Source organism: Hyperolius riggenbachi, chromosome 6 (genome assembly GCF_040937935.1).
Source record: "Hyperolius riggenbachi isolate aHypRig1 chromosome 6, aHypRig1.pri, whole genome shotgun sequence".
Taxonomy (NCBI): Eukaryota; Metazoa; Chordata; class Amphibia; order Anura; family Hyperoliidae; genus Hyperolius; species Hyperolius riggenbachi.
The window spans coordinates 323947808-324091986 of record NC_090651.1 but is presented as its reverse complement, the minus strand read 5'-3'; the positions used below and the strand labels follow the sequence as shown (position 1 = coordinate 324091986).

General features: G+C 44.5%; 3 protein-coding genes across 3 annotated transcripts in view; 1 reads left to right on the top strand and 2 right to left on the bottom strand.

The window, feature by feature from the left end:
* Positions 1–5600, top strand: part of LOC137522885 (trypsin-3-like) — a 17052-nt gene extending 11452 nt beyond the window's left edge. The window contains exon 5 of the mRNA XM_068243021.1: positions 5405–5600. Coding sequence (XP_068099122.1) covers positions 5405–5554 — 150 coding nt within the window. The 3' untranslated portion in view covers positions 5555–5600. The remainder of the gene's footprint in view (positions 1–5404) is intronic.
* A 20767-nt stretch (positions 5601–26367) lies between these two features.
* Positions 26368–98315, bottom strand: LOC137522192 (C-X-C chemokine receptor type 3-2-like). Its single transcript, XM_068242222.1, has 3 exons — positions 98109–98315; positions 40864–40965; positions 26368–27448 (listed from the first exon to the last, which is right to left on the bottom strand). The coding sequence occupies exons 1-3, from the start codon at positions 98313–98315 to the stop codon at positions 26432–26434; spliced, it is 1326 nt and encodes a 441-aa protein (XP_068098323.1). The 3' UTR covers positions 26368–26431.
* Positions 98316–133711: 35396 nt separating this feature from the next.
* Positions 133712–143297, bottom strand: CXCR3 (C-X-C motif chemokine receptor 3). Its single transcript, XM_068243020.1, has 2 exons — positions 143232–143297; positions 133712–136205 (listed from the first exon to the last, which is right to left on the bottom strand). The coding sequence occupies exons 1-2, from the start codon at positions 143253–143255 to the stop codon at positions 135138–135140; spliced, it is 1092 nt and encodes a 363-aa protein (XP_068099121.1). The 5' UTR covers positions 143256–143297; the 3' UTR covers positions 133712–135137.
* Positions 143298–144179: the final 882 nt, after the last annotated feature.

Here is a 144179-nt window from a genome sequence, read left to right as displayed (position 1 = left end):
TGTATCTGTGTGTGAGAGAGGGGGGCCGCGGCTCTACCTGAACTACAAAGCATTCCAAGCTAGCCTGCCTCCTGTCACTTATGCGTCCCCACCCCCGATTCTTCAGCCTGAGTCCCCTAGACAGACACTACTGCAGCCAACGAGCTTGCCAGGGCAGCCAGGCAACTGGTATTGTTTAAAAGGAAATAAATATGGCAGCCTTCATTTACCTTACTAGGGCAGTTGTAATTTAAAGGAAACCTAAAGTGAGGGAATTATGTTTTACTTACTTGGGGCTTCTTCCAGCCTCTCCACAGTCAATGACAGCCCTCGGTGTCCCCTCAGCCCACTCGGTTGTGCTGCTTTCACTCCTGGCTGTGTGCGCCTCCTTTATCGTGCACTTGTGGCTAACGACACTGAGAGGAGCTCACAATTTAATTCCCACCATAGTCATAGTCTAATGTCCTACCATATTATTATTATTTATTTATATAACACTGACATCTTCTGCAGCACCTTACAGAGTACATAGTCATGTCACTGACTGTCCTCAGAGGAGCTCACAATCTAATCCTACCTTAGCCATAGTCTAATGTCCTATCATATTATTATTATTATTATGTATTTATATAGCTCTGACATCTTCTGCAGCACCTTACAGAGTACATAGTCATGTCACTGACTGTCCTCAGAGGAGCTCACAATCTAATCCTACCTTAGCCATAGTCTAATGTCCTATCATATTATTATTATTATTATTATTATGTATTTATATAGCTCTGACATCTTCTGCAGCACCTTACAGAGTACATAGTCATGTCACTGACTGTCCTCAGAGGAGCTCACAATCTAATCCTGCCATAGTCATAGCCTAATGTCCCACCATATTATTATGTATTTATATAGCAGTGACATCTTCTGCAGCACATTACAGAGTACATAGTCGTTCACTGACTGTCCTCAGAGGCGCTCACAATCTAATCCTACCATAGTCATAGTCTAATGTCCTACCATATTTATGGGAAAAAATTCTCCTCCGTTCAAGAGGGCTGCTTCACATGAGCTCTACGCAGCAATCTCCTGCTTCAGCTATGTTTCTTTCCTCCCGAAATTCACAAAATGTTCCCTAAAAAGCCCGCTACTGACTCCGCCCATGACTCCGCCCCCTGTTCGTCCAAAATTTGGGGTGTCCAGATTTTTTGACCATTTTGTCCAGGAAAAATGCGAAATTGGGTTGGCAACCCTGCCACTCGGAGGAGTTCTGTCCTAAAGGAAGTCGTTTCTGCTTGGTGTTTTTTTTTTTTTAAGAAATGCGCTCTCCCTCTTACTCTCTCTCTCTCTCTCTCATTTTAACATGGAACGTAATACCGTAACATGGTATATCTTATTTTAAAGAACACATTATAACGTTTAATTTGATACCTTATTTGGACAGTTTGGCATCCTCTATTGGCTGGTAGCAGAGGAAAAAGCCAAAATATGGTAAATTGAAAATCAGTTTTTCCTGGGTGTAATCCGGGCCTGCGTGACCAAGTTTCGCAATAATAGGTGGTTTTATGAACGCCACCTGGGGTCTTACTATCCCTACCCACAATGCAATCGTTCATATTTCGATTGGGCAGATTAGCAATAAAGTACTGGCTACTATTTACACTCTCCCCAGTCCCTTCCATAGGATTCCATTGATTCCCTATGCAACTTTGCAAGCAATCTGCAAAAATTCTGCAAAGTAATCTGCAAGGAATCTGCATGTAATCTGTTCAAAGGAATCTGCTGATTCAAATCAGCAACCATTTTTTATTAGAAAAAAAAACAGAAAAGAAACAGAAGTGACATATATATATAAATGTCACTGCCTGCCGACCGGGATCGCGGATTTCTGGTATGGGGCTGGGAGGCACTGACAGTGTGGGCATGTAGTATTACCACTAAAGGTCGCATAGTGATTGGTGGTTTGCGGCGTTCCCAATGCGCTGAAAACCGCTGCTGCAGGGACATACGAGTGCAACGCGGAATTCGCGATGTCCCGCTATGCGGGACATACGAGTGGAAAGGATTGAAGCTTCATGACAGGTCCCTCCTCCCAACTGGGCACAGGGGAAAGGGGGGGGGGGTCTGTTTGTAGAAAGGAGGAGGGCCATACAAATTTTGCAGGGGGAGCCCCATCAGCGGTAGTTCCGCCTCTGTTTCTGATCACTTCCCCTGGGTGGTTAGCTTTAGGCATTTATTTTAGGGAGAAAGGTTTTGTGCGAGAGGAGGGTTAGGTTTAGCGGTAGTAAAATACTGGTAATATTTACTGATATTTTACTAACAAATATAACCACTATAAATAGAATATTAATACATGTTACCAAAATTTTACTGTTATGACTATTGTCTGGAGCCTAAATTTCCTGGCACTTTTTTTTTTTTTTTTGCATATGCATTTTTAACTGCTCAAGGTTCGCTCCACGCCGATTGGCGTGAGCCGAGCGGCAGCCCCAGGACCACTGTTGGCGTGAAGTCCTAGGGGCGGAGATTGCTGGGGATCGTGCGCACCGATGCATGCGCATCCCCGCTTGAATGACGGAGCCTTGCTCCGTCATCAGCCTCCCAGCGGCAGTCGCTGCTAGGAGACTGTTAGACGGCGAAACGTCTAACCACTGTCTATTTACATGGTGCAGCGCTGCAATCTACGGCAGTGTTGTACTGGGGACAGCTGTGTGACACAGCTGTCCCCCTCAGCGGCAGAGAAGCAATCCGCTGTCATAGGCTGTGGCTGGCGATTGCGTGGATTGGCTGGCTGGAGGGAGGGAGAGTCAAGGGAAAAAAATAATAAAAAAGGGGAAATTTAATATAAAATTAAGCAAAAAAAAAAAAATTGGAAAAAAAAAGGGGGAGCGATCACAGCCCACGAACAGAAAGCTCTGTTGGTAGGCAAAAAAGGGGAGGGGGGGGGGGATAACTTGTGTGGTGAGTTGTATGGCCCTGCAGCAAGCCCTTATAGCTGCAGTGACCTATTTTGTAAAAAATGGCCGGGTCACTAGGGGGGTTTAAAAGTGGTTAAAGTCCCCATTATGTTCTCATATTAGTGAGGTGAAGCTTGCCCACTTGCCCACTTTTACTACATAATGGCAAAGAACAAAAACAAAACAAAAACGATTGTAGACTTGCTTGACTATGATATACCTAGCAGAGTTGCTTCAATATCTATGGAGAGGTCTTAGTAAATATGCCCCATTGTTTTTATCCTCAGGTTAAGTGCAAATACACTTTTAGTAAACTCTCGTGAAAAAATAAACAACAAAAGATAAAAACCTCTTGTTGACTCTTCTGAATGCAACATCATCCAACCACAAATTCACACATCTCTCTGCAATTATCTGACATAAGTCAGGTGATGGCGACAAATCTGGGCATGCCATAGCAAGCAAATCACGCCTTAGATAGATGTGCACACTCATCTATCAACTGGTTAGGACTAATAGCAATACTTAAAGGTGTTTGTTTTCATATGAAGCGTTATGGTACTTGTTGAACAGTCAGTGTGTCAGAGACCTCCCGTCTCACACTGTGGACGAAACCTTCACAAAATACATCTGTGAATGTCACAAGATACTTTTTCCCATTGAGATGACTTATATTGGAACTTTTGTGGCCATATCAATTCACGTATTAGAGCTTGAAAAGTAAAAATGAAACCTTTGCGTTTATTTTAATTTGACAGTTTAATTGGCAGCTGAATATCTTCAATCTGTACAGTGCAATGTGTTTTTTCTAATGAAAGAATCATAGCCTTTTTTTCCTCATTAAACGTGATTATTTTTTAAATATAGAGAATACGTTAAACACTACCCACACATTTTTAAGGCATTTATTTTTGTGGTCAAATCTGTCCACATTCAATAAACAACAAAATTAAAATATTATTCAATTTAGATCAAATTTATGTAAGTTTGCACTGATGTCTTTTTTTTGTCATCCAATGCAATATACTGTAAAACATTTGTAAAGTGCTTTTCTTATATAGGACTCAAAGTGCATACCAGTATGCCTGGGTAAGGTTCTGGTTGGAATAATAATGGGATCCCCACATCAATTTTTCCCTCTGGTTTCGTAGTTAGTAGTTCAAAGCATATGATTAAATATAAAAAAGTGTCAGAAATAATAACTTTGATTTGCAGGGAAATAAAACATGTTCCCATGGGTCTGATTTGGATAACAATACTTTGTTCAGGTGCTTAGTAATTAAAGTGGACCCGAACTCTTGCACAGCACACTATGAAAAGTTTTCACTACACATACAAGTGCTGTAGAAATCAATTGCAGTGTGGCCTGTGTGTTTGCTTAGCTACATTATAGTGGCACAGTGTAATTAGCTTATCAGCAGATGTAACTCAAAGCACTGTGGTAGGTGGCTCTGACTCAGCTCTGCCTCTGCAGGAAAGACAGAAGCTTATCCCTTTCCGTGCTCCCTGCACAGTTCATTCTGTGAAAAGTTCAGGTTTTTTTTTTAGGATTCCTGTGAATTGTAATGAAGATTTTTTTTTCACTAAATGTTATCATGCTGTGCCTAATCCAACTGCAAAAAAGTGTGCAGCGAGCATGGAGGCTGTCCAGCATCTTTATGTAAATCCTTTTCAGGGAATGTCGTTATAAAGAATAAAAGCCTTGCTGGGAATACCCCATGAAGAGATGGACTAGTTCTGTCAGATTTCTACAACCTACTGTAAGTGACAGCAACATAGGAGATAAGTAATTTATGGCTCATTTTACTCTGGAAGAAACATACTTCTTATTTGTATGTGTTCCCTAAGAAATAGGTAATTTATAGTGCAGTTTACTCTAGGAGAAATTTACATTTTATTTGTATATATTTTACATTTTGTGACAGTGCTCCTTTAACTGGTAAACCATATAAGAGCTGAGACAGAAGCTTCAGAATCTTAAAGGAAACCTGAGACGTGTGTATTTGTACTTACCTGGTGCTTTCTCCGGCCTCATGAGGTGTGTGGGCTCCCTCCCTGTCCTCTCTGGTCTCTCCGTTTTTTTGCTATGCCTCCACGTTAATCTGGCCGGTCGCGCTCTTCTGTGCATGCGTGGCTCAGCCCCCTGACATGCTCCAGCAGCTCAGAGCATTCTGTGCCTGTGCAGTAGTAATGCACAGGCGCAGATCACTTCGGGGCATGGGAGAGCGAAGGGGGCACACGGCCGGGTATGCGCAGAAGCACATGACTGACTGTGACTGGTCGGCTAAGCGGGGGGGGGGGGGGGATGATAAGTGAATAGGGCAGCTGGAGAGGACGGCGACGGAGTCTATGCACCTCATGGGGCTGGAGGAAGCCCCTGGTAAATATAAATACACCCATTAGACACATCTCAGGTGTACTTTAAGCAAGTAAGTCCTGCAACTGAGTAATGATTGGCTGATTCTGTATCTCCACAGGGGGATTCTGGCGGACCTCTGGTGTGCAACGGAGAGCTGTACGGAGTGGTTTCCTGGGGTCAGGGATGCGCACAGAGTGGTTATCCAGGCGTCTACACCAAAGTCTGTATCTATTATGACTGGATAAAGAACGTTATTGAGAACTACTGACAAGAAGAACTATATTGGCATTAAAGTGTTGTACCTTTTCCCAGCATTACTCTGTGTCTGTTTTACTTCACACTTCCTGTGGTTTTTCACAACTCCACATGTCAGCTACTCAAAGCCATAAATCATCAAGCCACAAAAGAGGGAGATTGTAAGATAGCTAAACCTGAAACTGTTCACTTGTGATACAGCAGAAAGCTGAGAATGCGCCTAGGCACCTGTTGTGCACGGAGACCTAAATATAGTGTGAATACCGCTGAACAGCAGATGCGTGTGCATCTTTAAGGGGATGGGGACCTATCTCTTAGGGCCCGTTCAGACTGCACGCGTTTCCAGCCGCGTTTTGGAAACGCGTGCAGGAGGCAGACACGCACGACATCCGACAGTGCATAGAGTGCACTGTCTGATGTTCACACTGCATGCGTTTCGGGAACGCATGCTGCGCCCAGATTTTGTCAAAACGCGCGGCTGTCCCATTCACTTTTCAGTGATGGGATCAGCCACGCAACGCACACAAACGCGGATGGCGTGCGTTCCGCATGCATGGCCATCCGCATTTGTGATCTGAACGGGCCCTTAAAATCACATTTTACTTGAATCAAGAATGAATATGTCAGCATCATCAAATAACATTATTACTATTTATAAAAGCATTACTTTCTCGGCATGAGTAAATACATAGCATTACACATAGGCAAACGCAGGGGGGATTACAGCTGCCCAGAAACCTCCTCAGACTAGGGCCGGTGCAGTGTCTGGGCATAGGCATAAATTGAGACGCCAGAATATCTGCAGGCATCCTGCAGCTCACAGCACCGCCCCTTTCTTTCTCTGCTACAGTTGACTTTGGATGTAGTAGCAGCGTGTGTACAGAGCATGGAGCAGCAGTGTGTTTACAGAGCATGGCGCAGCAGGGTGTGTACAGAGCATGGAGCAGCAGCGTGTGTACAGAGCATGGAGCAGCAGGGTGTGTACAGAGCATGGAGCAGCAATGTGTGTACAGAGCATGGAGCAGCAGTGTGTGTACAGAGCATGGAGCAGCAGGGTGTGTACAGAGCATGGAGCAGCAGGGTGTGTACAGAGCATGAAGCAGCAGGGTGTGTACAGAGCATGGAGCAGCAGGGTGTGTACAGAGCATGGAGCAGCAGGGAGTGTACAGAGCATGGAGCAGCAGGGTGTGTACAGAGCATGGAGCAGCAATGTGTGTACAGAGCAAGGAGCAGCAGTGTGTGTACAGAGTATGGAGCAGCAGTGTGTGTACAGAGCAGGGAGCAGCAGTGTGTGTACAGAGCATGGAGCAGCAGGGTGTGTACAGAGCATGGAGCAGCAGCGTGTGTACAGAGCATGGAGCAGAAGTGTGTGTACAGAGCATGGAGCAGCAATGTGTGTACAGAGCATGGAGCTGCAGCGTGTGTACAGAGCATGGAGCAGCGGGGTTGGAAACAGGGCATGGAACAGCAATGTGTGTACAGAGCATGGAGCAGCAATATGTGTACAGAGCATGGAGCAGCAGCGTGTGTACAGAGCATGATCAATCCCATTGTCGATCGGTTGGGAAATTGCATTATGTGTACCCAGCATGATGTCCTAACATATTACTATATTGTACTGTGTGTGGCTGAGGGAGACCTTTCAGGAATCCCCCCCTTGAAAATCTTGGGTTTGTTCCTGCATTACAGGGGCATCTTTAAAGCAGCAGGATCAGCCATACTATGCCAGGGAAAAAAACTCATATATAAGTAGATGATTACTTGTTCTACTTACATAACAGATATATTGTACTGTCCACGTTTTGATTTCAGTGAATCTTATATAGTAAATAAAGAGAATTCTGTTCCTGGCATTTGCCATCTTGCTTCCCTCTGACTGAAGCCAATCCTTATGTCATTTCCTCACTTATTTTTTTCTCCTAGAATCTGCATTGTCATAGCTAGCTTACTTTGTAAACACAGCATAGATCGTATTTCAGCTTTACACTGAACTGCCCTCAGCCGATCATTGAGGAGCAGGAATGTGGGAGGGGCGATGACAAGCTTCCTTCTCGTCGGCAATGTACCACATAGAGCCAGGCTGACTGAGATAAGATTTTTTTTTACAGCAGAAACATTTTTGAATAGATTGGAGCACTTGCAGTGCAGTTTAGGCTTGCAGGCTGCATATTAAACACAGAGTAGTGGGTAAATAAAATTGAATTTTGTGGCTTTCAATCCCCCTTTAAAGCAACAGCATCAGAGACTGCAGGTTAAATGCAGCTAGTCTATGGTTCTCAGTCAGGCAGGTCCTGTTTGTTAAGACTTGTGGTGGGCACCCAAGCTTATCCAATTACCGCCTGCCTTGACCTATAATACAGGGCCACCTTCAGGGAATCACAGGGGGGACTGCTGTATGGGGCCCGAGTGAATCTGGGACCCGGCGAACAGTGCCACACACAGGCCCTAGCTGCAATCTGTTCTGTCCTTCTGGCTGCCCATTAATGTGTTGAAATGTGCCGGGAGGCTCATCCAGGAGTTACCTTAGTCAGTTAGTGTAAAAAGTAAACCTGGGACCAAAGGGAAAAAAGGATTTTTACTTACCTGGGGCTCCTTCTAAACCCCTGTAGCCCGTCAGCAACCTCCATACCCTTCCGGTTTAATCCGCTGATCTCCTGTGAAGTCTGCATAATCCAGCTGGGTTGCGTGGCACTGCGAATGCACTGTCATGGACCGCGCAACTCCTCCATCATGCTCCCATAGCTGTGCAAGCACAGTTACAGCCTTAATGAACTGAACATATGCAGAATGCTCCCAGCCATGGGAGCGCATGAAAAGCGGAGACACGGACATTAGTGAGTGCAGTCCTGCAAAGATTGTGATTTGACATGTGGTGGGCAGAGGGGAGTGAGGACGGCCCAGTAGGTTTGCCCAGTAAGGGGCTCAAAAATTTCTGATGGTAGCCCTTCTCTACTACATTTACCAATCAAGACTTTATGATTTCTGCTTGTCCTTACCTAAGCCACCAACCACACCCATCTGCTGCCTGCTAGAGATGGCCCGAACATCAGATTTTGCAAAGTTCGAGTTCGCACGAACCGCCATAGACTTCAATGGGCAGGCAAATTTTAAAACATACAGAGACAATTTCTGGCCACAAAAGTGATGGAAATGTTGTTTCAAGGGGTCTAATATCTGGAGGCGGGCATGATGGAGTGGGATACACGCCAAAAGTCCCTCGGAAAATTGCGTATTTGACACATAGTAGGGTTATAATCCCTAAAGGGAAGAAATCACATTACATTCCTCAATTGGAGACATAAAGTGCTTTAAAACATCTTGCGCGTGTATACATTAATCAGGTAGTGTAAGTAGTGTACAGTTTGGGTATTGCCTTTTTGGAAAAATAATTGCGGCCTGGTATCTTCCACTCCGGTGTCCCAATTGCCGCAAATTTTCGGAAAGCCTCAGAGTCCCTCAGCTGGTATGGTAACAGCTGGCGAGCTAACAGTTCCGACAAGCCAGCTTTCAGATGCTGGGCAAGGGGGTGACTGGCAGACATTGGCTTCTTCCGCACAAATATTTCCTTAACAGACACCTGGCTGTGGGCAGAGGAGCAGGAACTGCTCAAGGTGAAAGGCGGCGTGGAGGAGGGTGCTTGTGAAGGTGCAAGGGCAGCTGAGGATAAAGTGGCTAAAGATGCTGGACCAGGAGGAGGAAAAGGAGGTGGAGGGCGGCTTTGCGTTTGTGTGCTGCTTTTCCTCTTGTGCTCATCCCATTGGTGTTTGTGATGGGAGATCATGTGCCTTCGTAAGGCAGTTATCGCTAGGTGGGTGTTGCACTTTCTACGACCCAGTTTTTGTTGGCAGATATTACAGATGGCATTGCAGTAATCTGAGGCAGAGACACAAAAAAAAGGCCACACTGGTGAGCTCTGGGATAACGGCATTCTGGTGGTGGCAGCAGCAGGTGTTGAAGGGCGTGTTGGCTGGCTGACCCTAGGTGGCAATACATGCTGTCGGACACTGCCACAAGCTGTTTGCGATGAGCTTCCCCTGCTGCTTACAGCAACCTGTCTCCTCCTCCTCTCTGTCTTCCCCTCTGAACTGTCCCCCTGTTGATCTCGTCCTCCAAGCTGCCACGTGGCATCCATGCCCACATCATCATCATCATTATCCATAGCTTTGCTTGTATCAGACACTTCCAAAACTGCACCAACAACTACCAACATCATGATCCTCACACCTTGCGCCTCCATCTTGTAACAATAATGGTTGTGGATCAGTAAATTCACCACAAACCTGTGTGAATAACTCCTGCGACATCTGAAGTAGAGCAGCCGTTGGGCTAGTAGTAGTGGTGGTGGCTGCCAGCTGAGCGGTAAGTAGTTGTGGGGTGCCCGAATAAGAGCAGGAGTGGGAAGATATGTCACAGTTCCATGCGGAAGCTGAGGAAGTTGAGGTGTTCTGTGTTAAACAGTCAGCGAAGTCCTCAGAATTTTGGGGGTTGAGGGTATGTGCCCTCTGAACACTGTGCATTGGCAGAAGGCAAAACAAAATCACACCTCAAACACCAGCACGACCTGTCCTTTTTTCCATATTGAGGTATGCAGTAGTACTAACAATATTCAATAGTGGTAGACAGTGTGTGTAATCACAAAGAGGCACACAATCAGTGTCAAATACACAGCAGCTGTGTGTGTGTATCTCTGGGCTGTGTACTTTAACACACACAGAGAGATATGCAGTTGTGATATTACAATGGTTGTAAAAAGGCTGAAGTGCTGTAAAAGCAGTGTGCACAATCAAATGGCTGCGTGGACTGTGGGCTATATGCAGTGTGTCGCCCACACAGAGAGATATCCTATAGTAAGTTCAATCACAAATACAGTTGGAAGATATGCACTGGTAATAGAGTGTTCTGGCTGAACTACAAGGGCCATCTGCGACTGTGGGCTGTATGCAGGGTGTCAACCACACAGAGAGCTATCTTACAGTAAGTTCAATCACAAATACAGTTGGAAGATATGCACTGCAGTGCTGATAGTGTGCTGACGGATTACAAGGGCCAGCTGTGACTGTGGGCTGTTTGCAGTGTGTCACCCGCACAAAGAGCTATCCTATAGTAAGTTCAATCGCAAATACAGTTGAAAGATATTCACTGGTAATAGAGTGTGCTGGCGGCCTACAAGGGCCAGTTGCGACTGTGGGCTGTATGCAGTGTGTCAGTCACACAGAGAGCTATGCTATCACAAATACAGTTGAAAGATATGCACTGGTAATAGAATGTGCTGTCGGAACTACAAGGGCCAGCTGCGACTGTAGGCTGTATGCAGTGTGTCACCCACACAGAGAGATATCCTATAGTAAGTTCAATCACAAATACAGTTGGAAGATATGCACTGCTGTGCTGATAGTGTGCTGTCGGAACTACAAAGGCCAGCTGCGACTGTGGGCTGTATGCAGTGTGTCACCCACACAGAGAGCTATCCTATAGTAAGTTCAATCACAAATACAGTTGAAAGATATGCACTGATAATTGAGTGTGCTGGCGAAATACAACAAGGGCCAGCTGTGACTGTGGGCTGTATGTAGTGTGTCACCCACACAGGGAGCTATGCTATAGTAAGTTCAATAACCAATACAGTTGAAAGATAAGCACTGGTAATAGAGTGTGCAAGCGGACTACAACAAGGGCCAGCTGCGACTGTGGCCTGTATGCATTGTGTTACCCACACAGAGAGCTATGCTATAGTAAGTTCAATCACAAATACAGTTGAAAGATATGCACTGGTAATAGAGTGTGCTGGCGGACTACAAGGGCCATCTGGGACTGTGAGCTGTATGCAGTGTGTCTCACACACGCGCACACACACACACACACACACACACACACACACACACACACACCAGAACAATATTAGCCCTCAAAAGGGCTTTTTTGGGGTGCTTTCAGCAATAAATAATAGCGAGGAGTGAGCTAACAACAGCCTAACTAATGCTTTCCCTATCTCCCGCTATGTCTCTCTCTTCCTCTCACTAAAGCAGCAGGCGGAGACTGAGAACATGGCTGGCGCTGCTTCGTTTTTATAGGGGGGTGGGGGGGTCTCTGGGGGTGTGCAGTCTGATTGGCTGCCATGTGTCTGCTGACTGTGATGTAGAGGGTGAAAGTTTAGCCCAATGACGAGGTATATGGGCGGGTCGTACGCGTTATGTGCTCGCGTCGTAGATGCGAACAGCTGAATTTTGACGGGAACTGTCCGCAGGTGAACCGTTCAGGCCATCTCTACTACCTGCCTGCCTCTATCTTAGCTTAGACCCTGACCTTGGCTTGTAATACTTCTGACCTTGCATACTTCAGCCTGCACCTACACTACCTGTGTAAGGTGCAAAGTTGGGTTTTAATCCCTAAAGGGCAGGAATCACATTATGCACAGCTCTGGGTGTCAGTGGGCTGTGGCTGTCACACAAAGAGAAATGCAATAGTGCTATCAGAATACAGTGAAATAATAATGCACTGGAGTGGTTCTGTGCCTGCAACTTAATGAGGCAACAACAATAGCAGTAGTGTGCACACAGCTCTGGGTGTCAGTGGGCTGTGGAGTATCACACACAGAGTAATGCAATAGTACTATCAGAATACAGTGAAATAATAATGCACTGGAGTGGTTCTGTGCCTGCAACTTAATGAGGTAACAGCAGTAGTGTGCACACAGCTCTGGGTGTCAGTGGGCTGTGGTGTGTCACACACAAAAAAACACAGGAGACTGATGTGCTAACCCTCAAAAGGGCCTTCACAGCGAGTGAGGAACAAGAACACAGGCCTAGCTAATGCTTTCCCTACCTTTCTGCAGCAAATCTGACCCTGCTCTCACTAACAGTCAGCAGCCAGCAGAGAATTAATCTAATATGGCCACTGCAACTGCTTTTTGATTAGGGGGGGGGGGGGGTCCAGGAGGGGGCGCTAGCTGATTGGAAGGGACCAAGAGGACACCTGAGGACCTGATGCGCTATGGGGGCTGGAAGAAGCCCCAGGTAAGTCAGGATTTCCTTTTTTCCTTACTGTCCTTACTGCTCAGGGTCCCTTTAATTACCAGGCTTTCCATTTTCCGGAAATGCAAAATAATTATGATTTCTTGATATCATATAAATCATACTTTATACTCTGCACCACTATATTGTAATACCTCTTATGTCTGTAATTTTTGGGAACTAAGGATACTTATTGCTTTAGTCTTGAAGTGAAATATCTCATTCTGTCAACTGCTCAGCAGTTTAGGGTCTCCTTTGATGTATTTATTTTATAATGTGCTATGTTTTCAGTGTGCACTGTGCTCTGAAAACACACCAAATAGCCTATTTCTTCTTTAGCTCTGAGAATGTGGTTTCAAAAAAAGTATACATTTTGGGGCACAGGACAGTTTCCATTTGTTTGCCTTTATTGCAATTCTACCAGAGCCTGAAAATCACAGCCATCCAATATTGTCTTTCAGTCCTGTCCCTTACATAGTGAGATTCGCTGAATTTTTTGATTATATTATGTACTGTATACAATGAAATATCTAAACTCTTTGCAATTTTAGAGTGCGGAACATTATTCTCAAATTGCCTGTGCATTGTTTCACAAAGTGGTGTTCTTTATTCCTCACAATTTGTGCTATTGAGATGCTAAAGCTGGCCATACACTGGCCCGATTTGCGGCCGTTTCGACAGCAGATTCGATCACTGGGATCGAATCTGCTGCCAATCAAACGCACCCGCCGATCCGATTTCCTCCCGAAATCGGATCGGTCCGTCGATCGCGCCGTGCGGAAAAATACCGTCGATCGCCCGCGGGTAGGGAGCGCGTCGCTAGCGGCGGCCGATCTGATCAGGTATACATTACCTGACGCTGGCTCCCGGGCATCTTCTCCGCGCTGCACCGCTCTGTTCCTGCTTCATCCCAGCGCTTCCTGTGTCACTGCAGTGACCAGGAAGTTCAAATAGAGGGCGCTCTATTTGAACTTCCTGGTCACAGAGTGACACAGTGTACGCTGGGATGTGGTGCGGGGTGCAGCGCGGAGAAGAGGACCCGGAGCCAGCTTCAGGTAATGTATACGGGGGGGGGGGGGGGGGACAGGCGGCAGTAGCAGCTCAACAGATTGTGATCGGTTTCAGGCTGAAACCAATTTACAATCTGTTTGCAGTAAAGGCAGCCATACGATCCCTCTCTGATCAGATTTGATCAGATAGGGATCTGTCAGCTGGTCGATCTAATGGCAAATCGACCAGTGTATGGCTACCTTAAAGGGACTCCGAGCAGTGCGGAAACTATGGAAAGATGCATATCATTTTAAAGCTCTCTTTCTCCTCTTTCCAATGATATATAAACCACCGCCCAACGCCTTTTAGTTTTCGCTATTTTCGCAATTGAAATTGCCGCAGCCGCGATTTCAATCGCGAAAATAAAGAAAACTAAAAGGCGTAGAGCGATGGTTTAGGTGTCGCCAGAAAGAGGAGAAAGAGAGCTTTAAAATGATATCCATCTTTCCATAGTTACTTGTATTACACAGGACGACACTTTCCCCAGTGTCAGCAGCAGAAAAAGTTGGCCTGTGTAATACAATGTAACTATGGAAAGATGGATATCATTTTAAAGCTCTCTTTCTCCTCTTTCTGGCGACACCTAAACCGTCGCTCTACGCCTTTTAGTTTTCTTTATTTTTGCATTTGAAATCGCTGCCGCGGCAATTTCAATCGCGAAAATAGCGAAAACTAAAAGGCGTAGGGCATCGGTTTATATATCATTGGAAAGAGGAGAAAGAGAGCTTTAAAATGATATGCATCTTTCCATAGTTTCTGCACTGCTCGGAGTCCCTTTAAGTCTCTGTGGATGCTACCAACTAACATAGTTTTAAGGTGTTTTTGTGAGTTGTTTTTTTTTTACACTGCACAACTTTACCAGACTTCTTCCTGTTCAATAGAGATGGCTCGAACCTCAGATTTTGGGTTGCGGACCGTGGACGCTAACTTTTGCAAAAGTCTGCGAACAGGCGGACTGGGCAGTCCGCAATAGTTGTAAATGGCAGGCGAACGGCCGCCGACTATAGCGATTAATAGCAAAGCTTCCTTACATGCCAGAAACACCAAATTTGCAGGGTATGTGGAGGGAGACAATGACTACAAGAGGAAAAAAAATTCAAAAAGACCTTATAGTTTTTGAGAAAATTGATTTTAAAGTTTCAAAAGGAAAAAAGTATACATTGAAATATGATAAAGGACAGATAATGTATCAAACCTAACGATAGTGTAAATTTACATATATCAAAAGAAAGAACAATGAATTTCCTGATGGGGTTTCCAAGGGGTCCGTACGCAGTATGTACAGACCACCTGGAAATCCCTCCGGAGCCGCAACGCTTTGGCCAGGGATTGCTATACAGCCGCAGTATGGCTGTATAAAGATCCCTGGCATTTTTTCCTATTTTTTTTTCAACTTTTTTTTATGTTCAGATTGTGGGAAATATAAAAAACAACAACATGGGGTTTCCCCTCCCGAGCCTCTGTAACCCCTTGTCCCCCATGCAGGCTGAGATAGCCAGAACGCGGAGCCCCGGCCAAGTGGGCCTCCACAACCTGAGCTATACCAATACGCGTGGTCCATGTTATGGGGGAGCTTCGGGGGAGAGGGGCGGCCAAGCCTTGCCCTCCCCCCCAGAGCCCTTGTCCAATCCATGGACAAGGGGCTCTTCCCCATCTCCGGTGCCCCAGGAGAAGGTGGGGGTGACGACTCCCTTGGGAGGGGGGGGTTCATGGTGGCATCTGGGAGGCCCATTTAAGAAGGGGACACCAGATGCCTGCCCCCCTCCAAGGAGTAATGATTATAGGGTTACAAAGTACCCCTTACCCATTTTCACAAAAGGTTAAATGAAATAAAAACACAATAACAAATAAAGTCCTTTAATATTCGTAATTAACCAGAAATACTTACCTGTACCTTTAAAAAAATGTTCCAACGCCAATATCCTCAGAAAAGGTCCCCCACCAATATCCTCTGTAACGTCCCACGACAGTATCCTCTATCTTGCGATCTTCAGAAATACTTACCTGTACCTTTAAGAAAATGTTCCCACGCCAATATCCTCTAATGTTGCGATCTTCGTTACAACTTGATTGAAGTTCTCCGAAGCACCACCGCCACACACCGCCGCTCACCCACTCTTGTAGTCACTGTCCCCCTCTACATACCCTGCAAATTTGGTGTTTCTGGCACGTAAGGGGGCTTTGCTATTAACTGCTAAAGTCGGTGGCCGGGAAAAATGCTGATATCCGCTCGAACTACGCGCTGGGCGAACCGTTTGGGCCATCTCTACAGTTCAAACATTTTTTAAATGCATGTCTCAAATTTAAAATCAAAATGTATTTTTCATAAAACAATAACCTTTTTTTTATTTTTAAAATTTGATGTATTGTCTTTGCACTTTTTTTCAATTAAATTTAGGGTTTCAAAATATTTGCAAATCAATGTATTCTATTTTTGTGTACATTTTTGAAAAGTAGGGTTGTAAAAAAAGACTTTTGGCAAGTATAAAATTTTTAGCAATGTTCTATCGGATCAAAAGGGATATCACGGGATAGAATTCCAAGGACTTCAAAATTAAAAAGAGATAGATTATTGAAACACACTTGTGGCTTATAGGTAGAGATGGCCCGAACGGTTCGGCCACGAACTTATTTGCGCGAACATCGGTGGTTCGCATCCGCATCAAATCGCAAACTTTTATGCGAGTTCGAATCGCCCCTATACTACATCATTGGGCTAAGCTTTGACCCTCTATATCACAGTTAGACACATGGCAGCCAATCAGGCTGCACTCCCTCCTGGAGCCCCCCCCCCCTTATATAAGGGTGCAGCGTCGGTCATGTTCTCACTCTGTGTGCTGCAGTATTAGTGAGAGAGGGGAGAGACATTGGAGAGATAGGGAAACCGATAGTTAGGAGGTCTGTTAGCTTGCTTCTTGCTGATATTTGTTGCTGGAAAGCACCCCAAAACAGCTCTTTTGAGAGCTAATGTTCTTGTGATGTGTTTTTTTGGGGTGTGTGCGTGTGTGGCCCACTGACACTTGCATATACAGCCCTGTCTCTCACAGCTGGTTCTTGCTAATTGCTATACTGTGCCAGGCCCAGCACAGTCAGTGTATACCTTTCACTGCACCTGTGTGTGACAGCTGCACATTGTATTGTAACACCAGTCACTGTATACCTTTCACTGCACCTGAGTGTGACCGCACACAGTTTTATATACCAGGCCGTGCATACCTGTTAACTGTACCTGTGTGACAGCTGCACATTGTATTGTAATACCAGTCACTGCATACCTTTCACTGCATCTGTGTGTGTGACAGCTGCACATTGTATTGTAATACCAGTCACTGCATACCTGTTCACTGCACCTCTGTGTGACAGCACACAGTTTTATATACCAGTCACTGCATACCCGTTCACTGCACCTCTGTGTGACCGCACACAGTTTTATATACCAGGCCGTGCATACCTGTTAACTGTACCTGTGTGACAGCTGCACATTGTATTGTAATACCAGTCACTGCATACCTGTTCACTGCACCTCTGTGTGACAGCACACAGTTTTATATACCAGTCACTGCATACCTGTTCACTGCCGCTGTGTGACAGCACACAGTTTTATACACCAGGCCGTGCATACTTGTTAACGGCACCTGTGTGACAGCTGCACATTGTATTGTGATACCAGTCACTACATACCTGTTCACTGCACCTCTGTGTGACCGCACGCAGTTTTATATACCAGACCGTGCATACCTGTTAACTGCACCAGTGTGACAGCTGCACATTGTATTGTAATACCAGTCACTGCATACCTGTTCACTGCACCTGTGTGACCACACACTGTTTTATATACCAGTCTGTGCATACCTGTTAACTGCACCTGTGTGACCGCTGCACATTGTATTGTAATATCAGTCACTGCATACCTGTTTACTGCACCTCTGTGTGACCACACATTGTTGTACCAGCAGTCACTGCAACCTTTTAACTGCACCTGTGTGACCACACATTGTTATACCAGCAGTCAGTGCATCCATTTTAACTGCACCTGTGTGACTGCAAATCGTATTAGTCAAGTCAGTGCATACCTTTCATTTCATCCCCTCCCAATATGGACAAAACAAGAGGCAGAGGCAGAGCCAGAGGCAGGCCACCCGGCAAGTCTGCTCGAAGTCGTGCTGATGTGATTTTGTGCGGCCCTGGATTAAAGTACAGTGTTCAGAAGGCACGTGCCATCAACTCCCAAGTTTGCCAGGACGTACTTGACTATTTAGCACAGAACACCTCATCTTCCTCAGCTTCCGCACGGAACCATGACATATCTTCCTCTGCAGCCACCACTACAACTACTAGTATTACATCCGCCTTATTTGACACTTTGCAGGAGTTATTTGGTGGGGAATTAACTAATTCACAGCCATTATTGTTACAAGATGACAGCGCAAAGCATGTTACACCACCACCTCATATATATGTCTGAGTTAGGCACCAGTATGGACGTAAGGTGTGAGGATGATGTAGTACCTGTTGTTGGTTCAGTTTTAGAGGTGTCTGATACCAGCGAAGCTGTGGAGGATGATTATGATGATGATGATACTGCCATGGATGTCACGTGGGATCCTAATAGATATAATGACCAGGGGGACAGTTCAAAGGGGGAGTCAGAGAGGAGTAGGAGGAGATGAGTTGATGAAAGAAGCAGGGGGAGCTAGTCAAAAACAGCTCATGGCAGTGTCCGGCGGCATGTATCGCCACCTATGGACAGCCTGCCTTCTCCGCCGCCACCAACAGGGTACAGGACTCCAGGTGGATTCCTGAATATTTAAGGCCGCTGCTAGCAGCGGCCACTATAATGATTTTTCTTGTGCGTGTACACGCCTGCCTAATGTTTCTGGCTGCACTGTGGCTGCAACAACTAAACAAAAGGCATGTACATGTGTCAATTCCACTTCGTGATCGTTACCTTACCGCGGTGAAGGGGCTTGCGTATCACAATGAACCAATGACCGGCTAAATGAGTGTGTTGGGGGGCACACCTGACCCAAGAAGATAATAAGGTCGTTGCTTCATTGTGGACAGACCAAAATTCGATCAGCTGGACACTCAGTCACTGTTGTTCTGTCATTCAGCTGCCTCAGCCCGACCATATGGGCTTGAAAACCGCCACGGCCTGCACTCTGGCCATGGTGTGCACCAGTCCAGCACGGCCGTCACTACACAAACAGCTGTTTGCGGTGCATTACACAGTGAGTTTAGTCTGTCAGTGTGAAGCAGTACACTAATTACACTACCTGATTGATGTATACACATGCAAGATGTTTTAAAGCACTTTAGGACTCCAATTTAGCAATGCAATGTGATTTCTGCCCTTAAAACCCTGCTGTGCGTCAAATCCGGATTTTTCCCCTGGGACTTTTGGTGTGTATCCCACACTGCCATGCCCCCTCCAGGTGTTAGACCCCTTGAAACATCTTTTCCATCACTTTTGTGGCCAGAATTAGTGTTTGTAGTTTTGAAAGTTCGCCTGCCCATTGAAGTCTAAGGCGGTTCGCGATGTTCGCTGGTTCGCAAACTTTTTTCGCAAGTTCGAGGTTAGCAAACTTAAAATCGGAGATTTGAGCCAACTCTACTTATAGGCTGTTTTTTATACTTATATAAATGCATAAAGGTTCTCAAGAAGAATTGTGTACTTATTAGCTTATTAGCTTATCTGATGGCGTTATTATTGAAGCAATTGGAAAGTACCATAAGCTTTAGCCCCTCAGTACGATGTACTTAATCGGGTTAGAGTAATTGCAAAGAGCTTCTGTGCTCCCTAACGTAGGGTGTGGTGATTTGTGAGGGGGCATTGCTGCTCCCGTTGAAATTAACCCCACACTGCTGACAGACATAGTGGGCTGGTAATAAAGCTGAAGGGCACCCACATCCTTTAATTATTTATCTTTCCTTTTTCACCAGCCACTGTGGCTGGTTGAAACTGGAAGGTTCTGCTATAGTTTGAGAGGAGACCTCATGCTGTTTTTGTCTTTTCTTTTCACAGAACATTTTCAGCTCCATGAAAAGCTTCTATTTTGCACTAAAACAAGGATGAGGAGGTGGCCAGAGGATAAAACTTCATGAAAAGCACAATAAAAGTAAAAAGTGGAGGTTGCTTACCTCTCCAACGACACTAATGAGGTTTAATTATTTGCGTAGACTATGAGTTTCATGGGTACAAAGCCACTTCCTCAGGCCAGTAAAAGTGCCAATATGTCAAAGCCAGAAGGTTTTGAGCACCAGATAACAAGCAAAGCTGACTCTACTGTAGCTACTGTACCAGCTCACACACAAGATGTATCACACTTGAACATAGTGAATCAAAAATCAATTCAATAATGCTGATTACAATGACCTTACTGAACTTTAGAGCATAAACCCCCCTGATAGGTAAAGCAGTCTAGACTCTTTGAAGACATTGAGTAGTGTCTCTGTAGACATTGAGTAATAGTGTCTCTGTAGACATTGAGTAATAGTGTCAAAACATTAGAATCCCTGCACTCATCTGTTGTGTTATTCAAGCACAGGAATTCATACCTAAGTCGCACCGTGACATTCAGACAATTTCCTTCCTCACTTTCAGTTTTACACATTTTGTCCTTTTAACCTTTCATAATGTATTGTCAGCTCTCATGCCTACAGTCTGCAGTGTGAGCTCATTGCTAATTTGATATTTGGGAGTAACTTTTAGCAGGTATAGGTGACCCATCATTCTCCTTCATGGCACTGATGCATTCATACATGGCATGCTGCATATGGCACAACAAATTGTACCACCTTTGTCCTACATTCAAACAAACAGCTTCTTTTAAGCCAACAGACTAGTTCTGGTAGTGCTCCTGCTGATAGCTTTCATTTATTCAGGGGCAGGGGAGGAGAACACAGAGGAGTCAGAGGGACAATGCAGGGAGTCCCTGGCATTGCGGTGGGTTGGCGCAGAGCTGGGACAAGGTCCTCCAGCACCCAAGGCTGAGACATCAAAGTGCGCCCCTTCATCCCTCCCACCCCAGCCGTCACACACTGATTGCTATTGCCACAGGGCCCACAACGTCCCCAACACCTTAATATCTAGTTACCTGGCTTGCAGTCACTGCTATGTATACCCTTTTCTTATTTCTTTCTGCTTCATACACAATTAGGAATGACAGCTGAATGTATTGTGCGCCCCCTCCTACACTGCGCCCTGAGGCTGGAGTCTCTCCAGCCTATGCCTCGGCCCGGCCCTGGGTTGGCGGTTCATAACGGTGGTCGTTCGTAAGTCAAGGACTCCCTGTATTTGGCATATAAGATGCAGTGACTTTTTCTTCCCATTTTGGGGGAGAAAAAGTGCATCTTAGGTCTTCAGGTTAGGCATCACCAGGGGAGGGTTCTGTGTGAGAGTCGGGAGACGTCAGGTCATTGTGATCACTGTTCTTGTCTATATCACTTTTTTTTTTTTTACTATATCTGGCTGTGTTTTATAATGAAAAAAAAAATCTTGGCTATATTTGGCACCCTGTTATAGCTGAAAAAAATCTCAGCTATATCCGGCACCCTTTTATACCCGAATTTACATTTCTGGGCTAATTCAGGCTCCCTTTTCAAATGAATGCCCAAAAGACATGCAATTCACTTTTTCACCTGAGTTTTTTAGGTGATATTTTCACAACTTGTTAAAACCACCTTGTAAACCACCAGCAAGCAAACAAATACTCGAAATAATTTTGACAGTGCTTTTTCACCAACTTTTTGGTATTTTTTCCATTGCAAAGTGCTAAAAAGTTATTTTAAATCAAAGATGAAACATCATCTCCTTGGAGAAAACTCAGGTGAAAAAGTGAATTTCATATGGGCTCGTCATAAAATGCCTTTGAAACCAACAATATAAAAATCTCTCAAATATTGTTGAGCCAACTTTTGGATAATTTTTAAATTTTAAAATGCTTAAAGAGAATCTGTATTGTTAAAATCGCACAAAAGTAAACATACCAGTGCGTTAGGGGACATCTCCTATTACCCTCTGTCACAATTTCACTGCTCCCCGCCGCATTAAAAGTGGTTAAAAACAGTTTTAAAAAGTTTGTTTATAAACAAACAAAATGGCCACCAAAACAGGAAGTAGGTTGATGTACAGTATGTCCACACATAGAAAATACATCCATACACAAGCAGGCTGTATACAGCCTTCCTTTTGAATCTCAAGAGATCATTTGTGTGTTTCTTTCCCCCCTGAGGGGGTAGTGCATAGCAGAACCACAACACTGAAGAACTTGGCAGCCTTCCAGACACTGGCTGACAAGTCTGACAAGAGAGAGATAAGTTGATTTATTACAGAGACTGTGATAGTACAAAGTGCTGCAGTAAGCCAGAACACATTAGAATAGCTTTTGGAACTTGTAGAATGATAAAAAACAGGATGCAATTTTTGTTACGGAGTCTCTTTAAAGTTATTTTAAAGAGAATACGAAAAATGATCTCCTAGGAGAAAACTCAGGACAGGAGAAAAAGTGAATTGCATATGGACCCTGGACAAGAATTATCAGTTGCTAGGGACAACTGGGACAAAATCCAAATTATGGTTTGTTCAGCAGTTCACCAGTTTGGATTGAGAGCAAGAAAATGACAAAAGTTTAAAGCAAGACTTTATTTACAGTATAGATATATTCACTTCAAAGTGAAAACGGGCAACATTTCAACAAATATAACATTTTGCAGCAGTATATAACATTTTTCATAATACAAGTGTCCATGTATCTCAACAAAAGAGTTACAACCCAAACATGTATGCACATAATACATATCCATTTATGTTATCCAGGGGCAGAGCCACTCAAAGCTGTTCTTCACATACTTGGTGTCTTGACTAGTGATGGTCATTGGAGAGTTAATGGAGAAGCATGTGATCAGTTTGGTCAGGTGATAGATATGTAAGTCTCTGATTGGCTAGTCATGATCACGAGGTAAAGCAGGATGTGATCACGGCAAATCAAGGCTTTACAAATCGATCTGCCTATCAAACAAATCACATGCTTCTCCATGAGTTCTCCTAGACCTGACCAATTGACCATCACTATTCTTGACTGACCTCACATCCTTCTGTGCCAGGAAACTGTGTCATATGCAAATCATATAAGTGGCTTTCAACTTAAATGCAAAACTAGTGTTTACTCATTTAATCAGAGAAGCCATTTAACCACTTCAGGATCCCTGGTACGCATATATACGGCCCTCTATACTTCACATGTGGATCAGGGGCGTAGATATGCGTACTGTTAACTTACCGTTGCATTCACGATCCCCACGCCGTTTTAGTTCACCTCACCATCGCAGCGCCCTCCATCGGTGATAAGGATATAAGAATCGGCTATTCTCAACCCAGATCACCGTGTCTGTGTCTTCCTAGAGCTTGCAGCAACGAGACGCAAGCTCTCAAAATACACCCGACACTTCCGTGTTTCTATTAAAGGACCACTGTTGCGAAAACCTTAAAATTTTAAATGTAGGCTAGTCCAAAACCTGTCGGTAATGTAAGATTTCTACTACTTACTGTAAGTGACAGCAACTTAGGAGAAAATAAATGTATAGCTCATTTTACTCTGGAAGAAATATACTTATATGTATGTGTTAACATATATAATTAAATTTTAAGATTTTCCACGACAATGGTCCTTTAATAGAACACGGTCTCAGTAGCACCATCTAGTGGTGAAAAAAATACACCCGATTACACCTCTATACTGTTTTACATAGAAAAGTTATTATTAGTTTGTTTTTTATTTTATTAATTTTTAACCCTTTCCAACCCTGCCCCATAGTTACCAAAATAAAACTCTTATTAAATTATTTTTTTTAAAATGACATCATTTACATTTTTTTTTACATAAATAGTTACCTTAGGGACATTTCTAATATGTACATCATGAGGGTACATTACTGTTAAGTCTTTTAATAAGTGAAATAGGATTAAAAATCCCTGGATGGAAAAAATTCACCTTTATTTACAGATAAAATATTCATCGTATATCGTCATACATTGTACTAGTAGGGACACAATTTAAACATTGTAATAACCAGGACAAATGGGTAAATAAAATGTGTGCGTTTTGTGTATCGAAGCACATTTTATTTTAAAACTATAATGGCTGCAAACCAAGAAATAATGATTTTTTTCTTTTTTTTCCCCTTATTATTGCTTTTACAATGCATACACAATAAAATAATTCTTAGCAAAACGTACAACCCAAAGAAAGCTTAATTTGTGGCAAAAAAAAACACAAAACAATATATAGATCAGTGTGATAAGTAACAATAACGTTATCACTAAATAAATGGGAGGAGCACTGATATGTGAAAATTGTTTTGGTTTTTAAAGGGAAAAAAACTGTGATCCTGAAGTGGTTAAAAGACCACTATTGGGAAAAATGTTTAAATTGAAAATACATGTAAACACATATAAATAAGAGGTATGTTTCACCCAGAGTAAAACGTGCTATACATTACTTTTCGTCTATGTTGATGTCACTTACAGTGAACTAACAGGTTTTTGACTAGTCCATCTCTTCATGGGAGATTTTCCGTGTTTAACTAGTTAACCACTAAGGCCCATATGCAATTTTCTTTTTCACCTGAGTTATCTCCAAGGTGATATTTTTAAATTTGTCGATAAAATGCTTTTTAAGCCACCAGAAAGCAAGAAAATACTCAAAATAATGTTGATATCCCTTTTTCATTTACATTTCGGTACTTTTTTTTATTGAAAAGTGCTGGAAAGTTATTTTAAATAGAAGGTGAAAAATTATCTCCTAAGTGAAAACTCAGGTGAAAAAGTGAATTGCATATGGTCCTAAGAGTTTTTTTACCCTTAAGGACCAGAGCAATTTTCACCTTTCAGGGCTTCTCCCTTCATTCACCAATAACTATCAGAACTTATTACAATCAAATGATCTACATCTTGTTTTTTTCACCACCAATTAAGCTTTCTTTCGGTGGTACATTATGCTAAGAATTTTATTCCAAATGCATTTTAATGGGAATAATAAGAAAACAATGGATAACATTCATTATTTCTCAGTTTTCAGCCATTATAGTTTTAAAATAATACATGCTACTGTAATTAAAACCTACGTATTTTATTTGCCCATTCGTCCCGGTTATTGCACCATTTAAATTATATCCCTATCACATTGTATGGTGACAATATTTTATTTGAAAATAAAGGTGTATTTTTTCCATTTTACGTCTGTCACTAATAACAAGCCCTTATTTGAAAAAATAACAGTAATAAACATATTAAAAAAGTTGAGTCCCTAAGGTTACTATTTATACATATTTAAAAATGTCATTTTTTTAATATGCAAATGTTTTATTTTGGTAACTATGGGAGAGTAGGGGAGGTACATGTTAATTTTAATGAGAGATGTATGTATTTTAATTTAAAAAATCTATGTAGGTGTAATGTTACTATTTGGCCATTTTATCTTCCTGTGTAAACTGTTAGTACGCTAACAGGAACTATTATGTGTATGTGTTACTTTCTTTTTGTTAATGACCATAGCATCTCATTGATGCCAGTGGCCATTGATCACAGGCACTTAGAATGAGAACTGTGTGAACTGTGTTCCCATTCACTGATCTGTGCATGAATGGGCGGCGATGAAAACACGCACGCGCACAGGAGCAAGCAGGAGCACTCATAGCAGCCATAGCGGCAGTAGACAAATATCTACATCTCTTCGCACTTCAGATGAAGTGCAGTAATTAGTTAATTTATTCTTTACAAAATAACTCACCTTGGAAAGGATCTACAGTATATAAAGATGCAGGCTGCCCCCCACCTGTTTGCACACTATTCTGGCAGCTGGACTGAGCAAATGCCATTCACTAAGTGCTTTTGAGAAGAAAGAATACCCTAAGAATCCCCCATGAGGAGATGGGCTAGTCCAAAACCTGTCAGTTCTGTCAGATTTCTACTACCTACTGTAAGTGACAACAACATAGGAGAAAAGTAATTTATAGCACATTTTAATCTGGGAGAAATGTACCTTTTATTTATGTGTTTGTATGTATTTTAAATTTAACAATTTTTTGCGATAGTGGTCCTTTAAAGGGGAACTTCAGCCTAAACAAACATACTGTCATTAAGTTACATTAGTTATGTTCATTAAAATAGATAGGCAATATAATCTCTTACCCACCCTGTTTTAAAAGAACAGGCAAATGTTTGATTTCATGAGGGCAGCCATCTTTTTGGTTGAAAGGAGGTGAGCATGAGACACAGTTCCAACTGTCCTGTGTGCTGATCACCCCTCCCAGTTGCTAGGAAACGTGAATAACAACATAGGAAATCCCATCATGCTTTGCACAGCATCAGGGGAAAAAAGCCCGGGCAGTTTTCTTTAATGGGTGGAGCTTAGCTAACAATGCAGCTAAAAATGATGCTTTGGTAAGAAAAACAAAGTTCCGATGCTATGAAACTGTTAAAGAAACACCAAACCTTTTCAGTTCTGCTGAGTAGATTTTTAGTCCGGAGGTTCACTTTAAGCTAAAAGAAGCACAGTTTTAGCCATATACATGGACAAAAGCTGAAAGCTGAAGCAGAGCAACCTAGAATAACCAATTACAGTTTAGTATACTGAATTTTAATGACACAAAGGTAAAAGCTGGTTGCCGCGCAAGTCCTTTTTGCATAGGCTTATAACATTTAGAATCAGCAATGCAAGCAGTATTTTAAGCCTGGGTCACAGAACAATTGCTTGTTGTAGTCAATTACAGCTTTAAGTTTGCAAATAAGGTAAATTAAACATAGCCTGAGTGGTTGCAAAAGACAATGATCACATAATTCTGGAGTAAGAGTCTGTAACAACCGTTCCCTCTCTGGACATAACAAAAGTAGAATTACGCATCTGCTTAGAAAATGTTTTGAAAATTTTGTAAATTTCTCTCCTGAACTTAACTCCAACAAAGGCATATACAATTGGGTTTATACACACGTGAGAAAGACCCAGTGTCTCGCTAACAATCATCCCGACATCCAGCTTGTGTTCAAAATTGCAGTCTCGTTTAATGTAATTCGATCGTTGCAGGCTGTCAATAAGTTGTAAAGTTTTGTAGGGCATCCAGCAGCAGACAAAAACCACCAGGAGGATAACCACAACAAGCTGAGATCTTCGAGAGTGGTTAAGCCTAGATCCTTGCAGCGTGCAAAATATTCTAGAGTAGGAGAACGTCATAAACCCCAAGGGAATGATGAATCCAAGAGAAAGTTCTATGAATTGCAGAGAAATTCTCCAAGAATCTGACTGATCGGGTGGAAACATATAAACACAAACTGTTTTTCCAGTGTATGGGATGAACTCTGATCCTTGGAAATAAAACTCTTGCCAAGACAAAACGCAGGAGAATACCCAGATAAAAATACAAATGATGATTGTATGGATGGGTCGCTGCATTTTATGAAGCTCTATCGCACGGACAATGGAGAAATATCGATTCATGCTGATGCACGCTAAGAAAAAAATGGTGGTATATATATTTATGTTGAAGAGGCCTCCCAGAATCTTGCAAGGGACGTGGCCAATGGCCCAACCATATCTGAACTGTAGGGCTCGAAAAGGTAGAGTGAGAGCAAGAAGAAGGTCTGACAAGGCCAGCTGGAACAAGTAATGGTCTGCTAAAAGCCAAGAGGAGTGTCTTTTCACAAGCACATACAAAACCAGTCCATTACCTGCTAGAGCGAGCAGGAACACCACCGTGTAGGACACTGGGATGAAGTGAGAAGTGAAGGTGCTGATTGACTGGAATTCACAAGGATGAGCGTGCCCCACATCTAATGGATCATCTGTAGGGTCCTGCAGACAATAAGAGTGTAAGCAATTACTCCGACACTCTGGTGTTCTCCCAAGTCTAATGAGAAAATATATTCAGAAGTATATTATTTTTTTAAAGCATACCTGAACCAAGCTGGAAAAAAATAGATACTTAATAAGAGGGCAGGCTCTGGATCCCATAGAAGCTTCCCAGTCCTCTCAGCATCCCATCATTCAATTGCTGTCCCGGGGTGAAGTAACGCACCTTCACTACTCCTCTGCAGTCTTCGGAAGTTCTTGCATCCCCAAGTGCTTCTGAAGCCGGGTGGATCTATACTGTGCATGCACAAGCGCACACTTGCACATGCACATTGTAGATCCGCTAGTTATCAGAAGAACCAGGGGTGTGAGTACTTCTGAAGCCTTCCAAGGCCAAGGAGGCTTATCCTGACGTTCTAGTCAAATCACTTCACTCTTGGTGGTTGGGGTTTTAGTGGTGGAACGAGGGGATGGAGAGAGAATCTAGAGCCTTCCCTCTTTTTAGATGAGTAATTTTTGTTCTCCACTCAGGGTTTCTTTAAAGGATACGTCCAAACAGAATGAAAAACAAAAATCCACTTACCTGGGGCTTCCTCCAGCCCCTGGCAGCCATCCTGTGCCCTCACCGCAGCTCCAGTGGCTCCTGGTCTTCTCCACTGCAGAAGCTGACCTCGCCAGGTCGGCTTCTGGGTCAGCTTCTTCTGCGCTCCACCGCATGGCTCACATGGTTGTGATGACTGTACTGCGCAATTTTCACTTCATATCATATTTCCTATCGAGAAAATGATCAGGTAAGAAAATTAGACAGCCTACTGATTGCCAGTGACCGATCCTAGCTCAAACTCGATTAATTTCATGATCAAAAGCAGTTCAGACATGCTGGAAAATATCAAATAAAATACTGTCTATCATTCCATGTATATATTCTTTCAATTAAAGTGTACCTGAGACTGTACACTGTGCTTAATTTATACTTACCTGGGGCTTCCTCCAGCCCCATGAGGACCCTGGGCTCCCTCGTCATCCTCCCTTGCCCAGGATTGACTCCCGTAAAATCTAAAGCCGTGGCAAGTTGTGGTGTTCTGCACCCCCGTTGTGTTCCCGCAGCCAGAAGCGTTCTTCTGGTGACGTGCAGAACACCACATGCAGAACAACACACCACATAAAGAAGATACCAGAGGTGATCCTGGGACAATGAAGTGACCAGGGAGGATGGCAAGAGAGCCCACGATCATCATGGGGCTGGAGGAAGCCCAAGGTAAGAATAAACATTCTCATATTAGTTATCTCGGGGTTCCTTTAAATCTTGGCCAAAAAACGATCAGAAATCTGTTTGGAATTAAAAAAAATAAAAAATCACATAGCTCGCTGATATAATACAGACGCTGTGACTCCTACTGTGTTTTGCCTGGGGAGGCGGGATGTATGGCCCGTGAAACGCGTTGCATTGTTTTTTGAAGTTCCGAATAAATTGTTGACTGTCTGAATCGCAGTCCTTGCCTGTGTCTGTTTGGAGGGGGTAAGACCACCGCTGCCTCCTCTGTTTAACCAGTTGGCTTTTTAAGTTCATTTAATTACCTTTTATTCTTTTGGCGCCTCTGTATCTTGTACACTACATATGTGTGGATGCTAGCTTTCTTCTATATCTGATCGATGTCAGATTTCAATATGGATCTGATCACTTGCTTAAATAGGATCTGAAGTGAAAACTGTATGGTGTGTACTAAGCATTACATTCAAACTGACAGCTCAGTTATTCTGGATAGTCCAAGAGATTATCTTCAAATATCTATTTAGTTAAATGGCCAACCACAGTCCAGACTTGACAAGGAACATGGAAAGTCAAAGGCGGATCCGAGATAAAAAACTAACTATAACAAGTAACTTGTCTATATATCTTATCTAAAGTTTAGATGGTTTACACAGCAAAGCTAGCTGCAAACAGTTTTAATAGAATATGATCATTTATTCCTGTGATACAATGACAGCAGCCATGTTGTCTGTAAACATTACTTAAAGGCAGGCTTATCTGTATCTTGAGCCATCAGCCTGATCCCCTCTCCTCCTCCCTCCTCCCCTCTGCCTCTGAAATCAATGGCTAGTAACACCTCCTCCTCCTCCTCCTGCCCAGACTGAGTCTCATGAGCCCTTGCTACTGACAAGGCTCTCTGAACCTGTGGGCGTGGCTTATTTAGTTTATAGGGAATTAGAGTATTAAAACAAAAAAGTATTTGGCTTGAGGAATGCCTCATAAACAATAGGAAAGGAACACAATAATGCAATGTGTAAAAGTTTACCTCGGATCCACTTTAATGCCTAAAACTTTATACTGTAGGATTGTACTTTTTTATTTTTTGAGTTTGGGAAGTGAATGTCTGTGCTAGTGCATTAAAAAAATCTATCTTATATTTTTTTTTAATATGCATTTGATTAGATATTATTTTAAATTAATTATACATGAAAAGTGTATGCCCTTAAGAAGCAAATTTTGAATTCCATTGCAATGTGCTACATCCCAATGGATTTATGGGGAACTTAGGCCTCTTTTCCATGAGCAGCTGTAGGTGGTGCTGTTCATTGAATGGGCATTTGCCACAGGCAGTGGAAGAGTGGAGCAGTGCTTTTCAGCGCTGCTAGATTTGGGTGCAGCCAGCGCCGCCATAGACTATAAAGGGATTCAGTCTATAGCGGCGCTCAGTGAGTAACGTTGGCGCCGTCAGAGGATGGAGCCAAGGTTGCATAAAAATCATAATAACTCGGCTTCCAGCAATCGTTGGAAGCCGAATGATTTCATTCCCCCACTATCCATAGCGGCCTGGAGGGGGAATAGTAATTAATTCGGGCCGGACTTGTGCAGAAGCAGGATCAGCCATATTACAGCTGGATCCTGCGCCCAAGTCTACCGGCGCCAAATTCAAATGTACTCATGGAAGAGCCCCTCCTTTTTAAGTTGCATCTAAGCCTTTCTCAGACACGACATGAGATTTGTTTGGCCACTGGTAGTGATGATCGTAATCAGCTATTATGATTATGCAAAATTTTGCATACATTTTTGCAATTATGTCTAAGCATAATTAAGATTTGTAAATTCAAATTATTTCGTATACACATTTGTAATTTTGCGCAAATTTTTGCATAATTCCTCATACATGTTTTTGACACCAAAGTTGACACAAAATCAATTCATTTTGCGTAATCATTTGTAATTTCACATAATTTTTGCGTAAGTTCATGACGACTTCAGTGGTGAATAGCAAAGCTATCTGTATTCACAAAATGAAGTTGAATCTGTATTCACAAAATGAAGTAGAAACAATCATCCCTGCCTGTTTGGGGTCATCTCCTAGCCCGCTGGAATAAAGAGGGTATAAACCATACCTCCCAACTTTTTGAGATGAGAAAGAGGGGCACTTAAGCCACACCCCTAATCACGCCCCTGTCACACCCCTAGTCATGCATACCATAAAGATTTCATCAGATATATGTTGTTTTAGAATTCAAACCACACCGGTCCTCTCTATCCTGGTTCAATTTCCTTCATATTAACATTTTAAAATTAGTAATATATCAATTGAAAGGATGGGAATAAAGTTTAGAGTCAATCAAACCCATTTTTAGTAGAGAAATATATATATATTTACATAGAAAGAGGGACAACATCCTGAAAGAGGGACAAATGAGGAGGAAAGAGGGACAGAGGGACAGGGCTACCAAAGAGGGACTGTCCCTCCGAAAGAGAGACAGTTGAGAGCTATGTATAAACTGTTTTGTAAACATAAAAGATGGCCACCAAAACACGAAGTACATCAGCAGAGCAGTGAACTCAGTTAATACACAGTGAGTACACAGAGAATTCAGTGAGCTACACATTGAATTCAGTCTCCAGAGGTTATGTGCAAGTTTTGAATGAGCTCTGTGTCAATGAAGCATGACAAGCTGTGTCTTTAGAGCCTGGAGTCTCGGCTCTGCACTCGTGTCAGCCTGACAGGCAGCTTCCTCCTCAGCCAGCTATTCTTTGTTCAGTTTATCAGTCTGTGTTTATCAGCCTCACAGATAGCAGACAAGCTGACAGTGAGAGCAGGGACGTTGTCTGTGAGGAATAAACATCACACGAGCACTGGAGGGGCGTGGAAGGGGTTAACTTGTTCACATTACTGAAGAGTTGGCAGCCTTCCAGACACAGGTGACAAATCCGACAGGGGAAAGATACGTTGATTTATTACAGAGACGGTGCAAGTAGAAAGTGCTGCAGTAAGCCAGAGCACAATGGAACAGCCTTATTAGGAACTTAGGAGAAATACTGCTAAAAATTTTGTTACAGAGTCTCTTTAACATATGTTAAGGACTGGAGAATAGTGGGTACAAGTCAAAATAAGAATTTTTCACAAAAACTCAGAAAAATGACAGTTTAAAAACCATTTGTTCCCAGTATTTCCTTTAAAGGATACCCGAGATGACATGTGACATGATGAGATAGACATGTGTATGTACAGTGCCTAGCACACAAATAACTATGCTGTGTTCCTTTTTTTCTTTCTCTGCCTGACTGAGTTAAACAGAGTTGGAAATGTTTTAAGCTCTTAGGGGTTGATTCACAATGCTTATTTATTTTGTACCTTAACTGTAAGGGGAGCTAATCCATGAGATAAACAAATAAGTATCGCAAAAAAAAGTAGGCAGTTTAAATCTGACAGAACCGACAGGTTTTGGGCCAGTCCATCTCCTCCATTTCCTGAACAACAGTTGCAAAGTCTAATGCTACATACACACTTGAGATAAATGTCTTTGGAAAATGAAAGACCAATTTTACCACCCTTCATGTAGTATGAGAGCAATACCTACACAGTCTATTCTATGGAGCTGAATTCCCCATCAGACAGAAATCTTTGCAAGATGCTGCACACAAAGATGCTGTACACATTCAAAAGATCAGTTCCTGCAAAAATCTGTTCCTGCCAAAGATCCGTTCCTGCAAAATGCATTCATAGTCTATGATATCTGCAGATCTCATTACACACCTTGTTTAAAGGGGAACTGAAGTAAGAGGTATTTGGAGGCTGCCATATTTATTTCCTTTTAATCAATACCGGTTGCCTGGCAGACCTGCTGGTCTATTTCTCTGCAGTAGTATCTGAATAACACCAGAAACAAGCATGCAGCTAGTCTTGTCAGATCTGACTTTAAGGCTGCATTTTCACTTGTGCGGTGGGAATTGTTGCGGGAAAAATTTGCATGCGGATGCGAATTTCGCATGCGGGTCTATGCAAATTTTCATGCCAATTCGCATGGATGACTATGTATGCGAATTCAACCATGGCAGTCCTGGTGCGATTTTCCATTGTTTCTAGGTGAATTTGCATGAAAATTCACATGAAAATTTGCATACCCAAACCTCATGCAAATTTCCTATTAAATACATTGTATGCGATTCGCATATAGCGGTATACGTTATGCGAATTCTGATGGCTCTGCCATGAGAATTTTTTCTGCACAGAAAAACGCAAAGGAATCCTGAGGGCCCGCTTCCACTTGTGCGGTGCGAATCGCCGCGGTAAAAATTTGCATACGAATGCGAATTTTGCATGCGGTTGTATGCAAATTTTCATGCGAATTCGCGTGATGACGCTGTATGCGAATTTCACCATGGCAGTGCCGGTGTGCTTTTTCATTGATTTCCATGCAAATTCGCATACGAATTTGCATGAAAATTCACATACCAAACCCGCAGGCGATTTCCCTATTAAATACATTAGCAGCGATTCGCATGCATTCAACACACAGGCGAACTCTGAGGGCTCTGGCGTGCAGAAAAATCCTGCACAGAAAGACGCTCAGGAAAACTGACAAGTGGAAACAGGCCCATCCACTTGTATTGGCTGTGCGAATCTGCATGCAGGAAACGCATGCAGATTCGCGATAGAGGAAACGGGCCCTGACAAGTGGAAAAAGTCCCATTCACTTGTATTGCTATGCGAATTTTCATGCAAAAACGCATGCAAATTTGCATGCAAAAAACGCATGCAAATTTGCGATAGTGGAAATGGGCCCTAAAGTCTGAAACACCTGATCTGCTGCATGCTTGTTCAGGGGCTATGGGTAATAGTATTAGAGGCAGAGGATCAGGAGGGCTGTCAGGCAACTGGTATTGATTAAAAGGAAATAAATATGGCAGCCTCCATATACCTCTCTTCAGTTCCCCTTTAACAGACATTCATCTGCAGATCAGATCCACCAGGATGGATCTTCAGATCTGCAGATGATTGTCAGATCTGCAGATGAATGTCTGTTAAACAAGGTGTGTATTGAGATCTGCAGATATCAGACTATAAATGCATTTTGTAGGAACGGATCTTTTTCAGGAACAGATTTTTGCAGATACTGATCTTTTGAATGTCTACAGCATGTTTGTGTAGAGCATCTTGCAAAGATTTTATCTGATGAGGAGTGCAGCTCCATAAAATAGACTGTGTAGAGTATTGCTCTCATACTACATGGAAGGGGGTAAAATTGGTCTGTGTTCTTGCCTTTTCCAAAGACTTTAATCTCAAGTGTGTATGTAGCATAACTATAATAGTGTCCAAGTGAGTAGGGAGGCTGGCTGGTATCTTATTATTTTAGCATTTTAAACTGCTGTTCAGGAAATGCTGTTGAAAACAAAGAAAACCCTGAGAATCCCCCATGAGGAGATGGACTGGCCCAAAACCTGTCGGTTCTGTCAGATTTTAACTGCCTACTTTTTTTTCGCGCTAGTGGTCCTTTAAGAAAAAAATGCTGTACTCACATATGTGTGAAGTTAAATGAGGACGATGTATTTTTGCTTGCCTGTGATTTTTTTTTCTTTTTTGTGTTTTCCTGCTGAAGTTGCTAGAAAAACAAATGCGTCTGCACTTGCTGTTTTCGTATGACAACAGTGTTTAGTTGCAGTGGGTCTGGGGAGCTTCATATTTTGTGTGCACTGCTGTTTAATTCAGATTTACAATGTGTATAGTGGACTTTCCCTGTGAATGCTGCAGTTAGCTGGGGATGAGGTTATGATTAACTCAAAGAAAGGGCTGAGCCATACCTTAGCTGCAGGAGTGTAACAAGCAGCCCCTCTTCTGCCGATGCACCGCCCCAGGTAGTGGCCAGTGACGCTTAAAGAGACTCTGTAACAAAATTTTGAACCTTATTTCTTCTATCCTATATGTTCCTATAGCTGTTCGAATGTGCTCTGTCTTACTGCAGCCTTTCCTATTTGCACAGTGGCTGTGTTATCTCTGTTATATGATCTGATCTTCTCTCCTCTGTCGGCTCTGTCGGGCTGAGGCAGTCAGGCTGGAATGTGCTGTGCTGCTTGTGATTGGATAGAAGCTGTACACACACTCTCCAGTCCCCCTGCACACTCTGTATGACTCACACACTGAGCTACTCTCAGCGTATCACTTGCTATGTCTTTTGTTTGTAAACACTGCATAAAAATGGCAATTACAAGCCAGGATTGCAGCAGGGAGTGGCAGAAACAGCACAGAGGGGACAAGGAGAACATAATGAATAGAATGGTATGCTTCCTATTGTAAGAATTTTACAGTACAGATTCTCTTTAAGCCACCGCCTACCCATCCACTCCTGAGTATTAGCGCAGTCTAGCTATGTAACTATATTGGCTGCTGGGAGGAGGAGGAGACGCAAGGAAGTGGGATTAGGGAATAGGGATGCTCATTTGGATTTCACGGAATTGAAATTTCCACATTTCTGATTGGAAATACTGCATTATCGCAACTCAGTAATTTTAGCCCAATCACTTGAAAGCATTAGACCAATCACAGAATGCAGTCAACTCAAAAGTATATGGCCAATCAGACAATGCAAAAAAATTACATAAAAAAAGACTCCTCAGAAACTGGAACTGAGAAATCGGAAAACAGAAATCGGATTTCTGCGTAAATACCGACATTACAGCAACTTGGTCATTTTAGCCCAATCACAGAAGTGGAAGCATTGGACCAATCAGAGAATGCAGATTCAACTATTTGGCCAAAAGGAGAGTGCAAAAAATGACTCCTCGGAAATCGGAAAACAGAAAACAGAAATCAGAAATCCACAGAATCTGTAAATGGCATTGGTGGAAACTGGAATTTCCACGGAATAGGAAATTGTAATTTCCGACCACCCCTAGCAGGGAAGTATAGTTCTGCAAGGTGAGTGGGAGGAGGGCCCCGTAGCTCATCCCCCCTTCCCCCCTCCTCTGCACCATTGTGTAGCCAACATCTTCATAGCTTAGACTGGTGGTCATCATAATGGTGCCCATACATTAATGGTGCCCATACATGGTACCCTTTTTTAATTTTTTTCAATTCGATAATTTCGTTTTGATTATTCCGTTAGGTCAAATATATTTTTCCAACATGTCCGATCGGATTTTTATAGAAAAAATGGGATAATCGTTAATTTTTCTTGATAAAAAAAAAAAGAATCTTTTTAACTTTCATTCGATTTGATCGTTTTGGTCAAATAAACGGAAAATCAAACGTTTTTATTGTACTGTGTATAGGTACCATACGATAAGGATAATGAATACTAACATCAGCTCCGTTCAGCAGGCAGGCATTGGGTGCACCTTCTTAGATAGATAACCCTTTTTGCTCTTGGGCTATCTCATCCATTCATGCTCAGCTGCTATGTGGCAATGTTATTTTTAAGTAGCGTGACCCTAAAGCCTCTGCTTGTACAGCCACATAACCTTTCTAGCTGAACCTTGCTATTTCCTGTGCCATTCGTGATTTAGATTTTTTCGCTTTACAGCAGGCATGTTTATCTCCCAGAGTTAACCACATGTGGTTTTGAGAACAGCTGTGGTGGATTCTCGGTATGAGTCGGCCTCTGATACACCTAGGAAAAAAGGCTTGGTATCTGGCAGGATCTCAAAGCGAACCAGTAAACCACTCTTTGTTTATTATCACCATCTAGAACATTTGTTTATTTTCACCATCTGGTTGGCCAAACTTTTTACTTGTGGGCTACAATGGGTTCTTAAATTTGACAGAGGAGCTGGACTAAGAGCTGATGGATGGAGTGTTTGTGTGAACTAATATAAAAGCTGCCCTCCCCAATATAGCTAGCTACATGTGCCTCAGTATTAGGTAGCCCCCCTCCCCAGTATCAATAGCCAGATGTGGCCCCAGAATTAGGTAGCCCCTTTCATGGTATAGCTAGCTAGATGTGCCCCACTATTAGGTAGTCCCCTTCCCAGTATAGCTAGGCAGATGTGCTCCCAGTATTAGATAGGTAGCCCCCTTCTCAGAATAGATAGCCACTAGACGCCCCCCCAGTATAGATATCCAGATGTGCTCCCAGTATTAGGTAGCTCCCCTAACCCTGCATAAAAAAAGGCTAAAAACTCACCTCTTTTCCCTAGCCTTTGAGACTGCATAATGCAGGGTCACAGCGCTTTGAGTCCCCAGGGAGAAAAGCGCTATATAAATATTATTGTTATTGTTATTGTTGTTGTTGTTATAGATAGCCATATGTTCTCCCAGTATTAGGTAACCCCCACCTCCAGCATAGATAGCCAGATGTTCCCCAGTATTAGGTAGCCCCATCCCCCAGCATAGATAGTCAGATGTTCCTCAGTATTAGGTAGCCCCCTCCCCAGCATAGATAGCCAGATGCCCCCTGTATTTGGTAGCCACATCCCCAGCATAAATAGCCAGATGTGCCCCCAGTATTAGGTAGCCCCCCTTCCCAGTATAGATAGTCAGATGTCTCCCCAGTATAGATATACAGATGTGCCCCCAGTATTAAGTAGCTGCCCCAACCCAGCATAGATAGTCAGGTGTGCCCCCAGTATTAGGTAGCCCCCTCCACCAGCATAGAGAGTCAGATGCAACCCAGTATTAGGTAGCCACACCCCCAGCACAGAAAGCCAGATGCGCCCCCAGTATTAGGTAGCCTCATCCCCCAGCATAGATAGCTAAGCCAGATGTGCCCCCAGTATAAGGTAGCCCCCACACTCAGCATAGATAACCAGATGTGCCCCAGTATTAGATAGCTCCCTCCCCCAGTATAGATAGCCAGATGATCGCCAGTATTAGGTAGCCCCCTCCCCGTTATAGCTAGGCAGATATGCTCCCAGTATTAGGTAGCCCCCACCCCCAGCACAGACAGATGTGGCCGCAGTATTAGGTAGCCCCCTCCCCCAGTATAGATAGCCAGATGATCGCCAGTATTAGGTAGCCCCCTCCCCAGTATAGCTAGGCAGATATGCTCCCAGTATTAGGTAGCCCCCACCCCCATCACAGACAGATGTGGCCCCAGTATTAGGTAGCCCCCTCCCCGTTATAGCTAGGCAGATGAGCTCCCAGTATTAGGTAGCCCCCACCCTCAGCACAGTCAGATGTGGCCCCAGTATTAGGTAGCCCCCACCCCCAGCACAGACAGATGTGGTCCCAGTATTAGGTAGCCCCCACCCCCAGCACAGACAGATGTGGCCCCAGTATTAGGTAGCCCCCACCCTCAGCACAGTCAGATGTGGCCCCAGTATTAGGTAGCCCCCACCCTCAGCACAGACAGATGTGGCCCCAGTATTAGGTAGCCCCCACCCCCAGCACAGACAGATGTGGCCCCAGTATTAGGTAGCCCACACCGTCAGAAAAGTGTTGCTGGTACCAAATTCAAAAGAACATTTATTTTTCAAAAAACAAAAAAATAACATGTCTTATGTGTCTGTTAGGTTGTGTCTGTACTTTTTCAATAAAATATAGCATTTTATTGATTCACAAATCATCTGTTTTTATCTACATGTATACACTGTCCCAACTTTTTGGGCGAAGAAACCTGGTTATAATACATAATTCCCTGTGTATCAAATGCAAATACAAATTATGCCTGATCTCAAATGTTAAAGGGTTTTTTTTTTATTTAAAACATACAGTATAGATAGTCCCCTACTTACAGACACTCGCGCTACAAATGTCTCACACATACAAACTTGTCCTCATGCACAAAATATACAGTGAAGGTTTTTTCTTCTTTGTTACTACGTATTTTTCTTTTTATACATTACAGAATTGTATAAACTGTTGCAAGTTGTTTAAAAAGGAACTGTAGTGAAAATAACATAATTAATAAAATAGTTTATTGTCACCTCACCCCGATTTACACTCTGAAATTAATCACAGGTGGCAGCATCTTTAGTCCTGTCAGGTGCAGCTCTGTGGAATGTTTGTTTCTGAGAATTCCAAAGCCAGTGAAAATAATGCCTAGTCTCCCAGAATGCTCTGGGAGGAGAACTCCGCATAGCTGAACAACCTACGCTAAGCATCACTGGGAGGGCGGGGCTACATAGAAATATACAGGAGTATCCTGAATAGTTGCTGCATTCTACTATATGTCACTACAGTGCCGCATTAAAGGGAATGTCCAGGATCACTAAAAAAAAAGATCTACTTAGATGGGGCTTCCTCCAGCCCTTGGCAGGCGCTATGTCCCTCGCGCAGCTCTGCTCTCAGCTGCTGGCTCCTGGTCTGCTCTGGTCCAGAGGCTGGACCTGCAGTGTTCCCCAAGCCTGTCCTCAAGGCTCATAAGGTACATGTTTTGTATGAATCCGCAGAGGTAGGTAATCAACTCTGCTGAGACACAAATTACCCCACCTGTGCATGTTTATGGTTTTCTGCAAAACATGTACTGTTGGTGGGCCTTGAGGACAGGGTTGGGGAACTCTGCTCTACTGTACCTGCACGAGCGCTACTGTCAAGCAGGTCCACACTGTCTGGAGTGTACTGCGCAGGCACAGTAGTTCTACCCTGTGCGCACTACATTCCATACCTCGTGCAGGCGCATTAGAGGACGACCTGGTGAGGTCAGCCTCTGCACCGTTGGAGACCGGCTGAGAGTGGAACTGTGGCATGGGACATAGCGGCTGCCAGAGGCTGGTGGATGCCCCGGGTAAGTAAAAGTATTTTTTTTATTTTTTTTTTGTAGCAAGCGTGGTCATTCCTTTTAAAGCACCTTGAGACTCACACCAGGGCTCGGGGTGTATTGTGTCAAATATATTCACGTAGCAAATGTGATGCAAGTGCATTGTAAACGTGTGTTCTAGGGATGATCAGAAATGCCCATTTTTGTTTGAAACATCTGATGTACATGCTTGCTCAGGGTCTATGGCTACAAGCATTATAAGCGGTGGATCAGCCAGGCAATGTGCATTGTTTAAAGTTCACAGAGCAGCCAACACACATTTTTTTTTTTTTACAATAAACCCGAAAGGGGGGAGGGGGGTTAGTTAGGAGAAGATCCATTGTTTACCTGCTTCTGTAGCCCCCCTTATGTGTGGATTGCTTCTTACCGGCCGCAGCAGGTTGCTCCTGGCCGCAATGCATGCTGGGAGAGGCATGCCCCATAATGCCCCATAATTTCAGAGATATGAGCAAAAATAAATATTAAAGGGAACCTCAAGCAAGAAATATATGGAGGCTGCCAGTCCTGCTGATCTACTTGGCTGCAGTGGTGTCTGAATCACACCAGGAACAAGCATGCAGTTAATCTTGTCAGGTCTAACAATAATATCAGAAACATCTGATCTGCTGCATGCTTGTTCAGGGTATGTGGCTAAACGCATTACAGGCAGAACATTAGCAGGACAGCCAGGCAATGTGCATTGTTTAAAAGGCAATAAATATGGCAGCCTCCGTACCCCTCTCACTTCAGGTTCCCTTTAAGTTAGTTAAAAACACCAGGGAATATTCAAAAAGCATTCATACACAATTATGAACTACTAATAAATATATATGTACCAAGGGGTTGTTGAAAGATCACTCGCGATAGGAGGGGATGGTTGGCAAACAGTGATGAGGGAAAATGACAATATTTTTTTCGCATTCATTTTCACGAAAATAATGTAAAATTCGCCTTTCAAGCGAAAATGTCTTTGAAAATCATTTCGCAATACATTTGTGATTTTTCACCCCCCAAAAAATCGCACATAAACATTTTCCGTGAATTTTCACATCGGAAAGAAAAAAAAATTTCCTCTGACAATATTACGTTTGAATATTTTCTCGAAATAGAAAATAGCGTGTTTGATGAGAAAATGACTTTGGCGAAAATTTGCAAGCAACACTGTTTGCAAACACTCCCTTTTATAAAGGGGTGTATTCTATAATAATGCTCTCTTATTTTTGACAGTATATAATATATCATGTTAATGTTCTATCTCATCTTTTCAGGATGCTGCGAGAAATTAAATCAATTTAGTATAACCATTTTACTTCTTGAACTAATAAATACAATACAATTAAAATTATACAAAGAATTGAAAAGATTAATTTTGTTCGGAATGAACTAATCATTTAGAGTTGCTGTTGTTGGAGAGCAGTTCTAAATTGTACGTTATTTATTTTTGAAAATTGTCTTTTCCAAAAAGGCATTTTTCAGAGACTTACGGTGTAATCGTACTCTTCAGAAGTGGCCATGTTGTAGCAATTATCAGACGCTGGGCTGGACCAGGAGAAGCACTGAGGATGCTTGTCTGGCAGATGAGGTTTCTGCAGACAGATGTATGAGACTGAGAGGTATGACAGTGGAGGGACGATATGCACATCTGAAAAAGAGGAAGTGGTAAATCTAGAAATCTCACAGCATAAATATTAGTAGTAATAAAAGTTATGCTTGAAAGGGTGATCCAGGCGCCAATCCTTATTAACCATTTCAGCCCGCGGGTATTTTTCACCTATCAGCACTCCTCCCATTCATTCCCCAGTAACTTTATCACTACTTATCACAACAAAATGATCTATACTTTGTTTTTTTCGCCACCAATTAGGCTTTCTTTGGGTGGTACATTATGCTAAAATTTTATTTTAAATGCAATTTTATGGGAATAATAAGAAAAAAATTGAAAAAACATCATTATTTTTCAGTTTTCAGCCATTATAGTTTTAAAATAATTCATACTACCATTATTAAAATCCACACATTTTATTTGGCCATTTGTCCCGGTTATTGCAACGCTAAAATTATTTCCCTAGTACAATGTATGGTGGCAATATTCTATTTGGAAATAAAGGTCCATTTTTTCAGTTTTACATCCATCAGTCATTTTAAGCCAATTATTTATTAACCACTTAACGACCAGCTAATGCCTATAGGCGTCAGCAGGTCTTAAGTGGGTTACCATGGAAACGGCCGCTCGATCGAGCGGCCTTTCCATGTCAGTTCACGGAGGGTGTCTCCGTGAACAGCCGGAGAGCCGCCGATCGCGGCTCGCCGGCAAAATGTAAACACGCGGGGAAGAAATCCCCGCTGTTTACATCATACGGCGCTGCTGCGCAGCAGCGTCGTAAGGCAGATCGGTGATCCCCGGCCTCTGATTGGCCGGGGATCGCCGGCATATGATAGGCTGAAGCCTATCCTACAATGCGCAGGACGGATATCCGTCCTGCACCACTCACAGGGGGAGGGAGAGGGACAGAGCGCAAAAAAACGTTGTGGAGGGGGGCTTTGAAGAGCCCCCCCCCCCCCCGCAAAGTGCAGCAAGCCGGTGGTGATCAGACTCCCCCAGGAGGACATCCCCCTAGTGGGGAAAAAAGGGGGTAAGTCTGATCGCCCTGGCTCTATCCTGATCTGTGCTGCGGGCTGGAGATTCCACGCAGCACAGATTAGGCAAACCACCCCTGGTCCTTTTAATTGTATACCCTCTTGTCATAGATATTATAATTTTTTTTCCCCTCAAAGTCAGTAAGTGTGTTTTACTATTTGGCCTCAAGATGTCCCCGATGAGCAAAAAAAAAAACTATTATTGTACTATGTATGTGTCACAAAATGCATCTGCTGGCGAATTTCCTGAACTATTGATGAACTTCCTCCATTTCGCCAGCAGATGTCATCTGTGTCCTCAGAGTTTGAAACTGCTTGAAGTATCCTCTGCCACCACCAGATGTCTCACTCACAAGAACTGTTATTGCAGATTTAATGAGGGCAGCTCTGTGATCACCTGGACTCTGTCATCTGACTTTCTTGGACACTATTTAAGCTGCCTTAAGAGACCACTCTGGGCTAGCTCATCAATGTCCGTTCCTGATCCCGAGTTCTAGCCTTCTGGTCTTGTTCCTGATCCTGAATCCTAGCCTTGTATCCTGTCTTGAGTCTTAGCCTTGTATCTGCTCTGATCGTGTTTGACCTGTTTTCTGTATCTGACTAACCCTTTGCCTAAGCGATTATATCTTGTTTGTATCTTTGGTTTGACCCTGCATGTATGACGTTCCGTTGCCTGCCGATTATAATTCTGATGCTCTGTCTCTGTATATAATGTATATGATTCTCATGTGTATATATTAGTCAGGTTTGGGGTTCAGTGTGCACACTATATTGTTATGCTTGGATACCTTTGCATATTATCCTATATGCAGGGGGTCCATAGCATCTGCAATACCTGATATATTCTGATTATGTGTTAGTTTCCAGTTGCACCATTGCTTATATTACTTGCCTGACGTCTGCATGATTCTCTGCATAAACGTAATACTAATTGTTTATGCATCCTGATAGAGTAATTCTCTGCGTAAAGTTAATGCTAATTGTGTATGCATTCTGATGGTCAGATTCTCTGCATAAACTTAATCTTGTTTATGCGTCCTGTTTGATTCTCTGCATGATCTTAATGCTGATTGTTTGTTTGTAAGATGTGTAACTGTTTAGTTGCATAACTCTGTGCATGAACTTAATGTGCAACATTTATGCTGATTACAATAAATCTTTATGTTTATTCCTTTAATTACAGTTTCAGTGTTTCTTGCATACTGACAGAGCAATCTTCCTTGTGATTCCCTTGCATTGTATACCAATGCAACAGAATCATGACAGTATGCTAATAGGATACAATGTATCACTACATTGTAACTAGGGGAAGTGACGTAGGCTTCCATCGGAAGCCTCTGATCACAGTGGCGGCGAGAAGTTTATGCATGGAAACATTGTTTCCATTCATAAGTTTAACGCTCGGCGGCGGAAATCAGCGGCGGGAGATAGCGGGGCGGCTGTACGTAAAGAATAAACACTGTTTTTTGAACAAAAACAGTGTTTATTCTTGGCGACATGCTCAGATTGGCACAGGGGACTTTTGTCCCCTGCAGCAATTCCCCCCCTGCTTGCAACAGCAGCGCGATCACGGGCAGCTGCCCGCAGGATCGCCTGCAGACCCCCCCAAACTGCAGGGACGTGACTAGCACGTCCCTGTGGCTCTAGCTGCTGCCGCTGCGGACATGAAGCTCAGGTCCGTGTGGCTGAAATGGTTAAAGGTAAACTATCACAAAAAATGTAAAAATTTAAAATACACGTAAACACATACAAATACGAAATATGTTTCTCCCAGAGTAAAATGAGCCAGAAATCATTTTTCTCCTATGTTGCTGTCACTTACAGTAGGTAGCAGTAATCTGACAGAACCGATAGGTTTTGGACTAGGCCATATCCTCCACAAGGGGAATTCCCTGGGCCTTTATTATTTTCAAAAGCACTTAGTGAATGGTAGTTGATCAATCAAACTGTCAGAATCGTGTAGAAACAGGTGTGTGTGTGTGTGTGTGTGTTGGGGGGAGAGCCCACATCTTTGTATAGATCCTTTCCAGGGAGTGCTTTTTGTAAAAAATACATGAAATACTGGGAATCCCCCATGAAAAGATGGACTAGTCAAAAACCTCTCAGTTCCATCAAATTTCTACTAACTGTTGTAAGTAACAGCAACTTAGGAAGAAAGTAATTTATGGCTTGTTTTACTCTGGAAGACACATACTTCTTATTTGTATGTTTACATGTATTTTAAATTTTAAAATTTTTCACGATTGCAATCCTTTAAATAATAAATCCTCACACACTATTTTCTCTTGTCCTGCATGTTTGTAGACAGGCTGTCTTAAGACCCCCAACTAAAAACAGCAAAAAATGGCTGGGCTAAGGCAGAGGCGAGAGAGGCTCCAGCCTCAGGGCGTAGTGTAGAAGGGGGCACACAACTCACTCAGCTGTCATTCCCCTATTGTATTTAAAGCAGAGAGAAATACGAAAAGAGGATACATGGCAGTGACAGGCAGATAACTAGAGATTAAGATGTTTGGGATGTTGGAGGCCCTGGGACACGTGGGGGGCGGGGCCCATTTGGGGACAGGAGGGGACATAGCACATGAGGGGGGACCAATAGGCACACATAGCGGCTGGGAGGGGCTTCCACTCCCCCCTTCCCTCACCTCAGTTTCCCCCTTCAGCGCTCCCCCCTCCAGCATTTATCAGCAGCAGGCATGGAACAAGGAACGTGGACATATCTCTTCTGCGAACCACGCGATGGAGGTTCTCTGTAAGGAGGGGTGCTTGGATACCCCTTTTCAAAATCCGTGTTGGTCCGGATCTGGATACCCAGATATCCGGATCCAGATCGGATATCCGGATTTGGCCATTTTGGTATCCGGCCTCGATCGGATATCCAACCCCACTATCCGGGATATCCGGGCAAATTCGGATATCTGGATAGAAAACCCGGAAGTTCCCTTTTACTTGCTTTTAAAATGTTTTTAGGGTCAATGAGGCATGTAGCATCATTATTTTTTAAAGGGGAACACTAATTGATGATGTGGGGACTTAAAATCCCCCCCCCAAAAAAATGGCTGTCAATTAACATTAGGCCTAGGTTCCAGACAGCGGTCAAGCAGCCCACGTTGTGTCCAAAGTCCAAAGGACAAAGTGCCACGTGCAAAGTGCCACATGCAAACACATGCAAAGCGCCATGTGCAAAGTGCCACGTGCAAACACGTGCAAGGTGCAAAGTGCAAACACGTGCAAAGTGCAAACACATGCAAAGTGCAAACACGTGCAAATACGTGCAAAGTGCCATGTGCAAACACGTGCAAAGTGCCAAGTGCAAACACGTGCAAAGTGCCATGTGCAAAGTGCAAACACGTGCAAAGTGCCACGTGCAAAGTGCCACGTGCAAACACGTGCAAACTTGGCACTTGGCACTTTGCACGTGGCACTTTGCACGTGTTTGCATGTGGCACTTTGCATGTGTTTGTTTGCATGTTGCACTTGGCACTTTGCACATGGCACTTTGCACTTTGCATGTGGCACTTTGCACATGGCACTTTGAACGTGGCACTTTGCACTTCTTTGCACATGTTTGCACGTGGAACTTTGCACTTTGCACAGTGCAAAGTGCCACGTGCAAAGTGCCATGTGCAAACACGTGCAAAGTGCAAAGTGCAGAGCAAACTTTGCACTTGGCACTTGGCACTTTGCACTTGGCACTTTGCACGTGTTTGCATGTGGCACTTTGCATGTGTTTGTTTGCATGTGGCACTTGGCACTTTGCACATGGAACTTTGCACGTGTTTACATATAGCACTTTGAACGTGGCACTTTGCACGTCTTTGCACATGTTTGCACGTGGAACTTTGCACTTTGCACATGTTTGCACGTGCAAAGTGCAAAGTGCCACGTGCAAAGACGCGCAAAGTGCCACGTGCAAAGTGCAGAGCAAACTTTGCACTTTGCATGTGGCACTTTGCACGTGGCACTTGTTTGCATGTGGCACTTTGCACTTGGCACTTTGGCACTTTGCACATGGCACTTGGCACTTTGCACTTTGCATGTGTTTGCACTTTGCACTTGGCACTTGGCACTTTTCACGTGGCACTTGGCACATGTTTGCATGTGGCACTTTGCACTTGGCACGGGTTTGCATGTGGCACTTTGCACTTTGCACGTGGCACTTTGCACATGTTTGCAAGTGGCACTTTGCACATGGCACTTTGCACTTTGCACGTTGAAAGTGGCACTTTGCACGTGGCACTTGTTTGCAAGTGGCACTTTGCATGTGTTTGTTTGCATGTGGCACTTTGCACTTGGCACTTTGCACGTGGCACTTTGCACTTTGCATGTGTTTGCACTTTGCACTTGGCAGTTGGCACTTTTCACGTGGCACTTTGCACATGTTTGCATGTGGCACTTTGCACTTGGCACTTTGCACTTAGCACGTGTTTGCATGTGGCACTTTGCACTTTGCACATTGCACATGTTTGCAAGTGGCACTTTGCACGCGTTTGCACATGTGTGCACGTGGCACTTTGCACGTGTTTGCAAGTGTTTGCACGTGTTGGCACTTTGCACTTAGCATTTTGCACGTGTTTGCACTTGGCACTTGGCACGTGTTTGCACGTTGCACTTTGCACACGCCACTTTGAAAGCGGCACTTTGCACGTGGCACTTTGCATGTGTTTGCACGTGGCCCTTTGCACTTTGCACTTTGTACGTGGCACTTTGCACTTTGTGCTTGGCTGTTTGCACGTGGCACTTTGCATGTGTTCCTTTCCCCTAATCCCTAACCTAAACTTTGCACTTGGCACTTTGCACTTTGCATGTGGCACTTTGCACATGGCACTTTGCACGTGGCACTTTGCACGTGTTTGCACGTAGCACTTTGAATGTGGCACTTTGCACGTGGCATTTTCCACGTGGCACTTTGCATGTCTTTGCACGTGTTTGCACGTAGCACTTTGCACTAAAGTGCCACGTGCAAAGTGCCACGTGCAAACACGCGCAAAGTGCCACGTGCAAAGTGCAGAGCAAACTTTGCACTTTTTATATGTGGCACTTTGCACGTGGCACTTGTTTGCAAGTGGCACTTTGCATGTGTTTGTTTGCACGTGGCACTTTGCACATGGCACTTTGCACTTTTCATGTGTTTGCACATGTTTGCATGTGGCACTTTGCACATGTTTGCACGTGTTGCACGTGTTTGCACTTGGCATTTTGCACTTGGCACGTGTTGGCACGTGTTTGCACGTGGCACTTTGCACGTGGCACTTTGCACATGGCACTTTGCACGTGTTTGCATGTGGCACTTTGCACTTTGCACGTAGCACTTTGCACGTGTTTGCACATGGCACTTTGCACTTTGTGCTTGGCACTTTGTACGTGTTTGCATGTGGCACTTTGCATGTGTTCCTTTTCCCTAATCCCTAACCTAACCTGTAGCTAGCTAAGGCTAATAGCTGGCCAGCAGGCAGCAGCTGGCCTGGTCTGTGCACAGCACACACACAGACACATAGCAGCTGCCTGCAGCACTAGAGCACAGCACACACTCTGACTGTCTGGCACATAATGAAACCAAGCTAATTATCGATTTAACAATAGTGTAGTGATAGTGAAGGGGTTAATCACTGAACAGCTTTATGTAACGATTGGTGTCAGCACACAGAGAGAATCTGATTATTGGTGATTTGCAGTATCACCAACAATACAGATATATACCCGATTATTGATGATCTGCAGAATCACCAATAATACAAGTATGACTAACCTCTGGACACCTGATAAAGTGTAAGTGTTTTGGTGCAACAGTAGGCTGTCTCCCGTGGGGCGGGAGACGCTGATAACAATGAGCATGGACCACCTGAGGAGCAGGTGGCCCTTGACTGTGTGTGAACTATCTCCTAGAAAAGGGGATAGAGATAACCTGCGAGCCAGTGATTCCCTGCAATACTGGGAATCAGACTATACTGCAGCCAAAGGACTCCTTAGGGATAGAGCCCCTGACTGTACTGCAGAGAGGTCTCTCTGAGGAACAGGAGGTCTCTGCAGCTACCTGACACTTGGCGGGGTAGTGTCACAGGTAGTACAGACAGACTGAACACTCAAGGTATGAGTGACAGCCAGAAGGGTCGGCCAGGCCAGGTCGGCAACACATGAGCAGATAAGGTACAGAGACAGAAGGCTGATTCGGTAACCAGGTACAGGCAGGGTTTGGCAACAGGTAGGCAGATATGCATAGGTACCGAATCAGAAAGCAGGAGAGAGGTCGAGAGAGCAATTGGTCATAACAGATAAAGCAGAGGCCTAGTCTAGAGTGTGAGGTCCGTGGTCTCAACACCCAGGAACTGGTCTAAAGTATAACACAGCAATGACACAGTATTCCTAAGCTTGGGTGTGAGGTCCTTGGTCTCAACACCCTGGAACTGGTCTAAAGTATAACACAGCAATGACACAGTATTCTTAAGCTTGGGTGTGAGGTCCTTGGTCACAACACCCTGGAACTGGTGTAAAGTATAACACAGCAATGACACAGTATCCCTAAGCTTGGGTGTGAGGTCCGAACACGGTAAATCCAGCGCTGGAGACTTGGGCGCAGCAGCGCAGGAGACTTGGGCGCAGCCGGCGCCACCATAGGCCGTAATAGGAACTACGGCTATCGCAGGCACAGGGAGTAACTTCAGCGCCGTCAGAAGACGGATCTGAAGTTGCTTTTAAAACAATAATTCGGCTTCCAGCAATTGCTGGAAGCCGAATTATTTCATTCCCACACTATCCATGTCGGCCTGGAGGGGGAATAGTAATTAACACGGCCCGGACTTGTGCGGCAGCAGGATTAGCCATATACTGGCTGTGTCCTGCGCCCAAGTCTCCGGTGCCGTTCTCTCTCGTACGCGTGAGGTCCTTGGTCACAACACCCTGGAACTGGTGTAAAGTATAACACAGTAATGACACAAGCGTAATCTGGCTAAGTGTGAATTCCCAGGTCCACCTGGTTCTAACACACTGTGGGATCTGACTATGGTCTGAGTGCTCACACGTATGTATTTGCAACGGCAGACAACCTGAGACTGACCAGCGACATCTATATATAGTGCAGCGCTCCTCAGCGCCACCCAACGCTACTCAGCCAATGACAGTCTGCGCTGGGATCAGCTGACCAACCTGATCAGCTGGCTTGGCTATACTGTAAGCACCGATACCTGGCCATACTGTGGGCACCTATACCTGGCTATACTGTGGGCCAGGTATAGCCAGGTATTTTCAGGGGAGCCCAGTGATTTCTAGTTACGCCCCTGCTGGGGCACCTCTTAGTCTAATAGCAATCAGTGTGTGACGGTTGGGGTGGGAGGGATAGAAGGGTGCACTTTGGTGTCTCAGCCTTGGGTGCTGGAGGACCTTGTCCCGGCTCTGAGGAAAAGTACCAGAAACATTATTCAGATACATGGATGCAACTATGACATTAAAGCAACACACATACATTTATTTTCTCATTTTAAGTGGGTGACCAAAATTTTTTTTACCTGGTCTTCTCTTTAAAGCAACAGGGACAGTCATATTATGCCAGGGTAAAAAACACATTTATAAGTAGATAGCTACTTGCTCTACTTACATAACAGATGTATTGTACTGTCCACTTTTTGATTTCAATATTTTTTATAGTAAATGAAGAGAATTCTGTTCCTAGCATTTGCCATCTTGGTTCCCTCTGACTGAAGCCAATACTGATGTCATTTCCTTCCTTACTCTCTTTTTTTTTTTCCTAAAATCTCTGTCATAGCTGCTTGCTTGTAAACACGTGAGAGCACAGCATAGAGATCGTATTTCAGCAGCACTGAACTGCCCTCAGCCAATCACTGAAGAGTAACAATGTGGGATGGGAGATGACAAACTTCCCTCTCTCACTGTCTTTGGCAATGGCGAGAATAGAGCCAGTCTGTCTGTGGTAAGATTTATTACAGCAGAAATATTTCTGAATAGATTGGAGAGCTTGCAATGCAGGATGAGGTTCCAGGCTACATAATGAACACAGAATAGTGAGTAAATGGAATTTGATTTTGTGGCTGCCAATCCCTCTTTAAGGTCCTCCTCCACTTGCAAAGCAGAAATATCTATAATAAAACCCAAAAAACTTGTATAAGGCTGTAAAAATGATATTCAGTAAATACTCAGCTATTCTTTCATGATAAAAGCAGGGGGTACTTGAAGCCAGATACCTAGGGCCTCTTTAAGGCGGGACACCACCTTATTGCTGCAGTCCAAATTCCCACAGTGTCTACTGTGAGCGGATGTGAGCCTTAAGGCCCATACACACGTCGAATTTCCGCGAACGACGGGTCGTTTGAACGTCCCGTCGTTCCGTCGTTCGCCCGCTAAATCGAGCGTGTGTACAGGCTGTCGTTCGCTTGATAAGGGTGAGTTTGAGCGATCCGCCACTCGCCCTTATCAAGCGAACAACAGCCTGTACACACGCCCGATTTAGCGGGCGAACGTCGGGACGTTCAAACGACCCGTCGTTCGCGGAAATCCGACGTGTGTATGGGCCTTTAGCCTAGCACACACATTTATTGTTGGGGGGGGGGGGGGGGAGGGTGTGACCAGGAGAGCAGGGATGTGGGGGATGTGATAAGGGGGAAGTTAGGGAAGGGATATTGACAGTTGGCCTCTCAACCTACTGTACCTCCAATGTTGGTCTATGGTGAGAGGCATGGCCTGGGATGCAGGAAGGGTACAAAGAAGTCACCGCTATTTCTTCTGTCCCCCACAGCTCCACTGCTGCTATTTGCACTGTCCATGCTGTTATGGAGTTTTTTATAGCCCAACTCAACCGCTGCTACCAGGAGTATAACTAGAAATCACTGAGCCCCCCTACAAAACTTTGGATGGGGCCTCCTTCCACCAAACACCCTCCCCCCACCCCCACCAGAACCAATGTTATTAAATTGTTATTCAACTAGTTATTCAACTAGTGCCCACATCTTTGTCTTCAAAACTTTGTATGATCCCTTATCACTGGCTAAGCAGATGCAGTCATTAGAACAATTGTGCAAAGAGCAGAAAGTTTTTTTCTCTCCTTGCCCTTAGTTGTCAGTCTCTCAGGACGGGGCCCCCTGTGGCTTCTGGGCCCCCATGCGGCTGCATCTCTTGCAGGGTCTATTGTTACGCCCCTGGCTGCTACCAAAGTCTGGCGTACCCAAATTAAGGGCTGTGGCCAGTAATTTCGGTATTTAACATTGGGACCTGCGGTGGCGCTGTCATAGTGCAGAAGATGAGCACTGTAAAGAACCTAGTTGGCTATTGCTTTACCATTATTTTTCTGCAGATCATTGTGTACATGCATACAGTGTAAAATGCATACTCAACCAGAGGCATGTTGGCCCCCATTTCAATTCACTTTTTTTCACTTTTTCTCATAAGTTTTCTCCTAGGAGATTTTTTTCATCTTCTGTTTAAAATACTGTGTATACTTGAGTATAAGCTGAGTTTTTGAGACCACAAAAGTGATCCAAAAGTGGGGGTCTCAGCCTATACTGAAGTTACTGGTGTTTAGTGAGCCTCCCAAATGTAGCAGCCACTGCAAAACACGCGTTTAAACTGTAGTTGCAGTCTCTTCGCTATGATGCCCTCCAGTGGCACCAAGCATCACTTGCACCAGTGCAGCAATCATAGCTGTGAGAGAGTACAGATCTCAAGCTAAAGAGGGATCCCAATGCAGTGTGGCTCAGTAAGGTATGTGTGTGTGTGTGTGTGTGTGTGTGTGTGTGTGTGTGGGGGGGGGGGGGGGGGAGATGACAGAGGGTAACAGAGGGTCTGCATTACATTGTGCTGCACTCTTGCGCCCAGCCATCAAAACATACAGCAGTGTGCACAATACTGCCATAGCGCAAGTTCTGCCATGACAGCACGCAATAGCTTTTGTTTGGTTCTATGCTTCTATCAATGTCTAATCAATAAAAAACTCTAGTAATGTATGGATAGTTTTAACTGATAAGCTACTTCAATAGTGTTATCTCATTTGAGATAAGTGCACTGATTTTGACCTCAGTCGGCAGAACTTGTGCTGTAAATTATTGGAATGCTTTGATCTCTCTCTGCTAGCAGAAAATATAGAAACTGAAAGCAGGAGTCCTCTATTATTATCTCACACTGACCCCTAGTGACAAGTGGCCTTAAATACACAATACAGCAGTACTAAGTAGAAGCAAGGAAATATAACAAGTAAGAAATAAACAAAAAATGTGCTAAAATAATTTGACCTGGAGCACTTGCAAGCCTCTGATTAAATTGGCTGCTAAAGGGTTAAACAACTTGTACATCTTACAATGCTTTGCACAGTGAACATTTTGTTGTGTTATTGCTTTTTACATAGAAGCCAAGTAACTTAAAATAGAACCCACAGAGTGAGTCCAAAAAGCATTCCAATCAGCATCTGCTTCCCTACATCCCCCGAGCCACACAGCTGAGATAATGAACTCTGGCACTGCTTATTAAAAAATGCTTACTGCCAGCACGTGTCACTGAAAACTGTGATCACTGCGCAATCGTCCTAATCTGACACTGCACACAGCAGGGAGCTGAACTTATTCATTGTTCTGTCAGCTCAAATGGATAAAAAAGCAATCTATGGTGGCCAAGAGTTATTAGGTTTTATTTCTCTGTCAAAATGCTATTACATTGAAAGCTAAATATTCTGCTAAGGGTAGTGTGAATAACCTTCATCAAAATACACAACAATTCTTTTCAGAATGTGTGTTTAGACATACAGTTTTATTGGAATAAATATTTTTTTTTTAGACATCAACAACTGCAGTTATACTAAGTGAACACTAGGTGGCATTCGGAATGTCCGTAGTTCTCCCCCCCGATTGAATGAGTATTCCACCAGTTCTTGTGCCACTCTGTGTTTCGCTGTTAATATCTGCTATGACTGTTCCTATTCAACAGCTGTACAGATACATATTTTACAGACAAGTTACATAGACAATCAAGGGAATTACACATCAGAGAATAATTGTATGGTACATCTTGTGCTAAGTAAACATACATTTTGGTGCTGAATTCCCTTAGGCACTTTATTGACCTGAGGAAGCGGGCAGAGACCCGAGAAACGTGTTGTCTTTTTTAATTGTGCTTGAATAAACCTTCCCTGTTCAAAACCCTTGTTTTTCTGGGTTGGTTCATATGGGGACAGTGCTGGTCGTAATGGAAAAAGCTACGCTTACGGATCATTACGCGTAATTTTACGCTATTACGCATTACGAAATTACGCTTACGGCATAGACATTCAATTTCGGTACATGTCTGTAATTACGCATTGCCCTTACGCAATTACGCGTAAGAATACCGTAATTCAGGTTGTTACGTTATAGGCTTATGCGTAAATTCCTACTAGCAATTAATGCGTAAGGTCATGCTGCCAAGCGGAAAAGTTGACGCATGGATCAATGTTAGGTAGCCGCCGACTTTAAGGGTTAATAGCAAAGCCCCCTTAAGTACTAAGAGCCTCAAATTTGGAGAATATATTAAGGAGATCAGAAGGAATAAGAGGAAAATTTTTTTTTCAAAAAGACCTTATAGTTTTTGAGAAAATCGATGTTAAAGTTTCAAAGGAAAAATATATACATTTAAAAACCCGCCGACTTTAATGGTTAATAGCAAAGCCTGCTTAAAATTTAGAAACACCAAATTCACAGGGTATATTAAGGGGATCAGTGGGAATAAGAGGAAAAATTTTTTTTTCAAAAAGACCTTATAGTTTTTGAGAAAATCGATTTTTAAGTTTCAAGGGCAAAAATGTCTTTTAAATGCGGAAAATGTCAGTTTTTTTTGCACAGGTAACAATAGTGTTTTATTTTCATAGATTCCCCCAAGTGGGAAGAGTTTTACTTACTTCGTTCTGAGTGTGGGAAATATTGAAAAAAAAACGACGTGGGGTCCCCCCTCCCAGACCTCTTTAACCCCTTGTCCCCCATGCAGACTGGGATAGCCAGAATGCGGAGCACCGGCCGCGTGGGGCTCCGCACCCTGACTATACCAGCCCGCATGGTCCATGGATTGGGGGGTCTCGGAAGGGGAGGGGCAGCCAAGCTTTCCCCTCCCCCTCCGAGCCCTTGTCCAATCCAAGGACAAGGGGCTCTTCTCCACCTCCGATGGGCGGTGGAGGTGGAGGCCGCGATTTCCTGGGGGGGGGGGTTCATGGTGGCATCTGGGAGTCCCCTTTAAAAAGGGGTCCCCCAGATGCCCACCCCCCCTCCCAGGAGAAATGAGTATAGAGGTACTTGTACCCCTTACCCATTTCCTTTAAGAGTTAAAAGTAAATAAACACACAAACACATAGAAAAAGTATTTTAACTGAACAAAAAACATAACCACGAAAAAGGTCCTTTAATATTCTTAATTAACCATTAATACTTACCTGTCCCTTTAAAAGCCAGTTCCCACGCAATATCCTCGGAAATATACTAATCAGTTACAATGTAACAAAGTTATTACAATGTAACAACTTTGTTACTTTGTAACACCACCGCACCCGACGTCACTCGCCGCTCACCCGCCGGCCGCCGCATACACGCTAAGTCCCCGCCGGCTCCCGCCGGCCACTCCGCCCACACCTGTCACCCATATACATGCTGGCACCCATGGGTGCCAGCATGTATATAGGTGACATGTGGGAGAGGCGGGGAGGGCAGCGGAGCCGGCGGGGACTTAGCGTCCCTTCACCCGACAGAGCTCTGAGCTATAGCTCAGAGCTCTCGAAAGCATCTTTGTATTTGGGCTCCAAGGAGCCCCATTGGTCCTTAGCAGACCAATGGGGTTCCTTCAAATCAGAAGGAACCCCATTGGTCTGCTAAGGACCAATGGGGCTCCTTGGAGCCCAAATACAAAGATGCTTTCGAGAGCTCTGAGCTATAGCTCAGAGCTCTGTCGGGTGAAGGGACACTAAGTCCCCGCCGGCTCCGCTGCCCTCCCCGCCTCTCCCACATGTCACCTATATACATGCTGGCACCCATGGGTGCCAACATGTATATGGGTGACAGGTGTGGGCGGAGTGGACGGCGGGAGCCGGCGGGGACTTAGCGTGTATGCGGCGGCCGGCGGGTGAGCGGCGAGTGACGTCGGGTGCGGTGGTGTTACAAAGTAACAAAGTTGTTACATTGTAATAACTTTGTTACATTGTAACTGATTAGTATATTTCCGAGGATATTGCGTGGGAACTGGCTTTTAAAGGGACAGGTAAGTATTAATGGTTAATTAAGAATATTAAAGGACTTTTTTCGTGGTTATGTTTTTTGTTCAATTAAAATACTTTTTCTATGTGTTTGTGTGTTTATTTACTTTTAACTCTTAAAGGAAATGGGTAAGGGGTACAAGTACCTCTATACTCACTTCTCCTGGGAGGGAGGGTGGGCATCTGGGGGACCCCTTTTTAAAGGGGACTCCCAGATGCCACCATGAACCACCCCCCCCCAGGAAATCGCGGCCTCCACCTCCACCGCCCATCGGAGGTGGAGAAGAGCCCCTTGTCCTTGGATTGGACAAGGGCTCGGAGGGGGAGGGGAAAGCTTGGCTGCCCCTCCCCTTCCGAGACCCCCCAATCCATGGACCATGCGGGCTGGTATAGTCAGGGTGCGGAGCCCCACGCGGCCGGTGCTCCGCATTCTGGCTATCCCAGTCTGCATGGGGGACAAGGGGTTAAAGAGGTCTGGGAGGGGGGACCCCACGTCGTTTTTTTTTCAATATTTCCCACACTCAGAACGAAGTAAGTAAAACTCTTCCCACTTGGGGGAATCTATGAAAATAAAACACTATTGTTACCTGTGCAAAAAAAACTGACATTTTCTGCATTTAAAAGACATTTTTGCCCTTGAAACTTAAAAATCGATTTTCTCAAAAACTATAAGGTGTTTTTGAAAAAAAATATTTTCCTCTTATTCCCACTGATCCCCTTAATATACCCTGTGAATTTGGTGTTTCTAAATTTTAAGCAGGCTTTGCTATTAACCGTTAAAGTCGGCGGGTTTTTAAATGTATATATTTTTCCTTTGAAACTTTAACATCGATTTTCTCAAAAACTATAAGGTCTTTTTGAAAAAAATTTTTTTCCTCTTATTCCTTCTGATCTCCTTAATATATTCTTCAAATTTGAGGCTCTTAGATTAGCACTTAAGGGGGCTTTGCTATTAACCCTTAAAGTCGGCGGCTTTTTTATATTATACGGGAGCGTAATATTACGCGATTACGGCAGACTGTGTAATTTCAATGGGAGTTTACTGTCTTACGCGTAATTTGTTACGCGTAAAAACGTAACCCACGGTCTACGCGTAATTAATTACGCGTAATACCGTAACCTTACACGTAACGCTTACGGTGCATTTGTAGTGAATTACGATGCGTAATTACGCTAATGCGTAATTTCGGCCCAGCACTGTATGGGGAGGTAATGCTGGGAACACACAATGCAATTTCCCATCCGATTGACGGGTGAGCAGAAAGAAAGTTGTATCGTGTGTACATGTCCAAACTGCTCCCACTCGATAAAAAGATTGATTTTCCGATGATAACTATGCAAAATGGATCCCTTTCTCAATCGGAAACAGATCGGACATGTCGGAAATAATCGCCCGATTTCCGTCGATTCGGCGGGAAACTGCATGGTGTGTTCCCAGCATAAAATACCTTGGCCCCTATTCAATTAACTTTTTTTCCTGAGTTTTCACACATTATCAATAAAAGACATTTTAACCAATTGAGGACCACAGTGTTAAACCCCCCCTAGTGACCAGGCCATTTTTCTGTTAATAGGCCACTGCAGCTTTAAGGCTAAGCTGCAGGGCGGCACAACACAGCACAAAAGTGATTCCTCCCCCCTTTTCTTCCCACCAACAGAGCTCTCTGTTGGTGGGGTCAGATTGCCCCCGATTGTTTGTTTGTTTATTTATTTTTACGTGTTTGTTTTTTTTTATTAAAAATGCCTGTTTTTGTTTGTTCGCATATTCCCTCCTCCCTCCCTCCCCCCACCAGCCAACCCCTGTGATCAGCTGTCATAGACTTCAGCCTATGACAGCTGATCACCGCCGAGAGTCAGGAGGGGACAGCCATGTCACACGGCTGTCCCCAGTACAGCGCTGCTGCAGATCACAGCGCTGTACGATGTAATTAGACGGGGGTTTCGCTGTCTAACAGAGCTCCGCCTACTAACAGGAGATGCACATGCAGCCTGCGCACGATCTCCTGCAAACTGCAGCCCCAGGACTTTACTCCGATCAGCGATAGGCGGTCCTGGGGCTCCTGCCGTGGCCACGCCCATCGGCGTGACTCGGTCGTGTAGAAGTTAAGCCAGAGAAGCAAGCAAGAAAATACTACGCATAAGTTTGATGTTTCTTTTCTTATCTACTTTTGGGTAGTTTTTCAGTTGAAAAGTGCTTAAAAGTTACTTTATAGAGAAGACGAAACATTATCTCCTGGGAGAAAACGCAAGGGAAAAGCTAAACGCATATGGGCCCTTATGTATTTATTTACGTCTATATAATGTATACTCTGAGAGATATTTATTTTTGTGCACCTCCACCCTTCCTCATTATCTAACCTATGCCTTGCTGTCCAGATTGAACTTTGATGCTTATCTGGGCGGCATGTGGCAGTTTAATTATTACTAGCCAACCCGCGTCGTAGCATACGCCGCATCTATTTATCTAATAGAGTACGTGCCTCAACCTTGAAGCAAGAAGAAGTAGGCTTTCCATGAGAAAATGTATGCGTGCTCAAACACCAAATTTAACCCTAGCAAGTCTGGCTTTGCAAATCCGGCCTAATTGGCTATTCATGAGGCAATGCTCATGCAAATATGCATTTGCTTTCGCATGCCAAACTATGCAGGGTCAAAAAACCAATACTGCAAAGTGCTCTCTCGCTGCCTGGGAACCACAGCGGCACCCCGGAGTGGGAAGCTGGGTGGTGCAGCCGCCCCCCCTCCCCCAAGCGTGGCCAGCGCTGGGGAGAGCCGTCCGCACCCACCTCCTAATATTAAAAACAGCCACTTACCTTAACGTCCATTGGGTTCTGCTACATGCGCATTAATTTTCTCATGGAAAGCATTTTGTGCAGTTTGTATCCTTTGGAGGCAGGTGGTGGATGGCTTGCTCCGGTGGTGTGAACCCTGGAGTGAGTGCGCCTGTCCTCCCCCCCCCCTCTGGAGTGCTGTATGTGAGCCAGCCCTGAGCTCTAAAGCTCGGGGTGACTCATGCTTCTCTCCTTTCTCATGTGGTGCCCCCAAATTAATGCGCATGTAGCAGAACGCAATGGACGTTAAGGTAAGTGCCTGTTTTTAATATTGGGAGGTGGGTGCAGACGGCTCTCCCCGGCGCTGGCCACACTTGGGGGGGGGGGTCGTCCACGCCACCCAGCCTCCCCCTCCGGGGTGCCGCTGTGGTTTCCAGGCAGTGAGAGAGCCTGGGACCCTGTGGTCCCCCCAGTTGTATAAAAAGGGGGCATTGGGAATCCTCCCCGTGGCGCTCCTGGAGGCCTGGAGCACACCAAAAACTGCTAGCAGATCCGCAAAATGCTAGCAGATTTTGAAACGCTTTTTCTTATTTTTCTGTAGCATTTCACCTAGCATTTTGCGGTTTTGTAAAGCGTTTTTGGTGTAGTAGATTTCATATATTGTTACAGTAAAGCTGTTACTGAACAGCTTCTGTAACAAAAACGCCTGCAAAACCGCTCTGAACTGCCTTTTTTACAGAGCGGTTTGCGTTTTTCCTATACCTTACATTGGAGGCAGAAACGCCTCCGCAATCCAAAAAATGCCTCACCTCGGGAGTATGCGTTTCAGCAAAACGCCTCCCGCTCTGGTGTGCACCAGCCCATTGAAATACATTACCCAAGCGTATCCGCAGCCGCAAGTGGATCGCAAAACGCTGCCGAACCGCTCTGGTTTGCACTAAGCCGGATAGTGCTAATGTAGCATGTAGCAGGGTGACTGCTTTGTGGTATTGGTTTGTGCATGTATTTGCATGAGCATTGCCTCATGAATAGCCAATTAGGCCAGATTTGCAATGTCAGACTTGCTAGGGTAAGGAATCTTTTCCATGGACTGTGAATAGGCAGTGAAATGGCTCTCAAACTCTCACAACTGCTCACTGCTGCCTGGTAACTGCTCACTGCTGCCTGGTAACTGCTCGTTGCTGCCTGGTAACTGCTTGCTGCTGCCTGGTAACTGCTTGCTGCTTCCTGGTAACTGCTTGCTGCTGCCTGGTAACTGCTTGCTGCTGCCTGGTATCTGCTCACTGCTGCCTGGTAATTGCTTGCTGCTGCCTGGTAACTGCTTGTTGCTGCCTGGTATCTGCTCACTGCTGCCTGGTAGCTGCTTGCTGCTGCCTGGTAACTGCTTGTTGCTGCCTGGTATCTGCTCACTGCTGCCTGGTATCTGCTCACTGCTGCCTGGTAACTGCTTGCTGCTGCCTGGTAACTGCTTGTTGCTGCCTGGTATCTGCTCACTGCTGCCTGATAACTGCTTGCTGCTGCCTGGTAACTGCTTGTTGCTGCCTGGTAACTGCTTGTTGCTGCCTGGTATCTGCTCACTGCTGCCTGGTAACTGCTTGCTGAGCACACAGCTCAACAGTCCGTGGAAAAGAGGCCTTAAACTTGGTGTTTGAGCACGCATAAATTTTCTCATGCAAAGTACTTCTTCTTCTTGTTTGAAGGTTGAGGCACTTACTCTATTATATATATTATTAATTATTATTATTGATATATAAAGTGCCAACATATTCCGTGGAGCTGTACTCATACTTATGCTGCTTTATGCAGCACGCAGCTGAATCACTATAGCCACACATGGCATGGCTTAGCAATTCTGGCTGTGGAGCAGAACGTGAGCTATAGCCGAATCGAAAACGGCCATGGCTCCTTGTGGAAACCGTCCCTAACTACTGACTCAGGATGACATGATAAGCCCTTGATAAAGATAAAGAGAGTGCGGAGGCTGCAGTGTTTCTGTGGAATGTAATTAGCTTTCGAGAGTTCCCTATTTTAAAGGGTAAAATATGAATGTGGAAGGAAAGACGTAGTTAAGACATCTTTGTGGCATTGCATACCACTGTTTGGTCACTGGCAGGGCACATTCTGTCTGTCACGCTAATTAAAGAGGAAGCCATTGTGAAAGTACCAAGGTTGCAAAATGAACATGTATTTTGGATAACAAGTTTGATGGGTACATTAACTGATGCTCCAGACCTGTATATTATTAGGCCTCATTCACATCTAAAAGCACAAAACACTAGTGCTTAAAGCTAGCGTTTGGGGCCAGTGATTTTACCGTGATTAGCGCGGTAAAATCACTGGACTCTCCAGGATAGTAAACAGGGTGATTCAGGGCTGGATTTACAAAAAGGCACTGTAGGCTCGTGCCTAGAGGCGCCTGATGATGGAAAGGCTGCTCACTCCCTCCCCCTAGTGCCTCCCTCTCTCCTTCCCTATGCAGGGTCCCGAGCAGAGCAGAGGTTACTCACCCAGCTCTCGACATTCCACTTACGAGATCTCCCTTTTGAGGGGGGCACCACTCACTACTTAACACTGGGGTTACCTCTGGCTACATATTACTAAGGGACACTTGCAGCTATGATGGGCAGTGGAAGTAAGAGAGAAGTAACAGCTGGGCAATTTGCAGTGCGGTTTGGCTCAGGTTTAGAGGATTGTGGAGGGCAAAGTCTAAGGTGCCAGGACATCTGTGCCTATAGGCTCCTGTGATGTAAATCCGGGCCTGGGGTGATTGAATGCTGAATGCAGAGGAAGGGTCAAAGAGATGACAAAATGGATGAACGTTGTGCAATGTGGTTTAGCAAACACATGGTGAACCATGATGTGCGGCTGCCCTGGACAACTGATTATTTATCCTGATCAGAGTAATTAATGAATAATGCAGGGCAGTCTGCTGTTGCAGAAGCCAGTGATACAGGTGCTGACAGCTGACTTATGTAATGTAGTGAGCAGAGTACAACCACAAACAAGCAAAATCCCACAAATGTACCGCACCACACAATAGATAGAAAATATACAAATAGGCTTTATTGTCATATACAATTACACATCTTAAAATCAATAAAAAATCACAATAAGTCCAGGGAATACAGAATCATCGATAGTTCTATAAATTACACAATATATACCCATCCACTTCCTCATCCCTAAAGTATTCTAGTGCCCTCCCCTTCCTATACATTTTTTGGTGTCTAGTGCCTCCCTTTCTTCCCTATACAGCTCCCTGGTGTCTAATGGCCCCATCCCCCCTATATAATTTCCTGGTGGCTAGTGGTCCTCCTCCCACCCCTAAACAGTTCCCTGGTGTCTAGTGGACCCCTTTTCCCCCCTAAACAGTTCCCTTGTGTCTAGTGACCCCTCCCATTCCCCTATACAGTTCCCCGTGCTTAGTGCTTTGCCTCTCTTTCCTGCTGTTGCTTATCTGGTGATCTAGGGCTTCACCCCCAACATAGCTTCCCTGGTAGTCCAGCAGTGGCTTAGCAATAGGGGGTGCAGAGGTTGCGATTGCACCAGGGCCCTTGGGCCAGAGGGGCCCTCTCTCAGTGTTAGCTCTCTATTGGTCATGTGCTGGTAATAATCACTTCTATAGATGCTTCAAGTAGTAGTAATCATTAACAAACTGTTCCCCATCCAGTGCTTGCTCCTCTGACACTGTGGTTGTCCTGGCAGATTTTGGTGTGCTGTATCAATTGTTATGTATCGAGTGCAGGCCCAGATTTACCTCACAGGAGACTATAGGCACAGGTGTCCTGGCACCCTAGACTTCTACTTCCATGAACCTACTAACCTACACTGAACCGCACCACAAGTGTGCTGGCTGGTCCAGCTGTCATTTGTCCTTTACTTCCCTTGCCTGTCATAGGTAGCTACAGGTGCCCTTTAGCATTAGGTAGCCAGAGCTATCCTTAGTATTAAGTAGCCAGTGGTGCCATCGACTGAAGGGTGATCTCATCAGTGGAATGCCAAGAGCTGGGTGAGTAACCTCTCATTTGCACTCTGCTCAGGACTGTGCATAGGGAAGGAGGAAGGGAGGCACTAGGAGAGGGAAGTGAGCCACCTTTCCACCATCAGGCGCCTGTAGGCACGTGCCTACAATGCCTTATGGTAAATGGAGGCCTGATCGAGTGCTTGGGGGGTGGGCAATGTAAAACTTGCACTAGGGCCGATAGCTCCTAAGCAGAGGGCACCAAACACAATGCAAAGTAGGGAAACCATACTGATAGCTCTGCAGGCTCAAATTTGACCCAGAGGTCAGAGGTTGACATGTATGAATTAAATGCAATGCACAAACTTCTGTGCTCTGAAAAATTATGACATTTTCCCTAACAAAGTCCATTAAATAGGCCTAAAATAGGACTTAAAGCATAAAACAAAAGCAACGGATTATGGTTATCCAGTAGCATTTACAGACATATTTATTTCATTAGTCCCCACAGCACAATGGAATTTCCTTATCTCTGCTGCTTATTGTTAGGCTCGTTTGTATGGAAGGATTTTACTCAATTAACGTTTGGGAAAAAAACAGCGACAACTACACAAAACAACCGCTGTCGTTTTTCCTGAGCTGAGTGGGATCAAACACTTCCAGCGCTTTATTCAATTACGATAAACATCAGTCAGGTCAGCAGAAACGCAGCATCTCAACATCGTCTTTCACATCAGCCCCGAATACAGACTCTGATCCTCTAATTCCCCAATTCAATTAGGCAGAGAGCCTATCAAAGCTAATTGAAACTTAGAGCAACGTGCTTGACTTCATCTTTGATAGAGCAACTAATTTATGCTGAATTTCAATAGATTACAGGCCGGTGGCCATTTTGCACTATTGGTGTTATCTGCAGTGGCGGGGCTCCGGCTTCAATTTTTCTTAATTTTTTTTTTTGGGGGGGGGGGGGGGCAACGACCAAAATTGATGTGTGTATGGCGAGCTTAGATATTTTTTGCCCAACTCTGATGGTAAAATTAAGGCTAACTACAGTAGTTCAACAATCATAGGAACCAAATGTAAACATTGCTAAGCAGAACTCAGGCTTTTGAGCAGAGCAGATTGCCTAAATGATGGTGCTATTGTGGAAGAAACGTTACCTACAGATGTACTTGGCTAGTTGGCCGGCATGCTTTAATCCTGTTTCTTACCGGCTAGCAAGGTGCTCCTGTGTTGACAGGTCACAGACAAATCATTCCAGTCCCCAGCCTGTGTCTGACTACTCTACAAGCAAGGGGAGGGGGAAGAGATAGGAGAGAGAAACACTGTGTAATTCCTTGTCTTAGTAGTTAAGCATTGCTACAGATGAGAGCTTTTTTTTTTTACAGACAGGAAGGGGGTAGAGAGAATTTTTTTTGCAAATATACCTGTCTCCCAGATACATTCATTACAAGGGATCTTGCAAGGATTGTCAGCAGGGCCGGCGCTACCATAGAGGCAAAGAAGGCAATTGCCCCAGGGCCCCAGAGCCTGTAGGGGCCCCGAGTGGCTACAAGAGGAAAACATTTTTTTTTCAAAAAGACATTATAGTTTGAGAAAATCGATTTTAAACTTTCAAAGGAAAAAAAAATACACATTTAAAAACCTGCAGACTTTAACGGTTAATAGCAAATCCACCTTAAATGCTAGAAACCCTAAACTTGCAGGATATGTTAAAGGAGATCATTGGGAATAATAAGAAAAAAACCATTTTTCAAAAAGACATAATAGTTTTTGAGAAAAACGATTTTAAAGTTTCGAAGGAAAAAAGTATACCTTTTAAATGCGGTAAATGTCACTTTTAGTAGCAAATGGTAGTGTAATTTTACATGTATCAAAAGAAAGAGCAATGAATTTCCTGACGAGGTTTCCAGGGGGTCCATACTCAGTATGTATGGACCTCCTGGAAACCCATCCGCAGCCACAGCGCTTTGGCCAGGGATCGCTATACAGCCGCAATATGGCTGTATGAAGATCCCTGGCATTTTTTCCCAATTTTTTTTTTTATGTTTAGAGTGTAAGAAATTTAAAAAAAATGATGTGGGGTCCCCCCTCCTGAAACTTTTTAACCCCTTGTCCCCCATGCAGGCTGTGATAGCCAGAATGTGGAGCTCCGACCGATTGGGGCTTCACACCTTGACTATACCAGCTGCAAAAAAAAGGTCCCTTAATGCTGATTTTTGTTCCGGGGTATCTGTCAGGGGCCCCCCAGGTTTATTTTGCCCTGGGGCCCCATTGTTGCTAGAACCGGCCCTGATTGTCAGGTATTTATGGCTAATACTTTAGATAAGACACTTGGTTTACGTAATGCCTACATAGACTGAGGCTGACATGGAGAGATTTTTATACACCCTATCCTGTTCAGTGTACGCTCCTAGAACCTGGAAACAGTTAACTGTATGTTACTATGGGGGGAAGGGGGGGCACAGTGATTCCCAGGGGGAAGTGCCCCAGCATGCCCCAGTGCAGCGCCACCACTGCTTATCTGTTAGCCCATCTGGGCTTTGAAGAGCCAACAGAGTCATTTATATGTGTTAGTGAAGAAGAGCAAAATGCTGCAGGAATTATTACAGTAAACCTGAGATGAAAGGGAGGAAAGGATTTTTACTTACACCTGGGGCTTCATCCAGCCTAGGAAAGTTGCTAGGATCCGATGAGAGTCGGGGCACGTGCCACTGATCTTTGGTGCTAGCTACACCCCTGCTTAAGCCCCTGTCTGTAGTCCATCTACTTCTTTGTTGCCCTCCTGGTCCCCTTTATTGCGCTGCTGTGAAGTTTGCAATCCAGCTAGGTTGTGGGCCACTATGCATGGTGTGTTCAGGGCCATGCAAGTCATCCATTGTGCTCATGCAGCTGCTGGGAGTATTCATAAGTAAAAAAACAACTTTTCATATGTCTATAAATGCCTGTAGAGCTGATGGTTAACAAAATGTAAAAAAGCAAACTACTTTATAAAGTACAGTAGCTCTGAAAAATGTAGAGGTTGGAAACTTCCACAATTTAAATATTACAGCCAGTGGTGCTCATCAGGATTCCGGATATCCGTGTAATCCGGATATCCAAACTTTTTTACGCTATCCGATTCGGATTCTGGATTTATAAAAAATTTGGCTAGCTATCTGCGGATATTTGGCCGCATAATGCGGATATTCGCGGATATTGCGGATATCCAGATCCGAAATACTGTAACTAAGGAGATGATGTCCTGGAGCCAATCAGAGGGCTCCCAGCAGAAGCCCTAGCAACCAATCACAGAGGGGAACCCTGGCCAGCCCCATCTGACCTCATTGAGCCAATCAGAGGGCTCCCAGCCTAAACCCTGGCACCCAATCGCAGAAAGGAACACTGGCTAGCCCCCCTATATAATAAGGAGGGCTGCCATGATGAGACATATCGTCTTAGCTTGCTGAATGCTCACTGAGAGACATGCTCCAGTGCTGCTGGGCCTAGCAAGGGCTGTACACACTGTTCAGTGATTAAGCCCTTCACTACTATCACTACACTATTGTTAAATCGTTAATTAGCTTGATTGATGTCATAGTGTGACAGTCAGAGTGTTTGCTCCAGTGCTGGTGGCCTAGCAAGGGCTGTACACAGTGATAAACCGAAAGCTGTTCAGTGATTAACCCCTTCACTATCACTACACTATTGTTAAATCATTGATTAGCTTGATGTCATTTGTGTGACAGTCAAAGTGTGTGCTGCAGGCAGCTGCTGCTATGTGTCTGTGTGTGTGCTGTGCACAGACCAGGCCAGCTGCTGCCTGCTGGCTAGCTATTAGCCTTAGGTATAGGTTAGGTTAGGGATTGGGGGATAGGATTACTGTTATTGTGTAGTTAGTACTGTAGTACTGCAGTCAGTGCTAGTAGTTGTTATTACTGCTGTGTTAGCTTTCTACAGAACTGCTGTGCTGTGAGCAGTGCCAGTGTGACAGTTATTGTGCACTAGTGTCTTCTCCTCTGCTGTCTGACTGTCACTCGGCATTTGGCACGTGTCACTTGTCACGTGGCACTTGCCAAGTGTCACGTGGCACTTGCCACGTCTCACGTGGCACTTGCCAAGTGTCACGTGTCACGTGTCACTTGGCACGTGTCACTTGCCACGCCTCATGTGGCACTTGCCAAGTGTAACGTGGCACTTGGCACGTGTCACTTGGCACGTGTCACGTGGCACTTCGCACGTGTCACGTGGCACTTCGCACGTGTCATGTGGCACTTGGCTTGTGGCACTTGGCACATGGCTCTTGGCATGTGTCATGTGGCACTTGGCACGTACGTGTCACGTGGCACTTAACAATTTTTTTCTTAATATTCCTGTTAAAATGTAGAAAAAAAATATTCTTAGCAAATGTACCACCCAAAGAAAGCCTAATTGGTGGCAGAAAAAACAAGATATAGATCAATTAATTGTGATGATTAGTGATAAAGTTATTGGCGAATGAATGGGAGGTGAAAATTGCTTGGATGCATATGGTGAAAAACAACTGAAGGCTGAAGTGGTTAAAGAGAAACTCCAACCTAGAATTGAACTTTATCCCAATCACTAGCTGATGCCCCCTTTTACATGAGAAATAAAATGATTTTCACAAACAGACCATCAAGGGGCGCTGTATGACTGATTTTGTGCTGAAACCCCTCCCACAAGAAGCTCTGAATACCGCGGTACTCTGGGCAAACTGCCACAATGTAACAATGTTCACAGACAGGAAATAGCTGTTTACAGCTGTCTGTAACAGCCAAAACAGCTAGGAGCAGCTACATAACCTGCCCACAGTAACAATGTCACCATGTAATACATGTCAGAATGTGAATCTGGGAGAGGAAAGATTTTACAATGAGCAAACACTGACTAAATCATTTATACATAATTATGGTAAAAATGAAGCACTTTTTTTACTACATTATTTTCACTGGAGTTCCTCTTTAAGTTCCTGTTTCCACTATGTGCGAGTTAAAAATGTAACCGATGAATGTCAGTGGAGTAATTTCCACTGAATGTGAATTTTCGCATGCAGCACGATCCAGAAAAAATATGGATGACATGCTGCAGATTTCCGCGCCATGCTCCTGTTTCCTATGTAATCGTTGCTAGACGCATATAACTATTTGCCTATAGGAAAAAACATGTGCAAACTGTAATTTCCTAGTGCAAATAGGCCCTAAGGGTATTTTGGACCTACCAGCTTCATTGTTTTTATATAACATAATCTGAATAATCTGATCGAGAATACGAAATTGTATGGTTGGTGAGCACTTTTACTGCCCAAACTTAACATCTATTAAAGCGGAATATAACCCTGCATTTCAACTTTGCTCTAAAACATTATTTACAGTATATTATATGCAACCAGCATTTTTTTTTTACTAGACCAGCATTGGAAGGGTTACACAGGGCTTTAAAGTTCCTTTAGATTTCTGCAGACGCATCCGAAGCTGAAATAGATACATTTTGTTTACATAATGTATCTGAGTGTTGAATGTGACTCATCTCTCTCACTGAGAAGGAGCTTGGACGACAGCCAAAGAGTGTGTAACTGTTTATCAATAGATACATGTAACTAAATAGAATGTATCTATCTGAACTTCTGCATATCTCTCCAGGACCTTTAAACCTCTGTGTTTAACCCTTCCAATGCTGGTCTAGTAAAAAAAAAAATGCTTTTTGCATATAATATGCTGTAAATAATATTTTAGAGCAAAGTTGAAATGCAGGGTTATATTCCGCTTTAACTATACAATGCATTAAGTAATTGCTGAACTAGGAGATGATAAATGCAATGTTTGTGCATGCTTGTGTGCTTTATGCTTGCTTGCATGTTATTTTGTGCATTGCATAATTAACAGAAATGTTGCTCTACATTGTGAATGATCAACCCTTATGTAACAAATATGCTGAAAACACGATTGGCCCCAAGTAATACAAAAGTGGCGATCTAGTAACAGATTGCGGTACTTCAGTATTAGGCCATTGACTAGACCAGCCTATTTGTTTCACACGCAGAATAAGTGTCATTGCATTAGTCATCAGTGGTTCCAGACAACACAAACTGTAGTATGGTTCACTGGATGTGCTCTGGCACCTCTCAGTGGATCAAATAAAAAGTACACATGAATTGACAATGAATTAAATGAATGACAGATTAACCAGCAAGCTCATGGTGAACCAGAACTCCTAGGAGTGTGTAAGGGGCTACAAAAGAACCAAAAATCTGTGTGTGTGTGTGTGTGCATGCGTGCGTGCATGCGTGCGTGCGTGTGTGTGTGTGCGTGCGTGCGTGCGTGCGTGCGTGCGTGTGTGTGTGTGTGCGTGCGTGCGTGCGTGCGTGCGTGCGTGCATCTCCATCTCTGTGTGCCTGCTGTCTGTGTATATTTCTCTCATACATCCCCTTCTGCATAAACTAGAGAACAATGAAGCAGACAGCTCAGGCCAGGTGATAATTACTCACACACTTTACAATTGTTATCACTTGCATTCCTTTCTGTAAATTAACCTCCTGTCTCCACTTGAGGACTGCAGTGCTAAACCCCCCTAGTGACCAGGCCATTTTCAGTAATATGTGGCACTGCAGCTTTAAGATTAAGCTGCAGATCCGCACAACACAGCACACAAGTGATTCCACCCCCCCCCCCCTTTTCTCCCCACAAACAGAGCTCTCTGCTGGTGGGGTCTGATCGCTCCCCCCATGTTTATTTTTTTTTAAATAAATATTGTTGTTGTTGTTTTTATTAAAAAAAACGCCTGTCTCTTTAATTATCCTCCCTCCCTCCCTCCCTCCCCACAGCCAGCCAATTATGGCGATCGGCTGTCATAGGCTTCTGCCTATGAGAGCCGATCGCTCTCTTGTCCCCCAGTGGGACAGCCGTGTCCGTGTCACTGATCGCAGCGCTGCACGGAGTAAATAGACGGCGTGATCGCCGTCTAACAGTCTCCCGAGCGGCAATCGTGCGCGCGATCTCCTGCAAAACAGAGCCCCAGGACTTTACGCCAATTGGCATTAGGCGGTCCTGGGGCTGCCGCCGCGGCCACACCCATCGGCATGACGCGGTCGGCAGAAGGTTAAGTTTAGAATTCTGTCTTTATCTTAAGGATTGAAACTTTAACTTTAGAGATCACTCCTTAACTTAAAAACAAAATCCTTATTTTAAGGACAGCATGAGGTAAATTGCTTATTGAATACTAAATACTTTATCACCATGATGATAACAGTAAAAACAGCTCAGAATCATTATTGTGGTAAATTTCTTACATATGCTGAATAAATTGTGGTGATACGTCGATTACCTCTCCTCAAATCACAGAAGCCTGAAATTCTCTGTTCCCATTGGCTGCTGTTTTCCTACGGCCATTGCAAATAGAGTCTTCAACTCCTCCCTTAAAAAATAAAATAAAATAAAAATAAGCCTACTCTATTTATACAGATACATACCTCCCAACTTTTTGAAATGAGAAAGAGGGACACTTAAGCCACGCCCCCGACACACCCCTGATCACGCCCCGTCACACCCCCTAGTCATGCATACCATACAGATTTCATAAGAAAAATATGTTGTTTTATAATTCAAACCACACTGGTCTTTTCTATCCTGGTTCATTTTCCTCCATATTAACATTTTAAAATTAGTAATGTATCAATTTAAAGGATGGGAATAAAGCTTAGAGTCAATCAAACACATTTTTTAGTAGAGAAATATATATATTTACATAGAAAGAGGAACAAAGTCCTGAAAGAGGGACAAATGAGGAAGAAAGAGGAACAGAGGGACCGTGTGGGAGATGTGCCTACACGGGGCGTCCCTGTAAACGATGCAATTCACGATTGCGTCCCGCCTCCCACCTGAATGCTAATTTATGTAATTCCTGCTAGATTTGGTACAGCAGGCAAAGGGTGTATGACAGTACACCTGATTGGCTGACTGGCGTCTGCTGGCCAGATAGAGGCAGGATATTGCTCTAGCTGGAAGTTAGCAATTGTGTTTGTTGCAGTTGGCATTCAGTTTAGAGGTGGTGGGGTGAGTTCCCTGGAGGTAAGAGGTCCAGGGCTTGCCCACACTTCCCTCTAGGTGTCGCATGGTGGTTTGGGGGCCCCAGCGAGTGAGAGAGACCTGGGGCCCCCGGGCTGTCATGTGGACCAGTGTTTGTGATTTTAAATTTCTTTTTTGCAGCTTCTAGGATGCGGTTGACAGGTGAGTGGTTAGGGAGGGGACCGTGTGGGAGATGTGCCTACACAGGGCGTCCCTGTAAACGATGCAATTCACGATTGCGTCCAACCGAAGCCTCCCACCTGAATGCTAATTTATGTAATTCCTGCTAGCAGAGGCGGGACAAGGTCCTCCAGCATCCAAGGCTGAGACATTAAAGTGCGCCTCTCCATCCCTGCCACCCCAGCCGTCACACACTGATTGCTATTAGACTAAGAGGCGCCACAGGGCCCACAACCTCCCCCCAACACCTTAAAATCTAGTTATATGGCTTGCAGTCACTGCTATGTATCCCCTTTTCTTATTTCTTTCTGCTTCAAACACAATTAGGAATGACAGCTGAATGAATTGTGCTCCCCCTCCTTCACTGCGCCCTGAGGCTGGAGTCTCTCCAGCCTATGCCTCGGCCCGGCCCTGCCTGCTAGGTATGGTACAGCAGGCAAAGGGTGTATGACAGTGCACCTGATTGGCTGACTGGCGTCTGCTGGCCAGATAGAGGCAGGATATTGCTCTAGCTGGGAGTTAGCAATTGTGTTTGTTACAGATACATATCTCCCAACTTTTTGAGATGAGAAAGAGGGACACTTAAGCCATGCCCCCGCCACACCCCTGATCACGCCCCGTCACAACCCTAGTCATGCATACCATACAGATTTCATAAGAAAAATATGTTGTTTTATAGTTCAAACCACACTGGTCTTTTCTATCCTGGTTCATTTTCCTCCATATAACCATTTTAAAATTAGTAATGTATCAATTTAAAGGATGGGAATAACGCGAGTCAATCAAACACATTTTTTAGTAGCGAAATATATATATTTACATAGAAAGAGGAACAAAGTCCTGAAAGAGGGAAAAATGAGGAAGAAAGCGGGACAGAGGGACAGGGCTCCCAAAGAGGGACTTTCCCTCCAAAAGAGGGACAGTTGGGAGATAAGCAGATATATTGTAATATGTGCCTGCATCCCCCAACTTACTTCTCCCAGGGCCCCTCTTTGGCATATGTGCATGCACGATGATGTCATCATGTTCAGAACGCAAAGACAGTGGCCTGTGGCCATGGGCGTTATGCCCCTGTGACCACTGCCATCATGTGGGGGCCCTCTTCTCCTCCCCCTACCTAACCACAAGTGCAGCCAAGTAGCAAAAAACCCTCCCCGTTCGCTCACAGAAAATGTACCTGCCACCTCCTCCTGCCATGCAGAGTAGCGGGAGTGTCTGTCATGTTTTCCTGCTTCCAGACACTGCTTCACAGCAGAGCATTCCCTGCTGCCATTTGCTGGTTCCCGATCATGTGACCCTCATGGAGAAAGAGGATCTGTAATTAAAAAAAAAAAATTCCTCTGGGGGATGCTTATCTCGGGAGGGGGAAGCCTCAGGCTTCCCTGTCCTCCTCCGTCCCTCCGTTAGCCTGCCCGGGGCCCCCGAAGTGCGGCGAGGTAAATAAACCATAATCCTGCGCAGGAGCACTAGCCACTCTTCCTTCAGGTTAACGCGGAAATAGCCGAACCTGATCAATCCGCTAAAATATGCAGGCGCAAGTCTAGAGCGGATACAATCGGTTTCTGGTATCTCCGCCTAGCCTAAGCAAAGAGCCGCTATTGCGCCTGCACTGGATCCCGTAGAGGTGAATCAGGCTTGTCGGGGGATGATTCGGGGGAGCCAGCGCTGGATTGCCTGCAGCTACAGGGATGGGGGCAGCCTCACTGGGACCCTGAGGCTTCCCCCTCCCCGAGTTAAGTATCCCTCAGAGGATTTTTTTTTATACCAGACAGGGCTGGAGCTACCATAGAAAAAAATGGGCAATTGCCTCAGGGCCCCAGACCCTGTAGGGGCCCCCAAGGTGTCCCTCCACCATCTTAACTGTTGGTCGCCAGGGACTCTGCAGAGTCTGTTAAAGTGGACCCAAATTAAAAATACAAGATTTCATAAATAAAATCTATTTTCTAAATTATAATAATAAATAGCAGCCTTTTTTCAAAAAAGGGACCAAAAAGACCTCCTACTAAAAAAAGCAAAGCTTGGTGTAATTCACCTTCCTAAAACAGAAGGAAATCTATATATATAATAGAGTAAGTGCCTCAACCTTCAAACAAGAAGAAGAAGTAGCGCCCTGCCCCCAGGGAAGGTCCAAGCAAGAAGAAGGGGCTGGTCCAAGCTTGAAGAAGATGTAGTGCCATATCAAACCAAGGGCAAAGAGGGATAATTTGCATATTCAGTAGCAGCGCATTGTGCTTCTTCTTGCTTGGACCGCCCTCCGTGCCGTTCCGCCTGGTCCCCTCTGCTCAATAGCCCCCCGAAAGACTGCGACCCCACGGTCCGGGTCGGTATCTGCAGCCTGCATAAAGATGGCCGCCGGAGCTGGCCACGGCTGCGCAGCTCTAGGGCCAACCCTCTGATCCACGCTGCCTGGTACGTGGATCGGGGGTTGGCCCTAGAGCTGTGCAGCCGCAGTAGCGGTTATGCGGACTGCGCAGCCGTGGTCAGCTCCAGCGGCCATCTTTATGCAGGCTGCAGATACCGACCTGGACCGTGGGGTCGCAGCCTTTCGGGGGGCTATTGAGCAGAGGGGACCAGGTGGAACGGCACGGAGGGCGTGGACGGCGTCCTCCTTGCCTTACAAAGTCATGCAGGTAGTTAACTTTTTTTACGTTTTGGGAGCAGATTTTGGCCTCGGAAGTCCTTTAAGGTGGCAAATTACACCAAGCTTTGATTTTTTTAGTAGGAGGTCTTTTTGGTCCCTTTTATTCCCCTATACATTCCAAGTGGTTTGGGTCACCCTGAGCTGCTTGGTTACTCTGTTGTACTGGTCCAAGCCCTATCTCATACAGCTGTATCAATCCCTGCCATGTACTGATGAGGAACAAAAGTCTGAAATAGGCTGTTTACATGTGGATTTGATATGACTGTGTAAAATTTAAAGCTATATGCTTGCTATACACCAGTGGTTCTGGATGCTTGCTTGGCTTACTAAGGGGAAAAAGAAATTATTTGCATATTTAGTAGCAGTGCATTGTGGGTGACCACAAATGTTCACTTATAGCTGAATAATTGCATATTTCTTTCTGTTTTAGAAAGGCAAATTACACTAAGCTTTGCTTTTTTTAGTAGGAAGTCTTTTTGGTCCCTTTTATCCCCCTATACATTACGAGTGGTTTGGGTCACCCTGAGCTGCTTGGTTACTCTGTTGTATTGGCACAAGCCCTAGCTCATACAACCGTATCAATCCCTGCCATGTACTGATGAGGACCAAAAGTCTGAAACAGGCTGTTTACATGTGGGTTTGCTATGACTGTGTAAAATGTAAAGCTATATGCTTGCTATACACCAGCAGCTCTGGATGCTTGCTTGGCTTACCAAGGGGGGAAAGGGGTAATTTTCATATTTAGTAGCAGTGCATTGTCATTGTGGGTAACCACAAATGTTCACTTATAGCTGAATTATTGCAGATTTCCTTCTTTTTTAAAAAGTCAAATTACACCAATACAGTGTGCGGCATTGCAGGAAGTGACGACAGTGGAACGCATGATGGAATACGGTAGAGGTGAGTCATCCCCGCCCGCTGCCTCTTACTAATAGTGGAGGCTTCTGCTGAGCTTAAGCAGGAGGGGGAGCGCACATGGGGGACCCAGGTGATGGGGGGTTCCTGCTGAGCTTAAGCTGGAGGGGGAGTGCACATGGGGGACCAAGGTGAGGGGGGGGAGTGCACATGGGGGACCCAGGTGAGGGGGGGGGGGGTTCCTGCTGAGCTTAAGCTGGAGGTAGAGCACACATGGGGGACCCAGTTGAGGGGGGGGTCCAACCCCCCTCCCCACCGTTGTGCCCAATATCCCCTTCTTGCCCTTTACCCTCTTATGCGGCGTATGCTACGCCGCGGGTCAGCTAGTATAAAATATTTTACATTTATTGGAGAAACCCCTCCCTTCCTTTCATGTTGCCGGGACAGAATCTGGCAGACTGGTGGAGTAGATGGTGTCCGGCAATGGAGGAATTGCTAATGGCTGCCACCTGTATAAGCTTAGTTATTAAAAGAGAAGGGTGAAAAGCATGCACTGAAATGCTCATAGGCTTGAAGGAGTGTTTATTTATCTTTGTATGTGTCAGAGTGGTGCAACTAAATATTTTGAATTAAAAAAATGTTTGGTTTGGGTCCGCTTTAAGCTGGGAGGTGATTGGGGGAGCGTCAGCAGCCAGCTCAGAGGCCCAGGAGGGAAATGTGGCTGCAACAAAGGGCCACTAATGACGCTTTTTGGTCGGGTGTGTCTCTTGGGGGCCCCCAGGCTAATTTTTCCCTAGGGCCCAATTGTTACTTGAACGGACCCTGATACCAGAGTCTCTTTAAAGCTGGCAATTAATGGTCCAATTTCTAGCGAAAAATCGTTCGAGCGATCAGAAATTCTGATCGGATCGGATTTAAATAATCTCAGTTGATGGGCACAATCGATAATGAACGATTATATAAAAAAATCGTCCGATTGAATTTTCGTTCAACCAAACTTTGGATTTTCTTGTTGGTCGTGATAGATTGGATAGATGATTGGTTAGTTGATGGTGTAGTGAATGATTTTTCGTCTGATCAGAATTTCTGATTGCTCGATAGATTTTTCGCTAGAAATTGGACCGTTAATGTCCACCTTTAGTCTAGATACACTCCTGACTGTGACTACTAGGCTCTGGAGGGAGGGCACACTGACATGTAAGAGAAGGTGCTGAATGGCAGTATGTTCAATCCCACAACTAGGGTATTTATAAGGTGTTTATATAGTGTGAAGAATTGCTCAAGAGAAAGATTTTTGTTTGTCAGCTATACATAAGTACAGTAAATAGATAGAAAACACATACTTAGTTGACCTAATTAGGCACAGGAATCCTGGTTATTAGCATATTCATATTGATTATTTTCCATTGCTGCAGACATCTATCCAATGTGTCAGGACTGCCACCTTGTGGACAAACAATATTACTGTATTTTCACAGATTTGTTTTCTCTCCTTTTGAAATCCTCCTTGCCATTTTTATAGTGTCAGGTTTGTTAAAGGGAACCTTAACTGAGAGGGATATGGATATTTCCTTATAAACAATACCAGTTGCCTGGCAGCCCTGCTGATCCGTTTGGCTGCAGTAGTGGCTGAATCACACACCTGAAACAAGCATGCAGCTAATGCAGTCTGACTTCAGTCAGATCACCTGATCTGCATGCTTGTTGAAGGGCTGTGGCTAAAAGTAACAGAGACACAGGGTCAGCAGGAGAGTCAGACAACCGGTATAATTTTAAAAGGAAAAATCCATATCCCCCTCAGTTTAGGTTCCCCTAGTAATATGACTGCCGCCATAGGTACCTATGTTAATAGCCACGATTACTATTACAGATAGAAAGGGATAAATACATCTTTACTTCTTTAATGCAAGCAATTCAAGGTCGGCTGGCACACCAGTTCAAAGTTCCAAGCAGTTTTATTGTATGCACAACATGACAATTGTTTCGGGCCACGGAGAGTCCCCTTCATCAGATAAAGTGCAGACATACTGTCTGCACTTTATCTGATGAAGGGGACCCTCCGTGGCCCCAAAAACAATTGTCATGTTGTGCATACAATAAAACTGCTTGGAACTTTGAACTGGTGTGCCAGCCGACCTTGAATTGCTTGTATTGGACTGATGCCGCTTCTGCATCAAGGCTGAGCACCCGACTACAGAAACACGGCAAGATGTGCCTATCCAAAACCTGACATTGTACTTCTTTACTGCAGTTACATTTGTTTTTCAAACTAGAAAAATTGAACTCAAAACAGTTATCAATTTTGATATTTGCATGAATCCCCCTTATTAGCCTTGTAGAGTTTCCACCTCATCATATTAAAAAGAAGCACCTATGAGCTACACAGCTTTCGCAGATGACCTTTTTCACCAAGAAACATTGCAAAAAATTAAAGTGTACCTGAGATGATTAAAAAGGACAAAATGTATACATACCTGGGGCTTCCTCCAGCCCTCTTCAGCTAAATCGCTCCCTCGACGTCCTCCTCCGTTGCCTCATACCTCCGCAATCCTCCCGGTAACTTTGACCAGTTGACACAGGCACTGCAAGGACGTGCACGCTCCCCCGTTGCGCTCCTGCAGTAGAACTGCACAGGCAGATAATGGTCCTGGGGACGGGAGCGCAGTGGGGCATGCGCAAGTGCCAGGCTGCACATGCGCACAGGGCCGGATTTACCATAAGGCACTGAAGGCACGTGCCTACAGGCGCTTAATGATGGAAAGGTGGCTCACTCTCCTCCCAGAGCGCCTCCCTCCCTCCTTCCCTATGCAGAGTCCTAATGAGAGTATAAATAAGAGGTTACTCATCCAGCTCTCGACATTTCACTGATGAGATCTCCCTTCAGTCAGGGGCACCTCTAGCTACTTAATACTGAGTTTCCTCTAGTTACCCATTACTTGGTGGCACCTCAAGCTACTTAATACTGAGGGTACTTCTGGCTACCTAATACTAAGGGGAACCTGTATCTACCTATAAGGGCAAGGTAAAGGAGAAGTGACAGTGGGGCCAGCCAGCACACTTGTGGTGCGGTTTTGGGGGGGCTTGTAGGTTCATGGAGGACAATGTGTAGGGTGCCAGGACATCTGTGTCTATAGTCTCCTGAGAGGTAAATCCAGGCCTGCATGCGCAGCAAGCCTCAATTCCTGAAGTTACCTGGAGCCATAACAGTGGATGGAGGAGGCAGAGGATGGCAGCAAGGGATGGATCAGGGGAAAGGGGGCTGAAGGAAGCCCCAGGGATGTATGATTTTTTTTCCTTTTTAATCATCTTAGGTTTCCTTTTAGCACTTCATCACCTCCAGCAGATTTTCCATCACTAGTCCAATCCAATCCTAGTCCATGTCTTCATCACATCATGGCTGGACTACTGCAATGTTCTCTCTACAGGCCATCCAAACAACGACCTGCACTGCCTGCAATTAGTACAGAATGCCGCTGCAAGGCTGTTAACAAGCCAACTTCCCCATTGCCACATAACACCAATAGAGATGTCGACGAACGGTTCAGGAACCGTTCGCCGGCGAACATCTCACCCTGTACTACTTCTGGGTCACTATGACCCGGAGTAGTATGGCTGCGCTGGGCTGGCGGTGTGCGTCCTTGATCGCGCGCCTGTTGCCGGGCACTTTCTGGTCATGTGCGTGACGTCATGAGTGACGTCACACTCATGCACAGAGAGTGGCCGGCAACAGGCGCGCGATCAAAGACGCGCACCGCCGGCCCAGCGCAGCCGTACTACTCCGGGTCATAGCGACCCGGAAGTAGTAGTGGCCCATAGGGGTTTGCCGGCGAACGGTTTGCCTACATCCCTAAACACCAATCCTTTGCTCACTCCATTGGCTACAAATAAAATGTAGAATTCTGTTTAAGATTGGCTTATTGACATTCAAATCCTTGCAAAACCTGGGCCCTGGACACCTGAAGGACTTGTTGCAACTGTGTCACCCCACCACAGTCTTAGATCAAAAGGCTCTAATAACTTGGTCACTCCCAGAGTCCACCTCAAAACCTTTGGAAACAGAGCCTTCTGTCATGCTGCCCCTACACTTTCGAACTCCCTGACACACCCAATCAGGACATTTCCATCATTGGAAGAATTCAAACTGAAAAGTTCAAACTGAAATGCCACCTGTTTAGTCTGGCATTCATCGTGAACACCTCTGTAACACAGACCAGCCTGCAACCCTGTTGATCTGAGATATATCTATGCACTTTAAGTCCTATGTGAGAAAAGCGCTCTACAAATGTTATTGTATTGAATTATTGCATTGCATTGATCAAAGAGCTAATAGAAGGGACATAAGCAATTAGGTGTACCCCACATTGATTTTCATTATAAGACTGTAAGCACAAACAAGTACATATGTAATTAAATGATTTATTAACTCATTAGGTGCTGCTAGTAGTATAATCTTTGCTGTGCCTGTGGCAGCTAAGCATAACACAGCATAGATTTTACTCCATTGGCTACAGCACAACCCACACCATTGCATGTGCGCACTGCCACTAAACTCAGATATCTAATGACAGCTGAGTTCCGTTTGCAGGTCAGGAGACAATTGCATTGCCTCCTGACCGCATGATCACTTTGAGCCAATCCCGGTGTTCACAAAGGGATGGATGGAAAAAAGACTTTGGCTCTTCAGTCCCCAAACAGTTATACACTGTAAACACTAACCCTAACAGGAAACATTAAAACAACCATAGCAACTGTGATGGCCCAATAACCTGTATACCAGTGCCAGTGTAAACAGATACATGTAGACAGCTTCAAAATCCTAGAGTTTATCATCTGACTAAAGGTACACGCACAATGCAATATGATGATCCAATGATAAAATAATGGCAATTTGAATTTCACAATTTATTTTATGGGTTGTTGTTTTTTTCCAATAAAAGAAAATTGGGAGTGGTGGATTATTCTGATCAATTTTCTATGAAAATTGAATGGTATCGAGTAAACTGTCAATTTAGAGACTCAAACAATTTTTTCAAAGTTTCAAATTTTTTTTTTCAAAATTGGTAAAAATAGGACACGTTTGTGATAAATTGGTCAGCTTTTTGAAATGTTACAATCATTTAGAAAAAAAATGATTGTTATCCTTGAGTTAAAAAGAAATTTAAAAAAGTTGTATGGTGTGTGGCCAACTTTAGAAAATTTGCTATCCCAATGCAATGTGCACTGCATGGAAATTCTTCACAGCTAGTTCCACAGTTGTGTATAGATGGCTGCAATATCAATCTGATACACTAGATGGCAGTGGTGTCAGACCTCCTGCAGATTAGTGATGGGCGAACACCTGGATGTTCGGGTTCGGGAAAGTTCGCCGAACATGGCCGAGATGTTCGGCATGTTCGGGCCGAACCCCGAACTTCCCGAACATCCCTATTTTGGGGGCCCTATGGGGTCGCAGGCATAAGGGGGGAGCATGCCCCGATCGCGGGGGGGGTCGGAAATTCCCCCCACCCCCTCCGCTAGCGCTCCCCCCTCTGCCCGCTTCCCCATTCAAAAGTTTCAAGAAGTACCTGTATAGCGGATGGCCTGGCAGTGGGCGGCACTGTGGAGTGAGGAGGAGGAGGAGTCCGGAGAGTGACGAGTTGAGGGAGGCCGGGCAGCGGGCGTGAGGTCAGCGAAAGGGCGGAACTTCCGCCCTTTCTCTGACCTCACGCCCGCTGCCCGGCCTCCCTCAACTCGTCACTCTCCGGACTCCTCCTCCTCCTCACTCCACAGTGCCGCCCACTGCCAGGCCATCCGCTATACAGGTACTTCTTGAAACTTTTGAATGGGGAAGCGGGCAGAGGGGGGAGCGCTAGCGGAGGGGGTGGGGGGAATTTCCGACCCCCCCCGCGATCGGGGCATGCTCCCCCCTTATGCCTGCGACCCCATAGGGGGGCCGTATTGCGGCCTGTTCGGCCGAACAGGGCCCTGTTCGCCCGAACAGGGGCCCTGTTCGGCCCTGTTCGGGGGCATACAGAAGTTCGGGGCGAACCCGAACTTAAAAGGCCGAACACCATGAGGTGTTCGGCCGAACTCGAACATCACCCGAACAGGGTGATGTTCTGCAGAACCCGAACAGTGGCGAACACTGTTCGCCCAACACTACTGCAGATATGTGTAGTTAATTCGCTGTATCTACTGGACAAATTGTTGGTTGTCACAGGCAGATGCTAATCAACAAGGAAATCATGCAAGTTGCCTTTCAACAGCTTGTGAGTGCAAAATAGATCCAACAGAAAAATATGGCATGATCTCAGGTATTCAGGGTCTTCTGTGGGTGGCCCCTCCCAGTCTGTTGATGAGCATTTCTCACAGGCTAGATCCACAGTTAGGCTGGTTTCACAGTGGGACGTTACAGGTGCACGTTAGTGCAGCCTGTAACGCACCCCACCGCACAGCAATGAAAAATCAATGGGCTGTTCACAGTGCCCACGTTGCGTTACTTAGTAACGCTGCGCCATTAGACAACGTACCTCATGCAGTACTTTGTAAGCGGCAGAGCCGCGTTAGACTGCTTGCACATGCTCAGTGATGTTGGGGAGGAGCGGAGAGCGGCCAGGCACATGGCTAATTAATATTCACTGCACTCAGTGACGTGCAGTGTTTACTTCCTGGAGCGGCCGCTCTGTGTGGCGATTGGCCGGCTGGACCACGTGATGCCGCATGCATCCAAGAGTGCGCATCATGGCATCACGGACGCCAGAGTGAGCTGCACAACGCGGCTCACTCTGACGTCCAAAGCAGGGAGCACCAGACGTTGTGTTAGGGGCACGTTATGCGACCATAATGTCCCCTAAAACGCAACGTCCTGGTGTGAAACCAGCCTAAAGGAAAAGTGCATGCATACTTGCTTCAGCACAGGTAAATGGGCTGATAAGCAACATAGATTTCTTTTCATTCCGATATGCATATTCATGATTTGTCCTCAGTGGTCTGCCGTATCTGATTTACAGATGTTTACTATAAATTATTATCCTTAGTAGAGAAGGTTGTCAGTACTTAAATGGAATATTTATCCTAAGTTGAGTTATTATTATTAACTAGCGACCTTAGCCCGTTTAGAAATGGGCTAGGTCTGTCAGTAATCCGCCGTGAGCGCACACGCCATGCACACGCCCGCCACACACGTGCACACACGACTATTATTGCCTATTATTAGGTAGGATTACATACATTCTTTGGATTACATGCATTCTTATATACACTTTTGTCTCTATTATTATGTACCCCATGTTAGTTTCTTTCTTTGTACAGCGCCACAAAATATGTTGGCGCTTTATAAATCAATAATAATAATATATACCTATTTATTGTTCTAGGCATTTTGTATTGACCTGAAGAAGCGGGCCATGACCCATGAAATGCGTTGTCAGATTGTTCTTTGAATTAATTTTTTTCCAGTTGAACTGGTGTCTATATAATCTGGAGAGGAAAGTGATTACCTCTCACTTTTTTATTTATATTTTTTAAAAGAAACCCTAAACTAGATAACAGTTGTTCTGGAAAATCTATCATACTGCAGGAGAGCGACCATCCAGTATCTGGCAGGTCCAAGAGTACCGAGCAGGGGCGGTTAATTACCCACAGACTTATATGGCAGTTGCAGGAACTGCAACCCACCTTAGTGAGTATATATGGATATACTTTTATCCTCCTTATACCTGACGTTACTACACCATTGGACACCAGGTCTCTCCCTGCGTACATTTGAATACGGCGCTGGTAGACTTGGGCGCAGGATCCAGCTGTTAAATGGCTGGTCCTGCTTCTGCACAAGTCCGGGGCGTTTTAATTACTATTCCCCCTCCAGGCCGACATGGATAGTGGGGGAATGAAATAATTCGGCTTCCAGCGATTGCTGGAGGCCGAATTATTGTGTTTTTTAAACAACTTCGGCTCCGTCTTCTGACGGAGCCGACCTTCCTCACTGAGCGCCGCTATAGACTGATTCCTATTACAGTCTATGGCGGCGCTGGCTGCGCCCAAAGCTAGCAGCGCTGAAAAGCACTGCTCCGCTCTCCCTACTTCTTACCTAAGTATTCTTGGTCCCTATAAGAATAATCGATAAATAAAACCCTACTTATAATAAAGAGGAACTTTACTGTAGCTAAAATAACAAAAGTAATATATATATATATATATATATATATATATATATATATATATATATACATCTATATATATAATAGAGTTAAGGCTCATACACACATCAGACTATGGTCTTTGGAAAATGAAAGATCACAGACCAATCTTACCACCCTTCATGTAGTATGAGAGCCATACTCTACACAGTCTTTTCTATGGAGCTGAACTCCACATCAGAAAAAAATCTTTGCAAGATGCTGCACACACAGATGCTGTACAGACACAAAAGATCAGTATCTGCAAAAGATCTGTTCCTGACAAAAATCCATTCCTGCAAGTTGCAATGATAGTCTATGAGATCTGCAGATCATCATACACACATGATTTAACTGACATTCATCTGCAGATCAAGCAATCATCCGCAGATCTGAAATCCATCCTGGTGGATCTGATCTGCAGATGAATGTCAGTAAAATCATGTGTGTATGATGATCTGCAGATCTCATAGACTATCATTGCAATTTGCAGGAATGGATTTTTGGCAGGAACAGATCTTTTGCAGATACTGATCTTTTGTGTCTGTACAGCATCTGTGTGTGCAGCATCTTGCAAATATTTCTGTCTGATGGGGAGATCATCTCCATAGAATAGACTGTGTAGAGTATGGCTCTCATACTACATGAAGGGTGGTAAGATTGGTTGTGATCTTTCATTTTCCAAAGACCATAGTCTGATGTGTGTATGTGGCCTAAGTGCCTCAACCTTCGAGCAAGAAGAAGAAGTACTTTGCATGAGAAAATGTATGCGTGCTCAATCACCAAGTTTTAGGCTTCTTTTCCACGGACTGTTGAGCTGTGTGCTCAGCAAGCAGTTACCAGGCAGCAGCAAGCAGTTACCAGGCAGCAGCAAGCAGTTACCAGGCAGCAGCAAGCAGTTACCAGGCAGCAGCAAGCAGTTACCAGGCAGCAGCAAGCAGTTACCAGGCAGCAGCGAGCAGATACCAGGCAGCAACAAGCAGTTTCCAGGCAGCAACAAGCAGTTTCCAGGCAGCAGCAAGCTGTTACCAGGCAGTAGTGAGCAGTTGTAAGAGTTTGAGAGGCATGTTACTGCCTATCAACTGTCCGTGGAAAAGAGGCCTACCCTAGCAAGTCTGGCTTTGCAAATCTGGCCTAATTGGCTATTCATGAGGCAATGCTTATGCAAATATGCATTTGCTTTTGCATGCCAAACTATGCAGGGTCAAAAAACCAATACTGCAAAGCGGTCGCCCTGCTACATGCCAGTGATGAGCGAAAATGCAAAAATTTGTTTCGATAAATTTTTACCGAATTTTCGCCTAATTTCGTTTTGACAGGCAAATTTTCCATCTAATTTTTTCACGTTAATTTTCGCCTAAAGCCAGTCATTTTCGCATTACTTGCGTATGATTGTGGACATTTTCCACATAAGGGCATTAGCGCCCGCATTCAGAGAAGTTTCTTGCGCATTATTGCGGGCATTTTTCCGTATAAACGTCCGCATAGATTGAATTTCCATGCGGATTATTGTGGACATTTTTCCGCATAAGGGCATAAGCATCCGCATACAATGAATTTTCGATGCTGGTCGAAAACGCAAATATTTCTGAAGATTTTCGTGAAAATTCGCCAAAAAACGAAAACGGGATTTTCGAGGCGAAAATTCGCAAGCAACACTGCTACATGCTACATTAGCACTATCCAGGAGCGCCACGGGGAGGATTCCCAATGCCCCCCTTTTATACAACCGGGGGGACCACAGGGTCCCAGGCTCTCTCACTGCCTGGGAACCACAGCGACACCCCGGAGGGGGAGGCGCAGGCGACCCCCCCCAAGCGTGGCCAGCGTCGGGGAGAGCCGTCCACACCCACCTCCCAATATTAAAAACAGGCACTTACCTTAACGTCCATTGCGTTCTGCTACATGCGCATTAACTTGGGGGCACCACATGAGAAAGGAGTGAAGCATGGGTCACCCTGAGCTTTAGAGCTCAGGGCTGGCTCACATACAGCACTCCAGAGGGGGGGGGGGGGGGAGGACAGGTGCAGACAACTCACTCCAGGGCTCACACCACCGGAGCAAGCCATCCACCACCTGCCTCCAAAGGATACAAACTGCAAAAAATGCTTTCCATGAGAAAATTAATGCGCATGTAGCAGAACGCAATGGACGTTAAGGTAAGTGCCTGTTTTTAATATTGGGAGGTGGGTGCAGACGGCTCTCCCTGGCGCTGGCCACGCTTGGGGGGGGGTCGCCTGCGGCACCTAGCCTCCCCCTCCGGGGTGCCGCTGTGGTTCCCGCGGTCCCTCCGGTTGTATAAAAAGGGGGCATTGGGAATCCTCCCTGTGGCGCTCCTGGATAGTGCTAATGTAGCATGTAGCAGTGTTGCTTGCGAATTTTCGCCTAAGTCATTTTCGCATCGAAAATCCTGTTTTCGTTTTTTGGCGAATTTTCACGAAAATCTTCAGAAATATTTGTGTTTTCGACCAGCATCGAAAATTCATTGTATGCGGATGCTTATGCCCTTATGCGGAAAAATGTCCACAATAATCCGCATGGAAATATAGACTATGAATGTATTTTGTAGGTACTGATCTTTTGCAGGAACGGATCTTTTGCAGATAATGATCTTTTGAATGTGTACAGCAACTTTGTGTGCAGCATCTTGCAAAGATTTCTATCTAATGGGGAGTGCAGCTCAATAGAATAGACTGTGTAGGTGTGGCTCTGATACTACATGGAAGGGGGTAAAATTGGTCTGTGATCTTTCATTTTTCCAAAGACTTTTATCTGATGTGTGTACCCACCTTTATTCTTCTTGCTTCAAGGTTGAGGCACGTACTCTATTAGATAGATAGAAGATGCGGCGTATGCTACGACGCGGGACGGCTAGTATTATATATTTTTATATTGATTTATAAAGCAGTTAGTGTTTGCCCTTTGTAGAATCTTTCCTCTCCCTGATTTACATTCTGAAATATATTACAGGCGATGACATCTTAAAGGTGGGTACACACGTCAGATAAAAGTCTTTGGAAAATGAAAGATCACAGACCAATTTTACCCCCTTTCATGTAGTATGAGAGCCATACTCTACTCAGTCTATTCTATGGAGCTGAACTCCCCATCAGATAAAACTCTTTGCAAGATGCTGCACACAAAGACCGCTGTACACATGCAACAGATCAGTATCTGCAAAAGATCAGTTCCTGCAAAAGATCCATTCCTGCGAAACGCATTCATAGGGTATCATTCATAAAGCATTTCCGCATGCGGAAATGCTTAACACCGGTGACTTTCCCGACCACTCAGCATAAGCCCCATTCATAAAGGCTCTTTCCGCATGAAAAAGTGACAGAGCGATACATTTCCGCCTTGTGCGGAGTTTTTCTAGATTAATCTAGAAAAAGTAACAAACACATCCATTCATAAAGATTAGAGCAAGCGGTATCCGGAAGGAAAATACCGCTTGCTCGACAGTAGCGATAGGCGGGCGGAATACATATAAATGAATGGGAGGGACCTCCCAAGCAGCATCAGACAGAGCAGCGCAGGGAGGGAATCGGGCAGCTTTTAAGTTTCCGCATGCCTACCGCCACGCTACCGCCAGCTTCCTCCAGAAAACCTCCGCACTTCTTCCGCAACAGGCAGACTTCTTTATGAATGGCCACCCAGAAGTCTTAATTACCGGTTGCGGAGAAGAACGGTGTTTTCCCGCACTACCGACAGCCTGTTTATGAATGATACCCATAGTCTATGATATCTGCAGACCTCATACACACCTTGTTTAACGGACAATTATCTGTAGATCAGATCCACCAGGTTGGATCTTCAGATCGGCAGATAATTGGCTGATCTGCAGATGAATGTCCATTAAACAAGGTGTGTATGGGATCTGCAGATTTCATAGAATATTAATGCATTTTGCAGGAATGGATCTTTTGCAGGAACAGATCTTTTGCAGATACTGAACTGTTGCGTGTGTACAGCATCTTTGTGTGCAGCATCTTGCAAAGAGTTTTATCTGATGGGGAGTTCAGCTCCATAGAATAGACTGTGTAGAGTATGGCTCTCATACTACATGAAAGGGGGTAAAATTGGTCTGTGATCTTTCATTTTCCAAAGACTTTTATCTGACGTGTGTACGCACCTTTAGTCCTGTCAGGTGCAGCTTTGTAGAATGTTTGTTTGTTTCTGAGAATTCCAAAGCCAGTGAAAATAATGTGTGGTCTCCCAGAACGCTCTGGGAGGAAAATTCCACATAGCTAAACAGCTTAGGCTAAACACTACTGGGAAGGTGGGGCTACATACCAATATGCAGCAATATATAAATATAGGAAGTGTTTCTGATGTTGAAATCAGGAAAATGAACATAAAACTGGTATCCTGAATAATGTATTGCATATTACTATGTGTCACTACAGGGCCTCTTTTACGTAGCAAAAAAGTTTGGATCACAAAAGGCATTCATCCACTGATGCCTGATACAACCCAAGCGGTGGCAGAGAACCAATCAGCGTCGTTTGACTGTCTGCAGCGGGCTGGGAACACACTGTTGTGCATTTGTAATATAATAAATAACTGCTGTGTCTCACTGCTTATAAACCAACTCCTATTTTTTTTTACTAATAAGCAATGCTTGGTGAAAATTGCCTTCTTAACCTTCCTGGCGGTAAGCCCGAACTGAGTTCGGGCTATGCCGCCGGAAGGCACCGCTCAGGCCCCGCTGGGCCGATTTGCATAATTTTTTTTTTTGCTGCACGCAGCTAGCACTTTGCTAGCTGCGTGCAGTGCCCGATCGCCGCCGCTACCCGCCGATCCGCCGCTATCCGTCGCGCCGCAGCCGCCCCCCCCCCCCCAGACCCCGTGCGCTGCCTGGCCAATCAGTGCCAGGCAGCTCTATGGGGTGGATCGGAATCCCCTTTGACGTCACGACGTCGGTGACGTCATCCCGCCCCGTCGCCATGGCGACGGGGGGAAGCCCTCCGGGAGATCCCGTTCTTTGAACGGGATCTCCGGATCTCCGATCGCCGGCGGCGATCGGAGGGGCTGGGGGGATGCCGCTGAGCAGCGGCTATTATGTAGCGAGACTTTGTCTCGCTACATGAAAAAAAAAAAATTTAAAAAAAAGATTTGCTGCCCCCTGGCGATTTTTTTGCAAACCGCCAGGAGGGTTAAAACAGAAGGAAATTTGCAATCATTCAGCTATAAGTGAACATTTGTGGTTACCCACAATGCACCACTACTGAATATGCAAATTATCTCTTTTCGCCCCTGTAAGCCAGGCTAACATCCAGAACCGCTGGTGTATAGCAAGCCTATAGCTATAAATATTACACAGCCACATCAACCCCACATGTAGACAGCCTGTTTCGGGCTTTTGGCCCTCATCAGTACATGGCAGGGATTGATACGGCTGCATGAAATAGGGCTTGGACCAGTACAGCAGAGTAACCAAGCAGCTCGGGTGACCCAAACCACTAGGGACTTGAATCACAAAACGGTGCTAACTGTTAGCACGGGCGTGCTAAACAGTTAGCACGTGACGTGCCGCTCACGGACTTTTGCAAGCGCAAAACACCGCGATCACAGACATTTGCGCATGATAACGCAGACTTTTGCACGCGCAAATTTCCACGATCGCGGGGCTAACTGTTTAGTACACCCGCGCAACAGTTAGCACTGTTTTGTGAATCAAGCCCTAGGAATGTATAGGAAATGCTTTCCTTATTTGATGTCATCAAGACAGCCACTAGAGAGCACAATAACCTTACAGTTAACAAGAGCAAATATGGTTCATGACATTACAGGTGAAACTTGAAAAATCTGAATATCGTGCAAAAGTCCATTTATTTCAGTATTTCAACGTAAAAGGTGAAACTAATATATGGAAAAGGAACCCTTTGCATGTGATTTGGATTAATTAGCTGATGAGAGTCTGACACTTTGAGCTAGAATATTGAACATTCTCACAATATTCGAATGGTGTGAGATTTTGATTTTGGGGTTTCATAATCATCAAAATATAACAAAGAAAGGCTTGAAATACCTCACTTTGCATGTGATGAGTCCATTCCATATATTAGTTTCACCTTTTATGTTGAATTACTGAAATAAATTAACTTTTGCATGATATTCTAATTTTTTGAGTTTCACCTTTATGTACAGTGCCGGAATTCTGGAAAGATCACATAGGCCCAGGTGTTGGGCAGATGCAGCCCAAGGAGGTGCCTGAACATGAAAGAGGGGCTGCTACATATGAAAGAGGCGGCTGACAATGGGGAGCAACACATGAGAAAGGGAAACTGATGCCCAAGGGAGCTGTTCATGAAGTGGAGGGGCTGCATACCTGGATGATATACATGGAAGAGGGGGCTGCACATGGAATGGGAGGGGCGCTGCTGCACGAGAAGGGGGAGCCACAACATACTTTACCTAGGGGCACAAAAATGATAAACCCGGTCTTGACTTTGTATAGCAGCATGATTGCTTATACAGAAGTTGTAGGTGGACTCCATCTAGTGCTTCTCATCCTCCCTCTTCTCCATTCACAGAGCGGAGCAGCTGTTTGACAGGAGGCCGAGCAGTGTACCTGCGCGGTGCTTGTTCCTAAACTGCCACTATCACTGGTTCACACTTTGGGCTCGATTCTCAAAAGGGTGATAACTGCTATCACAGCAGTTATCACGTGCTCTGCCACTCACAATGTTTATCACGCGAACAACAGCGTTAGTTCATGTGATAAGAGAAAGTTATCGTGTGATCATGTGCGCTCTTCACGTGAAACGTGCACGTGATTGCGCGATAACCTTCGCTTATCTCGTGAACTAACACTGTTCGTGTGATAAGCAATGCGAGCGGCAGAGCGCGTGATAACCGCTGTGATAGCAGTTATCATGCTTTCGAGAATCGAGCCCATTCTGCGCAAAATGCAAATCACAATCGTCCAGTGATTGTGATTGCGATTCTACAGCAATAAATTTCACAATTTTGCTGCGATTTGCATTTTGGGATTGCCATTTAAGAGAAAGAGAATCACATTGCGATCGCCGGCAAAATGCTGCATGCAGCCCGTTTGTGATTTATGCAAATCACAAATGATGTAGTGAAAATGGTCACATAGGGATACATTAGTCACCGCGCTTTGCTGATCGCCACCCCAGTGTGAACCAACCCTAACAATCATATCAGGAAACAATAATGTAAACTCTGTACATGGCTTAAATCAAGCCCAGGGTGTCTCAGTGTAGTTGTATTATGTAGTGAGTATGATTTGCTAAGGCCACTTTCACATTAGACAACGCGTGCAGGAGCCGGTTCCTGCACGCGTTGAATAGGCTGCGTCGGAAATCGGTGATGCGACGCTGAGTAGCGGCGGTAGTGATTAATTAACCCAATGGGAAAACGACAATTCCTAACGATAAAATGCTCCCAGGTGCGTCAAACCGCAACGCAATGAAACAATGAAACAGTCTATGGACTTTCCTTTTACCTTGGTTAACGCAAAGTATAGACTTTGCGTTAAAACGCTGAAAAAGGGCTCTGGTGTGAAAGAGACCTAAGGCTTTCTTGCAGGACCACCAACTATGAACACGACTGACCATGTCTAACAGAAATGTTTTGCAAATATTTAAGTGTGTTTTTGTTTTTTTTAATAATTATTATTATTTTTAAATACTTTAATCTTACTAATATTATAAATGCAAAAGTTTGGCTGTTTGGATGTTGTGTTTCTCAATCACTCATTCTTATGCTGTTAATGGCAGGGCTCTCTAATTTTGCAAAGTTGGTCACTGGGTGACTGCAATTAATATTCAGAAAAGTGGGTGGAGCTTAAAAAAGACAAAAATTCCCCTACGGATTTTCAAGTGGAATATTTAATTGCTGCCATTCTTGCACGCCTCAAACCTGGTACAGTACAGTTGGTGATTGGGTGACTGGGGTTCAAATTCAGAAAAGGGGGTGTAGCCACAAACAGCCCATCAGATTTGTTTCATTTCAATGCAAATTATTGATGCCAAAGACAGCAAAGCTCACAAACTATGTCAGTGAGTAATTGTGTGTTAGGAGTTGAAAAATTGGATGGAGCCAACACCAGCCAAATACAACCAACAAACACCAGCCAAATACAACCAACACTAGCCAAATACATACCCGGGCAATGCCGGGCCACCAGCTAGATATTAAATAAAACTATCATATAATTTCCCCCTTAGTTGTAAGCCTGGTTTCTGTGACGGAACATGCTTAGGGCTCACATGCAGCGTTTCTTTGCCAGCATCTTGTGTTTTGAAAACACTACACCATTCAATTAAATGAGAATCACTGTAAAATTGCGACAAAAATTTCCTGATATTCTACTATTAAAGTGGAAAAAAGCAATACAGTATAATCTCATAGGGACAAGGAAAAGTGATATACTATATCGGAAGTTTACTATAGCAGAATTGATCAGAAATGATCCAGCATTCTCTGATGCAAAGGACTAACTCTGTCCTCCCACTGGAGGTACAGTACAAGCACTTGCACATTTTGGTGGACTACAAGGTTAAGTATACCTTAGGGCTGCATAGCCAGGCTGGACAAATTGCTGGTACAGTATCTAGTGCTCCTTAAAAAATGCAGCCATCACTGAATAGAGGCAGCCACTGGCTTCCTGTGAGTGGCTCCAATACCTTGGTGGGGGACTTGCAGCATGTGTTCTGCAAACCTTTCTGCTCACACTTGAGCCAATCATGAAGCCTCTCTTCAAAAGGCAGCAAGTCATAATAAGCCATTTGCATCTGTAATGTGAATGGCTTCAATACCTCCCCGGGCGGGACTTAGCACTCTCCTCTCCACTCTCCTTAGTTTTGCAGCAAGTAGGCCCGCTCTGATCTGCACTACAAGTGAAAGTAGCCTGTACTGCACTTTACACGCTACCAGGAGCGTCATCACTAACAAGGGAAGAGATATCCGGGAGTGCATACAATCCTGTGGGAGGACTGTGACGATAACTTTTATCAGTGATTGCAAAGTGGAAGTGGAAACACTGCATCCTCTTTTGTTTACATTCACATTATTCCTCATTTCCCCAGGCTGCTTATTTGTACAGTACTGTACATCCAATGCCGGTGCCATTCTTCTTGTCTTACAAATGTTATCAGGCATCAACTCACTTCCAACCAGCCTGAAGAGAGCAGCAGACCATGGGCTTCACACTGGCATATGATGCATGCACCGCCCACTGTTTACTATATCCAGAGTCAGCATCCTGTAAGGGCCAAAAGACATGTTTACTATAACAGAAGTTTTATTATATCAGGGGTTACTATAACAGGTGTTGCTTCCATAGACTTATAATGGAGATTGGCCGGGACCTGGAGAGGTAGTTTACTATACCCAAATGTTTACTGTATCAGAGTTTGTTATAATAAGATTATACTGTTGTTAAATATGGGTATGAAATACCTATATTTTGCTACAGCTAAACCTAAGCCTATTCTCACACTGAACTCTCCCAACACCGATGCCCAAAATTACATCTGCCCCACCCCAACACCTAACGTCGCCCCAAGATCTTTCCAGCATGCTTGATACATACATTTAACTGATTTTGACCTGAAATTGGTTCAATCGTTTATCAAACATGCTCGCTTTCCTTGATATGTACCGTGGGGTTGTCATGAAAAGTTATTTCCTTGTGTTACACAATGACAATAAAGTGCTCGAATCTTGATTGATTCAGGAAGTGTGACTGATTATCATTTACACAGATACATTGTCGAGCCCACACCGTTCAGAGCATATAACAGCTAAAAAGCCTCTTTTGCTTTCGCTTATTGGCTTAATGATTCATTAGGTACAAAAGACTGAGGAGTACAAGCAGTTTCATTATGAGCAACGCTCCCCCAAAATGTCTTTCGTCTTTACTTCAGAGGTGTCGTTTCCCCACAGCATTTACATATACCCTAAAAGGGACAGGCCTTCTCAATTACTCTAATCAAGAGGCGCTTATAGGAAACCTGTAGTTTAACACTGAGACTCATAGGCAAGTTCAGGGGGTGGGGTTACTGTTGCCCAGAATCCCCCCTAAGTTACAGTGTCTGGGGACAGGCACAAGTGGAGACACCATAATATCTGCAGATATCCTGTAGCTCACAGCACCATGCTGATGCCTGCACTATGTGCTGCTCCGCCCCCTTTCTTTCCCGGCTACAGTTGACTTTGGATGTAGCAGTAGTGTGTGTACAGAGCATGGAGCAGCTCTGGGGAACTTAAAGGACCACTATCGCGAAAACAATTAGCAGTTAAAATCTGTCAGAACCGACAGGTTTTGGGCCATTCCATCTCCTCATGGGGGATTCTCAGGGTTTTCTTTGTTTTCAACAGCATTTCCTGAACAGCAGTTGCAAAGTCTAACTGACAAAATAGCGTGCAAGTGAGTAGGGAGGCTGGCTGGTATCTTACTGTTTTGGCAGTTAAACTGCTGTTCAGGAAATGCTGTTGAAAACAAAGAAAACCCTGAGAATCCTCCATCAGGAGATGGACTGGCCCAAAACCTGTCGGTTCTGTCATATTTTAACTGCCTACTTTTTTTTCGCGATAGTAGCCCTTTAATAGAGTCAGGTATGAGCACAGCCCTGTGCCCCTGCTGTGTGAATGCTGCATTTTCCCCTTCATTACCAATCTCAGCTGTCCTCATTATTATCTGTATCCAAACTGCTCCTGATCGATCCCGTTGTCGATCGAGAGCAGATCGGACATATTGGAAAAAATTGTCAGATCCTGTCAGTCAGACAGGAAATTGTGTATACCCAGCATGATGTCCTACCATATTATTATACTGTATTGTGCGTGACTGAGGGAGACCGTTCAGGAATCCCCCCTCTTGAAAATCTGACTGGCATTTTTATTCCTTTGCTAGTTTATCATAATTATCAGGAATAAAGTCAGCTCTTCAGACCATTATGTTTTGAAACACTTAAAGGGCCACCATCTTCGCGTCTATGCGGACTGCACAGCCGCGGCAAGCTCCGGCGGCCATTTTACTTGAGGCATGAGAGCCCGACCCGGGCTGTGGGGTCGGGAGCTGGCCCGGGGGGCGATTAAACAGCAGGGAAGTAAATGGATGGCGTCCTCCGTGGATTCAAAATTGAAGCAAGTACAGAACTTTTTTTTTTTCACCTCGTATGTCCTTTAAGCAAGATGGGAGTTAATGAAAGTGAAAGCAGAAGAAGTTAGGAAACCACAAGAAATTTGGCAAGAAGCCTGGTCCTTTACATCAACCAAAATGTTTTGTCAGCAGGAAAATTGTGATCTGGAAATACCCTGTTTTGTTTTCTCATCCATGAAAGTAGCTTTTTTATGTTAACCACCTGAGCGGTCTGGACGAGCTCAGCTCGTCCAACACCGCCGGAGGTCGCCGCTCAGGCCCTGCTGGGCCGATTTTAATCAAATAAAAAGCAGCACACGCAGCCGGCACTTTGCCAGCCGCGTGTGCTGCCTGATCGCCGCCGCTCTGCGGCGATTCGCCGCGAGCAGCGGCGAAAGAGGGCCCCCCTAGCCGCCTGAGCCCTGCGCAGCCGGAACAAAAAGTTCCGGCCAGCGCTAAGGGCTGGATCGGAGGCGGCTGACGTCAGGACGTCGGCTGACGTCGATGACGTCACTCCGCTCGTCGCTATGGCGACGATATAAGCAAAACAAGGAAGGCCGCTCATTGCGGCCTTCCTTGTTTATTCTGGGCGCCGGAGGCGATCGGAAGATCGCCTCCGGAGCGCCCTCTAGTGGGCTTTCATGCAGCCAACTTTCAGTTGGCTGCATGAAATAGTTTTTTTTTTATTTGAAAAAAACCCTCCCGCAGCCACCCTGGCGATTTAATCAGAACGCCAGGGTGGTTAATAAAGCCCAAAGCTTTGAGTCATGGCAAATAATTAGCATAGATGGTCAGTGAGATGCAAATAATTGCTTGCCTGCAAATTTCACGCAAACTGTGCACAGCTTACAAATGGCCAGAGCTGCGTGGAGGAGGCTCCCCCAGACAAAGCAGGTTATTTCAGTGTGCTGCCGTGCGCCGAAGCTGAGGGCCATTATAGCAGCAATGCTATGATGTGCACCCCAAGCTGCCAGGGCCCGAATTACATCTCCCTCCGAGTTTTTGAGGTGCGACAACTCAGAGGGGCAATAGTATTTAAAGAGAATCTGTACTGTCCGATTTGTACAATAAAAAACATACCAATCATGTCACTGTGATCTCCTGGATTCCTCTTTGCTGTTTCTGCCACTCCCCGCCGCAATCCTGGCTTTTAATCGCCAGTTTTAGGCAGTGTTTACAAACAAAAAACAACGCTTGTAAGATAGACAGAGGAGGGCCCCTAATGGGTCCCTCTAGTCCAGGGGCCCCAGTGCGGTTGCAACCTCTGCATCCCCTATTTCTATGCCACGAGGTCAGCGAATATATATATCTTCAAATAACTATTAGGCAGATGGGTCCCACCCTAAAAATGCAGAGCTTGGTCACTTGATGACACTTGATGACGGGCGACTTCAGGCCGAACGGGGCCACCAGCAGGACCGGGAGAGGAGCCAGGAGGATGCTGGGGGACCTCGCTGTCTATGGGGGGTTGGTGGAAGCCCCAAGTAAGTCCAAATTGCAGTTTTAGCCTGAGCCCAGTGTCCCTTTAAAGGTGCGGGGCTGGCCAAGCATGTCTCCAGACCTAAACCCTATTGAGCATCTGTGGGACATCCTCAAACAGAAGGCGAAGTGTAACGGTTGGGTGCCGCAACTCAGACGTCTGATTATTTGGTGATCTGCAGAATCACCAACAATGCAGACGCTATACCTGATTATGTGTGATCTGCAGAATCACCAATAATACCAGTATAGCTTCAAGGATGATCTGAGTGTAGTGCTTGGTGCAACCATAACTTTAATAGTTAGCAAGGCCTCACCAGAGGGGCTGGTAAGGCACTATCAGTACACCGACTGTACAACTATGAACAGACCTTCCCAGAGGACTGGAGAAGGTATCAACAGAGAGAATACAGAGATAGACTGACTAGTCCTTCCCAGAGGAGCTGGCAAGGAATTAGTTAATCAGGTAGCCAGAAAAGCTACGCTAGACCTTTCCAGTGGAGCTGGAAAGGTAATACAAGTGACTCGGATAGTTTTGGCTAAACCTTCCAGAGGAGCTGGGAAGGTGCTATCAGTCACTAAGCAATACCTCACCAGTGGAGCTCGTGAGAATAATGAATAAATAACGAGTGCTCATCAGTGGAGCTGATGAGCCTCAGAAGCCAATCAGGCTAGGCCCCTTCAGAGGTGCTGGCTGGCACTAGCTAAAACTAATAAAGGCTAGGCCCCTTCAGAGGTGCTGGCTGGCACTAGCTACAAGGCACTGCTAAATATGGCCAGACCTCCGGGGGTTCTGGGAACGTACTAACAGATACGGTAACTGTATAGTTTGGCTAGACCTTCCCAGAGAAGCTGGCAAGGTGCTATCAGTTACAGAAACTATAATAGAGACCTGTAACTAATAGTTTGGCGAGACCTCACCAGAGGGGCTGGTGAGGTCCTATCAGTACGTACAAGAGTACAAGCCCCAGCAAGCTGGAGATGCAGATACTGTGGAGATAGAATCTCCCGAGGAGCGAGTGATTCAAACTGTACTGCAGCCTAGTGATCACCTGAGGAGCAGGTGATTAAGAGTGTACTGCAGCCTAGTGGACACCTTAGGAGCAGGTATTACAAACAATACTGCAACTAATGGTCACCTGAGGAGCAGGCGATTAAGACAATACTGCAGGCTAGTGAACACCTGAGGAGCAGGTGATTCTATACTAAGAATCCCTCACCAGAGGCTAGGCCCCCTGGCGAGGACAGAGTGGTCAGACAGGCAAAGGTTCAGCAACTTTAAGGCAGATAGGCGGAAGTACAGAATCAGTAAGCGAGATCAGAGTCAGAGTATAGCCAGAGTCATACACAGATATCAATAACAATTACAATATAACAGAATCCTAGTCTAGGTGTGAAGTCCTTGGTTTCAACACCTGGGATCTAGTCTAAGGTCTGAGTGCTAACACGTTAGTATTCACGACAGCAGACAGCGCCAGACTGAAGCCCGGAGGATTAAGAAGCAAAGGAGACCTCACTGGCACGCCCCCTGCAGTCAGCCAATCCGGGACGCTGTGAGGCTCCTCTGATGTCAGCTGACCAGCAGGTCAGCTGACGAGCCTCCTCCTAGCATAAAGGTCCTGTCTGTGCACACGCTCGCGCGACACAGCGACCTTATGGGAACAAGACAGCCCCGTCCCCGGCGTCCTAGACGCCGGAGGGACGGGCAGGGGCACGGAGTCAGCCGCGGCGGCGGTGCAGTCTGCCGCGGCTGTACTCATTACACGGAGGAGTGCAAGGTCTTCACCATCCACCAGCTTCATCATGGAAGAGTGCAAGGGGATACCAGTGGCAACCTGGAAAGCTCCAGTAGTGAACTCCATCCTCCAGAGAGTTAAGGTAGTGCTGGGAAATAATGGTGGACACACAACATACAGTGTTGCACTTCAGGCAGAATTTTGACATTCTTCACTTAGGGATGTACGCTTTTTTTTTTTGTTCCCTGCGAATTGGACAATAATGGATGTGTTTTAAGTTATTTTATTGGAACAGCAAATTTAGACTTTTACAGTGTAGCTGTACAGTGACAAAGTGTCATATCTTCTCTTCAGTACTTTCCCATGTAAAAACACAATAAAATATTATGAAAAAATATAAGGGGTGCACTCACTTTCTGAGAGACTGTAGACTGGGGGACACATCTAGCTACCTATACTGGTGGGGCCACGTTTGGCTCAGTAATACTGTGGGCTCCTCTGGCTAACTACACTGGGGGTCACATCTGGTTAGCTATACGGGGCGAGCTGAATCCTCACAATCTTGGGCAGCAGGTGGTTAGCAACCTTGCCATGCAGCGCTGGGTCCCCGGTTTGAATCCCAGCCAGGGCTCTATCTACACAGAGATTGTAAGTTCTCCCTGTATCTGACCAAAACTGAAAAACACAGCTTATATACACTGACATACAGAGGAGAAACATTCGTCAGCAAACATAAATGTAATTAGATGCCTTAACCGTTACTGAGGAGGCTTTCCCAGGCATCCTATCTAAATTGATAAGATCAATAGAATCCTCAACATGACATAAAGCAGACTCTGGTGATGGGGAGACATCGTAAATTCCGAATTCAAATGGTAACTGGCCTGGTTACATGCACCATTAATTCTAAGCTTAAGAGAATTGTGGCATTTAAAGCCAGCATCTGAAAGCAAATAAAATGAATAGTGACAGTGAATTCCATCTTAAACAGCATATGGCACAAAAATGAATGAAAAGATAGAAAAATTAAAATTAAAAGAATTGTGGCATTTAAAACCCATCGTACCAGCACAAGAAGTTAGAGTCCTTGTTTAAGCCATCTTCTACAGTTTTGAACCAATGTATAAACTTAGTTTCTTGTGTTAGTCTCATGTTTCCCGATTTGAAGCCACCCATTAATACAGTGACGCGAAAATCGCTTAAACTGTGTCCTGGTAAACAAAAGTGTGTTGGTATTGGGAGATCAGTATATTTTGTAATATCCTTTTTCCTGCTGTTAATAGTGGATCTGTGGTGTGTCATGCGATCACGCAGTAGTTGACTTGTTTCTCCCACATAAATTCCTTTGGGGCATTTTGCACACATGATTACGTATACCACATTAGATGAGTCGCAGGAAAAGGTGCCTTGTACTTTGTATTCCTGTTGTGTACCTGGTATTATCCTGTCAGTGGAATGGATGTGTTTACAGGTCCCACACGTTTTCCCTCGGCAGGGGAATGTTCCATTCTGTTCTTGCCTATTTAAGGCACTCCTCACTATCATCTGCTTAAGATTGGGTGGCTGTCGGAACACTAGGAGGGGAGGTTCAGGGAATATCTTTTTCAGTCTCTGATCCCTGTGTAGAACAGGATGAAGTTCTTTTGCAATCTTTCTTAAGATTTCCAGGCGTGGGTTGTAGGTTACTACCAGTGGGACACGGCTCTCTTCCTGACTCTGCTTGTACTCCAGGAGCTGAGTCCTAGGGATGTTGTTAGCTTTCTTGATTTGGGTCTCAGCCATTAGAGGATTGTATCCCTGTTTTATGAAATTCTTCTTCAGGTAATCCAGGTGTTTGTCTTTGTCATCCTTGTCAGAACAGATCCGATTGCATCTTATTGCCTGGCTGTAAATTATGGAATTCTTTATATGTTTGGGGTGGAAACTGTCATACCTGAGGTATGTGGTACATGGATGTTTGTAAGCTGTTCTCTCTGATGTATATGGTGGTGTCAAGAAAGTTAATCTCCCTGTGAGAGTAGCTCAATTTCAGTTTGATTGTGGGATGGAAGGCATTGAAGTTCCTGTGAAATTGGATAAGATGCTCCTCAATTGCAGACCAGATGATCAAGATGTCGTCAATAAAACGGAAGTAGGCCATGGGTTTTATATGACAAGTATTCAGGTATTCTTCTTCAATCTTTGCCATGAAGAGATTTGCGTACTGCGGTGCAAACCGTGAGCCCATTGCCACTCCCATTTGCTGTAAATAGAGGTCCTCCCCAAAAGTGAAATAATTGTGGGTGAGAACGAATCTCATTAGTCCAGCAATTGAGTTTATAGGTGTGCCCAAACCTTGAAGATATTTGCGACAGGCCGCAATACCATCATTGTGAGGAATGTTGGTGTACAGAGACTCTACATCCATAGTGGCAAGAATAGTGCCTCCAGGCACTGGGCCAATGGCTGCCAGTTGGTTCAGGAGGTGTGTAGTATCCTGTATGTAGCTGGGTCTTTTACAGACTAGAGGCTTCAAAATGTTTTCCAACCACCCTGAGATATTCTCTGTGAGAGTTCCATTCCCTGAGATTATGGGCCTGCCTGGGTTCCCCTCTTTGTGGACTTTGGGAAGCATGTAAAAGCAGGTGGTTCTCGGCTTTTCCGGGATAAGAGTCTGTACATGAAGCTTGGTGTTTATGGACAATTTTTTTTACCATCCTATTGAGTGCCATCCTGTACCTTTTTGTTGGGTCCTCCTGTAATTTGGCATAGTGCATGGTGTTAGACAACTGTCTTTGTGCCTCCTGGATATAGTCACTGGTGTTCATGATGACTATGGCACCCCCTTTATCCGCTGGTTTAATAATAATGTCCTTATTCTCCTTAAGGGATGTGATAGCTTGTTGCTCTTGCAATGTTATGTTATGAGCCAGTGTTTTTCCTTTATTCAGAACCCTGTCAGTGATTTGGCGTCTAAATTTGTTGATGTATTTGTCCAGGGTAGGATTTTTTCCAGCTACAGGAGTCCATCCGCGTTTTTTTGTGGATCTGGTGTGTGTTGGCTCATTATCAGTAATGTTGCAAGATTCCTTGTCATAGTAGTGTTCCTTTATAAGTCGAAAGCTCACTGTTATAAGTCGAAAGCTCACTGTTTATCCATCTCTAAGTTAGCCAATAAATGGTATCATCCTGATTCAAAACTTCTTGCTTTTACTCATGGCTAACACGGTACAACACTTTACTGCTTCTCCCTGTATCTGTATGGGTTTCCTCCGGGCACCCCGGTTTCCTCCCACATACAAAAACACATACAGATAAGTTAATTGGCTTCCCCCTAAACTGGCCGTAGACTACGATACATATATTACATAATACATACATAGATATAGGACTATGGTAGGGGTTACATTGTGAGCTCCTCTGAGGGACAGTTAATGACAAGACAATATACTCTGTACAGTGCTGTGTAGGACATTGGTGCTATGTAAATACTTTAAGGACCTCTGTCGCAAAAATCTTAAACATTTAAATACATGTAAACATATACAAATAAGATGTACATTTCTTCCAGAGTGAAAAGAGCCATAAATTACTTTTCTGCTATGTTGCTGTCACTTACAGTAGGTAGTAGAAATCTGACAGAACCAACAGATTTTGAACTAGCCCATCTTCTTATGGGGGCTTCTCATGGTTTTCTTTATTTTTAAAAGCACTTAGTGAATGGCAGTTGCTCCGTCCAACTGCCAAAAAAGTGTGCAGTGAGCAGGGAGGCTGGCCAGAATCTTGGTATAAATCTTTTTCAGGGAATGTCTTTATAAAGAATTAAGGCCATGCTGAGAATCCCCTATGGAGAGATGGACTAGCCCAGCAACATAGGAGAAAAAGTAATTTATGGCTCATTTTACTCAGGAAGAAATGAACTTCTTATTTGTATGTGTTTTAAATTTTAAGATTTTCGCGACAGTTCCTCTTTAATAATAATAACAACCTGCCTAACCTTGTGTGCAGTCACATTACACACATCACACCTCTATTACTTCTCACATTCCCTGGTCCTGTCAGTTATAGTTTCATTCATTTTAAGGAACCATGTACAACTACAGATTTTGTTCTTGCTTCCTTTTCTTGCCCAGCAGAGACCCTAAACAGGCGGAAGTGAAACACTCAGGTCTGGACAAAGCGGTGGTATGTGAAACCTGCTACAAATGCATGAATTAATAAAGATGATCAATTATCTGTTGGTATGAAATTGAACCAATTATGGCCCCAGGCCCATGCACACTGCAAATCCGATTTGCGATTACGATTTGTGTTTCCGATTTGAGAATCCGATTTTCCCTGGATGCCATCAAAATAAGAAGAAAAATGCAGCATGCAGTACTGATTAAAAATCGGACTCGCATGTAAACTCGAGTCAAAATCGCAAATTGGAATCGGAATCGCATGTAGTGTGCAAGAGGCCAAACACAGATGTTTTTAAGGGGTGCATTTCCAAATGGACACAAATTGCATCTTTATTTTTGGCAATGTTCCTTAAAGGCAGGGCGAGATTTACCATAAGGCACTGTAGGCACGTGACTACAGGCGTCTGATGATGGAAAGGCGGCTCACTCCCCTCCCCGAGTGTCTCTCTCCTGCCTTACCTATGCAGAGCCCCACGGGGAGTGTAAATGAGAGGTTACTTACCAGGGTCTCGGCATTACACTGATGAGATCTCTCTTTAGTTGGGGGCACCTCTCGCTACCAAATACTAACGGGCACCTGTAGCTCCCTATGACAGGCAAGGGAAGTAAGGGAGAAGTGACAGCTGGGCCTGCCAGCACACTTGCGATGCGGTTCGGAGAATGTTTGTAGGTTCACGGAGTGCAGGCCTTTTTAAAGGACAACTGAAGTGAGAGGGATATGGAGGCTGCCGAATTTACTTCTTTTAAAAGCACCAGTTGCCTGGCATGCTTACTGATCTATCTAGTGTACAAGATACAGAGGCGCCAAAAGAATAAAAGGTAATTAAATGAACTTAGAAAACCAACTGGTTAAACAGAGGAGGCAGCGGTGGTCTTACCCCCTCCAAACAGACACAGGCAAGGACTGCGATTCAGACAGTCAACAATTTATTCGGAACTCCAAAAAACGCATTGTTTTTTGGAGTTCCGAATAAATTGTTGACTGTCTGAATCGCAGTCCTTGCCTGTGTCTGTTTGGAGGGGGTAAGACCACCGCTGCCTCCTCTGTTTAACCAGTTGGTCTTTTAAGTTCATTTAATTACCTTTTATTCTTTTGGCGCCTCTGTATCTTGTACACTACATTGAGTCCACCCTGTGTGGAGGGTTGTTACCCTATTTTCCTGTCTACAGAGAGCGACTTTTTATTCCTGAGTGGGGTCAGGATTGTTCTCCCCACCTGCCTATACAGTGGTTGCCTATTGGTAACCCTGGTTTGTAAGTATAATTTTAACTTCTCATTTATTTTGTTGTCCCCAAGACGAATTACACTATTGGGGCTCTTGGTGTCCCTCTGCTTTACTGATCTATCTGTCTCTAATATAGCCATAGACCCTGAACAAGCAGATACAGATCAGGTGTGTCTGACAAAAGTCTGACTGGATTAGCTGCATCCTTGTTTTGGGTGTGTGATTCAGACATTACCACAGCCATAATAATCAGCTGGATAGCCAGGCAACTGGTATTATTTAAAAGAAAACAAATATGTCAGCCTCCATAGCCCTCTCATTTTAGTTTTCCTTTAATCAAATTCTGCTTCACATCAACAAAACTAAAATGAGCAGCAACAGGGATGTCATTATGTATAGTGATTAGCAGAAATTACGCCTATACGTAATTACGCATCGAAACTCGCAATTACGCATCATAATCGCAATGCGAATTTTAAGAAAAAAATCATAATTCATTTTGCATGTAATAGTAATATTTTATAATTTTGCGTAAGTTCGCGTAATTTTGTGCCGACTTTGGTGGTTAAAGATACACTGAAGTGAAAAAAAATGATGATATAATGATTTGTATGTGTAGTACAACTAAGAAATAAAACATTATGAGCAGAGACATAAGTCTAATATTGTTTCCAGTACAGGAAGAGTTAAGAAACTCCAGTTGTTATCTATGCAAAAGAGCCATTGAGCTCCACCACTTTCAAAACCGCAGAGAGCTCTGTCTTCTGAAGCTTATTATCTCAAGTGTCTCAGAGAGGGACACACTATGGTGTGACCCAGTCCCGACCCGGACAGAAACTGTCACTTATATACCTGATATTTAACTCTTTCAGGCAGAGAAAGAAAGAAAGGAACACAGCAAGCATAGTTATTTTGTGTGATAGGCACTGTACATACCCATGTCTATCTCATCATGTCACCTCAGGTATCCTTTAAGGAGACTAGTACCAGAATTTTTTTTTAAAAGACCTTGTAGTTTTTGAGAAAATCGATTTTAAAAATGCAAAGAAAAATGGTTTGCACACTTTAGTTTTTCAGAGTTTAAAAACCGTTTTTCCTTAGCAAAAACTACAAGGTCTTTTTGGAAAACTTCTTTTTTTTGACTTGTACTCAATATTTTCCTTAATCTATGTAGCATTTTGGTGTCAATAGCATGTATGAGGGCTTTGCTATTCACTGCTAAAATCATCAAAAACATTATACGAAAATTCTGTGAAATTTTACGTGAAATTACAAATGACTTCTGTATAGGCATAATTGCGAAAATGTACATGAAATTTCACATAATCGTAATTATCTGATTATGATATTTACTGTGTACATTGTACTACCTATGCAGGTGTGCATAAAATAGAGGCACCGTGAAATTTGAGTGCCTGGGAAGAGCCAGTAGTAGATAATTGTAAACAAAGAGAGATAGAATCCGGGCACCTTCCGTCCAATGCGTTTATTGCAGATGTGGTAAAACATACATGTGGATGCCACAACCTACGGATACCTCTGTGCAAAGATCCTCAAGGATGACGGTGTGGTGGAGGTGGGGGTGCCAGGGCACTAAGTGGGGTCGGCGACGGCCGTTTCGTGTCTATACAGACGCTTGGTCACGCTGCGTACCACTACTATCTCTCTTTGTTTACAATTAGCTGCTGCTTCCTTCATCCAACATACCCGCAGAGCACACGTCCCAGCAGAAAACGGAACAGGACGCCACAGACGGTATGGTGAGATTATTTTACTTTCATTGATGCAGTATCAAGTTCAAAATGGATTAAAGAGTGCTACCATTTGTATTTCTTTTTCTTCCTATATACAAGAGCCAGTAGTAGAGTCAGTATTTTATCGTAACTTCCCCCGGACTAACGTTAACCACCCCCTACCCGTGGCTAACCTTACCAACTTACCCACACCTAACCTGAACATACCTTGTTCCAGTCAGTAAGATAGATAAATAGAAAGAAAGAAAGAAAGACAGATAGATAGATAGATAGATAGATAGATAGATAGATAGATAGATAGATAGATAGATAGATAGATAGATAGATTTGAACTGATGAATTGCTTTTTTATCATCAAATATGGAATATCACTTTGTTTGTAAAAGAAAGTTCAGTTTGGGTTTTTGCCTTGTGTTGAAGTATCAGTGGAATCATTGCTAAGTACCATACAGAGTCATGGCTTAATACCATTGTGGTAAATTCTCACTTACTTGAAAAAAAAGTTTTACTGAAATAAGTTTAGAGTTTCTCGACAGTATCTGATGAGTCATAGCCAATAAGACCAAGAAAGCAGTTTCACGAACATCCACCGCATTCTTGTATCTGAAAGAGATCTGTATTTATTTCAGTGAAAAGCTTGACCCAATGCCGTCATCTTTCGCCTTTATCTCTCTTTCTTAAGGTGGCCACAAACCATACAATTTTTTAAATATCTATTCAATTTAAAGAGAACCTGTACTGAGTAAAAATATTTAAAATAAACACATGAGGTAACTTCAAATGAACATTACATAGTTACCTTGCTATCAGTTCCTCTCAGAAGCTCACCATTTTCTTCTGACAATAATTCCTTCCAGTTCTGACAATATTTTGTCAGATCTGAAATATATCAGTTGCTGTCAATAAAATATCAGTTGCTGGCAGTTATAGCTGAGAGGAAAAATGGTTGGAAACTCAGAGAAAATTGCTATTGTGTGTATATTAATAAATTAACAATCCAACACACACCATACAATCTTTAGTAGAAATTGAAGAGAAATATCTGGCATTCCGGATCGATTTAAAAAAAAAAAAAAAGAAAAAACAGGAAATCCGATCGGATTTTTCAGTCGAATGAAAAAAACGCTTTCAATTTTTTTTCGAGAGATACGATCGTTTTTATCAAACTGCTGTAAAATCGGATCATTTTATTGCATCTTGTGTGGCCACCTTTACGTATGCATTGTTTTCAATTCACTAAGGGCAGTTCGGTAAAATAATTTAGGTAAGTAAAATACCACTTTCAGTATTTTACATTTTTTTTCATAATTCAGTAAGGTTTCCCACATGCTTTTCCACATGTGGTAGAAATTTGGTAACTTACTGAAGAACATGCTTCAATTCACTAAGCCCTGCTTGGTAAGTCTCACTTACTAGCTGTGGAGCAGGTCAGCGGTCAGGCAGTAAACTGTGTGCATGAGTCGGAGTTTCCTTTCCAGTGCATCCCCGACATCCCTTTAGATGTGCTGCAGCCACCAGGGGGAGTTCTCCTGTGTAAGAGTATACAGATTTAGAGTTGGGCCGAACCTCCGATTTTAGGTTTGCGAACCGGGTTCGCGAACTTCCGCGGAAGGTTCGGTTCGCGTTAAAGTTCGTGAACCGCAATAGACTTCAATGGGAATGCGAACTTTGAAAAAAAAAATAATTATGCTGGCCACAAAAGTGATGGAAAAGATGTTTCAAGGGGTCTAACACCTGGAGGGGGGCATGGCGGAGTGGGATACATGCCAAAAGTCCCCAGGAAAAATCTGGATTTGACGCAAAGCAGCGTTTTAAGGGCAGAAATCACATTGAATACTAAATGACAGGCCTAAAGTGCTTTAAAACATCTTGCATGTGTATACATCAATCAGGTAGTGTAATTAAGGTACTGCTTCACACTGACACAACAAACTCACCGTGTAACGCACCGCAAACAGCTGTTTGTGTAGTGACGGCCGTGCTGGACTGGTGCGCACCATGGCGAGAGTGCATGTTTTGGTGGCTTTACAGCCCATATGGTCGCCTGGCTGATGTAGCTGAATGACAGAACAGTGACTGTCCAGCTGATCAAATTTGGTCTGACCACAATGAAGCAATGACCTTATTATCTTTTGTGTGCCCCCTGAGACACTCATCTATGCGCCGGTCATTGCTTAATTGTGATACGCAAGCCCCTTCACCACGGCAAGGTAATAATCACGAAGGGGAATGGGCGCATGTACATGCCTTTTCTTTTGTTGTTGCAGCTGCCCGCAGTGCAGCCAGAAAAATTAGGCAGTCATGTACACGCACCAGAAAAATTATTACAGCAGCCGCTGCTAGCAGCGGCCTAAAAAATTCAGCAATCCGCCTGGAGTCCCGGACCCTGTTGGTGGTGGTGGAGAAGGTAGTCAAGCGGCCTGCAGGCAGACATGCTGTGTGGAGGGACTGGGAGCGACTTAGTTTTCTTGGGGCAGCCCAGGCAGCCAGTCACACGGCGTGCAGGCAGAGATGCTGTGTGTGCGGGGACTGACTTAGTCTTGGGGCGGGCAGCAGCCCTCCGGACTCCATGCCTCATTCATTTTGATAAAGGTGAGGTACTTAACACTTTTGTGACTTAGGCGACTTCTCTTCTCTGTGACAATGCCTCCAGCTGCGCTGAAGGTCCTTTCTGAGAGGACGCTTGCGGCAGGGCAGGAGAGAAGTTGGATGGCAAATTGGGACAGCTCTGGCCACAGGTCAAGCCTGCGCACCCAGTAGTTCAAGGGTTCTTCATCGCTGTTCACAGCATTGTCTACATCCACACTTAAGGCCAGGTAGTCGGCTACCTGCCGTTCCAGGCGTTGGTGGAGGGTGGATCCGGAAGGGCTACGGCGAGGCGTTGGACTAAAGAACGTCCGCATGTCCGACATCACCATGAGATCGCTGGAGCGTCCTGTCTTTGACTGCGTGGACACGGGAGGAAGATTAGTGGCAGTGGTACCTTGCTGGCGTTGTGCTGTCACATCACCCTTAAAGGCATTGTAAAGCATAGTTGACAGCTGGTTCTGCATGTGCTGCATCCTTTCCACCTTCCGGTGAGTTGGTAACAGGTCCGCCACTTTGTGCCTGTACCGAGGGTCTAGTAGTGTGGCCACCCAGTACAGCTCATTCCCCTTGAGGTTTTTTATACGGGGGTCCCTCAACAGGCAGGACAGCATAAAAGACGACATCTGCACAAAGTCGGATCCAGTACCCTCCATCTCCTCTTGCTCTTCCTCAGTGACGTCAGGTAAGTCAACCTCCTCCCCTCAGCCGCGAACAATACCACGGGAAGGTTGAGCAGCACAAGCCCCTTGCGACGCCTGCTGCGGTTGTTCTCCTGCCGCTGTCCCCTCCTCCTCCTCCCCCAAAGAAACACCTTGCTCATCATCCTCTGAGTCTGACTCGTCTTCTGCACACGACTTCTCTTCTTCCTCCTCCTCCCCCCTCTGTGCTGCCGCAGGTGTTGAGGAAACAGCTGGGTCTGATGAAAATTGTTCCCATGCCTGTTCCTGCCGTAACGGTTCCTGGTCACGCTCATTCACAGCTTCATCCGCCACTCTACGCACAGCACGCTCCAAGAAGTAAGCGTAGGGAATTAAGTCGCTGATGGTGCCCTCACTGCGGCTCACCAGGTTGGTCACCTCCTCAAACGGCCGCATGAGCCTGCATGCATTTTTCATCAGTGTCCAGTTGTCGGGCCAGAACATCCCCATCTTCCCAGACTGTTTCATTCTACTGTAGTTGTAGAGGTAGTGGGTAGTGTTGGGCGAACATCTAGATGTTCGGGTTCGGGCCGAACAGGCCGAACATGGCCGCGATGTTCGGGTGTTCGACCCGAACTCCGAACATAATGGAAGTCAATGGGGACCCGAACTTTTGTGCTTTGTAAAGCCTCCTTACATGCTACATACCCCAAATTTACAGGGTATGTGCACCTTGGGAGTGGGTACAAGAGGGAAAAAAAAAATTAGCAAAAAGAGCTTATAGTTTTTGAGAAAATCGATTTTAAAGTTTCAAAGGGAAAACTGTCTTTTAAATGCGGGAAATGTCTGTTTTCTTTGCACAGGTAACATGCTTTTTGTCGGCATGCAGTCATAAATGTAATACATATAAGAGGTTCCAGGAAAAGGGACCGGTAACGCTAACCCAGCAGCAGCACACGTGATGGAACAGGAGGAGGGTGGCGCAGGAGGAGAAGGCCACACTTTGAGACACAACAACCCAGGCCTTGCATGAGGACAAGAAGCGTGCGGATAGCAATTTGCATTTTGTCGCCATGCAGTCATAAATGTAATACAGATGAGAGGTTCAATAAAAAGGGACCGGAAACGCTAACCCATCACAGATGTTCATTGTTCATGTTACTTGGTTGGGGTCCGGGAGTGTTGCGTAGTCGTTTCCAATCCAGGATTGATTCATTTTAATTTGAGTCAGACGGTCTGCATTTTCTGTGGAGAGGCGGATACGCCGCCGATCTGTGACGATGCCTCCGGCAGCACTGAAACAGCGTTCCGACATAACGCTGGCTGCCGGGCAAGCCAGCACCTCTATTGCGTACATTGCCAGTTTGTGCCAGGTGTCTAGCTTCGATACCCAATAGTTGAAGGGTGCAGATGGATTGTTCAACACAGCTACGCCATCTGACATGTAGTCCTTGACCATCTTCTCCAGGCGATCGGTGTTGGAGGTGGATCTGCACGCTTGCTGTTCTGTGTGCTGCTGCATGGGTGTCAGAAAATTTTCCCACTCCAAGGACACTGCCGATACCATTCCCTTTTGGGCACTAGCTGCGGCTTGTGTTGTTTGCTGCCCTCCTGGTCGTCCTGGGTTTGCGGAAGTCAGTCTGTCGGCGTACAACTGGCTAGAGGAGGGGGAGGATGTCAATCTCCTCTCTAAAGTCTCCACAAGGGCCTGCTGGTATTCTTCCATTTTGACCTGTCTGGCTCTTTCTTCAAGCAGTTTTGGAACATTGTGTTTGTACCGTGGATGCAGAAGGGTATAAACCCAGTAATTGGTGTTGTCCAGAATGCGCACAATGCGTGGGTCGTGTTCAATGCAGTCCTAGGCCGAAGAGGTCATAGCCTAGGGTCACAAAACCTGTTTATTGGGCAATTTCAATGGTGGCGAGTCTGACGTACATAAATCGCAGCAATGGCCGTTAGCAACGTCTGAATCTCACGAAATGTTTCATGCAGGTAGAAGACATATTGTTAGACTTGGGCTCCAAAGATGGGTTCCCTACATCTCTGCAAACCAGAGTTACAGGGCTCCAAATTTGGTAAAATCCCCCATAGGCTTTCATTGGGCCTCCTATTTACAGTTCCAAAATCTCACATCTTTTCAAAGGGCAATTACTCAGCAGTGGCAAATTTTCTAGCATTGTAGGGACCCTTAGGGGGAACATGACTGGTGAGTTTCGGGCCCCTAGGCCAAAGAGGTCATAGCCTAGGGTCACAAAAACCTGTTTATTTGGGCTATTTCAATGGTAGTGATGGTGGCGTACATAAATCTCAGCCATGGCTGTTAGCAACGTCTGAATCTCACGAAATGTCTCATGCAGGTAGAAGACATATTGTTAGACTTGGATTCCAAAGATGGGGTCCCTACATCTCTGCAAACCAGAGTTACAGGGGTCCAAAATTGGTAAAATCCCCCATAGGATTTCATTGCCTCCCTATTTCACTTTCCAAAATCTCACATCTTTTCAAAGGGCAATGGCTCAGCAGTACCAAATTTTCTAGCATTGTAGGGACCCTTAGGGGGAACATGACTGGTGAGTTTCGGGCCCCTAGGCCGAAGAGGTCATAGCCTAGGGTCACAAAAACCTGTTTATTTAGGCTATTTCAATGGTAGTGATGGTGGCGTACATAAATCTCAGCCATGGCCGTTAGCAACGTCTGAATCTCACGAAATGTCTCATGCAGGTAGAAGACATATTGTTAGACTTGGATTCCAAAGATGGGGTCCCTACATCTCTGCAAACCAGAGTTACAGGGGTCCAAAATTGGTAAAATCCCCCATAGGATTTCATTGCCTCCCTATTTCACTTTCCAAAATCTCACATCTTTTCAAAGGGCAATGGCTCAGCAGTACCAAATTTTCTAGCATTGTAGGGACCCTTAGGGGGAACATGACTGGTGAGTTTCGGGCCCCTAGGCCAAAGAGGTCATAGCCTAGGGTCACAAAAACCTGTTTATTTGGGCTATTTCAATGGTAGTGATGGTGACGTACATAAATCGCAGCAATGGCCGTTAGCAAAGTCTGAATCTCACGAAATGTCTCATGCAGGTAGAAGACATATTGTTAGACTTGGATTTCAAAGATGGGGTCCCTACATCTCTGCAAACCAGAGTTACAGGGGTCCAAAATTGGTAAAATCCCCCATAGGATTTCATTGCCTCCCTATTTCACTTTCCAAAATCTCACATCTTTTCAAAGGGCAATGGCTCAGCAGTACCAAATTTTCTAGCATTGTAGGGACCCTTAGGGGGAACATGACTGGTGAGTTTCGGGCCCCTAGGCCGAAGAGGTCATAGCCTAGGGTCACAAAAACCTGTTTATTTGGGCTATTTCAATGGTAGTGATGGTGGCGTACATAAATCTCAGCCATGGCCGTTAGCAACGTCTGAATCTCACGAAATGTCTCATGCAGGTAGAAGACATATTGTTAGACTTGGATTCCAAAGATGGGGTCCCTACATCTCTGCAAACCAGAGTTACAGGGGTCCAAAATTGGTAAAATCCCCCATAGGCTTTCATTGGGCCTCCTATTTACCGTTCCAAAATCTCACACCATTTCAAAGGGCAATGGCTCAGCAGTGGCAAAACTCACCAGTCATGATCCCCCTAAGGGTCCCTACAATGCTAGAAAATTTGGTACTGCTGAGCCATTGCCCTTTGAAAAGATGTGAGATTTTGGAAAGTGAAATAGGGAGGCAATGAAATCCTATGGGGGATTTTACCAATTTTGGACCCCTGTAACTCTGGTTTGCAGAGATGTAGGGACCCCATCTTTGGAATCCAAGTCTAACAATATGTCTTCTACCTGCATGAGACATTTCGTGAGATTCAGACTTTGCTAACGGCCATTGCTGCGATTTATGTACGCCACCATCACTACCATTGAAATAGCCCAAATAAACAGGTTTTTGTGACCCTAGGCTATGACCTCTTCGGCCTAGGGGCCCGAAACTCACCAGTCATGTTCCCCCTAAGGGTCCCTACAATGCTAGAAAATTTGGTACTGCTGAGCCATTGCCCTTTGAAAAGATGTGAGATTTTGGAAAGTGAAATAGGGAGGCAATGAAATCCTATGGGGGATTTTACCAATTTTGGACCCCTGTAACTCTGGTTTGCAGAGATGTAGGGACCCCATCTTTGGAATCCAAGTCTAACAATATGTCTTCTACCTGCATGAGACATTTCGTGAGATTCAGACTTTGCTAACGGCCATTGCTGCGATTTATGTACGTCACCATCACTACCATTGAAATAGCCCAAATAAACAGGTTTTTGTGACCCTAGGCTATGACCTCTTTGGCCTAGGGGCCCGAAACTCACCAGTCATGTTCCCCCTAAGGGTCCCTACAATGCTAGAAAATGTGCCACTGCTGAGTAATTGCCCTTTGAAAAGATGTGAGATTTTGGAACTGTAAATAGGAGGCCCAATGAAAGCCTATGGGTGATTTTACCAAATTTGGAGCCCTGTAACTCTGGTTTGCAGAGATGTAGGGAACCCATCTTTGGAGCCCAAGTCTAACAATATGTCTTCTACCTGCATAAGACATTTCGTGAGATTCAGACGTTGCTAACGGCCATTGCTGCGATTTATGTACGTCAGACTCGCCACCATTGAAATTGCCAAAATAAACAGGTTTTGTGACCCTAGGCTATGACCTCTTCGGCCTAGGACTGCATTGAACGCGACCCACGCATTGTGCGCATTCTGGACAACACCAATTACTGGGTTTATACCCTTCTGGATCCACGGTACAAACACAATGTTCCAAAACTGCTTGAAGAAAGAGCCAGATAGGTCAAAATGAAAGAATATCAGCAGGCCCTTGTGGAGACTTTAGAGAGGAGATTGACATCCTCCCCCTCCTCTAGCCAGTTGTACGCCGACAGACTGACTTCCGCAAACCCAGGACGACCAGGAGGGCAGCAAACAACACAAGCCGCAGCTAGTGCCCAAAAGGGAATGGTATCGGCAGTGTCCTTGGAGTGGGAAAATTTTCTGACACCCATGCAGCAGCACACAGAACAGCAAGCGTGCAGATCCACCTCCAACACCGATCGCCTGGAGAAGATGGTCAAGGACTACATGTCAGATGGCGTAGCTGTGTTGAACAATCCATCTGCACCCTTCAACTATTGGGTATCGAAGCTAGACACCTGGCACAAACTGGCAATGTACGCAATAGAGGTGCTGGCTTGCCCGGCAGCCAGCGTTATGTCGGAATGCTGTTTCAGTGCTGCCGGAGGCATCGTCACAGATCGGCGGCGTATCCGCCTCTCCACAGAAAATGCAGACCGTCTGACTCAAATTAAAATGAATCAATCCTGGATTGGAAACGACTACGCAACACTCCCGGACCCCAACCAAGTAACATGAACAATGAACATCTGTGATGGGTTAGCGTTTCCGGTCCCTGTTTATTGAACCTCTCATCTGTATTACATTTATGACTGCATGGCGACAAAATGCAAATTGCTATCCGCACGCTTCTTGTCCTCATGCAAGGCCTGGGTTGTTGTGTCTCAAAGCGTGGCCTTCTCCTCCTGCGCCACCCTCCTCCTGTTCCATCACGTGTGCTGCTGCTGGGTTAGCGTTACCGGTCCCTTTTCCTGGAACCTCTTATATGTATTACATTTATGACTGCATGCCGACAAAAAGCATGTTACCTGTGCAAAGAAAACAGACATTTCCCGCATTTAAAAGACAGTTTTCCCTTTGAAACTTTAAAATCGATTTTCTCAAAAACTATAAGCTCTTTTTGCTAATTTTTTTTCCTTCTTGTACCCACTCCCAAGGTGCACATACCCTGTAAATTTGGGGTATGTAGCATCTAAGGAGGCTTTACAAAGCACAAAAGTTCGGGTCCCCATTGACTTCCATTATGTTCGGAGTTCGGGTCGAACACCCGAACATCGCGGCCATGTTCGGCCTGTTCGGCCCGAACCCGAACATCTAGATGTTCGCCCAACACTACCCACTACCTCTACAACTACAGTAGAATGAAACAGTCTGGGAAGATGGGGATGTTCTGGCCCGACAACTGGACACTGATGAAAAATGCATGCAGGCTCATGCGGCCGTTTGAGGAGGTGACCAACCTGGTGAGCCGCAGTGAGGGCACCATCAGCGACTTTAAATTGTAAAACTGTAAATTTGGGGTATGTAGCATATAAGGAGGCTTTACAAAGCACGAAAGTTCGGGTCCCCATTGACTTCCATTATGTTCGGAGTTCGGCCATGTTCGGCCCGAACCCGAACATCTAGATGTTCGCCCAACACTACACGTGACCCGTTCGGCCAATCACAGCGCTAGCCGAACGTTCGGGTAACGTTCGGCCATGCGCTCTTAGTTCGGCCATATGGCCGAACAGTTTGGCCGAACACCATCAGGTGTTCGGCCGAACCCGAACATCACCCGAACAGGGTGATGTTCTGCAGAACCCGAACAGTGGCGAACACTGTTCGCCCAACACTAGTAGTGGGTCACGGCTTTCTTCTGTTCTAGCAGGCGGGAGAACATGAGCAGGGTCGAGTTCCAGCGAGTCGGGCTATCGCAAATGAGGCGTCTCACCGGCATGTTGTTTTTGCGCTGAATTTCCGCAAAGCGTGCCATGGCTGTGTAAGACCGCCTCAAATGCTCACAGAACTTCCTGGCCTGCTTCAGGACATTCGCTAAGCCAGGGTACTTTGCCACAAATCTTTGAACCACTAGATTCATGACATGTGCCATGCAGGGTATGTGTGTCAGCTTCCCCATATGCAAAGCGGCAAGCAGATTGCTGCCGTTGTCGCACACCACGTTGCCTATCTCCAGGTGGTGCGGGGTCAGCCACTCATCCACCTGTTTCTTAAGAGCAGCCAGGAGAGCTGCTCCAGTGTGACTCTCCGCTTTGAGACAAGACATGTCTAAGATGGAATGACACCGTCTTACCTGGCATGCAGCATAGGCCCTGCGGAGCTGGGGCTGTGTAGCTGGAGAGGAGAACTGCCACTCAGCCAAGGAGGAGGAGGACAGCGAAGAGCATGTAGCAGGAGGAGAGGAGGTGGCAGGAGGCCTGCCTGCAAGCCGTGGAGGTGTCACAATTTGGTCCGCTGCGCCCTGCTTGCCATCGTTCACCACCAGGTTCACCCAATGGGCTGTGTACGTAATGTAGCGGCCCTGCCCGTGCTTGGCAGACCAGGCATCCGTGGTCAGGTGTACCCTTGACCCAACGCTCTTCGCAACAGATGACACCACTTGCCTCTCAACTTCACGGTGCAGTTGGGGTATGGCCTTTCTCGAAAAATAAGTGCGGCCTGGCATCTTCCACTGCGGTGTTCCGATGGCCACAAATTTACGGAAGGCCTCAGAGTCCACCAGCCGGTATGGTAACAGCTGCCGAGCTAACAGTTCCGCCACGCCAGCTGTCAGACGCCGGGCAAGGGGGTGACTGGCCGAAATTGGCTTCTTCCGCTCAAACATTTCCTTCAAGGAACCCTGACTGCTGCTGTGGGCAGAGGAGCAGGAACCGCTCAAGGGCAGAGGCGGAGTGGAGGAGGGTGCCTGTGAAGGTGGAAGGGAGAAAGCGGCAGAAGCAGATAATGCACCTGATGGAGGAGGAAGAGGAGAAGGAGGGTGGCTTTGCTTTTGTGTGCTGCTGCTGCTTTTGCTCAGGTGGCCATCCCATTGCTGTTTGTGCCTTTTCTCCAGGTGCCTTCGTAAGGCACTTGTCCCTACATAAGTGTTGGCCTTTCCACGGCTCAATTTTTGTTGGCAGAGCGAACAGATGGCTTTGGTCCGATCTGAGGCACACACATTAAAACATTTCCACACCGCTGAGCCACCCTGGGATGTGGGCACTATGGGGACCTCAGCAGCTGATGCTGAAGGGCAAGTTGGCTGGCTGTACATAGGTGGCGATACATGGTGCCGGACTCTGCCACCAGCTGTTTCTGACGAAGAGCTGCCCCAGCTTCTTTCAGCAACTTCTCTCCTCCTACTACTCTCTGACCCCCCCTCTGAACTGTCCCCCTCTTCATCTCCTCTATTGGGAACATACAGAGGATCCCTATCATCGTCATCATCGTAGTCATCCTGCCCAGCTTCGCTTGACTCAGAAAAATCCAAACATGCACCATCAGTAGGTCCTTCATCCTCCTTACACGTTACATCCATAGTGTTGCCGCGTAACGCAGACATATGAGCTGGTGAAAATTCATCTGGCTGTAACAACAATGGCTGTGCATCAGTGATTTCAACATTAAATAATTCTTGCGAAGTGTCAAATGCAGCGGAAGTGGTGCTAGTAGTAGCGCTGGTGGCTGAGCAAGATGAGGTGTTCTGTGTCGCTAAATACTCAACCACGTCCTGACAATCTTGGGACGTGATGGGACGTGCCTTCTTCCGAGCACTGTACTGTGGGCCAGGTCCACACGAAATTACATTTACACGACCTCGCGCAGACCTGCCGGGTGGCCTTCCTCTGGCTCTGGCACTACCTCTTCCTCTACCTGTTTTGTCCATATCGGGTATGCACGTAGTGATATATCACACTGCGTGCACTCACGTAGGTAGGTGGGTTCACTTAACTGCACAGGTATGCGCACTGATGCGGTGGGTTCACTGAACAGAACAGGTATACAGTGGCGGGTTCACAGAACAGGTATGCAGTGGCAGGTTCACTGAACACAACAGGTATGCAGTGGCGGGTTCACTAAACAGGTATACAGTGGCGGGTCCACTGAACAGAACAGGTATGCAGTGGCGGGTTCACTGAACACAACAGGTATGCAGTGGCGGGTTCATAGAACAGGTATGCAGTGGCAGGTTCACTGAACACAACAGGTATGCAGTGGCGGGTTCACTAAACAGGTATACAGTGGCGGGTCCACTGAACAGAACAGGTATGCAGTGGCGGGTTCACTGAACAGAACAGGTATACAGTGGCGGGTTCACAGAACAGGTATGCAGTGGCAGGTTCACTGAACACAACAGGTATGCAGTGGCGGGGTCACTAAACAGGTATACAGTGGCGGGTCCACTGAACAGAACAGGTATGCAGTGGCGGGTTCACTGAACACAACAGGTATGCAGTGGCGGGTTCACAGAACAGGTATGCAGTGGTGGGTTCACAGAACAGGTATGCAGTGGTGGGTTCACAGCACAGGTATGCAGTGGTGGGTTCACTGAACAGGTATGCAGTGGTGGGTTCACAGCACAGGTATGCAGTGGTGGGTTCACAGCACAGGTATGCAGTGGTGGGTTCACTGAACAGGTATGCAGTGGTGGGTTCACAGAACAGGTATGCAGTGGTGGGTTCACTGAACAGGTATGCAGTGGTGGGTTCACTGAACAGGTATGCAGTGGTGGGTTCACAGAACAGGTATGCAGTGGCAGGTTCACTGAACAGGTATGCAGTGGTGGGTTCACAGCACAGGTATGCAGTGGTGGGTTCACTGAACAGGTATGCAGTGGTGGGTTCACAGCACAGGTATGCAGTGGTGGGTTCACAGAACAGGTATGCAGTGGTGGGTTCACAGCACAGGTATGCAGTGGTGGGTTCACAGCACAGGTATGCAGTGGTGGGTTCACTGAACAGGTATGCAGTGGTGGGTTCACAGAACAGGTATGCAGTGGCAGGTTCACTGAACAGGTATGCAGTGGTGGGTTCACTGAACAGGTATGCAGTGGTGGGTTCACTGAACAGGTATGCAGTGGTGGGTTCACAGAACAGGTATGCAGTGGCAGGTTCACTGAACAGGTATGCAGTGGTGGGTTCACAGCACAGGTATGCAGTGGTGGGTTCACTGAACAGGTATGCAGTGGTGGGTTCACAGCACAGGTATGCAGTGGTGGGTTCACAGAACAGGTATGCAGTGGTGGGTTCACAGCACAGGTATGCAGTGGTGGGTTCACAGCACAGGTATGCAGTGGTGGGTTCACAGCACAGGTATGCAGTGGTGGGTTCACAGAACAGGTATGCAGCCAGACAGGAACAAGTTAAGCTTAACTAATCTTTCCCTGAGAGACAGTCTGCAGCAGCTCGCCCTACTCTCACTAACGCAGGTAGCACACGAGTGACCGTAATGGCCGCCACTGCCTGCCTTATATAAGGGGGGGTGGGGCTCCAGGGGCTAGTGCAGTGCTGGGCCGAAATTACGCATTAGTGTAATTACGCATCGTAATTCACTACAAATGCACCGTAAGCGTTACGTGTAAGGTTACGGTATTACGCGTAATTAATTACGCGTAGACCGTGGGTTACGTTTTTACGCGTAACAAATTACGCGTAAGACAGTAAACTCCCATTGAAATTACACAGTCTGCCGTAATCGCGTAATATTACGCTCCCGTATAATATAAAAAAGCCGCCGACTTTAAGGGTTAATAGCAAAGCACCCTTAAGTGCTAAGAGCCTCAAATTTGGAGAATATATTAAGGAGATCAGAAGGAATAAGAGGAAAAATTTTTTTTTCAAAAAGACCTTATAGTTTTTGAGAAAATCGATGTTAAAGTTTCAAAGGAAAAATATATACATTTAAAAACCCGCCGACTTTAACGGTTAATAGCACAGCCTGCTTAAAATTTAGAAACACCAAATTCACAGGGTATATTAAGGGGATCAGTGGGAATAAGAGGAAAAAATTTTTTTTCAAAAAGACCTTATAGTTTTTGAGAAAATCGATTTTTAAGTTTCAAGGGCAAAAATGTCTTTTAAATGCGGAAAATGTCAGGTTTTTTTGCACAGGTAACAATAGTGTTTTATTTTCATAGATTCCCCCAAGTGGGAAGAGTTTTACTTATGGGCTTTATATATGGGTGACATGTGGGAGAGGCGGGGAGGGCAGCGGAGCCGGCGGGGACTTAGCGTCCCTTCACCCGACAGAGCTCTGAGCTATAGCTCAGAGCTCTCGAAAGCATCTTTGTATTTGGGCTCCAAGGAGCCCCATTGGTCCTTAGCAGACCAATGGGGTTCCTTCAAATCAGAAGGAACCCCATTGGTCTGCTAAGGACCAATGGGGCTCCTTGGAGCCCAAATACAAAGATGCTTTCGAGAGCTCTGAGCTATAGCTCAGAGCTCTGTCGGGGGAAGGGACGCTAAGTCCCCGCCGGCTCCGCTGCCCTCCCTGCCTCTCCCACATGTCACCTATATACATGCTGGCACCCATGGGTGCCAGCATGTATATGGGTGACAGGTGTGGGCGGAGTGGACGGCGGGAGCCGGCGGGGACTTAGCGTGTATGCGGCGGCCGGCGGGTGAGCGGCGAGTGACGTCGGGTGCGGTGGTGTTACAAAGTAACAAAGTTGTTACATTGTAATAACTTTGTTACATTGTAACTGATTAGTATATTTCCGAGGATATTGCGTGGGAACTGGCTTTTAAAGGGACAGGTAAGTATTAATGGTTAATTAAGAATATTAAAGGACTTTTTTCGTGGTTATGTCTTTTGTTCAATTAAAATACTTTTTCTATGTGTTTGTGTGTTTATTTACTTTTAACTCTTAAAGGAAATGGGTAAGGGGTACAAGTACCTCTATACTCATTTCTCCTGGGAGGGGGGGTGGGCATCTGGGGGACCCCTTTTTAAAGGGGACTCCCAGATGCCACCATGAACCCCCCCCCCCCAGGAAATCGCGGCCTCCACCTCCACCGCCCATCGGAGGTGGAGAAGAGCCCCTTGTCCTTGGATTGGACAAGGGCTCGGAGGGGGAGGGGAAAGCTTGGCTGCCCCTCCCCTTCCGAGACCCCCCAATCCATGGACCATGCGGGCTGGTATAGTCAGGGTGCGGAGCCCCACGCGGCCGGTGCTCCGCATTCTGGCTATCCCAGTCTGCATGGGGGACAAGGGGTTAAAGAGGTCTGGGAGGGGGGACCCCACGTCGTTTTTTTTTCAATATTTCCCACACTCAGAACGAAGTAAGTAAAACTCTTCCCACTTGGGGGAATCTATGAAAATAAAACACTATTGTTACCTGTGCAAAAAAAACTGACATTTTCCGCATTTAAAAGACATTTTTGCCCTTGAAACTTAAAAATCGATTTTCTCAAAAACTATAAGGTCTTTTTGAAAAAAAATTTTTTCCTCTTATTCCCACTGATCCCCTTAATATACCCTGTGAATTTTGTGATTCTAAATTTTAAGCAGGCTTTGCTATTAACCGTTAAAGTCGGCGGGTTTTTAAATGTATATATTTTTCCTTTGAAACTCTAACATCGATTTTCTCAAAAACTATAAGGTCTTTTTGAAAAAAAAATTTGTCCTCTTATTCCTTCTGATCTCCTTAATATATTCTCCAAATTTGAGGCTCTTAGCACTTAAGGGGGCTTTGCTATTAACCCTTAAAGTCGGCGGCTACCTAACATTGATCCATGCGTCAACTTTTCCGCTTGGCAGCATGACCTTACGCATTAATTGCTAGTAGGAATTTACGCGTAAGCCTATAACGTAACAACCTGAATTACGGTATTCTTACACGTAATTGCGTAAGGGCAATGCGTAATTACAGACATGTACCGAAATTGATTGTCTATGCCGTAAACGTAATTTCGTAATGCGTAATAGCGTAAAATTACGCGTAATGATCCGTAATCGTAGCTTTTTCCATTACGACCAGCACTGGGCTAGTGTAGCCTAATTGGCTACACTGGGCCTGCTGACTGTGATGTAGAGGGTCAAAGTTGACCCTCCATGTGCATTATGGGGCGAACCGAACTTCGGCAAAGGTTCGCCTGCGGGACGCGAACGCGAACCACTGAAGTTCGCATGGAACCGTTCGCAGGCGAACCGTTCGGCCCAACTCTGTACAGATTTTCACATCCTAAAGGGATTCAGAAAAGCCATATAAAATGTCTCCATCCCCTCCTCTGCCAGAATGAAGTCCCACCATCTAGGGTATTGGACTAAATCAGGAAAAAAGCAGGGCTGTGTGGCTCTCACTATTGGCTGTCTGCTACATCCTTCAATATGCTACCGCATGGAGATTGTGAGCTACCGGCTGGTCAGAGCTGGAGGGAAATACCGGACACTTTTGCTTGATTTACTGAATGCTTTAATCTTTGTGAATTGCAATTTCTTGACATTACTTGACGTATTTTCCTCACAAGTTGGTAATTTACCTCTCTAGTTGGTAATTTAACTTTTTGGTGCAGTTATAGGTTTAGTGATTTTGGCATTTGACAAAATCAGCTGTTTTCTGCATTACCAAATGTGGTGATGCTTAGTTAATTGAGACCATTATTTTGGGGGTTATCGTCAAATAAAATTATTGAGTCATTTTAAAAACGTACAACTCACATCAAGCATAAGAAGGCCAGCTGACTTAAAAGTTATTAAGCTAGGTCCACACTTGTCTGTAGCAGATCGGATCCATTTCAAACGTATCCGATTTGGTGAAGTTTTTTTCCCCTCCGTTTTTCCTTTTTTTAATGTATTTAGGCTGCTTACACACCAAGACGTTACAGGCGCACGTTAGTGCGCCTGTAACGCTCCCCCAACGCACAGCAATGTAACACAAGTGGGCTGTTCACACAGCCCACGTTGCGTTACATGTAACGCTGCACGTTCTGCGCAAAGTGCAGCATGCTACGGCGTTGGAGCGGCTATAGCCGCGTTAGACTGTTTGCACATGCGCAGTGGGGGGCGGAGAGGAGGCGGGGAGAGCCAGCTACAGTAGCCGCGCACATGGCTACTTAATATTCACTGCACTGGCGGCAGCTGATTGGCCGGCCGGACCACGTGATGTGGAGTGTCTCGCTCCGCATCACGTGGTCCCGCTGGCCAATCAGCGCCACTCTGGGAGACATTATAGGAATCGAGCCGCCTAACGCGGCTCACTCTACCGTCGGCTCTTGCAGCACCATACATTGTGTTAGGTGCATGTTATGCGACCTTAACGTGGCACCTAATGCAACGTCTTGGTGTGCAAGAAGCCTTAAAGCATATGTTTCCAGTCCATACATACATTTGAACAACTCTTGCGCACAGTAGCTGGAGGGAGGGCGGGGACTGGGGGACCCAGTGACCCTCCCCGTCCTGGCTGCAACCACCTCCAGCATGGCGGCCCCCTCCTCGCCCACAGGCTGGGACACAGAAAACGGATCCGTTTCTGTGTCCAAAGCTGCATGTGTAGAGGCGGATTCGTTTTCCTATTGCCCTTCACTACCCCTCCGTGTATTCGGACCCATGTGCTGTCTGTGAAAATGTATGCAAATCTGGACCGTCCATTCAGATTTCAAAACGGATCCCCCCCTGAACGCAGACGGATCCGTTTTTTTTTTTAGTGAAGAAGGCTGCTACTTTTAACACTGGTATCCGCGTCTCCGTTTATATTTTGTGGCGACGTACTTTATTATGCAGTTTTGCACTGCTGATGACACGTTTGTGCCCGTGCCCTGTGCTCCAGGATGCCCTGGACTTCACCCTGGATCTTTTAGGTATTTGAAAGGCATATTTGATCAGAGTGAGAGGTGTTTTTCATTCACATGTTTTTGTTGTTGCAATGACATCATGGATTTTAAAATGTTTGACCAATAGAGTGGGTGGGCGGTACCCTATGTGGACAAGCCCTGTAGTCTCCCATCAGGTCCAGTCATTTGCATAGTTTCTTCTGATTGGTTGCTATGTTGTAGCTTTGACTATATAAGGAACATGCTTGTATTTGTTCATTTGGCTGTGTGGTGTGAACAAGGACTGTGATGGTCCGAAACGGTGGACCGTAGCCACTATGCAGCTATGTTTTTGTATGTTTTAATGATCCAATAAAGTAATTTCTGGTAAAAGAGCTGTGCTGGATCATCTTGGAGAAATGACACGCTATACCCTGTGGGTACAGGGGTGGATCCTCTGCGCGCTTATCCCCGGCATCGCTTGTGTGTGGTCTCATACACCTTTTCTGGTTACCGTTTTTGATCAGGACCAAAAAACGGAGCCACGGTTACATTTTTAAAACAAGTGTGAATCTACTCTTACTGTATTTTTATACTTCATTGGAAACCTGTTAACTGATGTAAGTAATTATTTCTCATAGTTATTAAAGCATAACCCTGATAGTAATTCATTCACACCTACATAGACAGTTTAGTTCAACCATATTTATTGTTCAGACGATATAATATACAACTATCGTATTGAGTACCACTAGGTGTCGGTGATCCTTACGGCAGGTACTTGGGGCCCCTCCAAAAGAAACGGAGAGACCAGAGACAATGGTGCAATACCGTTAGGTGCAAAGGACTGTATAATAGCGGGCAGTCATTTCTAAAATACAAACTGCAAGCTGTTCGCCTACAGCCTGCAGCTCCATCACGCTTCCCCCCTCGCAATCAGCCAAGTAGTCAGGTGAGTCACATAACTGGCGGTGTGACACAGTCCACCCCATGAGAGGGCAACAAACCTGATTATTTTTCCAAAACAAGCTGCTCTGTTTGCATGTAATAAATCCAAAAACTGTAAATGCACCTTACTAATTAGGACAATGGGTAACAATCAATGGCCCTTAGGTTGAAAAAAAAGTAAGGTGGCTTACCTCAATAATGACAGTCACATAATGCAAAAATAATTTTTATTTAGCACAGGCAACTCGTTTCACGTGTCCAAGTCCGCTTTTTCAGGTCAATAGAAGTGCCAGAGAATAGACAGCCAATTAGCATAGAGGCGCTGAATGCTAATTGGGTGTCTATTCTCTGGCACTTATATTGGCCTGAGGAAGCGGACTTGGACCCGTGAAACGCATTGCCTGTGCTAAATAAATCCCTTTTATATTATGTGACTGTCGTCATTGAGTAAGTCATCTCATCTTTTTTTATTTTATTGTTGATTTTTATCTACTTGTTTTATTTATTCCTGGGTGCCCCTTTATTCATTGTGCTTACATATACCCCCTACAAATTGCTGTTGGAGGGGCTCATCCTGGCCTCACATGGTGGAAGTCAACGTGAAAGCCAGTTTTTTTTTCTACCAAGGAGAGTGACAAAATCCAGTCCAACTTGGACACCGCGAGTGGAGTCGGGATAATAGTTTCCACCAGCTTCAATTGGTTGGTGGCCCCCTTGCAACCCACCTTTGTGAGTAGCCCTTTGATTTACAACCTTTTCTACCCAACAACTAACATACTACATGATTTGGTCTCCCTTCATGTTTCCTGTGTTTTTTTTTTCCTTTAAGGTGTCAACACACCTCATCTTTCATATATAGTAGAAGGGTAAACTGAGTGAATATACTTGGATATTTTAGGTAGCCCCTCGTATTATATAGAAATGGTAAGATAGGACAAAAAAAGATTGTATCATTAGTGGGCGCCTTTATTTACAGGTGGAACTTGAAAAATTAGAATAACGTGTAAAAGTCCATTTGTTTCATTATTTCAACTTAAAAGGTGTATATATGAATATGTATATATGTATATGTGTATATGAAATAGACTCATTACATGCAAAGCGAGATATTTTAAGCCTTTATTTGTTATAATTTTGATGATTATGGTTTACAGCTTATGACAACCCCAAAATCTAAATCTCAGACCATTAGAATATTGTGAGAATGTTCAATATTCTCGGCTCAGAGTGTCAGACTCTAATCAGCTAATTCATCCAAGACACCTGCAAAGGGTTCCTACTAGGGATGCTCTTTCGGATTTTGCGGAAATGCAATTTCAGAATATCATATAGCATTTCCGCATCGAAATTCGGAAATCGGTAATGGAAGTGCGGTAGGTGAATTTCGCCGATTTTAACATCAATTTTCTCGAAAACTACAAGGTCTTTTTGAAAAAAATTTTTTCTTCTTGTTCCTACTTTTCTGCTTAACATTCCCTGAAAATGTGGTGTTTCTAGCACTTTTGGGGGATTTACTGTTAACCTCTAAAGTCACCATCATACCGCATATCGGTTCCAATGCGGAATTTCGCGGTAATTCCTGCCGATTTTAACATGGATTTTCTCAAAAACTACAACGTCTTTTTGAAATATTTTTTTTCCTCTTGTTTTCATTTTTCTGCTTAACATACCCTGAAAATTTGGTGTTTGTAGATCCTACAGGGGCTTTGCTATTAACCGCCAAAGGTGGCCGCTGTAGACTGTACTGTAAAATGCAGAAAATTTGCATTACCGATATGCAGTATTATGCCGACTTTAGAGGTTAAAACAAAACCCCCATAGAAGCAAGAATCACCAAATTTTCAGAGAATGTGCAGAGAAAGCCAACAAATGGGAACAAGAGGAAAAAAAATATTTCAAAAAGACTTTGGCCTCAATTCACTAAGATCATGCTGAAGATAATAAGGCAAGAGAAAACTTGCCTCCACACAGTGAGAGAGTTATCTTATCTCTTCATTCCTTAAGTTACCTCGTCTGTAGTTAAGTTACCTCCTCTGTAGTTAAGTTACCTCCTCTGTAGTTATTTTCACACGCAGTTAATTAACAGCCTGTCTTTAACTTTAGAATTCTGGAGTTATTTTAAGGATTGAAGAGTTAACTTAAAGACAGAAGAGTTAACTTTAGGTCTACCTGAGGTAAAATGTTTCCTGAATACAACATGCCTCATCACCATGGTGATCACTCCAGAAACATTATTAAAGACAGGAGATAAGCTTAGTGAATTGAGGCCAATATGCCTTATCACCATGGTGATAACTATAGAAACGTTATTAAAGACAGGAGATAAGCTTAGTGAATTGAGGTTTGTTGTTTTTGAGAAAATCGATGTTAAAGTCGGCAGAAATTAGAGCACAAATCTGCATTGGAACCGCTATGCGGTATGACACCAACTTTAGAGGTTAATAGCAAAGCCCCCATAAGAGCTAGAAACACCAAATTTTCAGGGAATGTTAAGCAGACAAGTCAGAGAGGCACTAAACCTTGTACTACAGAAATCTTGTTGTCCCCATTTTGTTTGCCTGATGAAGCTGGCTTGACCTGCGAAACGTGTTGCACTATTGTTTGGGGTACCATTTAATAAATGTATTGACTTATATGAAGACAGGATTTCGTGTCTGCTTTTGGGAGGCAAGCCTCCTCCAAGCATTTTTAAAGTTTTTATCAAATTTTATCCTGCTGGCGCCTCTGTTCTACATACAAACATACTGTGTCCACTCCTGGTGGAGAGAAGTGCTACCCTTCTCTTGTTTCCTTACTACAGAGAGCGACTTCTTAATCCTGAGTGAGGACAGGTTTAATCTCCTCACCTGCCTATATAGTGGTTGCCTGAATGGTAATCCATGTTTGTGAGTATACATTTTCTCACGAAACCATTTACCAATTGCCTTTAACATACTACACCATATTGGGCTCTTGGTTTTCTCTTATTTTATTAGCTACCAAAAGATGTGCGTCTCTAAGTAAAGAGGTTGTTGGCGCTCCCCTATCTCTCTCCATTGTGTAACCAGTCATTGTCCTCTTAGTGAAGTACCTCCCTCTGGATTCTGCTGCGATCACACACATAAATATTGAGCACAATTTCTGCCCGCATTTACACAGACACAAGTGGTGTTATGTTGTGACCCCCAAAAAGTTTATTAACATTTTTGTACTAAACAGATCTCCCTACTCGCTTGCACACTGTTTTGGAAGTTGGACTGACCAACTGCTGTCCAGTAAGTGCTTTTTGAAAATAAAACCCTGAGAATCCCCTATGAGGAGATTAACTAGTCCAAAACCTGTGAGATCTGTCAGATATTTACTGCCTACTCTAAGTGACAGTGAGATAGGAAATTAGTAATTGATAGTGCATTTTACTTTTGAACATATGTACATTGTATACCTATGCATAAAGAAACATTTTACATTTTTCGTGATAGTGGTCCTTTGAAGGAAAACTGAAGTGAGAAGAATATGGGGGCTGCCATATTTATTTTCTTTTAAACAATACCAGTTGTCTGGCAGCCCTGCTGGTCTATTAGGCTTCAGTAGTGTCTGAATCACGCCAGAAACAAGCATGCAACTAGTCTTATCAGATCTGACAACAATGTTAGAAACACCTAAGCATATTAGAGGCAGAGGATCAGATGGATAGCCAGGCAACTATAATTATGGCAGCATCCATTTTCCTCTCGCTTCAGTTGTCCTTCAAAGGGGTTCTGTAGGGGGGATAAAAACTGCCACTTACCAGCCCCTGTAGCAGTAATGTCCCACGCCGTTCTCCTCTGATCCGCCGTTCCCAGCCGCCGGCCCCGGTCTAGCGCGGCATGCCGTCCAACGGCGGCTGCGCAGCCGTGGCCGCAGCCTGCTCGCTTCCGCCCATGTTATCGGAAGCTCACTGCGCAGGCGCAGTACAAGAAAACTTCGTACTACGCCTGCGCAGTAAGCTTCCGAGGACGCAAATGGCAGTATGCATTATTCGGCTATGACAGACGAATAATTGGATCGGAGGAGGACGGCATGGGACATTACTGTTACATGGGGCAGATAGAAGCCCCAGGTAAGTGGCGGTTTTTATCCTCAGGTTCCCCCCACAGGACCCCTTTAATGAAACACTGAAGCGAAAAAAAATGATGATATAATTAATTGGTTGTGTAGTACGGATAATTACTAGAACATTAGTAGCAAAGAAAATATTCTCATATTTTTATTTTCAGTTATATAGTTTTTTTTTATAACATTGCATCACTCTCTAATATTTGCAGTTTACACACTACTCAGCATTCTAAATGGTTTTACATAGCAGACTAGTGAACTTTTGACCTGTCCTCTGCAGAAAAAAAAAATACAGTGCCAGACACTTGAAATAATAAGCTTCAGAAGACAAAGCTCTCTGCGACTTTGGAAGACGTGGAGCTCAATGGTTCTTTTGCATAGATAACAACTGGAGTTTCTTAACTCTTCCTGTAGTGGAAACAATATTAGACTTATGTCTCTGCTCCTAATGTTTTATTTCTTAGATGTACTACACATACAAATCATTATATCATATTTTTTTTACTGCTTTAGTGTCTCTTTAAGTTCTGTTTTCTCTTCAATATAAGAATCACACAGTACAAAAACAGACAATTTGTCCCTGAAGCTAATATAGATATATTTATGTAGGTTTCTAAAAAAGAAGGAAAAAAAAAAGGAATAGAAACTTCTGAGGCTCTAAATAGGGAAAATATATTCTAATTTAAACTTGGGTTGTGTGTGAGGAACACGCTGTGGTGGTTGCAAAACAGGTCCCACTTCCCTAAAGTTCCATCATTCTTGTGTGTATGGAGGCCTGTCATGGTAACAGCGTAGTGAGTTGAGTTCTCACATCCATCTGTGATTAAACCGAATGCTTGCTGCCGATGAGAACTCTTCCTTATATCGCCTTCCTCTGGATCAACAGGGATATGGAGTTGTACTTTGTACTGGTTGAACTCGATGGACGTATGTCTTTTTTCAACCAAAATAACTATGTAACTATGTAACCAGTGTGGTTCTGATGCCACTTCCCAGTTGGTTTGTTTTGGTGTTTTGGAAAATACATCCCTATATCTCTGGCAACCAAACAGGGCATGTCGTGAATACAGAAGCTCAATAGGGATTTTTTCAGAATTTATTATCAAATTAAAATGTGTTTTTTTTTAAATGCTATTTTTTTTTAGGAAATATGGATTTTTGGGAAAATGAGAACTACAGTAAACGGATTTAGGTAGCTAAATGAACCTCAGTATTAAGTAGCTAAAGGTGACCCTGACTGAAGGGAGATCTCCTAGGGATGGTCGGAAATGCCAATTTCCGATTCCGCGGTAAATCCGCATTCCGCCATTGCCAATTACCAATTCCACTTTCCTCTACCAATTTCCGCATTCCAATGCGGAATTTCCGCCGGAAATCGCGGAAATTCCGCCTGACTTTAACATCAGTTTTCTCAAAAACTATAAGGTCTTTTTGAAAACTTTAGGGAAAATAGGGAGATGCAGATTTTCTGCATTTTACATTACAGTAAAAATCCGCCGACTTTAGCGGTTAGTAGCAAAGCCCCCGTAAGTCCTAGAAACACCAAATTTTCAGGGTTTATTAAACAGAATCTTGTGAACAAGATGCAAAAAACGTTTTCAAAAAGACCTTATAGTTTTTGAGAAAACCAATGTTAAAGTTGGGTGAAATTTCCGCGATTTCCGGCGGAAATTTCCGCGATTTCCGGCGAAATCCGCCTCCCGCACTTGCATTACTGATTTCCGCATTCCGATGCAGAAATGTAATTTCTGATCGGAATTTCAGAAATTGCATTTCCGCGGAATCCGAATGAGCATCCCTACTCATCAGTGGAATGCTGAGAGCAGGGTGAGTAACCTCTTATTTACACTCTCATCAGGAATCTGCATGGAGAAGGAGAGAGGGAGGCACTTGGGGAGGGGGTTTGAGCCGCATTTCCATCATCAGGCACCTGTAGGCACGTGCCTACAATGCCTTATGGTAAATCCTGCCCTAACAGTAATACCATGGATTGAAAATAACTTGGTTTAAGAGTACTTTGCAATACAGGCAAAACATTTTGTGAAATTGTGTCTTGATATACCAGCAACGTCTTGATATACAAGCAAAAACAAGTATACATTTGTCATGTCATCACAACTGAGCCAGTTCTTCTCCCTTTGGCACTGCAGGGTTGTACTCAATTGTACTTCATCTGAGGGTAGAGACTGTGCAAAGTCACGTTTTCATCAAGTCCTCAAAAGTAACTGGATAAGTTCCTTGTTAAAGCCACACAAAAAAAAAAGGTTGGATCGAGCCAACAGATGGCAATGATTCTGTTAGTTATAGTGAAAGTCTTGTTTACATTTTTATTTTATACTGTTTTACTTAAGCTGTTTTTTTGGATTGTGGAATGAATCAACTGGGTTTCTATTCATTCTTATGGGGAAATTCTCTTTGATATAATTGTGCTTTGCATTACAAGTATGTTTCTGGAAAGAATTATGCTCGCAAACCAAAGTTCCACTGTATCTTCAGAGGTACTCATGCCCATTGACTGCAATGCATGTCACAAAAATGCAATAGAAGGTAGAAGCAGCACCAGCCAAACATGAATGTACTGCTGCTGGATGTGCCAGGTCAATCAGCCAGCACCGCTGACATGGACAACTTGTAGCAGAAGAAACCGTCACCATCATCTGCAAAGTAGCTCTTTTTCTTTTAACGGAGTGAATAAACACTATAACCTAGATCCTTAACAGATATTGCCTCTAAGAGGACATGGTCTACCTCACCTAGGGGCCAAGGGACGGATATAAAACTGGAATGTTGCCATGACGATGCATAGGCAAATGCATAGGCAAACACATTTTGGGAAGCTGTAATCCCCCCGAGATACTACTCACCAATGGAGAGGGAAGGCTCTGGGTCCTATAGAGCCTTCCCGTTCCTCTTACGATTCACTCGTTCCAAGGCTGTCACCCCTGTTCAAATCTGCCCCCACTGGAGGCTTCAGAAGGCTTCATGAGCCCAAGTGCTCCTGAAGACAGGTGGCTCCATACTGCGCATGCCTGAGTGTGTGAGAGAGTGACCTTACGCATGTGCAGTATGGAGCGGACTGTCTTAGAATTACAAACACAAAACTCTGATAAAGAAGACTTTATATATTTTATTTCAAAGCTTAGAAAATTGAATTCCATAAAAAATAAGATATAGATACAACTGACACGTAAGCGTTATGTTTACTACAGTGAGACTTCCATCCAAGGCGTAACTATAGGGGAGCAGCCCCTGCAGTCGCAGGGGGGCCCAGTGTTGTGGCAGTTCCCAACTACTAACCTTCCCTTCCTCCAATACAGGGGACTTCAGATCAGGAGGTTGTGTGGCTACACTTGTTATGGGTGTGAAGATCATGATGGCCACGCTTGTGTTATGACCCTTGTGAGATGGACCCCGAGGCCGTCAAGGGCACCAAGTGGAAGCAAGGGAATTACAGAAATAATGTGGAATCCAAGGATGCAGTGGCATAGCTAAGGAGTTGTGGGTTCCGATGCAAGTTTTACATTGGGGCCCCCCAACCCCAAGCACTCTATACATAGCAATTGATATGGCGCACCAAAACCTGCCAATGGCAACTACAGCGTCAGAGGTGCAAGAAGGGAATGGGGAACAGCTTGTTAATAATTACCACTGTTCAAAGTATCTATAGAAGTCATTATTATGAGCACGGGGCCAATAGAGAGCTAATACTGTAGTTGAGGGAGGGCCCTTTGGGGGCCCCTCTGACCCAAGGGCCCCAATGTGGTGGCTACCTCTGCAACCCCTATTGCTACGCCCCTGTAAGGATGATAGGTTGCATTTATTACAACTAGAGTTAATGGGCTCGATTTACTAAAGAGTGTTAAAGCTTTTCACGTGCAAACACGCGCAAACCATTGTGCGCATGTGTTGCACGTGAACAGATTAGTGATCACGTGAGAATTTTTATCGCCCGTACAGCATTGCGCTTCACGCGATAAGCGCACTTTTCACATGATAATAAGCAGATAGAGTTTGGTACTGAAATCAGCAATGGTGCTACGCTGATTGCGCGCAAAGTTTCAATCGGATCGCATAATGTGCTGTGTGCAGTTATATCACGTGATACTGATGTTTATCATGTGATATCCCGCCTTTGCGGGCAAAGTCATTAGTTATCGCGCGTAAAGGTTTGCGCGAGTGAAATTGCGCGCAAAAGCGCTTATCACAGCCATGATAAGCGTTATCACATTTTAGTGAATCGAGCCCAATCACTTTCTCCTAGAGGTGAAATTATGGAGGATAAAACATGAAGAGCGAGGGACACGTACTATAGTCACATGATCTGTTTGTAAGTTCCCGATTTGATAGTCATGATCATGTGCCCCAGCCATTTCCTGTTTTACCGTACAATATTCCATCCACATGAGAAATCACATAGGGGCAGGGACGGATCTAGACCAAGTTGCCCCAAGTTGCGCCTGGGGCAAGGTCAGGTTTTGGCGCCTAAACTGCCATTCCCTATCCACATTTTGCCGCCTTTTTCAGAATTCAACAAACTGCGCCTGGGGCAAGAGACCCGCTTGCCCCCCCCCCTAGATCCGTCCCTGCATAGGGGAAACTGGTTGTCAAGAAATTAACAAATTGTGCTTCAAGATCAGATCTGAGGCTGCATTTACAGTGGTACATTGCAGAGCTGCATTATAAAGTCTTATAACGCAGCCAACCACACTGCGATGCTAATCCTATGTGACGTTCACACATAGTGCGACGTTGGCATTGCATTGTAACGTGTAGCGTTATGGTAACGCACTGTTGCAGTGTGTTACCTCGAAATGCACACGTTACCAGCTACAGGAAAGCATAATTTTCATTGCCTGTATGTTTAACTGTACCTACTGTATGCGGCAGTAATGCAGCATTAATGTGCATTACCACCTTTTTTTGCGTTGCATTGTAATGCTGCCTTGCGACTTTAACGTCCCAATACAACGCAGCATCCCACTGTGAATGCAGCCAGAATGTATTAAAAGTAAGGAAAGGTATTTTCCCATACACAGATGACATCCTGCACAGAAATCCAAAAAGGTGGGCTCCGCCAATTGCCCCTCTGAGGCTGAATTGGCCTAAAATAGCAAAACATAAAGAACAACAAAAGTTACATAAATAGTTATGAATAAAAAAACTTTTGAGCCCAATATCCCCCTATATATCCAGGGATATTAGCAGTTTAAGCAGCTGCCTTAAACATGTTGTTAATAATCTGAACATGTAGTCATGAGACTAATTGGCCTGGTACACACACACACACACAATTAAGTGGCAGACAGGTCTGTGAAAACGGGTCTGACCACTTGTTGATCGGATCCATTTTCACTCTGATGCCACCCCGTTTCTTTTTAGCTGCTTCCGCTCCATTGCCCCCCTCCCCCACCCCCCAACCAAAGTGGATCCCCAAAAGTGGATTTTTCTATTTAGAATGGTCCTCTTCTTCACTAGCAGAAGTTACACTAGTGAAGTAATGTTCTGTTTTTTTCATTGCCCTCAATGCAATGCTTAAGCTTCCATTCCGCTGGGCTCAGCAATCCGGAAAAACTGTTGCAGAACCAAAGTTTTGGTCTGTTCAGCGGATCATGCGGAACGGATCCGTTCTAACAGACCAATGTAAACGGATCCATAAGTTAACATTGGATCCATTAGCATCCGTTAGAATCCATTCCGTTCCGATCTATGTACGGGCCGTTTTTTTAATGCCAGTGTGAATCGGGCCTAAATGACTGCATTTTATTAGGAGTAAAACCTAACTTGCACAAATAACGTTAGTCTGTTCCTTACCTCCCCTACTGAATCATCAGGATTGGCTGCATTGTTCAAAGTTTTGCTCTCCGGCTTTAAAGGCTCTTTGGAAGCATTATGTCACTGACATGTTGCCTCATTAACTCCTATAGAACCCGGAGTGTGGTGTTGCCTATTTGAAAAGGTAATACAAAAGAAGGGGAAGCAGCACCAGAACAATCATGGTACACACCAGTACCTTACCATTACAAGAAAATGGGAGTTTTGATAATTGTATCTAAACGTTAAATATAAGTACTGGATTGCAGTAGAGTTGTGGGGGTTACTGGGCTCATCCTGTAGGTACAGTGGTGTGAAAAACTATTTGCCCCCTTCCTGATTTCTTATTCTTTTGCATGTTTGTCACACTTAAATGTCTCTGCTCATCAAAAACCGTTAACTATTAGTCAAAGATAACATAATTGAACACAAAATGCAGTTTTAAATGATGGTTTTTATTATTTAGTGAGAAAAAAAACTCAAAACCTACATGGCCCTGTGTGAAAAAGTGATTGCCCCCTTTGTTAAAAAATAACTTAACTGTGGTTTATGACACCTGAGTTCAATTTCTGTAGTCACCCCCAGGTCTGATTACTGCCACACCTGTTTCAATCAAGAAATCACTTAAATAGGAGATATCTGACACAGAGAAGTAGACCAAAAGCACCTCAAAAGCTAGACATCATGCCAAGATCCAAAGAAATTCAGGAACAAATGAGAACAAAAGTACTGTAATTGAGATCTATCAGTCTGGTAAAGGTTATAAAGCCATTTCTAAAGCTTTGGGACTCCAGCGAACCACAGTGAGAGCCATTATCCACAAATGGCAAAAACATGGAACAGTGAAAAACCTTCCCAGGAGTGGCCAGCCGACCAAAATTACCCCAAGAGCGTGGAGAAAACTCATCCGAGAGGCCGCAAAAGACCCCAGGACAACATCTAAAGAGCTGCAGGCCTTACTTGCCTCAATTAAGGTCAGTATTCACGACTCCACCATAAGAAAGAGACTGGGCAAAAACGGCCTGCATGGCAGATATCCAAGGCGCAAACCACTTTTAAGCAAAAAGAACATTAAGACTCGTCTCAATTTTGCTAAAAAAACATCTCAATGATTGCCAAGATTTTTTGGAAAATACCTTGTGGACCGACGAGACAAAAGTTGAACTTTTTGGAAGGTGCGTGTCCCATTACATCTGGCGTAGAAGTAACACAGCATTTCAGCAAAAGAACATCATACCAACAGTAAAATATGGTGGTGGTAGTGTGATGGTCTGGGGTTGTTTTGCTGCTTCAGGACCTGGAAGGCTTGCTGTGATAGATGGAACCATGAATTCTACTGTCTACCAAAAAATCCTGAAGTAGAATGTCCAACCATCTGTTCGTCAACTCAAGCTGAAGCGATCTTGGGTGCTGCAGCAGGACAATGACCCAAAACACACCAGCAAATCCACCTCTGAATGGCTAAAGAAAAACAAAATGAAGACTTTGGAGTGGCCTAGTCAAAGTCCTGACCTGAATCCTATTGAGATGTTGTGGCATGACCTTAAAAAGGCGGTTCATGCTAGAAAACCCTCAAATAAAGCTGAATTACAACAATTCTGCAAAGATGAGTGGGCCAAAATTCCTCCAGAGCGCTGTAAAAGACTTGTTGCAAGTTATCGCAAACGCTTGATTGCAGTTATTGCTGCTAAGTGTGGTCCAACCAGTTATTAGGTTCAGGGGGCAATTTCTTTTTCACACAGGGCCATGTAGGTTTTGAGGTTTTTTTCTCATTAAATAATAAAAACCATCATTTAAAACTGCATTTTGTGTTCAATTATGTTATCTTTGACTAATAGTTAATGGTTCTTGATGAGCAGAAACATTTAAGTGTGACAAACATGCAAAAGAATAAGAAATCAGGAAGGGGGCAAATCGTTTTTCACACCACTGTATATGTTTAGTTTTACAAGTACTTATAAGCAATAAATGCTACAAAATGCTACAGCTGCACATAGTGCTACAGAAAATACCATGGGATAAAATTACTAAGACTTCAAAAAACAAAAGTGATCCAGGGAACCTGGTCTGGATATCGTAAAGAGGAACTTTAACCCAGAAATGAACTTCATCCCAATCAGTAGCTGATACCCCCTTTCCCACAAGAGATCTTTCATCACCTTTTCTCAAATAGATCATCAGGGGAGGTCTGTATGGCTGATATAGAGGTAAACTTCCTTCCACAAGGTAATGTGGTTCTCGTCAGTGAACCTCATTGCATTATTAAATGTGTGTGTGTGTGTGTGTCTTTATCGGGCTTTTATGGTTTGCTGACCAAAGCCCGACACAGAGGCACTAGGCTGAGACATAGACACTTGTTGCTGCATGCTCCATCCCCTATTGCCTGATGAAGCGGGGCCACACCTGCGAAACGTGTTGCAACTGTTTTTTGGAGTATATTAATAAATCTAAACCTTTGAAAATTGACAGTTTCATGTCTGCTTTGAGGAGGTAAGTCCACCACTGCCTCCTCAGCAATTTTAAAGTTTTTAGCATATTCTATCCTGTTGGCACTTCTGTTCAATTCCTGCGATACCTGTGTCCACCCTGGTGGAGGGGTGATCTACCCCCTTCCTTCTGATCTACAAAGAGCAACTTCCTAATCCTGAGTGGGGACAGGTCTTAATCTCCCCACCTGCATTTACAATGGTTGCCTATTGGGTAATCCTGGTTTGTGAGTATCAATTTACTTACACTATCCATCAAATCCAATGCATGCTACACTATATGGGGCTCTCAGTGTTTCTCTTTTTGTTTTCTCTTTTTGTAAGTTACCAAAAGTGTTCTATCTTATAATACTTTGACATTTGATATACAAATACACAGGGGAATGCAGATCAAGCTGGGTCTTTTACTTAGGTGCAGGGGTGTAACTGAAGGGGCCCTGAGATGTGTGTGTGTGTGTGTGTGGGTGGGGGGTTTATAACTAGCATTCCCCTACCACTGATAAAGTTGTACATCCCCCAGATTTAATGCTTTTGTGGCTACACTTGGTATGGGTAATTAGATCATGACTACTGCACTTGTTATATCACCTTTGCAAAATGGGTCCCCAGGCTGTGAGGGTTATCAAGGGAAGGGCTATGAACATTGGGGGAGAGGGGGGGGGGGGCATCAATTGTTCGTTAAGGGGGGTGATTTGGAGATACCTATCTGCCCAGGTTACAAAAATCCTAGCTTTTCCCCTGCATTTAGCTGGATCTATTAAGCAATAGCTTTTGTTTGGGGTATTCAAGCGTACCCTAACTCTTTGTGTCTTCTACTGCTTTGGTCACTTTACTGAAAGTCCTGAGATAGTCCAATCTGCCTCAGTTATACACTAATAAATTCCAGACAGAGATGTATCTCCAGACTCCGACCATGTGAAGGATTTCGTAGAAGATGGTCGACTCTTGGAAACTCCTGGCACCCACCTCGGACTCACTCTTGCACGACTCAGTAGTTCAGCCAGGTTATTCCTGAATTTAGCTCCAATGAAGACATAGAGCAGAGGGTTCAAGCAACTGTGAAAATAACACAAGCCAGATGTAATGGACAAGGCGATATCAATGTTTTGTAGGACTTTACATTTACCGTCCAGGCCACCGAGCATCCTTATGGTGTCCATAAAAGCTACAATATTATATGGTGTCCAGCACAAGAAAAAAGCCACAACAACAGCAACAATCAGTCGCAGTGCCTTATGTCTCTTAAAACCTTGAGATTTTAGAAGGGTTATTACAATGTGAATATAACAAAACAGCATACCAATAAGAGGCAGCAAGAAGCCTAAGATGTGGTACAAAAATGCCAAGGATGCCTTCCAAGCCGTGCTCGTGCCGATAGGAAAATCTGCCTGGCACTCAGTCATGTTGGTACGAGGCTCAAAGGTGACAGTATAATAAATTAAATCCGGAATACTAAGTAGAGTGCAGAGACTCCAAACAACTAAACAACTCCAGTGGACGAGTTTCTGTCTTTGCTTCTTGTAGATCTGGACGGCAAATACGATGGAGAGATAACGATCACAGCTGATACACGCCAGAAGAAAAGTGCCAGCATAGAAATTGATCTTGAAAATGGAGAACACAATTTTACAAACGGCTTCACCAAAGATCCAGCCAAAAGTTGCCTGTACTGCCCAGAACGGCAATGTTGTGGCCAACAGGATGTCCGCGACAGCCAGGTGTAGTATGAACATATCCGTACTCTGTAGTTTCTGTCTTGTGCCTAACATGACCACCATGACCAAGCCGTTTCCCAACAGTCCAAAGATGAACAAGAGGGAGTAAAATACGGGGACAAAATGTTGGTCAAACAACTTGATTTCCTCGTGGCTGCAGGGAGTGTAATCATCATCGTCAAAGTACGGTATATATTTAAAGGTTGTGTTCTCATCATATGACATCTGAAAGTCAATAAAACAAGAGAGTGATTAGAAAACCAATATGTTATGACATCAGCAATTGTGCTGCACTTAAAAGCCCAACTAAACCTAATATTGAAACCTGAAAATGTTCAAAGCAGTAAAGTTTATGATTGTAAATTGTAAGTATCGCAAAACTCATTGTGTAGCTCTGCTTGCCCATAACTGGGACGATCATAGCCTACATGAATTAGTTTTGCTGGCACCAATAACAATTGCTATGCACAGGGCCAGCTTTACCATAAGGCACTGTGGGCACGTGCCTACATGTGCCTGATCATAGAAAGGCGGCTCACTACCCTCCCCTAGTGCCTCCCTCCCTCCTTTCCTTTGCAGAGTCCTGAGCAGAGTGTAAATGAGAGGTTACTTAGCCAGCTCTTGGCAATACACCGATTAGATCTTACTTCAGTCGGGGGCACCTCTAGCTACTAAATACTAAGGTTCCTCTAGCTAACTTATACTTTGGGGCACCACTAGCTACTTAATACTGAGGGTACCTCTTGCTACCTAATGCTAAGGGACACCTGTAGCTACCTATGATGGGCAAGGGAAGTAAGAGAAAAGCGACAGCTGGGCCAGCCTGCACACTCGCAGTGCGGTTTGGTGGAGGTTTGTAGGTTCATGGAGGGTGAAGTCTAGGGTGCCAGGACATCTGTGCCTATAGTGATGTCAATCCGGGCCTCTTTATGCAGGCACCAATAACAACAAGTTTGATGTTTGCATGTACTTTGAAGGATGAACAGAAAATTCTCTTAACGTGGAAATCTCCACTGACCCAGAAAGTGAAAACTGTGCTACCATTTTGTTTGTTAGATGATGAATAAATTAATTGATACCAAGATCTAAGTGTGATCTGTTTATTATATTCACAGGGAAACACAGCAAATTAGAGGAAATAAAACTTACATCAGGGGTTCGGAATTACAGGTTACCCCACAGCAAGAAAGAACTTTGTATAAAAGTCCAATTAAGGGACAAAGGTTAAAACAGTCTAAACCTTATCCGACTGGTTTTGCCCACTGACAGTAACTTCTCAATATATGATCAGTAGCTATTGGAATAGTCCTGTCACTGGGAACTGTAAGAAAGTTTTGTTTAGACTCAGCTTCTTTCATTCTGACCACGGATTTCTGTTCTCTGTTAACTCTCTTTATGCCTACCTCATACCAAGAAATGAAATAGTTACAAAGCCTTGGTAGTGCATAGCTAGCTAGCATTACATGCAGAGACATAAGTCGCTATTCATTTTACTTTTCTCCTTTGTTTCCTGACAGATGTTTTTACAACTTATACAGTAAACACATTTTAACCACTTAAAGAGACTCTGAAGCGAGAATAAATCTCGCTTCAGAGCTCATAAATAGCAGGGGCACGTGTGCCCCTGCTAAAACGCCGCTATCCCGCGGCTAAACGGGGGTCCCTTCACCCCCAACCCACCCCCCGCAAAAGTGTGTCGTGAAAAAGTCGCTGGCTGTCTCTTCCTGGAGGCAGGGCTAACGGCTGCAGCCCTGCCTCCAGTCGCGTCTGTCAGCGGCGCATCGCCGCCTCTCCCCCGCCCCTCTCAGTGAAGGAAGACTGAGAGGGGCGGGGGAGAGGCGGAGATACGCGCTGACAGACGCGCGTGGGGCAGGGCTGCGGCGGTTAGCCCTGCCCCAACCAGGAAGCGCTCCCCCGGTGTATCGAGGGGGATTTGGGGGTGAAGGGACCCCCGTTAAGCCGCGCTATAGCGGCGTTTTAGCAGGGGCACACATGCCCCTGCTATTTATGAGGTCTGAAGCGAGATTTATTCTCGCTTCAGACTCTCTTTAACGACCAGCCAATGCCGATAGGCGGCGGCTGGTCGCAGTGGTATTTCCATGGAAACGGCCGCTTCCTGTCAGTTCACAGAGGGAGTCTCCATGAACAGCCTGCGAGCCTCCAATTGCGGCTCGCAGGCTAAATGTAAACACCCGGGGAAGAAATCCCCGGTGTTTACAGCAAACGGCGCTGCTGTCACAGCAGCGCCGTAAAGGAGATCAGCGTTCCCCGGCCTCCGATTGGCCGGGGATCACCGCCGGCTGAAGTCTATCAGAGGCGGTTGAGGATGGATCGCCGTCCTGTGCCGCCCGTAGTAAGATGGAGAAGGAGGGGGGGATAGCGCTGCGGTAAAACGTGCGGTAAATTCATAAAGTGTGGAAAAACGTGCGGTATTTCAGCGATAAGCATGCAGTAAATAAATTATAGTAGTCTTCAATTGTCTTTCATAAGTTAGGGTTAGGGGGAGGGAAAGGTGTATTTGATTATGTAGCTACCTATGAAAAGTATATTTATAGGCATCCCCTATAAAAAAAAAAGAAAAATCCAGTAAATATTTGGAGTTTATTTCTACTATTTTTTTCTATTACACAGCCTGAATAGGAACAACACTAAACAGCAATATGAACTCCACTAAAATCTGCAAAATGCATACAAATTGACTTTACCTCCAGGTACAGGCAGGTCTTAAAGAGAACCCGAGGTGTGTTTAAAGAATGTTATCTGCATACAGAGGCTGGATCTGCCTATACAGCCCAGCCTCTGTTGCTATCCCAACCTCCACTAAGGTCCCCCTGCACTCTGCAATCCCTCATTAATCACAGCCGTGCTGTGAGGCTGTGTTTACATCTGTAGTGTCAGTCTCAGCTGCTCCCCCGCCTCCTGCATAGCTCCAGACCCTGCCCCGTCCTTTCCCTCCAATCAGCAGGGAGGGAAGGGATGCAGGCGGGGACTGGAGTTCTGCAGGAGGCGGGGAGAGCAGCAGACTGACACTATAGAGATAAACACAGCCAGCTCTGACAAGCTGTTTGTCAGCAGCGTGGCTATGATTTATGAGGGATTGCAGAGTGCAGGGGGACCTTAGGGGGGGGGGGGTTGGGATAGCAACAGAGGCTGGGCTGTAAAGGCAGATCCAGCCTCTGTATGCAGATAATATTCTTCAAACCCACCTCGGGTTCTCTTTAAACTGATCGGTAAATTACATGCCAACATGCCCCAATTTTCACGAGAACAGCTATTTTCGGTAACATTAATGCAAATTACCTCACGCATTACCTCATAATTTACCGCATGAGGTAAAACAAGACTAAAAGCTACCAGAGTTGCTAAATACCATTACCCCATGAGGTAAATTACCATACATGAGGTAATTTATTTGAAAACCCTACCAGAATTGAGGCCAATGTCTCCTAAATCCCCCTTGTTGCATGCCCAGCACAGTATGCAGCAGAGATATCAGACCAGCGGCAAACCTCAGTGGAGACAGGAGAGCGGTTCCCCTTGTACCGACACATATACAAGAAGTAATCGCTTCCTGTATATTCATTGCTACTAGGGCACCGCTCTCCTGTCTCCACTGCAGGTCACCACTGATCTAAGGTCTCACTGCTGCATGCCGAGCCAGGCATGCAGTAAGGTGGATTCCGGGGCTGGGACAATGTGGTGGACGAGGGAGCCGACAAATTGATCAGGTAAACAAGCAGCAGCTAGGAAGAAAGGGGGGTGGGATGCCGCACAACGTTCAGGCAGTCAGTGTCATGGAAGGTCCACCCCTGCTCCTACTCTCCACCAAGAATGTGATGCTAGCTGGCAAGTCAACCTGACAACATCTCTCCTCTGGTGTAATATAACTTAACTGTCTGTGACCATTACCTGTGACAGGAATATGGGTTGGTTCAATTGCTGATAACTTTCAAATGCCCAGCTTGTTTGGTTCTTGAACTGATTGTCAATTTTTATGACATTCTATGAACGATGGGACCAAGAGAAGCATGCAGATCCCAGTACTTGCCTTCCTTGTGACTCGCTGGCTGCATGCCTGTTATAAGTGTGTGACTCAAAAACTACCTCAAACAGAAACAACCTGAACCCCCCGACTGTTGGGTAGTGGTGGTCCAGGGTGAAAACATCTCTCAGATGGAAGATGTTTCCCTTACTTCCAAGGATCGCATTGACCAAGATATCAGGACATGGGTTTGATGGGTTATTCAACTTATTTAAACGACACTGAAGTGAGAGGGATATGGAGGCTGCCATATTTAGTTCATTTTAAACAATACCAGTTGCCTAGAAGTCCTGCTGATCTTTCTGGTATTTAGTGTCTAAATCACACACCTGAAACAACCATGGAGCTAATCCAGTCAGACTTCAGTCAGAAACATCTGATCTGCATGCTTGTTCAGGGTCTATGGGTAAAAGTATTAGAGGCAGAGAATCAGCAGGACAGCCAGGCAATTTGTATTATTTAAAAGGAACCAAATATGTCAGTCTCCATATCTTTTTCACTTCGGGTGTCCTTATTACTCCGCAGTGCAATGCATTTTGCAGGTTCAATCTTGCTTCCTCAGGCAGTAACTGGAGCAAACGGTCAGATACGCTTGGCTTCCTCACCGAAACACAAGAGTTTGCTACAGTTACTGCCAGAGGAAGCAGGATTGAAACTGCGAAACATGTTGCTCTGTGGAGGAACTGAATACATTTATTTTTGACTAATAATCAACAGAATCTGTGTCTGCTTAGAGGAGGTAAGTCCACCACTAACTCCTCTTTTAAACGGCTTTTAACAAATGATATTCTATTTTGGCGCCTCTGTTCAAACTATCAGTATATTGCTAAGTCCACCCTAGGTGGAGGGTTGTTACCCCTTTCTTTCAGATCTACAGAGAGTAACTTCTTAACCTGAGTGGCAGGGACGGATCTAGACCAAGTTGCCCCAAGTTGCGCCTGGGGCAAGGTCAGGTTTTGGTGCCTAAACTGCCATTCCCCATCCACATTTTGCCGCCTTTTTAAGAATTTAACAAACTGCGCCTGGGGCAAGAGACCCGCTTGCTCCCCCCTAGATCCGTCCCTGCTGAGTGGAGACCTAATTGGTAACCCTGATTTGTGAGTATATTTAATTTGTGTTCACATAACCCCCTTATTTTACATCTCAATATACTACATCTACATGATATTGGCTCTCAGTGTACCCTTTTCGTGCTTCCTTTGCAAGTTCTGCATTAACGTTGAACAACAGTAATTAAAAACAAATTAAGATAACAATGACCATCTTCAGTTAATGTAACACAGCCTTCAGGGCTGGTTTAAGCAACAATGGGGCCCCAGGGCAAAATAAACCTGGGGGGCCCCCCAACAGATACCCCGGAGCAAAAATTGGCATTACGGGACCTTTTTTGCAGCTGATATAGTCAGGGTTTGAAGCCCCAATCGGTCGGAGTTCCACATTCTGGCTACCCCAGCCTGCATGGGAGACAAGGGGTTAAAAAGTTTCAGGAGGGGGGACCCCACATAATTAAAAAAAAAAAAAATTCCCACACTCTAAACATAAAAAAAAAAAAAAAATTGAGAAAATAGGAAAAAAATGCCAGGGATCTTCATACAGCCATATTGTGGCTGTATAGCGATCCCTGGCCAAAGTGCTGCTGCTACGTATGGTCCCCCTGGAAACCCCATCAGGAAATGTATTGCTCTTTCTTTTGAAACATGTAAAATTACACTACCGTTAGGTTTGCTACTAAAAGTGACATTTACCGCATTTAAAAGTATACTTTTTTTCTTCAAAACTTTAAAATCGATTTTCTCAAAAACTATAAGGTCTTTTTGAAAAATTGTTTTTTCCCCTTATTCCCAATGATCTCCTTAACATATCCTGCAAATTTAGGGTTTCTAGAATTTAAGGTGGATTCGCTATTAACCATTAAAGTCGGCTGGTTTTTAAATGTGTATTTTTTTTCCCTTGAAACTTTAAAATCGATTTTCTCAAAAACTATAAGGTTGATTTGAATTTTTTTTCCCTCTTGTAGCCACTGGGGGCCCCTACAAGCTCTGGAGCCCTGGGGCAACTGCCTCCTTTGCCTCTATGGTAGCGCCGGTCCTGACAGCCTTATCACTGTATAAAGTAGTGTGAAAGTAGCTTCATGCATTATTTTACATCACAGTCTGTATTCCAAAAGTTTTCATGATAGGATTTCTTAGAGCTGTGTTACATATGAGCGATTTAATTCCTCGGTGATTAGATGGGGAGATTTCTCTGCACCTTTATTAGTACAAATAGCTTCCAGCTTAGACCAGGATTGTGATCTAGGAACATGCATGTCATTCAAATACTGCAGATTGTAAATATTATTTCCATTGAAGTCAATGGAAAAGGCTATACATCTCAGTGGTTCTCTATAGAGTATAAAAGCTCAGTGCCTCTCTAGAGAGTATACAATCTCAATCAATCTCTCTATAGAGTATAACATTTCTACAAATCTCAGTAAATACAGCAAAGCACATGAGAGACAAAAGGCACAACCTAATTCACATTTTTTCCTAAGTTTTCTCTTAGGAGATAATTTTTCATCTTCTGTTTAAAATAACTTTTCAGCTCTTTGAAATTGAATAAGCACCAAAAAGTAGATGAAAAAGTACTGTTAACATTATTCTATTTTCCTCTTTGCTGGTAGCTTTTGATAAGATGTGAAAATATCTCCTAGGAGAAAAAAAAAGAGAAAAAGTGAATTGGATCAGGTCTATGATCTCAATACCTTGGCCCATACGCAGTTCACTTTTCCTCCTGAGTTTTCTCCTAGGTGATATGCATAAAATTCATTTAAACCACCATAAAACAAATCCTTTTAATAGCACTTTTTCACCAACTTTTGGGTTGGTGAAAAAGTACTTTTTGTAAAATGCAGAAAAGTTATTTTAAAGAGAACAGGAAAATAATCTCTTCGGAGATAACTTAGTAGAAAAAGGAGATAACACAGAAGAAAAATTGCATATGGGCCCTGTATGATTGTATCTCCCTAGTTTCCTCATTGCTGCATTACTTGTGTTATTTTTTTTTTTTAAAGCTAGTATAAATCAAACACAACAGCTGATCTGGCATATTGTGGTATTTAAAATTCCTGTAAATTAAACACATGAAAAATGACAAACCCCCTGTGCTCAATCACAAATAAAAATAACGAATACACAAAATACAAATGTTCATTAGTTTCCTGCACTTACTTCATCTTCCATCGCATCCATCATGATCAGAGCTGAGCTGTCTCACTTCTAGAGCTCTGTATGTTGTGGTTGGGGGAGTGGAAGTGAGAGTATACAATGTATAGCGCTTTTGTTGCTTCCCCTTCTGCAAGTTTTCCATTGTTACTTATTTACTAATATCTTTTGTGTGTAACTGGTTTCCTCTTATTTTTTTTCTTAAAGAACAGCTGAGCTTAGACAAAGACAAAACAAGACAAGACAAGACACAGAAGAATTTTTTATTATTATTATTCAAGAGACTCTGTAACAAAATGTTCATCCTTATTTCTTTTATCCTAAAAGTTCCTATACCTGTTCTAATGTGCTCTGTCTAACTGCAGCCTTTTCTAGTTGCACAGTGGCTGTACTATTTCTGTTATATGATCTAATCTTCTCTTCTCTGTCGGCTCTGTCGGGCTGAGGCAGTCAGGCTGGAATGTGCTGTGCTGCTTGTGATTGGATAGAAGCTATACACACCCTCTCCAGGCCCCCTGCAAACTCTGTATGACTCACACACTGAGCTACTCTCAGCCTATCACTTGCTATGTCTTTTGTTTGTAAACACTGCATACAAATGGTAATTACAAGCCAGGATTGCAGCAGGGAGTGGCAGAAACAGCACAGAGGGGCCCAGGAGAACATAATGAATGCAATGGTATGCTTTTTATTGTAAGAATTTTAGAGTACAGATTCTCTTTAAGTAAGAAACAAACATGAGGTACATAATACAGACAAATGGTATACACTAATATATAAAATACAGAACTGGTGACAAAATGCATAATTGGCACTAATTTAAGTGACAAAAGTAGCATGATTAATAAAATGTATAATTAATTCCAAGACACAAAAGGGGAAGAGAGCCCTGCCCTTGTGAGCTTACAAACTAAAGGTTTAGGGGAAAACAAGAGGTGGGGTAGTATACAATAA

Coding starts and splice junctions, on each gene's coding strand:
- LOC137522192 (XM_068242222.1), bottom strand. CDS start 98,315: ATGGCCTACTTCCGTTTTATTGACGACATCTTGATCATCTGGTCTGCA. Junction 40,966..98,108: donor CCATGTACCACATACCTCAG/GTATGACAGTTT, acceptor ATCTGTCTGCAG/AAACCTCATCTGCCAGACAA. Junction 27,449..40,863: donor CTGAAGAGTACGATTACACC/GTAAGTCTCTGA, acceptor TATTGTCTGCAG/GACCCTACAGATGATCCATT.
- CXCR3 (XM_068243020.1), bottom strand. CDS start 143,255: ATGATGGATGCGATGGAAGATGAA. Junction 136,206..143,231: donor TGGATGCGATGGAAGATGAA/GTAAGTGCAGGA, acceptor ATTGACTTTCAG/ATGTCATATGATGAGAACAC.